Source organism: Oncorhynchus gorbuscha, unplaced genomic scaffold (assembly GCF_021184085.1).
Source record: "Oncorhynchus gorbuscha isolate QuinsamMale2020 ecotype Even-year unplaced genomic scaffold, OgorEven_v1.0 Un_scaffold_1264, whole genome shotgun sequence".
Lineage (NCBI taxonomy): Eukaryota > Metazoa > Chordata > Actinopteri > Salmoniformes > Salmonidae > Oncorhynchus > Oncorhynchus gorbuscha.
The window spans coordinates 1-105,000 of record NW_025746091.1 but is presented as its reverse complement, the minus strand read 5'-3'; the positions used below and the strand labels follow the sequence as shown (position 1 = coordinate 105,000).

General features: G+C 41.5%; 1 protein-coding gene across 1 annotated transcript; it reads left to right on the top strand.

Moving 5' to 3' along the window:
• Window positions 1-36,136: 36,136 nt before the first annotated feature.
• On the top strand, window positions 36,137-100,400 carry LOC124022018 (NLR family CARD domain-containing protein 3-like). Its single transcript, XM_046337073.1, is given in 10 exon segments — window positions 36,137-36,291; window positions 74,719-74,835; window positions 75,070-75,154; window positions 75,284-75,512; window positions 78,584-80,372; window positions 83,064-83,237; window positions 98,941-99,114; window positions 99,439-99,485; window positions 99,832-100,011; window positions 100,014-100,400. Coding segments are annotated over 10 exon segments (3,267 nt in total). The 5' UTR covers window positions 36,137-36,163; the 3' UTR covers window positions 100,358-100,400.
• The last annotated feature ends 4,600 nt before the right edge of the window (window positions 100,401-105,000 follow it).

The window sequence follows — 105,000 nt, the reverse complement described above, 5'->3', positions numbered from 1 at the left end:
GTGATATGTAGATGTTATATTATGTCAAGTAGGCTAGGTTATAATGTATAGTAGTGGTTTGTTAGTTATATGCAGATCAAGGTCTATACCTCAGCTATAGCCTACATATCATAGATGACCAGTCTAAACCTGTTCAGATCAGTTCACATAATGTTATAGTCCTACCAGTAGCAGGACAGAGAATGTACTGTATATAACCTACATATCATAGATGACCAGTCTAAACCTGTTCAGATCAGTTCACATAATGTTATAGTCCTACCAGTAGCAGGACAGAGAATGTACTGTATATAACCTACATATCATAGATGACCAGTCTAAACCTGTTCAGATCAGTTCACTGAGACCATCAGGTTTGTCAGCATGATAAGTGATCATAACTCAAACCTACCCTGACTATTTAATTCTCTCTTCGCCAAGGAGCTCGCAGTGTGGCAGACTTTGTGATAGAATTCAGGACATTGGCTGTGGAGAGTGGTTGGAATGAGGAATCACTACAAGCGTTTTTTTACCAGGGGTTGTCGGAGCAACTCAAGGACGAGCTGATCTCCTATCCAGAGCCTAGTGACCTAGATAGTTTGGTCACCTTAGCTATTCGGGTAGATAATAGAGTCCGAGAGAGAAGGAGGTAGAAGCAGTGCGGTCCATCTAATCAATCTGAGACTCGGTTACCATTCGGGTCAGGAAGTGGACCAGAACGGGTTGATCATTTTCCCTCACACGGGATTAGTGGAGGAGTCCTGCCGCCAGATCCTGAACCTATGCAAGTGGGGCGGCTAAGGTTAAGGGTTAACTAAGGACGAGCGCCAACATAGACGTGAGACCAACAGCTGCCTCTACTGTGGTAGCTCGGGACATTACATCTCCGTTTGTCCTCAGCGCCCGTTAAACTGCTCGGCTCGTTAAGTTTGGGAGGTTTGTTAGCGAGCCAGTTTCAACCTCTCAAGAGCCCTGTCAGACCTCGTTTTCCTGCTACCCTCATAAATAAGAATCAGAGTTTAGCGATTAACGCTTTCATCGATTCAGGTGCCGATGACAGCTTCATTGATGCCGACTTAGTGGAACAGCAGGGGCATTCCAAGGAGCAATTACCGGAAGCCATTGAAGCAACCACTCTGAACGGCAGTAGTCTGGCACGGATCACTATGAGGACTGAACCGGTTAAGATGTTGTTGTCACTCAGAGGTTATTTCTTTTTTCATTTTGCCTTCACCCCCATGTTCCTCTGGTTCTTGGATACCCCTGGCTAAGAGAACACAATCCTTCGTTCGATTGGGTGACTGGTAAGGTAACTAGTTGGAGCATTGAGTGCCATGCTAACTGCCTCAGGACTGCCTGTTCTCATGCTGTCCCCAGTCGGGTCAGTGAGTCTGCTCTTCCTGATTTGTCCCTGGTTCCTGAAACATATCACGAGTTTGGTGAGGTGTTCAGTAAGCAGAAAGCTCAGTCACTTCCTCCCCACCGACCTTATGATTGTACAATTAAGCTGTTCCCTGGAGCTGCCTTTCCCAAGGGACGGTTATACAGTATTTATCGACCTGAGTGGGAAGCCCTGGAGACCTACATAAAGGAGTCTCTTGCTGCAGGTCTCATTCGTCCCTCGTCATCACCCTGGGAGCTGGATTTTTTTTGTGAATAAAAAGGATGGCTCTCTTCGACCGTGTATTGATTATCGGGGGTTGAATGATATTACGGTCAAGAACAAGTACCCCTTGCCCTTGATGAGCTCCGCTTTCGATTCTTTACAGGGTGCTACTGTGTTTACGAAGCTTGATCTACACAATGCGTATCATCTGGTTCGGATCAAAGAGGGGGACGAGTGGTTGACTGGATTCAACACACCTATGGGACATTTGGAGTACCAGGTGATGCCGTTTGGACTTTCCAACGCTCCAGCAGTGTTCCAAAGTTTGGTGAATGACGTGCTGAGGGATATGATCGGTCTGTTTGTGTTCGTTTACCTGGATGACATCCTGATTTTCTCCAAGGAGCTTTCCAGCCACATCCAGCATGTTCAGCAGGTCCTGCAGCGGTTATTGGAGAACCGTCTGTTTGTGAAGGCAGAGAAGTGTGATTTTCACGCCCACACTACATACTTCCTCGGGTACATCATCTCCAGGGGTGAGATCAAGATGGACCAAGAGAAGGTTCGGGCGGTTCGGGATTGGGCCCGGCCCGGTACGAGATTGCAGCTCCAGAGATTCCTGGGATTTGCGAACTTCTATCGGAGGTTTATCCGTGATTACAGCCGGGTGGCCGCGCCTTTAACCGCTCTCACGTCTTGCACCAGAATTTTCTGTTGGACTCCTGAGGCAGGCCGAGCAATTCTGAATTTGAAGAGCCGATTCACCAACGCGCCGATTCTCTCTCAACCTGACACTTCCCGTCAGTTTGTTGTTGAGATGGACGCGTCTGATGTGGGAGTGTTTCTTTACTTCCGGGTTGGAGCGAGCGGTCGCATCGGCACTTCGCTCCGCAGGTAGTATAACTTTTCCATTACATTTCATTACATTTCATTATAGTACAACGGTTTGATTTGTCTAATCTTAGCAATTTCTTCTTAGCTAGCTACATAGCCGTCTTTGTATCAAAGATAATTGCATAATTATCGTATTTCGTCGTCCTAACGTAGTCTTCACTGCTATGTGCCCAGCAGCTAGCCAGCTAGCCAGCTAGCAAACGCCCACCGATTAGCAGCACTGTAGTAACTATTACACTCAACTGAACGACTTGATTAGTGTAGTGTTAGCTAGCTACATAGCTGTCTTTGCTGTCTTCGTATCCAAGATAATTGTGTAGTTTAGAGTGTGTAGTCTTAGAGTGATTATCTTAATTTACCGAGGTTAGCTAGCCAGCTATTTGTCGTCCTTAACGTAGGAGACTCTGCTAGCTAGCCAACAGCTAGCCAACAGCTAGCCAACAGCTAGCCGACAGCTAGCCAACGTCTACCGAATAGGACTCAACAACCCGGTCGCATTCACAGGTAGTATCACATTTTCATTTCATTTCATTACAGTACAACGGTTTGATTTGTTTGATCGTAGCTAGCTACACAGCTAGCTACATAGCCGTCTTTGTATCAAAGATAATTGTGTAGTCTAGAGCGATTTTCTAGGTTAGCTAGCCAGCTATTGTCGTTCTTTTAACGCAACGTAACGTAAACAACACTGCTAGCTAGCCAGCTAGCCCCCGAATAGCAGCACTGCAGAAACTATTACACTCAACGGAACGACTTGTTTAGTGTAGTGTCAACAACGCAGCCACTGCCAGCTAGCCTACTTCAGCAGTACTGTATCATTTTAATCATTTTAGTCAATAAGATTCTTGCTACGTAAGCTTAACTTTCTGAACATTCGAGACGTGTAGTCCACTTGTCATTCCAATCTCCTTTGCATTAGCGTAGCCTCTTCTGTAGCCTGTCAACTATGTGTCTGTCTATCCCTGTTCTCTCCTCTTTGCACAGACCATACAAACGCTCCACACCGCGTGGCCGCGGCCACCCTAATCTGGTGGTCCCAGCGCGCACGACCCACGTGGAGTTCCAGGTCTCCGGTAGCCTCTGGAACTGCCGATCTGCGGCCAACAAGGCAGAGTTCATCTCAGCCTATGCCTCCCTCCAGTCCCTCGACTTCTTGGCACTGACGGAAACATGGATCACCACAGACAACACTGCTACTCCTACTGCTCTCTCTTCGTCCGCCCACGTGTTCTTGCACACCCCGAGAGCTTCTGGTCAGCGGGGTGGTGGCACCGGGATCCTCATCTCTCCCAAGTGGTCATTCTCTCTTTCTCCCCTTACCCATCTGTCTATCGCCTCCTTTGAATTCCATGCTGTCACAGTTACCAGCCCTTTCAAGCTTAACATCCTTATCATTTATCGCCCTCCAGGTTCCCTCGGAGAGTTCATCAATGAGCTTGATACCTTGATAAGCTCCTTTCTTGAGGACGGCTCACCTCTCACAGTGCTGGGCGACTTTAACCTCCCCACGTCTACCTTTGACTCATTCCTCTCTGCCTCCTTCTTTCCACTCCTCTCATCTTTTGACCTCACCCTCTCACCTTCCCCCCCTACTCACAAGGCAGGCAATACGCTCGACCTCATCTTTACTAGATGCTGTTCTTCCACTAACCTCATTGCAACTCCCCTCCAAGTCTCCGACCACTACCTTGCATCCTTTTCCCTCTCGCTCTCATCCAACACCTCCCACACTGCCCCTACTCGGATGGTATCGCGCCGTCCCAACCTTCGCTCTCTCTCCCCCGCTACTCTCTCCTCTTCCATCCTATCATCTCTTCCCTCTGCTCAAACCTTCTCCAACCTATCTCCTGATTCTGCCTCCTCAACCCTCCTCTCCTTCCTTTCTGCATCCTTTGACTCTCTATGTCCCCTATCCTCCAGGCCGGCTCGGTCCTCCCCTCCCGCCCCGTGGCTCGACGACTCATTGCGAGCTCACAGAACAGGGCTCCGGGCAGCCGAGCGGAAATGGAGGAAAACTCACCTCCCTGCGGACCTGGCATCCTTTCACTCCCTCCTCTCTACATTTTCCTCCTCTGTCTCTGCTGCTAAAGACATTTTCTACCACTCTAAATTCCAAGCATCTGCCTCTAACCCTAGGAAGCTCTTTGCCACCTTCTCCTCCCTCCTGAATCCTCCTCCCCCCCTCCTCCCTCTCTGCAGATGACTTCGTCAACCATTTTGAAAAGAAGGTCGACGACATCCGATCCTCGTTTGCTAAGTCAAACGGCACCGCTGGTTCTGCACACTGCCCTGGTTCTGCACACTGCCCTACCCTATGCTCTGACCTCTTTCTCTCCTCTCTCTCCAGATGAAATCTCGCGTCTTGTGACGGCCGGCCGCCCAACAACCTGCCCGCTTGACCCTATCCCCTCCTCTCTTCTCCAGACCATTTCCGGAGACATTCTCCCTTACCTCACCTCGCTCATCAACTCATCCCTGACCGCTGGCTACGTCCCTTCCGTCTTCAAGAGAGCGAGAGTTGCACCCCTTCTGAAAAAACCTACACTCGATCCCTCCGATGTCAACAACTACAGACCAGTATCCCTTCTTTCTTTTCTCTCCAAAACTCTTGAACGTGCCGTCTTTGGCCAGCTCTCCCGCTATCTCTCTCTGAATGACCTTCTTGATCCAAATCAGTCAGGTTTCAAGACTAGTCATTCAAGTGAGACTGCTCTTCTCTGTATCACGGAGGCGCTCCGCACTGCTAAAGCTAACTCTCTCTCCTCTGCTCTCATCCTTCTAGACCTATCGGCTGCCTTCGATACTGTGAACCATCAGATCCTCCTCTCCACCCTCTCCGAGTTGGGCATCTCCGGCGCGGCCCACGCTTGGATTGCGTCCTACCTGACAGGTCGCTCCTACCAGGTGGCGTGGCGAGAATCTGTCTCCTCACCACGCGCTCTCACAACTGGTGTCCCCCAGGGCTCTGTTCTAGGCCCTCTCCTATTCTCGCTATACACCAAGTCACTTGGCTCTGTCATAACCTCACATGGTCTCTCCTATCATTGCTATGCAGACGACACACAATTAATCTTCTCCTTTCCCCCTTCTGATGAACAGGTGGCAAATCGCATCTCTGCATGTCTGGCAGACATATCAGTGTGGATGACGGACCACCGCCTCAAGCTGAACCTCGGCAAGACGGAGCTGCTCTTCCTCCCGGGGAAGGACTGCCCGTTCCATGATCTCGCCATCATGGTTGACAACTCCATTGTGTCCTCCTCCCAGAGTGCTAAGAACCTTGGCGTGATCCTGGACAACACCCTGTCATTCTCAACTAACATCAAGGCGGTGGCCCGTTCCTGTAGGTTCATGCTCTACAACATCCGCAGAGTACGACCCTGCCTCACACAGGAAGCGGCGCAGGTCCTAATCCAGGCACTTGTCATCTCCCGTCTGGATTACTGCAACTCGCTGTTGGCTGGGCTCCCTGCCTGTGCCATTAAACCCCTACAACTCATCCAGAACGCCGCAGCCCGTCTGGTGTTCAAACTTCCCAAGTTCTCTCACGTCACCCTGCTCCTCCGCTCTCTCCACTAGCTACTGGAAGCAATAATTGGGGAAGACGGGCTTGTGGTAATGGCTGGAGTTGCAATTAGTGGAATGATATCAAAAACATACCATTTGCCATTTCATGGATGGGTGGAGACTCCCACCTGAACAGATCTGACGTATTCCGGCGTATTCAGGCAGTTTGTGCTGTTTGTGCCTTGAAAACAGTCACTAGGCTGTTGTAATGGATCCTGTCCGTCAGTGGTTGGATTACATCTTTTTGCAGAAGAACCTTTTTTTATATGTTTTCCTTCCATGAATGCCCAGTCTTGATACGAGCAGCCCCGTTGATGATACGCTGTAGCTGGTTAAAACCTGTCTTATTGACGTAGGCAGGGACGCCATACTGTGGTACAGTCACAAGAGATTGGTGGAGACGCCGTGCACTCTACTCCCATCAACGCACCACCGCTGCCCGCTACGCCACGCCACCTGGATATATCTACCCATTCACATTCACTTGTAAATAAATACTCACCTTCTTCCTACTCTCCTTGTCCTGGTCTGCTTCTGGGTTCAATTTTGAAAGAACGTGACAGCAACTAGAAGAACACTTACTGATATTATCCTAAAATCCTTTCACTCGTATTATTGTGTCTCTTTGTTCAACGAATGTCTGGCAGCCTGTGATGTTAATATAGTTGAAAACAGCAGGCAGTGGGAACAACACCCTACAGGCAGTCTGTGCTGTTAATATAGTTGAAAACAGCAGGCAGGGAGGTCAACACCCTACAGGCAGCCTGTGCTGTTAATATAGTTGAAAACAGCAGACAGGGAGGTCAACACCCTACAGGCAGCCTGTGCTGTTAATATAGTTGAAAACAGCAGGCAGGGAGGTCAACACCCTACAGGCAGCCTGTGCTGTTAATATAGTTGAAAACAGCAGGCAGGGAGGTCAACACCCTACAGGCAGCCTGTGCTGTTAATATAGTTGAAAACAGCGGGCAGGGAGGTCAACACCCTACAGGCAGCCTGTGCTGTTAATATAGTTGAAAACAGCGGGCAGGGACGTCAACACCCTACAGGCAGCCTGTGCTGTTAATATAGTTGAAAACAGCGGGCAGGGAGGTCAACACCCTACAGGCAGCCTGTGCTGTTAATATAGTTGAAAACAGCGGGCAGGGAGGTCAACACCCTAAGTATTGCACCAATAGGGTTAACACACATGGTGGGAATTGTTACCTGGCTCACACAAAAGCATGTCTCAGACACCAATGTAGCAAACAGCAGGGCAGGGAAGTGAACCCAGGTTGCATGTGTTAAAGGTGAACAACCTACGCATCGCGCCATTGGCATCAATTGGGTAACTTGGTTGGAATTGTGACGTGGCTCATATAGTGAGGATCACTACACTATAGAGGAACTATGATACAATTACATTATCATATGAAATGTAGAGGATCACTACACTCTAGAGGAACTATGATACAATTACATTATCATATGAAATGTAGAGGAACTATGATATAATTACATTATCATATGAAATGTAGAGGATCACTGTACTATAGAGGAACTATGATACAATTACATTATCATATGAAATGTTAAATGTAGAACTATAATATATGAATGTTGATATATTGAATTTGACTTGACCACGTCCAGTCAGCTCCATGTTGTATGATTAAACTGACACCAACCTGTCTCAGTAGAAGTAGACTGTTAGGAGTGTTTTACTGTCATTCACTATACTAACATTACACCATACATTTAATGTATCTACTGTTAGGAGTGTTTTACTGTCATTCACTATACTAACATTACACCATACATTTAATTTATCTACTGTTAGGAGTGTTTTACTTCCATTCACTATACTAACATTACACCATACATTTAATTTATCTACTGTTAGGAGTGTTTTACTATCATTCACTATACTAACATTACACCAGACATTTAATTTATCTACTGTTAGGAGTGTTATACTTCACTATACTAACATTACACCATACATTTAATTTATCTACTGTTAGGAGTGTTTACTGTCATTCACTATACTAACATTACACCATACATTTAATGTATCTACTGTTAGGAGTGTTTTACTTCACTATACTAACATTACACCATACATTTAATTTATCTACTGTTAGGAGTGTTTTACTGTCATTCACTATACTAACATTACACCATACATTTAATTTATCTACTGTTAGGAGTGTTTTACTGTCATTCACTATACTAACATTACACCAGACATTTAATGTATCTACTGTTAGGAGTGTTTTACTTCACTATACTAACATTACACCATACATTTAATTTATCTACTGTTAGGAGTGTTTTACTTCACTATACTAAAATAACACCATACATTTAATGTCTCTACACACTTTACAATAATCCCTGGCAGGATTCTCACCTTGTAGCCTGAATTCACGACCAGAACATGTCAAGACATTGAGATATTTTCTGTTCTGTATATTCTGATGGATGAGGCCTGAGCTGGAATGTGAAGCTAACTGAAGCTGGCTAACTTTAGAAAACCAGTATATCTGGCTGGTATCATAGTTTACCCCTCAGGCTACGTTCAGGTTTCAGCATCAGGCAGGTATCAACATGCCGAGTCGTAGGCTACAACCTGGGTTGTGTTCATTAGTTTACTCCACAGCCAACAGTTTTGCAACATTGCATAAATAGTTTACTACAAATGCTGTACAATGTGACCTAAACAGTTTGTGTTGCCAAACGTTTTGCTACGGTGGGCACTAATGAACACACACAACCTGTTTTGAGGAAGTGTAAGTTGTTGTTAGTCTTTCCACAAAATGTAAAAGTCTCTCTTCCACACAAAATACCTTCCTTAGTGTAAAGAGTAGATTAGAAATATAAAATGTTTGTTTGTTGCTTGTTGTGTTTTAAGCCTGTTAGGCTTAAAACACAAGGCCTATAGACCTATGATACAGTAGGAGATCACCTGGTCTATAGACCTATGATACAGTAGGAGATCACCCTGGTCTATAGACCTATGATACAGTAGGAGATCACCCTGGCCTATAGACCTATGATACAGTAGGAGATCACCTGGTCTATAGACCTATGATACAGTAGGAGATCACCCTGGTCTATAGACCTATGATACAGTAGGAGATCACCCTGGTCTATAGACCTATGATACAGTAGGAGATCACCCTGGTCTATAGACCTATGATACAGTAGGAGATCACCCTGGTCTATAGACCTATGATACAGTAGGAGATCACCCTGGTCTATAGACCTATGATACAGTAGGAGATCACCCTGGTCTATAGACCTATGATACAGTAGGAGATCACCCTGGTCTATAGACCCTGGGGATCAAAGAACGAATTCACCTCCTGCATTTAATCTACATCAAATACATTTTAAGGAGAGTAGGACTATTATAACACTGTCCACCAACAATATCATCAACTATATGAAAACACATAACAATATCATCAACTATATTAATACACATAACAATATCATCAACTATATCAATACACAACAATATCATCAACTATATCAATACACAACAATATCATCAACTATATTAATACACACAACAATATCATCAACTATATTAATACACATAACAATATCATCAACTATATCAATACACAACAATATCATCAACTATATCAATACACAACAATATCATCAACTATATCAATACACAACAATATCATCAACTATATCAATACACAACAATATCATCAACTATATTAATACACACAACAATATCATCAACTATATTAATACACATAACAATATCATCAACTATATCAATACACAACAATATCATCAACTATATCAATACACAACAATATCATCAACTATATCAATACACAACAATATCATCAACTATATCAATACACAACAATATCATCAACTATATGAACACACATAACAATATCATCAACTATATGAAAACACATAACAATATCATCAACTATATGAAAACACACAACAATATCATCAACTATATGAAAACACATAACAATATCATCAACTATATTAATACACATTACAATATCATCAACTATATGAAAACACATAACAATATCATCAACTATATTAACACACATAACAATCGTCGTCTTACCTTTTATCTCTCAATAGAAACACAGTCTGAATGATCATCAGGTCGTCAAAAGTTAGTTTCATTTGCTCTGCTAATTTACATATCAGGTTCTGCCTGTTCTCTCTCCCTCTCTCTTTACAGCTCTTACAATGTGTCTTGGCATACATTCTACAACTGTCTGGAACTCTATTCTTCTGTCTCTCTCCATCACTTTCTCTGAGTCGTCTGTTGCTGTCTCTGTGTCTTGTCTGGTGTCTCTCTCCATCACATCCTATTCCTCTGTTGTTGTCTCTGTGTCTTGTCTGGTGTCTCTCTCTATCATATCCTATTCTTCTGTTGCTGTCTCTGTGTCTTGTTTGGTGTCTCTCTCCATCATATCATATTCCTCTGTTGTTGTCTCTGTGTCTTGTCTGGTGTCTCTCTCTATCATATCCTATTCTTCTGTTGCTGTCTCTGTGTCTTGTCTGGTGTCTCTCTCCATCACATCCTATTCCTCTGTTGCTGTCTCTGTGTCTTGTCTGGTGTCTCTCTCCATCACATCCTATTCCTCTGTTGTTGTCTCTGTGTCTTGTCTGGTGTCTCTCTCCATCATATCCTATTCCTCTGTTGCTGTCTCTGTGTCTTGTTTGGTGTCTCTCTCTATCATATCCTATTCTTCTGTTGCTGTCTCTGTGTCTTGTCTGGTGTCTCTCTCTATCATATCCTATTCCTCTGTTGTTGTCTCTGTGTCTTGTCTGGTGTCTCTCTCCATCATATCCTATTCCTCTGTTGTTGTCTCTGTGTCTTGTCTGGTGTCTCTCTCCATCACATCCTATTCCTCTGTTGCTGTCTCTGTGTCTTGTTTGGTGTCTCTCTCCATCATATCCTATTCCTCTGTTGCTGTCTCTGTGTCTTGTTTGGTGTCTCTCTCCATCATATCCTATTCCTCTGTTGCTGTCTCTGTGTCTTGTCTGGTGTCTCTCTCCATCATATCCTATTCCTCTGTTGTTGTCTCTGTGTCTTGTCTGGTGTCTCTCTCCATCATATCCTATTCCTCTGTTGCTGTCTCTGTGTCTTGTCTGGTGTCTCTCTCCATCATATCCTATTCCTCTGTTGTTGTCTCTGTGTCTTGTCTGGTGTCTCTCTCCATCATATCCTATTCTGTTGCTGTCTCTGTGTCTTGTCTGGTGTCTCTCTCCATCATATCCTATTCCTCTGTTGCTGTCTCTGTGTCTTGTCTGGTGTCTCTCTCCATCATATCCTATTCCTCTGTTGTTGTCTCTGTGTCTTGTCTGGTGTCTCTCTCCATCATATCCTATTCTGTTGCTGTCTCTGTGTCTTGTCTGGTGTCTCTCTCCATCATATCCTATTCCTCTGTTGCTGTCTCTGTGTCTTGTCTGGTGTCTCTCTCCATCATATCCTATTCCTCTGTTGTTGTCTCTGTGTCTTGTTTGGTGTCTCTCTCCTTCATATCCTATTCTATTACTGTCTCTGTGTCTTGTCTGATGTCTCTCTCCGTCATATCATAGTCTGTTGCTGTCTCCGTGTCCTGTCGGTGTCTCTCTCCATCATATCCTATTCTGTTGCTGTCTCCGTGTCTTGTCTGTCTCTCTCCATCATATCCTATTCTGTTGCTGTCTCCGTGTCTTGTCTGTCTCTCTCCATCATATCCTATTCTGTTGCTGTCTCCGTGTCTTGTCTGTCTCTCTCCATCATATCCTATTCTGTTGCTGTCTCCGTGTCTTGTCTGTGTCTCTCTCCATCACCAGAAAAAAGTATTTGGGGTTAGACCTACTACAATACAACATTCACAACATGACAACACAACTACATAACACCATTAAATACAGTTGAGGGTTACTACAATACAACATGACAACACAACTACATAACACCATTAAATACAACTACATAGAACTCAAACTGTTTCCATCAAACAGAAAAACACTGATTTCTAGATGCTGCACTTTACTGTTTCATTACCCAGCCAGCTGTTTAAGGTCAGACCAAGGCAGAGTGTAGTATCAGTACTTAGGGGTCATAGGTCAGACCAAGGCAGAGTGTAGTATCAGTACTTAGGGGTCATAGGTCAGACCAAGGCAGAGTGTAGTATCAGTACTTAGGGGTCATAGGTCATACCAAGGCAGAGTGTAGTATCAGTACTTAGGGGTCATAGGTCATACCAAGGCAGAGTGTAGTATCTGTACTTAGGGGTCATAGGTCAGATCAGTGGTCATGGTTGATATTCATGGACAAGAAAACAAACTTTAAAGCCATTTTTCTCAGATTCACTGTTTGTGTAGATGCTGTTTGTCTTTGTAGGACAGTAGTTCAGGTGGCTGTTTGTCTTTGTAGGACAGTAGTTCAGGTGGCTGTTTTGTCTTTGTAGGACAGTAGTTCAGGTGGCTGTTTGTTTTTGTAGGATAGTAGTTCAGGTGGCTGTTTGTGTAGATGCTGTTTGTCTTTGTAGGACAGTAGTTTAGGTGGCTGTTTGTTTTTGTAGGATAGTAGTTCAGGTGGCTGTTTGTGTAGATGCTGTTTGTCTTTGTAGGACAGTAGTTCAGGTGGCTGTTTCTCTTTGTAGGACAGTATTTCAGGTGGCTGTTTGTCTTTGTAGGACAGTAGTTCAGGTGGCTGTTTGTGTAGATGCTGTTTGTCTCTTTAGGACAGTAGATCAGGTGGCTGTTTGTCTTTGTAGAACAGTAGTTCAGGTGGCTGTTTGTGTAGATGCTGTTTGTCTCTGTAGGACAGTAGTTCAGGTGGCTGTTTGTGTAGATGCTGTTTGTCTCTGTAGGACAGTAGTTCAGGTGGCTGTTTGTCTCTGTAGGACAGTAGTTCAGGTGGCTGTTTGTAGGACAGTAGTTCAGGTGGCTGTTTGTAGGACAGTAGTTCAGGTGGCTGTTTGTAGGACAGTAGTTCAGGTGGCTGTTTGTAGGACAGTAGTTCAGGTGGCTGTTTGTGCAGATGCTGTTTCTCTTTGTAGGACAGTAGTTCAGGTGGCTGTTTGTGTAGATGCTGTTTGTCTTTGTAGGACAGTAGTTCAGGTGGCTGATTGTGTCGATGCTGTTTTGTCTTTGTAGGACAGTAGTTCAGGTGGCTGTTTGTGTAGATGCTGTTTGTCTTTGTAGGACAGTAGTTCAGGTGGCTGTTTGTGTAGATGCTGTTTTTCATTGTAGGACAGTAGTTCAGGTGGCTGTTTGTGTAGATGCTGTTTGTCTTTGTAGGACAGTAGTTCAGGTGGCTGTTTGTCTTTGTAGGACAGTAGTTCAGGTGGCTGTTTGTCTTTGTAGGACAGTAGTTCAGGTGGCTGTTTCTCTTTGTAGGACACTTAGTCTGCCTCCTGTCCCTCCTATCGTCATGGTTACACCTTCCTGAAAACATTGACTCCATTCTTTGCTGAAACCTGTTCTGCCAGTTCATATCCTTCAAGACTAGAATGTTCCAATGTGGTTAGCCAAAGAGATGACAAGATAGTTCACACATGCATCTTTCAGGGTAACTGTCAAACAGACATGTCACATTTCTGGTTGGTCCATAACTAGTTTCCTGCTTGTAGCAGGCCGTGTTAACAGGAATCCTCTTCTCTAACTAGAAGTCATGTGATTTCATGAGGATGTTGTTCTGCAGTGAGAGTGTAATGCAAGTCAAGGTGTCCTGGGATGAATGTCAACTAGATTTATAAACATCATTGTTAAATTAACTGTTGTAATAAAAAACATCTATGCTGTCATTTTCTTTATGTTGGTTCGCTTTTAAAGTGTTTGATTGTCACAGACATCAGATTGGTTCAGTGAAATGTGTTGTTGTACAGGGTCAGTCATAGTAGTATGATAGGTGATGTTTTACAGGGTGAGCCATAGTAGTATGATAGGTGTTGTTGTACAGGGTCAGTCAAATTAGTATGATAGGTGTTGTTGTACAGGGTCAGTCATAGTAGTATGATAGGTGTTGGTGTACAGGGTCAGTCTGTAAATGGTGACCATGGAACAAATTAGATGTAAGTGTCTTGCTTAAGGGCACATCGACAGATTTTCACCTTGACGGGTCAGGTTTTCAAACCAGCGATACCAGTTACTGACCCACCACTCTAACCACTAGTCTATCTGACCATACCAGTTACTGACCCACCACTCTAACCACTAGTCTATCTGACCATACCAGTTACTGACCCACCACTCTAACCACTAGTCTATCTGACCATACCAGTTACTGACCCACCACTCTAACCACTAGTCTATCGTACCATACCACTGACCATGGACACCTCCTAGTGGTGGGGTTGTTAGGAGTGTTAATCAGACCATGTGGACACCTCCTAGTGGTGGGGTTGTTAGGAGTGTTTATCAGACCATGTGGACACCTCCTAGTGGTGGGGTTGTTAGGAGTGTTTATCAGACCATGTGGACACCTCCTAGTGGTGGGGTTGTTAGGAGTGTTTATCAGACCATGTGGACACCTCCTAGTGGTGGCGTTGTTAGGAGTGTTTATCAGACCATGTGGACACCTCCTAGTGGTGGCGTTGTTAGGAGTGTTTATCAGACCATGTGGACACCTCCTAGTGGTCTGGTTGTTAGGAGTGTTTATCAGACCATGTGGACACCTCCTAGTGGTCTGGTTGTTAGGAGTGTTTATCAGACCATGTGGACACCTCCTAGTGGTGGGGTTGTTAGGAGTGTTTATAAGACCATGTGGACACCTCCTAGTGGTGGGGTTGTTAGGAGTGTTTATCAGACCATGTGGACACCTCCTAGTGGTGGGGTTGTTAGGAGTGTTTATCAGACCATGTGGACACCTCCTAGTGGTGGGGTTGTTAGGAGTGTTTATCAGACCATGTGGACACCTCCTAGTGGTGGGGTTGTTAGGAGTGTTTATCAGACCATGTGGACACCTCCTAGTGGTGGGGTTGTTAGGAGTGTTTATCAGACCATGTGGACACCTCCTAGTGGTGGGGTTGTTAGGAGTGTTTATCAGACCATGTGGACACCTCCTAGTGGTCTGGTTGTTAGGGGTGTTTATCAGACCATGTGGACACCTCCTAGTGGTCTGGTTGTTAGGAGTGTTTATCAGACCATGTGGACACCTCGTAGTGGTCTGGTTGTTAGGAGTGTTTATCAGACCATGTGGACACCTCCTAGTGGTCTGGTTGTTAGGAGTGTTTATCAGACCATGTGGACACCTCCTAGTGATCTGGTTGCTAGGAGTGTTTATCAGACCATGTGGACACCTCCTAGTGATGGGGTTGTTAGGAGTGTTTATTAGACCATGTGGACACCTCCTAGTGGTGGGGTTGTTAGGAGTGTTTATCAGACCATGTGGACACCTCCTAGTGGTCTGGTTAGGAGTGTTTATCAGACCATGTGGACACCTCCTAGTGGTGGGGTTGTTAGGAGTGTTTATCAGACCATGTGGTCTGGTTGTTAGGAGTGTTTATCAGAATGTGGACACCTCTTAGTAGTGTTTATCAGACCATGTGGACACCTCTTAGTAGTGTTTATCAGACCATGTGGACACCTCCTAGTGGTGGGGTTGTTAGGAGTGTTTATCAGACCATGTGGACACCTCCTAGTGGTGGGGTTGTTAGGAGTGTTTATCAGACCATGTGGACACCTCCTAGTGGTGGGGTTGTTAGGAGTGTTTATCAGACCATGTGGACACCTCCTAGTGGTGGGGTTGTTAGGAGTGTTTATCAGACCATGTGGACACCTCCTAGTGGTGGCGTTGTTAGGAGTGTTTATCAGACCATGTGGACACCTCCTAGTGGTCAGGTTGTTAGGAGTGTTAATCAGACCATGTGGACACCTCCTAGTGGTGTGGTTGTTAGGAGTGTTTATCAGACCATTTGGACACCTCCTAGTGGTGGGGTTGTTAGGAGTGTTTATCAGACCATGTGGACACCTCCTAGTAGTCTGGTTGTTAGGAGTGTTTATCAGACCATGTGGACACCTCCTAGTGGTGGGGTTGTTAGGAGTGTTTATCAGACCATGTGGAAACCTCCTAGTGGTGGGTAGTTAGGGGTGTTTATCAGACCATGTGGACACCTCCTAGTGGTCTGGTTGTTAGGAGTGTTTATCAGACAATGTGGACACCTCCTAGTGGTGGGGTTGTTAGGAGTGTTTATCAGACCATGTGGACACCTCCTAGTGGTGGGGTTGTTAGGAGTGTTTATCAGACCATGTGGACACCTCCTAGTGGTCTGGTTGTTAGGAGTGTTTATCAGACCAGTATTTATAGTATTCATCATGCTTCAGCCTATGTATTTATAGACACTATGCTGCATCAGTTGATACAGGTGATAATGTAGAGAGACAAACCCCATCATGCTTCAGCCTATGTATTTATAGACACTATGCTGCATCAGTTGATAGAGGTGCTATTTACAATAAGCATTATCACATCTAGCTAAGTTACTAGAAAGAGCAATACAATAGTAATAAACCCTCCATTCATCAGTATCCTGAACATAGCTGGGTGTTTCTGGGATAGAGGGTTGATATAACAGTCAGTACTACAATAGTAATAAACCCTCCATTCATCAGTATCCTGAACATAGCTGGGTGTTTCTGGGATAGAGGGTTGATATAACAGTCAGTACTACAATAGTAATAAACCCTCCATTCATCAGTATCCTGAACATAGCTGGGTGTTTCTGGGATAGAGGGTTGATATAACAGTCAGTACTACAATAGTAATAAACCCTCCATTCATCAGTATCCTGAACATAGCTGGGTGTTTCTGGGATAGAGGGTTGATATAAAAGTCAATAGATTCAGCAATACAGTAAGATTCTGAGACACAATCATTCCTATTGGTCAGCTGCAGGGAACCGCCCAAGTCTCTGCTGTCATCTAGAGGGTGTTTCTCTGTACTGCTTGACACATGGAGACTCAATGGAGGCCCAGTGGTTAGACAGGGTACATCCAAGAGCCTCTGCTGTCATCTAGAGGGTGTTTCTCTGTATTGCTTGACACATGGAGACCCAATGGAGGCCCAGTGCAAGTGCTCAAAGTCAGAACCAAACAATTGTTTGTCAGGCTGGGATCTATAAAGCAGTATGTTCTTCAATTAGATGCCAACTAATATTTATACAGGGACAATAGGTGGGTCAGGAGGAAGAATGGTGTTCCTGATTTACACATGGACAATAGGTGGGGCAGGAGGAAGAATGGTGTTCCTGATTTACACAGGGACAATAGGTGGGGCAGGAGGAAGAATGGTGTTCCTGATTTACACAGGGACAATAGGTGGGGCAGGAGGAAGAATGATGTTCCTGATTTACACAGGGACAATAGGTGGGGCAGGAGGAAGAATGGTGTTCCTGATTTACACAGGGACAATAGGTGGGGCAGGAGGAAGAATGGTGTTCCTGATTTACACAGGGACAATAGGTGGGGCAGGAGGAAGAATGGTGGTCCTGATTTACACAGGGACAATAGGTGGGGCTCCTGGTCCTGATTTACACAGGGACAATAGGTGGGGCTCCTGGTCCTGATTTACACAGGGACAATAGGTGGGGCTCCTGGTCCTGATTTACACAGGGACAACAGGTGGGGCTCCTGGTCCTGATTTACACAGGGACAATAGGTGGGGCTCCTGGTCCTGATTTACACAGGGACAATAGGTGGGGCTCCTGGTCCTGATTTACACAATTCCTCTTTTTTCTTTAGAGCTTCAGATTGAGATTGTTGTTATTCTCCAATATGTTTTTCTTCAGTGTTGCACACTAGGTTCTCCAAGGGGAAAACTCTCCCTATTCTCCTCTTGACAGTTGGAGCTCCAGGCTTTTGATGGGAAATGTCAACTGTTGGTATCGATTTATTTGGTCCCAAAAAGACCAAAATAAAAGTGTATTTGTCTAGTTTTATCTGAGTCCCCAGTTAGAATCCAGTTAGAATCCATGTGGTTCATTTAAACGTTTCTAAAAAGACTAAAAGTGCATTTAAAAAATGGCTCCACAGCCCCCTCCACCTCCGACTGTTCCTGACTATCTTGGAACAGTGGTGCCAGACCAGTTTATCGTAGCCGCAGGTTTTCTGTCCAAAAACCTTCATTTGATAGCAACTGGTTCACAAGAAGAGAGTGTCTGGAATACTGAGTTACTGAAGATGTGTGGGTCCATCTACTGGGAGGCGGTTAACTAGTCTGTACATATAAAGTTCTGTGGGTCCATCTACTGGGAGGTGGTTAACTAGTCTGTATATATAAAGTTCTGTGTGGGTCCATCTACTGGGAGGTGGTTAACTAGTCTGTATATATAAAGTTCTGTGGGTCCATCTACTGGGAGGTGGTTAACTAGTCTGTATATATAAAGTTCTGTGTGGGTCCATCTTCTGGGAGGTGGTTAACTAGTCTGTATATATAAGGTTCTGTGTGGGTCCATCTACTAGGAGGTGGTTAACTAGTCTGTATATATAAAGTTCTGTGTGGGTCCATCTACTGGGAGGTGGTTAACTAGTCTGTATATATAAAGTTCTGTGTGGGTCCATCTTCTGGGAGGTGGTTAACTAGTCTGTATATATAAAGTTCTGTGTGGGTCCATCTACTGGGAGGTGGTTAACTAGTCTGTATATATAAAGTTCTGTGTGGGTCCATCTACTGGGAGGTGGTTAACTAGTCTGTATATATAAAGTTCTGTGTGGGTCCATCTAATGGGAGGTGGTTAACTAGTCTGTATATATAAAGTTGTGTGTGGGTCCATCTACTGGGAGGTGGTTATACAGCCAGGCTATACAGTAGTAGAATGACTGATACAAAGCACCATTTAATAACAACAACCAGGCTATACAGTAGTAGAATGACTGATACAAAGCACCATTTAATAACAACACTAACAACCAGGCTATACAGTAGTATAATGAATGATACAAAGCACCATTTAATAACAACAACCAGGCTATACAGTAGTAGAATGACTGATACAAAGCTCCATTTAATAACAACACTAACAACCAGGCTATACAGTAGTATAATGAATGATACAAAGCACCATTTAATAACAACAACCAGGCTATACAGTAGTATAATGAATGATACAAAGCACCATTTAATAACAACAACAACCAGGCTATACAGTAGTAGAATGACTGATACAAAGCACCATTTAATAACAACAACCAGGCTATACAGTAGTAGAATGACTGATACAAAGCACCATTTAATACCAACAACCAGGCTATACAGTAGAAGAATGACTGATACAAATCCCCATTTAATAACAACAACCAGGCTATACAGTAGTAGAATGACTGATACAAAGCACCATTTAATAACAACAACCAGGCTATACAGTAGAAGAATGACTGATACAAAGCCCCATTTAATAACAACAACCAGGCTATACAGTAGTAGAATGACTGATACAAAGCACCATTTAATAACAACAACCAGGCTATACAGTAGTAGAATGACTGATACAAAGCACCATTTAATAACAACAACCAGGCTATACAGTAGTAGAATGACTGATACAAAGCACCATTTAATAACAACAACCAGGCTATACAGTAGTAGAATGACTGATACAAAGCACCATTTAATAACAACAACCAGGCTATACAGTAGTAGAACTATGTTAAAGGAATTAAATTGCTCTATGTTTTAATTCCCAATTAAAATTAAACACTCTGCCAATTCATAAGGATTTGTAAGATCCTTATTCTATAATAATAGACAGACCCCAGTCTTTAAGTCAAACAGCAGAGTTTATTCACGAGAGTACTGAATACGACACTGGTTACCACAGGTTATAAACTGAAAATGACGTCATTAGTTCCAGTACCAACCGCTGCCATCTCCGTTCCAGTACAAAGGATGTATCTCAAGCCTTCCCACATCCGTCTCCCTACGAATTTAATATAATTTATGGCTGAGCCAAGGTTTTCCGGTGTAGATAAGCATTCTAGCCAGTCTGAAGATATCGTTCATTCATTCCTACCCAGGAACAGACCGTCATTGTTCTACCTCTTGACGACATTCACACACATTATATTCAGTACTGGGATCAAGAAAGAAAACTCATACATATACAGCAACATAATAGTATTCTGATTAGTACATATACAGTAACATAATAGTATTCTGATTAGTACATATACAGTAACATAATAGTATTCTGATTAGTACATATACAGTAACATAATAGTATTCTGATTAGTACATATACAGTAACATAATAGTATTCTGATTAGTACATATACAGTAACATAATAGTATTCTGATTAGTACATATACAGTAACATAATAGTATTCTGATTAGTACATATACAGTAACATAATAGTATTCTGATTAGTACATATACAGTAACATAATAGTATTCTGATTAGTACATCTACAGTAACATAATAGTATTCTGATTAGTACATATACAGTAACATAATAGTATTCTGATTAGTACATATACAGTAACATAATAGTATTCTGATTAGTACATATACAGTAACATAATAGTATTCTGATTAGTACATATACAGTAACAATAGTATTCTGATTAGTACATATACAGTAACATAATAGTATTCTGATTAGTACATATACAGTAACATAATAGTATTCTGACTCGTCAGTCCTGATTGAAATGTATACATAATTAGTCATCATTGATAAAAATTCCCTTAACATATCCACCCTTTGATGAAATATTATACATCCAATCACACATGTAGTTATATTGTAATATTAAAAAGCCGATTTATATTTTTATTAGAGATATTTCTTGTCATCAAAACATCACCTAAACATAACCCAACACTTGCATTTGCCATAATTGTTTCTCAGGCCTACATCAGAATCATAACTCTTCTTATCAGGATTTTCGTTACAATCATAAAAAAACAGTCTATTATGGAAACGGGATACAACCTAGCCTCCCTAAACATCAAAAATGGTCTCTTCAAACAAAAATTCCCCGCCACTGAAGGATCCAGATTCATCCACTTGTCCTGTAGACAATCAGCACTCCGCGGGTCAGAACCTGGAATCCCCTGGTACCTCACCATCTATTGTCATCGATTTCTCCAGAGTCCTGGAAATAAGGCCTCATACACAGGGAATTAGACAACAGCCCCATAAAACTAAACAGTCACACAGGTGAATGTAGCCCATAATACAGTGATCATAATATTATTATTTTTTGAACATACTATCAAACCCAATTAGTCAGAGAAGTATCCACCCCAGAGTTTTCTGCCAACCCGTGAGCCAGGGTGGTCAAACCAGCTGAGGCTTTGAGCACTGATTCGTCCGGAGCTGTGTTATTTGGGATGTAAGCACAAACATGGTCTCAATAATCACGCATACTTCTCAATTTTCAGCCAATAACATATCTAATGCAATTATATTCTGCCAAGCCATCAGGCTGGTTGCTTCAGTCTGTTCTGCAAAACCTTTAATAGCATCTCTGGTATACTTGTTAAAGCTCTGTTGATTATCATAAATATAATTAATCCAGTCCACGTTCTTATTGAGAGTAGACCACCCGGAAATACTTAACTCTAATCCTGCTAGGATCTGATTTCTTGCTTTGAACTCATCTAGCACCACCGTGGAACCCCAATGTTATCAATGTATACTTTGTCATCAAGAGACCCGGATGGAGTAACTCTTTTTCCCATTTGGCTAAACTTCATGTCTTGGTGTTGAATGAGTGTGAAAGGCATTCCCAAATGTACAAAGTAGCATAATCCTGTCCAATCTGTCGGTAAAACCTCGCCCTAACATCATTTCCCAAGAGTACTGTACCAAACGGTAATAATCTCCTCCGGTCACTGTAAAGGGAGGAAGTCTTGATTTAAGGGGAACCGGGGGATATAAATAGTGCAATCAATACAACTGTCATTATCTGGCATTCCTGCTTTCGTGAACAGCAAGAGCCAGACACATCTTCACTTCTATGAACAAAAACAGGGGTGATAGGACAGGTAGGATTACCACTCTCCGCATACTCAGGTGGGACGTGCTGTATCAGGAATATGGCACCCACGATAAGACAGCTCAGACGAACAGCGCCCATGTGAAGCCCCACCCTCTCCCCGAGAACACATCATTAGCAAGAGCCAGACACACCTTCACTTCTATGAACAAAAACAGGGGTGAAATGACAGAAAGGATTTTCTTCATTCGAGAGATGGCCTCCGGAATTCTGTTAATTCCAGTTCTCCTCTCGAACACTGTTTATTGTTCACAATTGTTTATGTCTTACCCTCCCGCCTTGTGATATGAATCCGGGTAGCTCTTTCAGCTAACTGTCACCAGGAGTCCTTGGTATGGTCCCCCTAACAAGCCTCAGGGACTGTATTGAGTGACTTCACCTGTAGTTCACCTGTAATGCATAAAATCCTGGACATACAGGCTTGGTTAACAAACAGTTTTTCATATGATTTATCTGATTATATCTTTAACTTCTATGCCTATTTGTTAGCTACATTTTTATTTTATTATCTGTTTATTATCCAATAGGCCACTACTTACCCCCTTTTGATACCTGGCTCTGCCCAGGTAACAACCTTATCTACCTTAAATAATGACTTAGGTAGGATTAGTAAATTATCCTTATATTCTGACATTATCATGTATGTCCAATTCTCCCTTGGGCATCCATTCATCCCAATCCTGTATCAATTCTCTGTCCAGTGTCTTATCTAGTTTAAGAAGTATCTGTGCTATTTATATATGTTATTAAATATATATATATACCCATTTAAACAGTAATTCCTTTCTCTCCTATCTCTCAAACGCCACTAAGCGTCTCACTGTTTGACTATCTAAAATCATTGATTTTAGAAAAACATGTCTATAAGTGGCAATCTCTAAAGTCCTTACATGTCCTTAATCAATCTATCTTAATCCTTACCAAAATCCTAAATCATCACAGATGTCATATATTCCTGTCAAATGTAATACTATTTAAATAAAAACCTCCTAATGGTCAAACAAAGCCAAAATTAATGCTAACCATATTCAAAATCCTTCTTACACTTACAAGCTCTTTCCTTCAGAGATCCTCAGTATTCTATCTGACAATAACATGAATTTAATATATGAGGCATAGTGTGGAATACCTTATCTACAGTAATTTATCACCCCTAAGAACTAAAACGTATTTTTCTATGTAATTTACTGCCCTATTGGCTTAATAAGGTGTCCTGTCCAAACCTCAAAGGACCATGTTTTATCTCCCCCTATTTATTCTCAATGATAAATAGGATTATTTTCTGTTGTAATACCAAATCAATAATAGCCCATTCAAAAACTTCACAGCTAATATTTGTAAAACAGAATCCTGAAACACTTTCTCATCAGTGATTCAAACAATAATTCTAACCCCAAACTAAAACTCTAAAATGTGTGGTCAACTAGTAACCCAAATGACCACACATTCATTATACAACTGGCTCTCCCATGAGGCTGATCAGACCCCAAATGATAGCCATGATAAGGTCAATAGGTCATACCGCCCTTTTATAGTCATGTTCCATACTACATTAGACATATTAAAGAACCCTTTATCCTTCAAATAAAAAAAATTAACTTGTTAATTAAAACTCAGAAAATAAAAACTCATAAAGTTCCATATGTGAGTGTGCCTCTTTAAAATACCTTTGCACTAAAACAAATAGTCCTAACAAATGTTTTATGTCTATATATTTGCAAACCTTAATGAATAAACAAAACTTCCAGGGCTTTTTCAATTTGGTCGTTTATGGCCTCAATCGCACCCACTCTCCCCAAGAGATCTAAAAGTGAGACACCTGAACATCAATTTCCCCAGAAGAACTCAAAATGCCTAACTAGCATTCACTATGCTACCTCGATTCAGAAACTGAAAAGTGAACTATAAACTAAACCTAATGATAATTCCCCTTGACTCAAATCATTAATCATCAGTTTTAAACAACGTCTATGTATATGTTTACTTAAATGAACATGCGACATACATGATACAACCTGTTAACGTGGTGGGTTCCCTTTTGGGAACGATCCTCCCACGTTCAGCTGGAACGTGGCGCATGGAATGCAAAAATATTCTTCGAAATATTTAACCTCCACACATTAACAAGTCCAATAGCTCAAATGAAAGATAAACACCTTGTTCATCTACCCAGCAAGTCAGATTTCTAAAATGTTTTACGACAAAAACATAGCACATATTTATGTCAAACCACCACCAAAGACACAGCTAATTTGAATAGCCAAGTTGAACAAAATATGCAATCAACAAACGCAGGATTAAAATAAAAATAATTCACTAACCTTTTGAAAATCTTCATCAGATGACAGTAATAGGACATGTTACACAGTACATTTATGTTTTTTTCAATAATATGCCATTTATATCCATAAATCTCTGTTTACAATGACGCCATGTTCAAAAAATGCTACTCAAATGTCCGGACAAATGATGATAGCTCCGTCAGATAACGTCAGATAACAAGCAATACACATCATAAACTTTGACTAAATATACATGTTCTACATATAGATAGAAAGATACACTTCTTCTTAATGCAACCGCTGTGTTACATTTATTTTTAACGTTACAGAATTCGTTCACTAGGCTATAATATGAGAAGGCGCTCAGAAATTAGCATTATGTCTCCTCTATGTTGGAGTTCACAGAAACACAAAATTAACACATAAATATTCCCTTACCTTTGATGTTCTTCGATCAGAAGACGTGGAAGGAGTCATACTTACCAAAAACTGCGTTTGGTTTTCAAGTCTGTGTCTTTGGGTTATCAAACGCGACAAATTCCGGTTGAAATGCAGCCAAAATTCTAGTGGATGCGCATCAAAACTTCAAAATTACATATTATATATCGACTAAACTGGTCCAACGAAGTGCAGAATCAAGCTTTAGGATGTTATAAATGTGCAAAACAAATATCAAAAGTAACTCAAGCTATAATGCATGCATTTTCCCTCTAAATGCCACAACCCATTTTCTCTGTCATTATTTGAGGAACGTTGTGTGTAGTCAACGTAAAATTACACAGTTTTACCTTCAAATCAGCCTGCCTCTGTAAAATACATATTCCCTATTCAGATTGAGTTCTGCTTTAAATTCTATCGGCAAAGTAAAACCAACCAAACTTCTCAACTTTCTTTATCCTAACATTTAAACGCACCATGTTCTGTGCTAAATTTATCGTATGTCAGTCGATTCGAAAACAAATATATCATCCTGGTGGCACAAAACTGTTTCGTATCTCTCAGTTATTCCCTACATTTATTAAGGTTTAGGTGACTTTCTCTTCTATGATACATTTATTTAAATACGACTCCCATCTCAATACATTATTCTAGCAGATAATTTTGGGCAAAACAGCGTATAACATCGAAGTTGTCTCGCCATTATTTTGAATTAATTCTTCTTTCAAGTCAACCTAAACAACATATTAAATGTTCAGTTCATATTTTATACAAACACTAGCGACCATATTTTATACAAACACTAGCGACCATATTTTATACAAACACTAGCGAATTATATTTTATACAAACACTAGCGACCATATTTTATACAAACACTAGCGACCATATTTTTTCAGGCAAAACATACAAATAGATGAATTACAATCTAAAATCAATTTTAGTCTATCGGTTTCAAAGCTGAGATAAGAACCTAAGTGTCCCGCTATTGAAATGACTGAGTTTCCCCGCCAATAATTAAATCATTATAATTGTCTGTAGTCGCAAACTCTGGCACCGGGAATTCCCAGGAAATAGTCCTAATTTAAACCCTTCCTGACTATTTTAGTAGTATCATCTTCTATTCAGGGTCTTTGTCCGAGTCAGATTTTGGACGCTCCCTTCCTTTTCCTTTGTTCTCAGCGCCCTTCCTGGCCTCGGCTAACCATATCCTAGCTGTATTTAGCCCCTCTGCCCGTTGTTTATCTGTATTTTCTCCACTAACCGTATTTATTTGTTTAATCATTGATTAATAACCCATCTGGCTTCAAAACCCTGTGGGAATAGCTAAGCTCCCATTATTGATGAATGAAAATGTAGAACGTCAATCAAAGAACTCAAATCCCCCCAGAATCGAGAATATAGGCTACTGACCTTGCCACCGACTGGGAAAAGCATTGTTCGTTGGATCTAGTCACCGTCCCTATCGGTCTGGGATGTACACCGGCCTGGTCTTTCCTCAATTCAGAGGCCAGGTCTTAAATAATGGGACCCAACCTGCTCGTGCACGATTTTTGGGCGTACGACCTTCAGATGGCAGAGACGGGTATTTTAGATCCGGCTTGAAGGACCAATTGTTACAGGAATTAAATTCCTCTGTTTTAATACCCAATTAAAATTAAACACTGTCAATCCATAAGAATTTGTATGACTACTATTTGTATAAAATGGACAGAGCCCAGTCTTAAAGTCAATCAGCAGCGTTTATTCACGAGAATACTGTCCATTACACACTTTTACCACAGGTTATAAACTGAAAATGACGTCATTAGTTTTAGCCCGTGTCATCTCCGCTCCAGTACAATGGCTGTATGGTTCTCACATCGTCTCCCCCTATTAAGATAATATATGACCGAGCCAAGGCCAGTTTGTGTAGATAAGCCTTCTAGCCAGTCTGGCTAGAAGTTCATTCATTTCTACCATGGTACAGACAGTCATTGTTCTAATTCTTGATTATATTTACACACATTATATTCAGTACTAGGATTAAAAAGAATATTCATACACATACAGTAACATAATAGTATTCTGATTAGTACATATACAGTAACATAATAGTATTGTGATTAGTACATATACAGTAACATAATAGTATTCTGATTAGTACATATACAGTAACATAATAGTATTGTGATTAGTACATATACAGTAACATAATAGTATTGTGATTAGTACACATACAGTAACATAATAGTATTCTGATTAGTACATATACAGTAACATAATAGTATTGTGATTAGTACATATACAGTAACATAATAGTATTCTGATTAGTACATATACAGTAACATAATAGTATTCTGATTAGTCAGTCCTGATTGAAATGTTACATAATTAGTCATTATTGATTAAAAAAATCCCTTAACAACCTGCCATCTACCCACCTGGGGACTGAGGGTTATGAGAGAACCCCCACATCACTAGCTTCTCTTTATTCAACCTGCCATCTACCCACCTGGGGACTGAGGGTTATGAGAGAACCCCCACATCACTAGCTTCTCTTTATTCAACCTGCCATCTACCCACCTGGGGACTGAGGGTTATGAGAGAACCCCACATCACTAGCTTCTCTTTATTCAACCTGCCATCTACCCACCTGGGGACTGAGGGTTATGAGAGAACCCCCACATCACTAGCTTCTCTTTATTCAACCTGCCATCTACCCACCTGGGGACTGAGGGTTATGAGAGAACCCCCACATCACCAGCTTCTCTTTATTCAACCTGCCATCTACCCACCTGGGGACTGAGGGTTATGAGAGAACCCCCACATCACTAGCTTCTCTTTATTCAACCTGCCATCTACCCACCTGGGGACTGAGGGTTATGAGAGAACCCCCACATCACTAGCTTCTCTTTATTCAACCTGCCATCTACCCACCTGGGGACTGAGGGTTATGAGAGAACCCCACATCACTAGCTTCTCTTTATTCAACCTGCCATCTACCCACCTGGGGACTGAGGGTTATGAGAGAACCCCCACATCACTAGCTTCTCTTTATTCAACCTGCCATCTACCCACCTGGGGACTGAGGGTTATGAGAGAACCCCCACATCACTAGCTTCTCTTTATTCAACCTGCCATCTACCCACCTGGGGACTGAGGGTTATGAGAGAACCCCCACATCACTAGCTTCTCTTTATTCAACCTGCCATCTACCCACCTGGGGACTGAGGGAACCCCCACATCACTGAGAGAACCCACCTGGGGACACATCACTAGCTTCTCTTTATTCAACCTGTCATCTACCCACCTGGGGACTGAGGGTTATGAGAGAACCCCCACATCACTAGCTTCTCTTTATTCAACCTGCCATCTACCCACCTGGGGACTGAGGGTTATGAGAGAACCCCACAACCCCCAACCTGCCATCTACCCACCTGGGGACTGAGGGTTAAGAGAGAACCCCCACATCACTAGCTTCTCTTTATTGAACCTGCCATCTACCCACCTGGGGACTGAGGGTTAAGAGAGAACCCCCACATCACCAGCTTCTCTTTATTCAACCTGTCATCTACCCACCTGGGGACTGAGGGTTATGAGAGAACCCCCACATCACTAGCTTCTCTTTATTCAACCTGTCATCTACCCACCTGGGTACTGAGGGTTATGAGAGAATGAGAGAATCCCCACATCACTAGATTGTATTTCTGCAGCCTTGTATAGATAAGGAGAGGATGTCTGGGAGGCAGGTTGGCATATATTGTCATGAATCTTGCCCTGGAGGCAGTTTAGCATAGTGGTCACTAACTGGAACAGGCACAAAGTAATAAAATCCGATTTTAATTCTAACCTCAACCCCAACCACACTGCTCACCCTTCCTTTAAGTGGTGCACACACACACACACACACACACACACACACACACACACACACACACGCACACACACGCACGCACGCACGCACACACACACACACACACACACACACACACACACACACACACACACACACACACACACTGGGCTCCTGAGTTGTGCTGCAGTGGTCTAAGGCACTGCATTTCAGTGCAAGAGGCAGTCGCTGGTTCAAATCCAGGTTGCATCACATCTGTCCCTGAGTCCCACAGGGCGATGCACATACCCCGCCGGGGTAGGCCATCAATGTAAATAATGATTTGTTCATAACTGACTTGCCTAGTTAAATAAACATTACACTTACATTTAGTTTTTTTTCTGATTAAAGAAACAAAAGCAGAAATAAATCATTCTCTCTACTATTATTCTGACATTTCACATTCTTTAAAAAAAGTGGTGATCCTAACTGACCTAAGACAGGGAATTTTACTACGATTAAATGTCAGGAATTGTTTTGCTGGGGGCAGTATTGAGTAGCTTGGATGAATAAGGTGCCCAGAGTAAACTTCCTGCTACTCAGTCCCAGTTGCTAATATATGCTCGGAACTTTCTAAAACTGTTTGAATGATGTCTGTGAGTATAACAGAAATCATTTGGCAGAGAAAAAAATCCAACCAGGAAGTGGGAAATCGGAGGTTGGTCGTTTTTCAAATCATTCCCTATTGATACAGTGGGATATTGATCATGTGGGGCCGAATGAGAGGGGAATGAGTCAGGTGTATGGCAGAGCGCCACGAGCTGGTCACGCGCATTTCACGTGTTGGAGCTGCGTTCCATTGCTTCTTTTTTTTGCCCCTGCTCGTTCACGTGAGAGCGACAGACAAAGGAATTCTACAGACAAAGGAATTCTCCGGTTGGAACATTATTGAAGATTTATGATATAAACATCCTAATATTCTACACTTCGTTTGACATGTTTCTATGGTAACGTAACTTTTGGACTTTGTCTGCAACTGGTGAACGCGCTTCGTGAGTTTGGATTTGTTTACCACATGCGCTAATACAAGAAGCTATTTGGACTTAAATGATGGACATTGTCGAACAAAACAATCGTTTATTGTGGAACTGGGATTCCTGGGAGTGTAACGGCTTTCTGTGGAAGAAGGTGAGGACCAAGATGCAGCGTTGTACATCATATTTGTTTATTGTCACTGAACACTAAATACAAACATAACAAAGGGAATAACCAAAACAGTCCTGAAAGGTGAAAAACACTAAACAGAAATGAACTACCCACAAAACCCGTGGGCAAGAGCTACCTAAGTATGGTTCCCAATCAGAGACAACGATAGACAGCTACCAAAAACAAAGAAATACAAAAACATAGAAAAAAGAACATAGAATGCCCACCCTAGTCACACCTTGGCCTAACCAGAATAGAGAATAAAAGCCTCTATGGCCAGGGCGTGACAGGGAGTGCATTCTGATGAAGGTAAGTGAATATTTATAATGTTATGTCTGACTTCTGTTGACTGCACAATATATGGCAGATATCTCCAAGCGCCGTACTCAGATTATTGCATGGTTTGTGTTTTCCGTAAAGCTTTTTTTAAATCTGACACAGCGGTTGCATTAAGTAGAATTGGATCTAAAATTCCATGCATAACACTTGTATCTTTGATCAACGTTTATTATGAGTATTTCTGTAAAGTGATATGGCTCTCTGCAAAATCACCGGATGTTTTTGGAATTATTGAACATAACGTGCCAATGTATACTGAGATTGTTTTATGTAAATATGAACTTTATCAAACAAAAACATACATGTGTTGTGTACCATGAAGTCCTATGAGTGTCATCTGATGAAGATCATCAAAGGTTAGTGATTAATTCTCTCTATTTATGAATTTTGTAACTCCTCTCTTAGGCTGGAAAAATGGCTGTGTTTTTCTGTGACTTGACGGTGACCGAACATAATCGTTTGTCGTGCTTTTGCTGTAAAGCCTATCTGAAATTGGACACTGTTTGGATTAACAAGAAGTTTATCTTTATGCCCCAGGACTACCTGACATGATGACTCCTTGCTGTCCCCAGTCCACCTGGCCATGCTGCTGCTCCAGTTTCAACTGACCTGAGCCCTAGGACCATGCCCCAGGACTACCTGACATGATGACTCCTTGCTGTCCCCAGTCCACCTGGCCATGCTGCTGCTCCAGTTTCAACTGACCTGAGCCCTAGGACCATGCCCCAGGACTACCTGACATGATGACTCCTTGCTGTCCCCAGTCCACCTGGCCATGCTGCTGCTCCAGTTTCAACTGACCTGAGCCCTAGGACCATGCCCCAGGACTGAGCCCTTGCTGTCCCCAGTCCACCATGCCTGCTCCAGTTTCACTACCCCTGGACCATGCCCCAGGACACCTGACATGATGACTCCTTGCTGTCCCCAGTCCACCTGGCCATGCTGCTGCTCCAGTTTCAACTGACCTGAGCCCTAGGACCATGCCCCAGGACTACCTGACATGATGACTCCTTGCTGTCCCCAGTCCACCTGGCCATGCTGCTGCTCCAGTTTCAACTGACCTGAGCCCTAGGACCATGCCCCAGGACTACCTGACATGATGACTCCTTGCTGTCCCCAGTCCACCTGGCCATGCTGCTGCTCCAGTTTCAACTGTTCTGCCTTACTATTATTCGACCATGCTGGTCATTTATGAACATTTGAACATCTCGGCCATGTTCTGTTATAATCTCCACCCGGCACAGCCAGAAGAGGACTGGCCACCCCACATAGCCTGTTTCCTCTCTAGGTTTCTTCCTAGGTTTTGGCCTTTCTAGGGAGTTTTTCCTAGCCACCGTGCTTCTACACCTGCATTGCTTGCTGTTTGGGGTTTTAGGCTGGGTTTCTGTACAGCACTTTGAGATATCAGCTGATGTACGAAGGGCTATATAAATAAAGATTTGATTTGATTTAAACAAAACACTATATTTGATATTTATCAAACTTATATTTTTGTCAATGAAATGAATGAATGTATTGTGTACTAATCAAATATATTAAACATGTCGTTAAATGTGTAGTGTAGACCTATTCACTGTGCTCATATTATATGTTAATTATGTCGATTTGAGAGCGTCTGCTAAATGATTTAAATGTAAATGTAAATGAGATGGTTAGATGAATGCATATCTCTCTGTCCGTTCTTCCCTGAAAATGAGATTTTCTTTATCTTTCTTTTGCTACTTTTTGAGAGCGACATGTTCTCTTGCTATCTGTCACATGTTATTGCTCCAAAGATAACGCCCTCATGTGTTCATCCGGAGTCTTTGACCTGCAGCCACTCCCCCAGTTCACTCTCAGCACAACTCTATCTCAATGACTCTGACATCTTCTGGTTCTTCTCTCTCTCTCTAAGACTCTCTCTCTCTCTCTCTCTCTCTGTGTGATTGTGTGGTTGGAGACAGGAGTGCTGGAGTCAGAGCAGATCCCCACCAGCTGAAACCTGTTCCATAATCAAGACCTCTACAAATACTAGTCCTGCCACTTCCACTCTGCCAGATCGTCAACTCTGCTCAGTCAGTTTATGCTTCTAGCTATTTATGATTATTCCAGATCCTGTTACCCTGCTGTGCCTGTATCCCTGCCTGACACTGTTCATCCTCACTGCAGTTTTGCCGCTCTGACTCTGGTCCCAGTCTCCTGTTCCACATCTCACCACCCTGCTACCCTGTTGTGGATTCATCTCACCACCCTGCTACCCTGTTGTGGATTCATCTCACCACCCTGCTACCCTGTTGTGGATTCATCTCACCACCCTGCTACCCTGTTGTGGATTCATCTCACCACCCTGCTACCCTGTTGTGGATTCAGCTCACCATCACTCCCTTGGATTTCCCTCCGGACCTGTCTACCCTGTCTACCCTGTCTGCCCTGTCTGCCCTGTCTACCCTGTCTCAACCCAACCTCAGCCTCCACATCTGGTTTCCTACAACCCACCCGAGTTTCCTCTGGCCTGCACTCTATCTCTCCCTGTTTGTCAATAAATATTTAGGTTTATTCATCCAGTTTCCTGGTCTGAGTCAGCTCTTGGGTTCCCCTGTTCCGCTCCACCTAACACTATCAAGCTAATTGTTCTGAACGAAAGTTGACGTTAAAAAAAGTAGTGTGGACTAGAGCTGTTTTCTCCACCAATCAACGCAGATTTTGCTGATTTTAAGAATTGAATCAGATCTAAATGATTTTGTCACATTGTCATGTATTATATACTAATCAAATGTGTTAATGTTGTTAAATTTGTAGTGTAGACCTCTTCACTGTGCTAATATTATATGTTAATTATGTTCCATTTGTAGTGTAGACCTCTTCATTGTGCTAATATTATATGATAATTATGTCCATTTGTAGTGTAGACCTCTTCACTGTGCTCGTATTATATGCTAATTATGTTCTGACCACCGACTTTAACTCAGAAAACAATTGTCCCGAAGCCAAACCTAGTTGACGAACCCTGTTTTATAGTATTCCATGGCCTTTACTGGCCAACTGCTGTTATGTTTATGATATACTATGGTGTTGTGTCACTAGACTTTGACCAGATATTATTGCATCCAAAGATCAACTGAACCTAGAACATAGATACAGAGACACTTGTCATCAGGAAGGTTCTCTCTCAGCACAACGGAAAATATCTCAATGACTTGACATGTTCTGGTTGTGAATTCAGGCTGCAAGGTAAGACTCTTCCCAGGGATTATTGTAAAGTGTGTAGAGACATTAAATGTCTGGTGTTATTTTAGTATAGTGAATGACAGTAAAACACTCAGATGTAACAGTCCATTTCACCTGGGACAGCTACGTGACAGTTCAATCATACAAAATGGCGCTAACTGGGTGTAGTCAAGTCACATTATAACATATTGTTCATATAGCTAACTGGGTGGAGTCAAGTCACATTATAACATATTGTTCATATAGCTAACTGGGTGGAGTCAAGTCACATTATAACATGTTGTTCATATAGCTAACTGGGTGTAGTCAAGTCACATTATAACATATTGTTCATATAGCTAACTGGGTGGAGTCAAGTCACATTCAATAACATGTTGTTCATATAGCTAACTGGGTGGAGTCAAGTCACATTATAACATGTTGTTCATATAGCTAACTGGGTGTAGTCAAGTCACATTCAATAACATGTTGTTCATATATTCTGTTTAGTTATCATAATTTGTATATTTTTTATGTATAAATTGTATCTCTTTCAGAATATCAGAACATTTGTTGTTTTCTAAATTCCAATGAGCACCTGCTTCCTGTGTAATTTGGTATGAAACCACTGAACATACTTTTCTTAACATTAATATTATGAACTGAATTCAGTAACAGCATCATAATATCATACCTGTTGAACAAAGCAACACACTAGAATGAGAGAAAGTATTAAAAGAGAAAGTGAGACATTATTATTAATATTATTATATATTATATTGTTATTATTAATATTATTATATATTATATTGTTATTATTAATATTATTATATTATTATTGTTATTATTAATATTATTATATATTATATTGTTATTATTAATATTATTATATATTATATTGTTATTATTAATATTATTATATATTATATTGTTATTATTAATATTATTATATTATTATTGTTATTATTAATGTTATTATATATTATATTGTTATTATTAATATTTGTATTATTCATATTATTATTATTATTATTCTATTATTATTGTTATTATTATTAGTTCCACACTGGATAAAAGGTGAAAAACAATCAACATGTTCATGTGATGCATTAAATCACCTGACAGTTTGGATGTGTCACTTAGTAAATGTTTTATTTCTAAGAGATAATGAATAAAATAAAACATATGACCTTCAAGAAATACTGTTTATAACCACTGTGTAATAACCACAACCAACATGCTGGATCTCTGTTTAGTTGTCACTGTGTTAACCACAACCAACATGTTGGATCTCTGTTTAGTTGTCACTGTGTTAACCACAACCAACATGTTGGATCTCTGTTTAGTTGTCACTGTGTTAACCACAACCAACATGCTGGATCTCTGTTTAGTTGTCACTGTGTTAATAACCACAACCAACATGCTGGATCTCTGTTTAGTTGTCACTGTGTTAACCACAACCAACATGTTGGATCTCTGTTTAGTTGTCACTGTGTTAACCACAACCAACATGTTGTATCTCTGTTTAGTTGTCACTGTGTTAATAACCACAACCAACATGCTGGATCTCTGTTTAGTTGTCACTGTGTTAACCACAACCAACATGTTGGATCTCTGTTTAGTTGTCACTGTGTTAACCACAACCAACATGCTGGATCTCTGTTTAGTTGTCACTGTGTTAACCACAACCAACATGCTGGATCTCTGTTTAGTTGTCACTGTGTTAATAACCACAACCAACATGTTGTATCTCTGTTTAGTTGTCACTGTGTTAACCACAACCAACATGCTGGATCTCTGTTTAGTTGTCACTGTGTTAACCACAACCAACATGCTGGATCTCTGTTTAGTTGTCACTGTGTTAACCACAACCAACATGCTGGATCTCTGTTTAGTTGTCACTGTGTTAATAACCACAACCAACATGTTGGATCTCTGTTTAGTTGTCACTGTGTTAACCACAACCAACATGCTGGATCTCTGTTTAGTTGTCACTGTGTTAACCACAACCAACATGCTGGATCTCTGTTTAGTTGTCACTGTGTTAATAACCACAACCAACATGTTGGATCTCTGTTTAGTTGTCACTGTGTTAACCACAACCAACATGCTGGATCTCTGTTTAGTTGTCACTGTGTTAACCACAACCAACATGCTGGATCTCTGTTTAGTTGTCACTGTGTTAACCACAACCAACATGCTGGGTCTCTGTTTAGTTGTCACTGTGTTAACCACAACCAACATGTTGGATCTCTGTTTAGTTGTCACTGTGTTAACCACAACCAACATGTTGTATCTCTGTTTAGTTGTCACTGTGTTAACCACAACCAACATGTTGGATCTCTGTTTAGTTGTCACTGTGTTAACCACAACCAACATGCTGGATCTCTGTTTAGTTGTCACTGTGTTAACCACAACCAACATGTTGGATCTCTGTTTAGTTGTCACTGTGTTAACCACAACCAACATGTTGGATCTCTGTTTAGTTGTCACTGTGTTAATAACCACAACCAACATGCTGGATCTCTGTTTAGTTGTCACTGTGTTAATAACCACAACCAACATGTTGGATCTCTGTTTAGTTGTCACTGTGTTAACCACAACCAACATGCTGGATCTCTGTTTAGTTGTCACTGTGTTAATAACCACAACCAACATGCTGGATCTCTGTTTAGTTGTCACTGTGTTAACCACAACCAACATGTTGGATCTCTGTTTAGTTGTCACTGTGTTAATAACCACAACCAACATGTTGTATCTCTGTTTAGTTGTCACTGTGTTAACCACAACCAACATGCTGGATCTCTGTTTAGTTGTCACTGTGTTAACCACAACCAACATGCTGGATCTCTGTTTAGGGGTCAGTGCTCTAAAATGAGTCTCTCTGGGGAGAGAAAGGAGGGGGGGCCTGCCTCTAAAAGGAGTCTCTCTGAGGAGAGCGAGGAGGGGGGGCCTGCCTCTAAAAGGAGTCTCTCTGGAGAACATGACACCAAAGCTAAGAGGTGAGATGACAATGTTGTTTTAGAATTGATTAAGAGTTTGTTTCTAAAACGGTACATCCACAATTTTTTCACATGTATTATTTTCCCCCAGAAATGATTGCTGATGGCCTTCATGTGTTATTTTCCCCCAGAAATGATTGCTGATGGCCTTCATGTGTCTGTAACATATTGTTTTTCTAGGATTTTCCAGTTTTTTCTGATTGCTTGCTTATCTTATATCATATCTAACCCTAACCACAACCTAACCTAACCACAACCTAACCTAACCTATCCACAACCTAACCACAACCTAACCTAACCACAACCTAACCTAACCACAACCTAACCTAACCACAACCTAACCTAACCTATCCACAACCTAACCACAACCTAACCTAACCACAACCTAACCTAACCTAACCACAACCTAACCACAACCTAACCTAACCACAACCTAACCACAACCACAACCTAACCTAACCTAACCACAACCTAACCACAACCTACCCTAACCACAACCTAACCTAACCACAACCTAACCACAACCTAACCTAACCACAACCTAACCTAACCTATCCACAACCTAACCACAACCTAACCTAACCACAACCTAACCTAACCTAACCACAACCTAACCACAACCTAACCTAACCACAACCTAACCTAACCACAACCTAACCACAACCTAACCACAACCTAACCTAACCACAACCTAACCACAACGTAACCACAACCTAACCTAACCTAACCACAACCTAACCACAACCTAACCTAACCACAACCTAACCACAACCTAACCACAACCTAACCACAACCTAACCTAACCACAACCTAACCACAACGTAACCACAACCTAACCTAACCTAACCACAACCTAACCACAACCTAACCTAACCACAACCTAACCACAACCTAACCACAACCTAACCACAACCTAACCACAACGTAACCACAACCTAACCTAACCTAACCACAACCTAACCACAACCTAACCTAACCACAACCTAACCACAACCTAACCACAACCTAACCTAACCACAACCTAACCACAACCTAACCACAACCTAACCTAACCACAACCTAACCACAACGTAACCACAACCTAACCTAACCTAACCACAACCTAACCACAACCTAACCTAACCAAAACCTAACCACAACCTAACCACAACCTAACCTAACCACAACCTAACCACAACCTAACCACAACACCTGACATCAAAGTAACAAAACATTATACATCTCTTGCAAAAGAAAAACAATTCTTGCAAAACTCTTTAAACACTTAAAACATGTTTTGTTGTTGCTGCAACACAAACCATCATTTGAATAAGAACACAAAGCACCAACTACGCACTGACAGTATAAATGAAAACCACTTGAGACTTTTGCTTTTCCGGTGTGCAGGGCATAATAATCACACATAACACACAGGTATCTGGATGTGTAAAGTATGGCTGTGTATTCTGAACATAACACACAGGTATCTGGATGTGTAAAGTATGGCTGTGTATTCTGAACATAACACACAGGTATCTGGATGTGTAAAGTATGGCTGTGTATTCTGAACATAACACACAGGTATCTGGATGTGTAAAGGCTGTGTATTCTGAACATAACACACAGGTATCTGGATGTGTAAAGTATGGCTGTGTATTCTGAACATAACACACAGGTATCTGGATGTGTAAAGGCTGTTATATTCTGAACATAACACACAGGTATCTGGATGTAAAGTATGGCTGTGTATTCTGAACATAACACACAGGTATCCGGATGTGTAAAGGCTGTGTATTCTGAACATAACACACAGGTATCTGGATGTGTAAAGTATGGCTGTGTATTCTGAACATAACACACAGGTATCTGGATGTGTAAAGGCTGTGTATTCTGAACATAACACACAGGTATCTGGATGTGTAAAGGCTGTGTATTCTGAACATAACACACAGGTATCTGGATGTGTAAAGTATGGCTGTGTATTCTGAACATAACACACAGGTATCTGGATGTGTAAAGTATGGCTGTGTATTCTGAACATAACACACAGGTATCTGGATGTGTAAAGTATGGCTGTGTATTCTGAACATAACACACAGGTATCTGGATGTGTAAAGGCTGTGTATTCTGAACATAACACACAGGTATCTGGATGTGTAAAGTATGGCTGTGTATTCTGAACATGACACACAGGTATCTGGATGTGTAAAGGCTGTGTATTCTGAACATAACACACAGGTATCTGGATGTGTAAAGGCTGTGTATTCTGAACATAACACACAGGTATCTGGATGTGTAAAGTATGGCTGTGTATTCTGAACATAACACACAGGTATCTGGATGTGTAAAGGCTGTGTATTCTGAACATAACACACAGGTATCTGGATGTGTAAAGTATGGCTGTGTATTCTGAACATGACACACAGGTATCTGGATGTGTAAAGGCTGTGTATTCTGAACATAACACACAGGTATCTGGATGTGTAAAGGCTGTGTATTCTGAACATAACACACAGGTATCTGGATGTGTAAAGTATGGCTGTGTATTTTGAACATAACACACAGGTATCTGGATGTGTAAAGGCTGTGTATTCTGAACATAACACACAGGTATCTGGATGTGTAAAGTATGGCTGTGTATTCTGAACATGACACACAGGTATCTGGATGTGTAAAGGCTGTGTATTCTGAACATAACACACAGGTATCTGGATGTGTAAAGGCTGTGTATTCTGAACATAACACACAGGTATCTGGATGTGTAAAGTATGGCTGTGTATTCTGAACATAACACACAGGTATCTGGATGTGTAAAGGCTGTGTATTCTGAACATAACACACAGGTATCTGGATGTGTAAAGTATGGCTGTGTATTCTGAACATAACACACAGGTATCCGGATGTGTAAAGTATGGCTGTGTATTCTGAACATAACACACAGGTATCTGGATGTGTAAAGTATGGCTGTGTATTCTGAACATAACACACAGGTATCTGGATGTGTAAAGTATGGCTGTGTATTCTGAACATAACACACAGGTATCCGGATGTGTAAAGTATGGCTGTGTATTCTGAACATAACACACAGGTATCTGGATGTGTAAAGGCTGTGTATTCTGAACATAACACACAGGTATCTGGATGTGTAAAGTATGGCTGTGTATTCTGAACATAACACACAGGTATCCGGATGTGTAAAGTATGGCTGTGTATTCTGAACATAACACACAGGTATCCGGATGTGTAAAGTATGGCTGTGTATTCTGAACACGACACACAGGTATCTGGATGTGTAAAGTATGGCTGTGTATTCTGAACATAACACACAGGTATCCGGATGTGTAAAGTATGGCTGTGTATTCTGAACATAACACACAGGTATCCGGATGTGTAAAGTATGGCTGTGTATTCTGAACATAACACACAGGTATCCACATGTGTAAAGTATGGCTGTGTATTCTGAACATAACACACAGGTATCTGGATGTGTAAAGTATGGCTGTGTATTCTGAACATAACACACAGGTATCTGGATGTGTAAAGTATGGCTGTGTATTCTGAACATGACACACAGGTATCTGGATGTGTAAAGGCTGTGTATTCTGAACATAACACACAGGTATCTGGATGTGTAAAGTATGGCTGTGTATTCTGAACATAACACACTATCAATACAAATAAGGGGAAAATACTTCTTATTTTCTCTAAATGTTGCAACAAACAACAAAAGCTCAGTAGAACAAAAAAAAGTAATTGTTTTGGGCAACTTCTCTCCTTCTTTGTGGGTCTGGCATAAGACTTCATCCACATCAATTCAAATTCAATCAAATGTATTTATGAAGCCCTTCATACATCAGCTGATGTCTCAAAGTGCTGTACTAAAACCCCTAACAGCAAGCAATGCAGATGTAGAAGCACGGTGGCTAGGAAAAACCCCCTAGAAAGGCCAAAACCTAGGAAGAAACCTAGAGAGGAACCAGGCTATGAGGGGTGGCTCGTCCCCGTACAGAACTGTCTGCGTCCCCGTACAGAACTGTCCTCGTCCCCGTACAGAACTGTCCTCGTCCCCGTACAGAACTGTCCGCCTCCCCGTACAGAACTGTCCTCGTCCCCGTACAGAACTGTCCGCGTCCCCGTACAGAACTGTCCGTGTCCACGTTCGGTGTGGCGCCAAGGATATTGTCCGGTTACGCGCAGAGTGGACTGAGGTGATCTTGGGGAATATGACGGAGTTTGTTAGTGTTGAGACACCGAAGTTTATTGTTCAATTAGCTTTTTTCTTTACGGTGAGGGACAGTGTGAGTGTAGCCAGATCCTTTTCACTCTCTATCCTTGTTTCAATTTGTGTTTCACCGGATTCATCATCGAGACGAGGGACAGACGAACGACCTGCTAGTCGGTACAGCTCGGTAAGCTAGCTAGCTACTCTACCAGCAGCATCCTAGTTACCATAGCTACCACTACATCATCACCGGCTGTCTGCATTTCTTGTAGACCGATGGAGCTCCCCGGTTGTTTCTTCCACCTGTTAAATCCCGGTGAGGCTTCTCCCTCTCTCGTTGTCGGATGCTGTCAACCTCTGTCCGGTTCTCCTCTCTTCACTAGATGAACGGTAACTTTAGTGTTTAACCCATCTGTGTCCAAGGTCCGAACTTTTGAATATTATTTTCAGGGCGCCTCAATAGCAGGTATTGAACCCCGGGTAAATAATCACTAGTCAGAAACTCAACCTCAGTATACATTCATTATAAAAATCATCTTAATATCAGATATTGTGAGTAAACAACCTCGAGAGTGTGTCTTCCAGCCCTATAGGTACCCACGTGGCATCTCCTCATTGGTTTATAGAAGCAGGTACCCACGTGGCATCTCCTCATTGGTTTATGGAAGCAGGTACCCACGTGCCATCTCCTCATTGGTTAATAGAAGCAGGTACCCACGTGGCATCTCCTCATTGGTTTATAGAAGCAGGTACCCACGTGGCATCTCCTCATTGGTTGTAGAAGCAGGTACCCACGTGGCATCTCCTCATTGGTTTATGGAAGCAGGTACTCACGTGCCATCTCCTCATTGGTTTATAGAAGCAGGTACCCACGTGGCATCTCCTCATTGGTTTATAGAAGCAGATACCACGTGCCATCTCCTCATTGGTTTATAGAAGCAGGTACCCACGTGTCATCTCCTCATTGGTTTATGGAAGCAGGTACCCACGTGTCATATCCTCATTGGTTTATAGAAGCAGATACCACATGGCATCTCCTCATTGGTTTATGGAAGCAGGTACCCACGTGCCATCTCCTCATTGGTTTATAGAAGCAGGTACCCACGTGTCATCTCATTTAGCAAAAAAACATAACTTAACATAAACATAACTTCTTCAAACAATAAAAGCTAATTTACGAACATTTCTGAATATGAATATATAGCTTTTTGGAATGAAACTCTTATGTTTCCCCATCTGAACTCAGAGTAGATGAGAGATGTAATGTTTGTCTCTGTTGTGTTGAAGTCCAATCAAGCAGGAGAGACCAGCCTCCCCTGTTCCCAGCTGTGTGTCCATGAAGAGTGACAAGTCTATGAATCTACCTATACTGTTTAGAGAGGGAGACTTTTCTACTGAACAAAGGTAAGAAGAACTCATGGGTCCTGGTCAATGAGTTAAACAACACTGTCTATAGTCATTTCTCCTCCCATTTATTGTTGTTGTTTTCATAATCCATAGGCTAATCCTTTTGTCCATTTGCATAGTCCTAAAACAATATTAAACAAACACAACATTCCCTCCCTGTGTGTGTGTGTGTGTGTGTGTGTGTGTGTGTGTGTGTGTGTGTGTGTGTGTGTGTGTGTGTGTGTGTGTGTGTGTGTGTGTGTGTGTGTGTGTGTGTGTGTGTGTGTGTGTGTGTGTGTGTGTGTGTGTGTGTGTGTGTGTGTGTGTGTGTGTGTGTGTGTGTGTGTAGTCCCTGGTTGAGGAGATGTAATCTCATGTTTTGTCCACAGAAACCAACAGGAGAGATCAGAGTCAGAGATTCTCAGTGGTCAGTCTTCCCAGAGTCATCAAACAGACCTGGCCTCCATATTCAGTGTATGTGGTCCTGTTATGTACATTTGTTTATGTTTACCTCAAGTAAAGTTGATCTGTCAATCATTCATGAATGTGTTAATGAGAAGCATTTAGTCTCTTGCTTAACTCATTTAATTGATTTATTTCAGTTGCTTGAAGAGAAAATTATGACATTTGTGAAGAAAGAGCTGAAGATGTTCAAGAGGATTCTTAGTCCAGAACTCCCAGAAGGCTTTGAGAGTAAGAAGCAGGACAAGGAAATGGTGGACCCTGAAGATGAGAAGCAGGAGAGCAGTGCCAGAGAGGGGGCTCTGAAGATCACACTGCACATCCTGAGGAAAATGAACCAGAAGGAGCTTGCTGACACACTGGAGAAATGTAAGAGCTGTCTGTCTCATGTTGAATGATGTTTTATAACATTTAAAAGTTGTAGCTAAAGTACAGCTAAAGTAGCTGTGTAACTCAATGATATTGTAGCAGCCTTAACACAACACCTGGTGACCTCATCAAGTAGCAGCAGGGATGTGTTGTGGTGATTCATTTAGAGAGAGAGAGAACATTAATAATACCATCAATAATACCAATAATAATATAATCAGTCACACCAGTCTGTAATGCATTATCAAAACATTTACACCTTTATACAGTCAGTTTAGAGAATAAATTATTGTAATTTAAAACTTTATAAGCCCTACAATAATGTAAAACATGAATATTAAAATATGCTGTGTTATTTCTAGATTCAGATGAGCTCGCTGTGATTTGCCAACGTGAACTCAAATCTAATCTAAAGAAGAAGTTTCAATGTGTATTTGAGGGGATCGCTAAACAAGGAAACCCAACACTTCTCAATAAGATCTACACAGAGCTCTACATCACAGAGGGTGGAACAGGAGAGGTCAATAATGAACATGAGCTGAGACAGATTGAGACAACAACCAGGAAACAAGCAAGACCAGAGACTGCAATCAAATGTAACGACATCTTCAAACCCTTAACTGGACAAGACAAACCTATCAGAACTGTGCTGACAAAGGGAGTCGCTGGCATTGGAAAAACAGTCTCTGTGCAGAAGTTCATTCTGGACTGGGCTGAAGGAAAAGCAAATCAGGATGTCCAATTTGTATTTTCATTCCCTTTTCGGGAGCTGAATTTGATGAAAGAGGACAAACACACTTTCATTAAACTTCTCAATCATTTCTCAATGGAAACCAAACTATCAAGAATCTCCAACTACGACAAGTACAAAGTTCTGTTCATCTTTGATGGTCTGGATGAGTGCCGACTGCCCCTAGACTTCCAGAAGAACAAGATCTGTTGGGACGTCACAGAGTCAACCTCAGTGGATGTTCTGCTGACAAATCTCATCAGGGGAAATCTGCTTCCCTCTGCTCTCCTCTGGATAACTACCCGACCTGCAGCAGCCAATAAGATCCCTTCATGGTGTGTTGACCAGGTGACAGATGTACTAGGGAGGAGTACTTCAGGAAGAGATTCAGTGATGAGGACCTGGCCAGCAGAATCATCTCACACATAAAGACATCAAGGAGCCTCCACATCATGTGCCACATTCCAGTCTTCTGTTGGATTTCTGCAACAGTCCTTGAACACATGTTGAAACATAAGAGAGAAGAGATGCCCAAGACTCTGACTGAGATGTACACACACCTTGTGGAGTTTCATACCAAACAGAAGAACGAAAAGTATCTTGGGAAAGAAGAGACAGGTCCACACTGGAATAAAGAGAGCATTCTGTCACTGGGAAAACTGGCTTTCCAACAGCTTGTGAAGGGCAATCTGATTTTCTATGAAGAAGACCTGAAAGAGGCTGGCATTGATGTCAATGAAGCCTCAGTGTACTCAGGATTGTGCACACAGCTCTTTAAAGAGGAATGTGGGCTGTACCAGGACAAGGTGTACTGCTTTGTTCATCTGAGCATTCAGGAGTTTCTGGCTGCTGTATATGTGTTCCTCTCATTCATCAACAACAATGAGAATCTAATTGACAACCTGCAAACAAAAGACAATACTGAAGTTACTGTCTACAAGAGTGCTGTGGATAAAGCCTTACAAAGTGAGACAGGAAACCTGGACCTTTTCCTCCGCTTCCTTCTGGGCCTCTCACTGGAGTCCAATCAGAAGCACTTACGAGGTCTACTGACAAAGACAAGAAGCAGCTCACAGAGCCATGAAGAAACAGTCAACTACATCAAGAAGAAGATCAGGGAGAATCCCTCTCCAGAGAGGAGCATCAATCTGTTCCACTGTCTGAATGAACTGAATGACCATTCTCTAGTGGAGGAGATCCAAAGCTTCCTGAGATCAGGAAGTCTCTCAAAACCCAACCTGTCACCTGCACAGTGGTCAGCTCTGGTCTTTGTGTTGCTGACTTCAGAAAAGGAGCTGGATGTGTTTGACCTGAAGAAATACTCCAGATCAGAGGAAGGTCTTCTGAGGCTGCTGCCAGTGGTCAAAGCCTCCAGAGCTGTTCTGTGAGTAAATAAAATGACATATAAGAACTAATCATCAGGAAGAAAGATTCAGTTTAGAGAAAAATATGTATTATAATATGTATATAATATTATATTGAATAACATACTGAATCAATGCTTTTATGTTCACATTAGTATAACAATATGACCATACAATTCTAGGAGACGGAAGATGAATCTATATGTTGTTTGAGAGAATCAACCAAATGCATCTGCAATTGTCCCTCTACACTACTTGTGTTAATTTAACAGTGTGTTTGTGAAGTCATGATGATCTCTTTGTCAGGCTGTCAGGATGTGGAGTCACAGAGGAAGGCTGTGCTTCTCTGGTCTCAGCTCTGAGGTCAAACCCCTCACACCTGAGAGAGCTGGATCTGAGTAACAATGACCTGAAGGATTCAGGAGTGAAGCTGCTCTCTGCTGGACTGGGGAATCCCCACTGTAAACTGGAGACTCTGAGGTCAGTATTCCTGTAGTTGGTCAACAAGTGATAACTGTTCACCAGATCCACATGTGTTTTCCAGGCAAACAGAGTCCACACCATATGTGTTTGGACAGTGGACACACTGAACACACACACACACACACACACACACACACACACACACACACACACACACACACACACACACACACACACACACACACACACACACACACACACACACACACACACACACACACACACACACACACACACACACACACACACACACACACACACACACCGGAAACACACACATTGGACAAACACGCACACACACACACACACACACTGCATACACAAACTGGACACACACACACACACACACACACACACTGGATACACACTGAATACACACACTGGAAACACACACTGGACACACACACTGGACACACACACACACACTGGACACATTGGACAGACACAAACAAACAATTGACACGCACACACAGACTGAACAAACGCACACACACCCACACACACAACCACAGACATTGGATACCCACACATACTGGACACACACATACTGGACACACAACAACAGACACACACTGGATCAGGGTTAATTTAGTTGTGTTTAGATACATGTTATCTACTTACTTAGAAAGACTCTTTCTCCAGTCATCATCCAACATTCAGTTACTTTTGGGCAAAACATAACCCAAAACAAAACCAAAACAAACTGCAAATGCAACCAAGGCGTTTGGGACCAAATACTAATCTTTTGACTACTTTAATACACTATAAGTGAATTAGTCAGAATACTTAAAAAATATTTAAAAGGGGGACTATGTAGATATATAAAGTGGGAGAATAAACCAAACAATTTTACGATTTAGAATTCCTCACAATCAAATGTCGTCCACATTATCTACCATGGGAATTTTCTTCGATTATAATCACAGCCGTATATATTTCCCCCAAGCAGACACACGATGGCCCTGAACAAACTTTATTTGACTCTATGTAAACTGGAAACCACATATCCTGAGGCTGAATTCATTGTAGCTGGGGATTTTAACAAGGCTAATCTGAAAACAAGACTCCCTAAATTGTATCAGCATATCGATTGCGCAACCAGGGCTGGTAAAACCCTAGATCATTGCTATTCTAACTTCCGCGACGCATATAAGGCCCTCCCCCGCCCTCCTTTCGGAAAAGCTGACCACGACTCCATTTTGTTGCTCCCTGCCTACAGACAGAAACTAAAACAGGAAGCTCCCGCGCTCAGGTCTGTTCAACGCTGGTCCGACCAATCTGATTCCACGCTTCAAGACTGCTTTGATCAAGTGGATTGGGATATGTTCGGCATTGCGTCAAACGACAACATTGATGAATACGCTGATTCGATGAGCGAGTTCATTAGAAAGTGCGTTGATGATGTCGTTCCCATAGCAACGATTAAAACTTTCCCAAACCAGAAACCGTGGATTGATGGCAGCATTTGTGTGAAACTGAAAGCGCAAACCACTGCTTTTAACCAGAGCAAGGTGACCGGAAACATGACCGAATATAAACAGTGTAGCTATTCCCTCCGTAAGGCTATCAAACAAGCTAAGCGTCAGTACAGAGACAAAGTAGATTCACAATTCAACGGCTCAGACACAAGAGGCATGTGGCAGGGTCTACAGTCAATCACGGACTACAAGATGAAATCCAGCCCAGTCAAGGACCAGGATGTCTCGCTCCCAGGCAGACCAAATAACTTTTTTGCCCGCATTGAGGACAATACAGTGCCACTGACAAGACCCGCTACCAAAACCTGCGGACTCTCCTTCACTGCAGCCAACGTGAGGAAAATATTTAAACGTGTTAACCCTCGCAAGGTTGCAGGCCCAGACGGCATCCCCAGTCGCGCCCTCAGAGCATGCGCAGACCAGCTGGATGGTGTGTTTACGGACATATTCAATCAATCCTTATCCCAGTCTGCTGTTTCCACATGCTTCAAGAGGGCCACCATTGTCCCTGTTCCCAAGAAAGCTAAGTTAACTGAGCTAAATGACTACCACCCCGTAGCACTCACATCCGTCATCATAAAGTGCTTTGAGAGACTAGTCAAGGACCATATCATCTCCACCCTACCTGACACCCTAGACCCACTCCAATTTTCTTACCGCCCAAATAGGTCCACAGTCGATGCAATCTCAACCACACTGCACACTGCCCTAACCCATCTGGACAAGAGGATGTGTGAGAATGCTGTTTATCGACTACAGCTCGACATTTAACACCATAGTACCCTCCAAACTCATCATCAAGCTCGAGACCCTGGGTCTCGACCCCGCCCTTAGCAACTGGGTACTGGACTTCCTGACAGGCCGCCCCCAGGTGGTGAGGGTAGGTAACATCTCCACCCCGCTGATCCTAAACACTTGGGCCCCACAAGTGATTGTTCACCAATGACTGCGTGGCCATGCACGCCTCCAACTCAATCATCAAGTTTGCGGACGACACTACAGTGGTAGAATTGATTACCAAAAAATGACGAGACGGCCTACAGGGAGGAGGTGAGGGCTCTCGGAGTGTGGTGTCAGGAAAATAACCTCACACTCAATGTCAACAAAACAAAGGAGATGATTGTGGACTTCAGGAAACAGCAGAGGAAGCACCCCCCTATCCACATCGATGGGACAGTAGTGGAGAGGCGAGTAAGTGTTAAGTTCCTCGGCGTTCACATCAAGGACAAACTGAATTGGTCCACCCGCACAGACAGCGTCGTGAAGAAGGCGCAGCAGCGCCTCTTCAACCTCAGGAGGCTGAAGAAATTTGGCTTGTTACCAAAAACACTCAAACTTCTACAGATGCACAATCGAAAGCATCCTGTCGGGCTGTATCACCGCCTGGTACGGCAACTGCTCTGCCCACAACCGTAAGGCTCTCCAGAGGGTAGTGAGGTCTGCACAATGCATCACCGGGTGCAAACTACCTGCTCTCCAGGACACCTACACCACCCGATGTCACAGGAAGGGCCATAAAGATCATCAAGGACAACAACCACCCGAGCCACTGCCTGTTCCCCCCGCTATCATCCAGAAGGCGAGGTCAGTACAGGTACATCAAAGCTTGGACCGAGAGACTGAGAAACAGCTTTTATCTGAAGGCCATCAGACTGGTAAACAGCCACCACTAACATTGAGTGGCTGCTGCCAACACACTGACTCAACTCCAGCTACTTTAATAATGGGAATTGATGGGAATTGATGTAAAATATATCACTAGCCACTTTAAACAATGCTTCCTAATATAATGTTTACATACCCTACATTATTAATCTCATACGTATATGTATATAGTGTACTCTATATCATCTACTGCATCTTTATGTAATACATGTATCACTAGCCACTTTAACTATGCCACTTTGTTTACATACTCATCTCATATGTATATACTCTACTGGATACCATCTACTGTATCTTGCCTATGCCGCTCTGTACCATCACTCATTCATATATCTTTATGTACATATTCTTTATCCCCTTACACTTGTGTCTATAAGGTAGTAGTTTTGGAATTGTTAGCTAGATTACTCGTTGGTTATTACTGCATTGTCGGAACTAGAAGCACAAGCATTTCGCTACACTCGCATTAACATCTGCTAACCATGTGTATGTAACAAATAATATTTGATTTGATTTGATTTAACACACACACAGGAGACACACACAGACACAGGAGACACACACACACACACACAGGAGACACACACAGACACAGGAGACACACAAACACACTGGAGATACACACACACACACAGTCAGCATATATATATGACAAATACATTAGATTTTATTTTTTTACGTTCACTCATTTCCAAACAGTCTAAATGGTGTTATATTAAAATACCCTCAAATAAAAGGTGACATTATAAACTGTCACCTCATATGAAACATTTGATCTGAAATCCAAAATGTTGGAGTGTAGAGATACATTTAAAATACAATCTAAATCTGATTCCCCACTGTCTAAATATATATGATGTGGACTGTATACTCAATACAATCTAAATCTGATACCTCACTGTCTAAATAGATATGGTGTGGACTGTATACTCAATACAATCTAAATCTGATACCTCACTGTCTAAATAGATATGGTGTGGACTGTATACTCAATACAATCTAAATCTGATACCTCACTGTCTAAATAGATATGGTGTGGACTGTATACTCAATACAATCTAAATCTGATTCCCCACTGTCTAAATATATATGATGTGGACTGTATACTCAATACAATCTAAATCTGATACCTCACTGTCTAAATAGATATGATGTGGACTGTATACTCAATACAATCTAAATCTGATACCTCACTGTCTAAATAGATATGGTGTGGACTGTATACTCAATACAATCTAAATCTGATACCTCACTGTCTAAATAGATATGGTGTGGACTGTATACTCAATACAATCTAAATCTGATACCTCACTGTCTAAATAGATATGGTGTGGACTGTATACTCAATACAATCTAAATCTGATACCTCACTGTCTAAATAGATATGGTGTGGACTGTATACTCAATACAATCTAAATCTGATACCTCACTGTCTAAATAGATATGATGTGGACTGTATACTCAATACAATCTAAATCTGATACCTCACTGTCTAAATAGATATGGTGTGGACTGTATACTCAATACAATCTAAATCTGATACCTCACTGTCTAAATAGATATGGTGTGGACTGTATACTCAATACAATCTAAATCTGATACCTCACTGTCTAAATAGATATGGTGTGGACTGTATACTCACTGTCTGTCTTTTGACTGATACTGCTTTTTAAACTGGCCTGGTCAGTCTACTATACATTACTTAAATGTGTACTATACATTATACTATACATTATACTATACATTATACTATACATTATACTATACATTATACTATACATTATACTATACATTATACTATACATTATACTATACATTATACTATACATTATACTATACATTATACTATACATTATACTATACATTATACTATACATTATACTATACATTATACTATACATTATACTATACATTATACTATACATTATACTATACATTATACTATACATTATACTATACATTATACTATACATTATACTATACATTATACTATACATTATACTATACATTATACTATACATTATACTATACATTATACTATACATTATACTATACATTATACTATACATTATACTATACATTATACTATACATTATACTATACATTATACTATACATTATACTATACATTATACTATACATTATACTATACATTATACTATACATTATACTATACATTATACTATACATTATACTATACATTATACTATACATTATACTATACATTATACTATACATTATACTATACATTATACTATACATTATACTATACATTATACTATACATTATACTATACATTATACTATACATTATACTATACAGGAAATATTATGATCATTTATAATAATGAACCATTAATTTACGAATAGATGTGGAAGGTTTCAGGACACTGATATATCTGAATATGTTTTAAAAAAATACTGCCACTATTTTCACCACCAAAGAATAGCAGTGTGATTTTAATATGATTTGACTCTTTGCAGGCTGTCAGGCTGTCTAGTCACAGAGGAAGGCTGTACTTTTCTCGCCTCAGCTCTGGAGTCAAACCCCTCACACCTGAGAGAGCTGGATCTGAGTAACAATGACCTGAAGGATTCAGGAGTGAAGCTGATCTCTGCTGGACTGGAGGATCCCCACTGTAAACTGGAGACTCTGAGGTCAGTATTATCAGATATGAAAGCACTTTATGTATGTAGTTCTCCCATTTGAAGAAGTCTTAATTATTTGGACAAATTAACTGATATTGTATAAAAGTATTCATAAATGTAGTATTTGGTCCCATATTCCATGTCTGCAGTGATTACATCAAGCTTGTAATTCTACAAACTTGTTGAAAGCATTTGCAGGTTGTTTTAGATTATGTTTTTCCTGGTAGAAACTGAACAATTTGAAAATATATACTGCCACTATTTTCACACCAAAGAATATCAGTGTGATTGTAATATGATTTGACTCTTTGCAGGCTGTCAGGTTGTCTAGTCACAGAGGAAGGCTGTGCTTCTCTGGTCTCAGCTCTGAGGTCAAACCCCTCACACCTGAGAGAGCTGGATCTGAGTAACAATCACCCAGGAGACTCAGGAGTCAGACTGCTCTCTGCTGGACTGGAGGATCCACACTGCAGACTGGAGAAACTCAAGTATGTAGAGGGTTTATGTCAATGTTCATATCAGACATGTTCGTCTTATCAGGATAGTTAAGACAAACATTCTGACCACCACTTGGACAAAGTTATATGCTGTGTGTGTGTGTGTGTGTGTGTGTGTGTGTGTGTGTGTGTGTGTGTGTGTGTGTGTGTGTGTGTGTGTGTGTGTGTGTGTGTGTGTGTGTGTGTGTGTGTGTGTGTGTGTGTGTGTGTGTGTGTGTATCACTCAATGACTGTCTGTTCTTCTGCTTACCGCTACAGTGTGGAACATGGTGGAGAGAACAGAATGAAACCTGGGCTTAGAAAATGTGAGTGTTGACTGCTGTGAAGAATATGACTAAGAATAAGTCTTAATTCAAGTTAAGTCAAGTCAAAGACCACCATCATTACTGACTTGGTCATGTGTGTGTGTGTGTGTGTGTGTGTGTGTGTGTGTGTGTGTGTGTGTGTGTGTGTGTGTGTGTGTGTGTGTGTGTGTGTGTGTGTGTGTGTGTGTGTGTGTGTGTGTGTGTGTGTGTGTGTGTGTGTGTGTGTGTGTGTGTGTGTGATTAAAGGGAATTTGTGTGTTTTATATTACCATACAGTATAACATATGATCATTTAACAAGTCTCAAGTTACCTTAACTTCTCCTTTTGATACCTAGAAACATCTGCATTAAATTAATTAGTGAAAAGTGAGTTAACATTCTAATGTGAATGATGATGATTTCTAATATTGTGTCTGGTTTCATCCATCAGATGTCTGTGATCTCACACTGGACATAAACACAGTAAACAGACTCCTCTTTCTGTCTGAGGAGAACAGAAAGGTGACATGTAGGACAGAGGAGCAGCCATATCCTCATCACCCAGAGAGATTTGAGGACTGTAGACAGGTGCTGTGTAGAGAGGGTCTGACTGGGCGCTGTTACTGGGAGGTAGAGTGGAGTGGAGGGGCTGTTATAGGAGTGACATATAAAGGAATCAACAGAAGAGGAAGGGGTAGGGACTGTTGGCTTGGATACAATGACAAGTCCTGGAGTCTGTTCTGCTCTGACAACAGTTACTCTGCCTGTCACAATAATATTACCACTACCATAGACGTCCCCTCCTCCAGCTCCCACAGAGTAGGAGTGTATCTGGACTGGCCAGCCGGCACTCTGTCCTTCTATAGAGCCTCCTCTGACACACTGACCCACCTGATCACATTCACCTCCACATTCACTGAGCCCCTCTATCCAGGGTTTAGGGTTTGGGGTGATGGTGACTCAGCGTCCCTGTAAATAATAACCTGACACAAACACACACACACACACACACACACACACACACACACACACTGGTCACACACACACACACACACACACACACACACACACACACACACACACACACACACACACACACACACACACACACACACACACACACACACACACACACACACACACACACACACACACACACACACACACACACACACACACACACACACACACACTGACCACAACACACACACACTGACACACACACACTGGACTCACACACACAAACAAACTGACACACACACACTGGAAACACAGACTGGACACACACACTGGACACAAACACACACACACACAGTGGACACAAAAACACACACACCCTGGACACACCTCACACACTGGACACACCTCACACACACATATATATCCATTCACTCACACATATATATCCATTCACTCACACACTGGACACATCTTCCTATAATTGTTGACCTTCATGTTTATAAGACGATAACAATATCCCAGTTCTATCTACCTGTTAAATCAGTTTCTGGATCACAGGTTCTAGAACATCTTCTATCCCAGTTCTATCTGTCTGTTAAATCATCAACCTAAACTGTTTCCATCAGACTATTAGAACATGACTGAACCTTTTGGTTCCTTTTCTGCTCTTTTACCACTTTGCATTTTTTATGATATATTTTACTGTTTGTACCACAGGAGGTTGGTGGGACCTTAATTGGGGAGGACAGGCTTGTAATGGCTGGAGGGGAATAAGTGGAATGGTATCAAATACGTGGTTTCCATGTGTTCCATTTCATTCACTCTGTTCCAGACATTATTATGAGCCGTCCTCCCCTCAGCAGCCTCCTCTGGTATGTACTGTCCTATATGTGAGAGATCCAACAAGGAATTACAATGTATGTATTACTTTTAATACCTGCAAATTGCAAATAAACTGCTAGAACTCCTTATGAATGTCTGCAGCCGACTAGGCTGTTGGCGTCTGACAAGAGGTGAAAATATTACAGGAATATTCTGCAAATGTTGATGAAGACGTCACTCAATCCACCCAAAACAACATGCAGTCTTTCCACAAGACTCCCATGAAGTTATATTGTGACGTTATGAGTTGACGTTAAAGTAACATTCTCAGAACATACTGCACTTGTTTTATAGGGCGGCAGGGTAGCCTAGTGGTTAGTTTGCGAGTTCAAACCCCCGAGCTGACAAGGTACAAATCTGTCGTTCTGCCCCTGAACAGGCAGTTAACCCACTGTTCCTAGGCCGTCATTGAAAATAAGAATGTGTTCTTAACTGACTTGCCTGGTTAAATAAAGGTAAAAAAAAAAATATATATATATATATACTGTTTAAGATTTAAACTCTTACAAAAAAACAGTTAAAATACCAATGTGATCATTTTGTGTGTTTTTTATGTTGAATAACAAATTGTACAATTATATATATATGCTCCATAGTTGTACAAGTATACAAGGATATATTGTACTTTTCATCATAAAACATCCTTGAAACAAGAAAAGGCTTGTTAATTGTGAAAACAATTTTGTTTTTCCATTGCCTCTGCCAGTCGCAGGTTGACCTTTGTCATGAATCTTGATCTTTGTGATTTCCTCCAGACATTAAAACTTCTTTGGGCTGAAATCTAACTAACGGGATGATAGCATAGCCACATCAATTTACAGAAATACTCATCATAAATGTTGATGAAAATGCGTTACACATAGAATTAAAGATACACTTGTTCTTAGTGCAACCGCTGTGTCAGATTTCAAAAAACCTTTACGGAAAAAGCAAACCATGCAATAATCTGAGAACGGCGCTCAGAAAAAAAAAATGTTGGAGTCAACAGAATTCAGAAACAACATTATAAAAATTCCCTTACCTTTGATGATCTTCATCAGAATACACTCCCAGGAATCCTAATTACACAATAAATGTTGGATTTGTTCGATAATGTCCATTATTTATGTCCAAATAGCTACCTTTGTTAGGGCGTTTAGTACACATCCAAACGCTTGTACAGGTCCAGCCGAACGTCGGACGAAAAAAAAAAAAAAAGTTTATATTACAGGTCGTAGAAACATTTCAAACTAGGTATAGAATCAATCTTTAGGATGTTTTTATCATAAATCTTCAATAACGTTCCAACCCGGAGAATTCCATTGTCTGTAGAAAAGCCATGGAACGCAGGTCGCTATCATGTGAAATGCGTATGACCAGGACCTGGCTCTCTGCCAGACCACTGACTCAAAGAGCTCTTATCCGGCCCCACATCACAGTAGAAGCCTCATTCAAATTTCTAAAGATGGTTGACATCTAGTGGAGGCCTTAGGAAATGCAACTTCACCCATATCCCACTGTGCATTCGATAGGGCTGAGTTTTCTCAGGTTGCCTGCCATATGAGTTCTGTTATACTCTCACATCATTCAAACAGTTTTAGAAACTTCAAAGCTTACTATGCTTATATACATATACATATATTTGCAACTGGGACTGAGGAGCAGGCCGTTTTCATCCAAGCTACTCAATACTGCCCCGAGCTATAAGAAGTTAAGTCAGCTGCAAAGTAAAAATTGTCTGTAGGATTAAAATCAGATTTTATTACTGATAAAATCATTTATAAAGGTTTAAGATAAATTATTAAATAATTCTATCCAGAGACTTAACCATTATTAGAGGTCATGTAGCATAGATAAGGAGTAATTAAAAATAATAAACATATGTCCAACTAGGTTGGACTGGGGAAGAGAGGAATGTATGTGTGTGCCGAAAAAAAATAAAGAGAATCCTTAACCCATGTTTGAACTCAGCTATAACTCTGGGGAGATAAGACAGGGAGTACTTTATCTGGGGGGGACAGGAACTATCAGCTGAGTGGTAATAAACTGTGGTGAGAATTCAGGAGAAGAAGATAGTGTCCTAATGTTAGTGTGCATGTGTAGCTAAAGAAGAATGTATAAAAGGAACATCTTTGTATATGCACTGGAGCGCTGTGAATAAACATTTTGACTATCATAGCTGGGCCTCTGTCTGTTTCATTCAGCCAGTATCTTAAATTCTGGGTTGCAGACTGGGTAGTTTTATTGAATTGGTTCATGAACATTGAGAACATAATTCTCATGATAAGTGTCTCTCTCCATCATTTCATATTCTTCTGTTGTTGTCTCTGTGTCTTGTCTGGTGTCTCTCTCCATCATATCCTATTCTGTTGTTGTCTCTGTGTCTTGTCTGCTGTCTCTCTCCATCATTTCATATTCTTCTGTTGCTGTCTCTGTGTCTTGTCTGGTGTCTCTCTCCATCATTTTCTATTCTTCTGTTGCTGTCTCTGTGTCTTGTCTGGTGTCATTTGACAGTGGAATAAATGTTTCTGACTCATATCGATGCCACATATTCTGTTTTCTAAAAGAGAAGTTTGTTTTTAGGTGCAGTTGCTCATTAAGTCTAAAACTTGATGGTTTCATTTCACATAGACAAAAGAAATCATGTTTTTTTGCTAAATGTTATATGTCTGCCTCACTCTCAGACAAATAAGTAATACTGCTGAATTTACACAGTCTAATGTAACACATTACGACATTTAAAAAAAGAACACACAAATAATATATTTGTGAAATCAATATTAGAGTTTTTTTAATATAGTAATATGAGATCTGTATGTAAAACATTTACACTTGACATTTTATTCATTTAGCAGATGTTTTTATACAGGGTCCAGTTTCCCAAAAGCATCTAAAGTTCTTCATTAGAATCTTCGTAGGAGCATCTCTGAGCTGTTTAACTAAACCATTGCTATTAACGTTGAAAACGCTCATAATTTAACACCTGCCTCAGACCACCAGAACAGCTGAGTAATCTAACACCTGTCTCAGACCACTAGAACAGCTGAGTAATCTAACACCTGCCTCAGACCACTAGAACAGCTGAGTAATCTAAAACCTGTCTCAGACCACTAGAACAGCTGAGTAATCTACCACCTGCCTCAGACCACTAGAACAGCTGAGTAATCTAAAACCTGTCTCAGACCACTAGAACAGCTGAGTAATCTAACACCTGCCTCAGACCACTAGAACAGCTGAGTAATCTAACACCTGTCCCAGACCACTAGAACAGCTGAGTAATCTAACACCTGCCTCAAACCACTAGAACAGCTGAGTAATCTAAAACCTGTCTCAGACCACTAGAACAGCTGAGTAATCTACCACCTGCCTCAGACCACTAGAACAGATGAGTAATCTAACACCTGCCTCAAACCACTAGAACAGCTGAGTAATCTACCACCTGCCCCAGACCACTAGAACAGCTGAGTAATCTAACACCTGCCTCAGACCACTAGAACAGCTGAGTAATCTAACACCTGCCTCAGACCACTAGAACAGCTGAGTAATCTAACACCTGCCTCAGACCACTAGAACAGCTGAGTAATCTAACACCTGCCTCAGACCACTAGAACAGCTGAGTAATCTAACACCTGCCTCAGACCACTAGAACAGCTGAGTAATCTAACACCTGTCTCAGACCACTAGAACAGCTGAGTAATCTACCACCTGCCTCAGACCACTAGAACAGCTGAGTAATCTAACACCTCAGACCACTAGAACAGCTGAGTAATCTACCACCTGTCTTAGACCACTAGAACATCTGGGTAATCTAACACCTGCCTCAAACCACTAGAACATCTGGGTAATCTAACACCTGCCTCAGACCACTAGAACAGCTGAGTAATCTTACACCTGCCTCAGACCACTAGAACACCTGAGTAATCTAGCACCTGTCTCAGACCACTAGAACAGCTGAGTAATCTAACACCTGCCTCAGACCACTAGAACAGATGAGTAATCTAACACCTGTCTCAGACCACTAGAACACCTGAGTAATCTAGCACCTGTCTCAGACCACTAGAACAGCTGAGTAATCTAACACCTGCCTCAGACCACTAGAACAGATGAGTAATCTTACACCTGCCTCAGACCACTAGAACAGATGAGTAATCTTACACCTGCCTCAGACCACTAGAACAGATGAGTAATCTACCACCTGTCTCAGACCACTAGAACAGCTGAGTAATCTAACACCTGTCTCAGACCACTAGAACATCTGAGTAATCTACCTCCTGCCTCAGACCACTAGAACAGCTGAGTAATCTACCACCTGCCTCAGACCACTAGAACAGCTGAGTCTCAGGGGTTAAAGCAATAACTAATCCTATGGAAAACTGAGTCTCAGATGGATTGTCTTGGTGATTTTAGGGAAAGATGATTACTAAATGTAAATGTATTAAACTGTGAATTTGACCAAATCCAGTCCCCTTTCTTCAGGGTTTCAGGGTCCTCCTGGGGATACTTTATGAGAAGCTCAGTTCTGAGAAGCTCAGTTCTAGTGACCAAATAAAAGTACATCTCCTCCAAAATGTGTGAAAATATAATGATACTGACACCATCTAAAATACAATGATGCTGACACCATCTAAAATATAATGATGCTGACTGTCACGTAGAGTAGGCCAGAAGGCTAAACTGGATAACCTAACCTCTATCAAAATAAAAAGATGGCGGAACCGCAAAAGTTCTTCTGTGCAAAGGTGTTTATTTACAAGTGATTCCGGAAAAAAAAACAACAGTACTGCCATCAACGTCTACCTTATGGGACAGCTTAAAAACAATGCTGCCCCATCCACAGCTCAATCCAAAACAAAAACCTCCCCATGACTGAAAGAGAGGCTCCTTTTGTAGGGCTAGCCCCTCCCCTCAGAACAATTAACCCTAATTAATTAATCAATTAACAATACAAACCTACCTTTTCCATGAACTAAACATACTAAAGGATATACATTGCAACACGGTTTTAAACAATATCACAACATAACATTTACAACATTACCTCACTACTGACAATATCTTTCAATATGCCCATATGCATTACTGAGCCATTTGGGACAGGCACTATAAAGCCAACCCAATTCCCTTAGCTCGGGTCCTTTTCCAGCATACCCGGAAGCTACAGAGATGGAGAGAGAGGAACAGAACAAACAAACAATGCGCTCATCCACAACATTGATAAGTATAATAATTATTGTATCTCTCAAATATGAACACTGACAGGTGTGAAATGCATGCACCAAGACAGAAGTTAATTTGTGTGTCGTCCCACATTGTTAACTTATCTTATAATGGCGCAGGGAGGAGTGAAGAATATGTGTGTGCGTTAAAGAACCAAATGCTGCCCGCGGCCAGTGACGGACTTCTACGTCACACTGACACCATCTAAAATATAATGATGCTGACACCATCTTAAATATAATGATGCTGACACCATTTAAAATATAATGATGCTGGCACCATCTAAACTATAATGATGCTGACACCATCTAAAATATAATGATGCTGACACCATCTAAATATAATGATGCTGGCACCATCTAAACTATAATGATGCTGACACCATCTAAAATATAATGATGCTGGTCTGATAAACACTCCTAACAACGCCACCACTAGGAGGTGTCCACATGGTCTGATAAACACTCCTAACAACCCCACCACTAGGAGGTGTCCACATGGTCTGATAAACACTCCTAACAACCAGACCACTAGGAGGTGTCCACATGGTCTGATAAACACTCCTAACAACCCCACCACTAGGAGGTGTCCACAAGGTCTGATAAACGCTCCTAACGACCCCACCACTAGGAGGTGTCCACATGGTCTGATAAACACTCCTAACAACCCCACCACTAGGAGGTGTCCACATGGTCTGATGAACACTCCTAACAACCCCACCACTAGGAGGTGTCCACATGGTCTGATAAACACCCCTAACAACCCCACCACTAGGAGGTGTCCACATGGTCTGATAAACACCCCTAACAACCCCACCACTAGGAGGTGTCCACATGGTCTGATAAACACTCCTAACAACCCCACCACTAGGAGGTGTCCACATGGTCTGATAAACACTCCTAACAACCCCACCACTAGGAGGTGTCCACATGGTCTGATAAACACTCCTAACAACCCCACCACTAGGAGGTGTCCACATGGTCTGATTAACACTCCTAACAACCCCACCACTAGGAGGTGTCCACATGGTCTGATAAACACTCCTAACAACCAGACCACTAGGAGGTGTCCACATGGTCTGATAAACACTCCTAACAACCAGACCACTAGGAGGTGTCCTAAAGAACACCGTTGCTTCCTTTTTTATCACATTCTAATAATCAAACTGGTGGGGACAAATATGAACTGGTACAGTATGGTCAGATTTACACCTAGCCGTCAAGGTGAAAATCTGTCTATGTGCCGTTAAGCAAGGCACTTAACCCTATTTTGCTCTGGGGGAACCGTACTACTATGGTTGACCCTGTAAAACAACACTTTTCACTGCATGTGACAATAAACCATTACCATTCTTTCTCAATTACAACATTTAGTTTAACAATGTTGGTTATAAACCTTGTTGACATTCATCCAATGACACGTTGACTTGCATTACATTCTCACTGCAGAACAACATCCTCATGTTATTGACCAACCAGAAATGTCACATATCTGTTTGACAGTAACCCTGGATGAGGAATGTGTGAACTATCTTGTCATCTCTTTGGGTAACCACATTGGAACATTCTAGTCTTTAAGGACATGAACTGGCAGAACAGTTTTTCAAGTATGGAGTCAATGAATTCAGGAAGGTGTAACCATGCCGATGGGAAAGACAGGAGGCAGACTAAGTGCAAAGACCTGAACTACAGAGACAAACAGCCACCTGAACTACTGACCTACAGAGACAAACAGCCACCTGAACTACTGTCCTACAAAGACAAACAGCCACCTGAACTACTGTCCTACAGAGACAAACAGCCACCTGAACTACTGTCCTACAGAGACAAACAGCCACCTGAACTACTGTCCTACAAAGACAAACAGCCACCTGAACTACTGTCCTACAAAGACAAACAGCCACCTGAACTACTGTCCTACAGAGACAAACAGCCACCTGAACTACTGTCCTACAGAGACAAACAGCCACCTGAACTACTGTCCTACAGAGACAAACAGCCACCTGAACTACTGTCCTACAGAGACAAACAGCATCTACACAAACAGCCACCTGAACTACTGTCCTACAGAGACAAACAGCCACCTGAACTACTGTCCTACAGAGACAAACAGCCACCTGAACTACTGTCCTACAAATACAAACAGCATCTACACAAACAGCCACCTGAACTACTGTCCTACAGAGACAAACAGCCACCTGAACTACTGTCCTACAGAGACAAACAGCCACCTGAACTACTGTCCTACAAATACAAACAGCATCTACACAAACAGCCACCTGAACTACTGTCCTACAGAGACAAACAGCCACCTGAACTACTGTCCTACAGAGACAAACAGCATCTACACAAACAGCCACCTGAACTACTGTCCTACAGAGACAAACATCATGTACATAAACAGCCACCTGAACTACTGTCCTACAAATACAAACAGCCACCTGAACTACTGTCCTACAGAGACAAACAGCATCTACACAAACAGCCACCTGAACTACTGTCCTACAAAGACAAACAGCCACCTGAACTACTGTCCTACAGAGACAAACAGCCACCTGAACTACTGTCCTACAAAGACAAACAGCATCTACACAAACAGCCACCTGAACTACTGTCCTACAAAGACAAACAGTATCTACACAAACAACCACCTGAACTACTGTCCTACAAAGACAAACAGCCACCTGAACTACTGCCCTACAAAGACAAACAGCATCTACACAAACAGCCACCTGAACTACTGTCCAACAAAGACAAACAGCATCTACACAAACAGCCACCTGAACTACTGTCCTACAGAGACAAACAGCATCTACACAAACAGCCACCTGAACTACTGTCCTACAAAGACAAACAGCATCTACACAAACAGCCACCTGAACTACTGTCCTACAAAGACAAACAGCCACCTGAACTACTGTCCTACAAATACAAACAGCCACCTGAACTACTGTCCTACAGAGACAAACAGCCACCTGAACTACTGTCCTACAAATACAAACAGCATCTACACAAACAGCCACCTGAACTACTGTCCTACAGAGACAAACAGCCACCTGAACTACTGTCCTACAGAGACAAACAGCATCTACACAAACAGCCACCTGAACTACTGTCCTACAGAGACAAACATCATCTACATAAACAGCCACCTGAACTACTGTCCTACAAATACAAACAGCCACCTGAACTACTGTCCTACAGAGACAAACAGCATCTACACAAACAGCCACCTGAACTACTGTCCTACAAAGACAAACAGCCACCTGAACTACTGTCCTACAGAGACAAACAGCCACCTGAACTACTGTCCTACAAAGACAAACAGCATCTACACAAACAGCCACCTGAACTACTGTCCTACAAAGACAAACAGTATCTACACAAACAACCACCTGAACTACTGTCCTACAAAGACAAACAGCCACCTGAACTACTGCCCTACAAAGACAAACAGCATCTACACAAACAGCCACCTGAACTACTGTCCAACAAAGACAAACAGCATCTACACAAACAGCCACCTGAACTACTGTCCTACAGAGACAAACAGCATCTACACAAACAGCCACCTGAACTACTGTCCTACAAAGACAAACAGCATCTACACAAACAGCCACCTGAACTACTGTCCTACAAAGACAAACAGCCACCTGAACTACTGTCCTACAAATACAAACAGCCACCTGAACTACTGTCCTACAGAGACAAACAGCCACCTGAACTACTGTCCTACAAATACAAACAGCATCTACACAAACAGCCACCTGAACTACTGTCCTACAAACAGCATCTACACAAACAGCCACCTGAACTACTGTCCTACAGAGACAAACAGCCACCTGATCTACTGTCCTACAAAGACAAAACATCATCTACACAAACAGCCACCTGAACTACTGTCCTACAGAGACAAACAGCCACCTGAGCTACTGTCCTACAGAGACAAACAGCCACCTGAACTACTGTCCTACAGAGACAAACAGCAACCTGAACTACTGTCCTACAGAGACAAACAGCCACCTGAACTACTGTCCTAGAAAGACAAATAGCATCTACACAATCAGCCACCTGAACTACTGTCCTACAAAGACAAACAGCATCTACAAAACAGCCACCTGAACTACTGTCCTACAGAGACAAACAGCCACCTGAACTACTGTCCTACAAATACAAACAGCATCTATACAAACAGCCACCTGAACTACTGTCCTACAAACAGCATCTACACAAACAGCCACCTGAACTACTGTCCTACAAACAGCATCTACACAAACAGCCACCTGAACTACTGTCCTACAAAGACAAACAGCCACCTGATCTACTGTCCTACAAAGACAAACATCATCTACACAAACAGCCACCTGAACTACTGTCCTACAAAGACAAACAGCATCTACACAAACAGCCACCTGAACTACTATCCTACAAAGACAAACATCCACCTGAACTACTGTCTTACAAAGACAAAACAGCATCTACACAAACAGCCACCTGAACTACTGTCCTACAGAGACAAACAGCCACCTGAACTACTGACCTACAGAGACAAACAGCCACCTGAACTACTGTCCTACAAAGACAAACAGCCACCTGAACTACTGTCCTACAAAGACAAACAGCATCTACACAAACAGCCACCTGAACTACTGTCCTACAAACAGCATCTACACAAACAGCCACCTGAACTACTGTCCTACAAACAGCATCTACACAAACAGCCACCTGAACTACTGTCCTACAAAGACAAACAGCCACCTGATCTACTGTCCTACAAAGACAAACATCATCTACACAAACAGCCACCTGAACTACTGTCCTACAAAGACAAACAGCATCTACACAAACAGCCACCTGAACTACTATCCTACAAAGACAAACATCCACCTGAACTACTGTCTTACAAAGACAAAACAGCATCTACACAAACAGCCACCTGAACTACTGACCTACAGAGACAAACAGCCACCTGAACTACTGACCTACAGAGACAAACAGCCACCTGAACTACTGTCCTACAAAGACAAAGAGCATCTACACAATCAGTGAATCTGAGAAAAATGGCTTTAAATTTTGTTTTCTTGTCCATGCATATTAACCATGACCCCTGATCTGACCTATGACCCCTGATCTGACCTATGACCCCTAAGTACTGATACTGCACTCTGCCTTGGTCTGACCTATGACCCCTAAGTACTGATACTGCACTCTGCCTTGGTCTGACCTATGACCCCTAAGTACTGATTCTGCACTCTGCCTTGGTCTGACCTATGACCCCTAAGTACTGATACTGCACTCTGCCTTGGTCTGACCTATGACCCCTAAGTACTGATACTGCACTCTGCCTTGGTCTGACCTATGACCCCTAAGTACTGATTCTGCACTCTGCCTTGGTCTGCCCTATAACCCCTAAGTACTGATACTACACTCTGCCTTGGTATGACCTATGACCCCTAAGTACTGATACTACACTCTGCCTTGGTCTGACCTATGACCCCTAAGTACTGATACTACACTCTGCCTTGGTCTGACCTATGACCCCTAAGTACTGATACTACACTCTGCCTTGGTATGACCTATGACCCCTAAGTACTGATACTGCACTCTGCCTTGGTATGACCTATGACCCCTAAGTACTGATACTGCACTCTGCCTTGGTCTGACCTTAAACAGCTGTCTGGGTAATGAAACAGCAAAGTGCAGCATCTAGAAATCTAAATGTGTTGATCCAGATTTATTGTTGTTTTTCTGTTTGATGGAAACACTTTGAGTTCTAACTACATTCCAACTGTATTTAATGGTGTTATGTAGTTGTGTTGTCATGTTGTATTGTAGTAACCCTCAGCTGTATTTAATGGTGTTATGTAGTTGTGTTGTCATGTTGTATTGTAGTAGCCCTCAACTGTATTTAATGGTGTTATGTAGTTGTGTTGTCATGTTGTATTGTAGTAACCCTCAACTGTATTTAATGGTGTTATGTAGTTGTGTTGTCATGTTGTCATGTTGTATTGTAGTAGCCCTCAACTGTATTTAATGGTGTTATGTAGTTGTGTTGTCATGTTGTATTGTAGTAACCCTCAACTGTATTTAATGGTGTTATGTAGTGGTGTTGTCATGTTGTATTGTAGTAACCCTCAACTGTATTTAATGGTGTTATGTAGTTGTGTTGTCATGTTGTGAAAGTTGTAACTGTAGTAGGCCTAACCCTCAACATTTTCTGGTGACGGAGAGAGACACCAGACAAGACACAGAGACAGCAACAGACGACACAGAGAAAATGATGGAGAGAGACACCAGACAAGACACAGATACAGCAACAGAAGAATAGGATATGATGGAGAGAGACACCAGACAAGACACAGACACAGCAACAGAATATGATATGATGGAGAGAGACACCAGACAAGACACAGAGACAGCAACAGAGGACCAGAGAAAGTGATGGAGAGAGACACCAGACAAGACACAGATACAGCAACAGAAGACCAGAGAAAGTGATGGAGAGAGACACCAGACAAGACACAGAGACAGCAACAGAAGAATAGGATATGATGGAGAGAGACACCAGACAAGACACAGATACAGCAACAGAAGAATACGATATGATGGAGAGAGACACCAGACAAGACACAGAGACAGCAACAGACGACACAGAGAAAATGATGGAGAGAGACACCAGACAAGACACAGATACAGCAACAGAAGAATAGGATATGATGGAGACACCAGACAAGACACAGAGACAGCAACAGAGGACCAGAGAAAGTGATGGAGAGAGACAGAAGAATAGAGTTCCAGACAGTTGTAGAATGTATGCCAAGGCACATTGTAAGAGCTATAAAGAGAGAGGGAGGGAGAGAGAACAGGCAGAACCTGATATGTAAATGAGCAGAGCAAATGAAACTCACTTTTGACGACCTGGTGATCATTCCAGACTGTGTTTCTATTGAGAGATAAAAGGTAAGACGACGATCGTTGTGTGTATTCATATAGTTGATGATATTGTAATGTGTATTCATATAGTTGATGATATTGTTATGTGTATTTATATAGTTGATGATATTGTTATGTGTATTTATATAGTTGATGATATTGTTATGTGTATTCATATAGTTGATGATATTGTTATGTGTTTTCATATAGTTGATGATATTGTTATGTGTTTTCATATAGTTGATGATATTGTTATATAGTTGATGATATTGTTATGTGTATTCATATAGTTGATGATATTGTTATGTGTATTTATATAGTTGATGATATTGTTGGTGGACAGTGTTATAATAGTCCTACTCTCCTTAAAATGTTTGATATTAATTAGATGAGTGGGGTGAATTTGTTCTGTGCCCATCTGTGTGCCCCAGGGTGATCACTCCTACACTATCTAGAATCTAAAAGGGTTCTTTGGCTGTCCCCATAGGAGAACACTTTGTAGAACCCTTTTTGGTACTAGGTAGAACCCTTTTGGGTTCCATGAAGAACCCTTTCCACAGAGGGTTCTACATAGAAGCCAGGAGAATTCTACCTGGAACCCAAAAGCGTCTCCTATGGGGACAGCCAGAGGACCTGTTTGGAACCCTTTAGACTAAGAATGTACTGTATCATAGGTCTATAGACCAGGGTGATCTCCTACTGTATCATAGGTCTATAGACCAGGGTGATCTCCTACTGTATCATAGGCCTTTTTTGTACAGCGTTTACAGTGAACTGTTTAGGTCAGGTTGTACAGCGTTTACAGTGAACTGTTTAGGTCACATTGTACAGCATTTACAGTGAACTGTTTAGGTCACATTGTATAGCATTTACAGTGAACTGTTTAAGTCACATTGTACAGCGTTTACAGTGAACTGTTTAGGTGACATTGTACAGCGTTTACTGTGAACTGTTTAGGTCACATTGTACAGCGTTTACAGTGAACTGTTTAGGTCACATTGTACAGCGTTTACAGTGAACTGTTTAGGTCACATTGTACAGCGTTTACAGTGAACTGTTTAGGTCACATTGTACAGCATTTACAGTGAACTGTTTAGGTCACGGTGTACAGCGTTTACAGTGAACTGTTTAGGTCACATTGTACAGCGTTTACAGTGAACTGTTTAGGTCACATTGTACAGCGTTTACAGTGAACTGTTTAGGTCACATTGTACAGCGTTTACAGTGAACTGTTTAGGTCACATTGTACAGCGTTTACAGTGAACTGTTTAGGTCACATTGTACAGCGTTTACAGTGAACAAAACGTGACGACGTGGTGCAACACACACAGACACAAAACAACAATGGAGAACTGAAGCCGATCCCCAATTAGAGACAACGATAATCAGCTGCCTCTAATTGGGAACCAAGCACTCCAACATAGAAATAGGAAAACTAGAACACCCCCCCTAGTCATGCCTTGATCTACAACACCATAGAGAACCAAGGGCTCTCTGTGGTCAGGGCGTGACAGCAACATTTTAAAACTGTTGGCTGTGGAGTAAACTAATGAACACAACCCAGATTGTAGCCTACGACTCGGCATGTTGATACCTGCCTGATGCTGAAACCTGATTGTAGCCTGAGGGGTAAACTATGATACTAGCTAGATATACTGGTTTTCTAAAGTTAGCCAGCTTCAGTTAGCTTCACGTTCCAGCTCAGACCTCATCCATCAGAATATACAGAACAGAACAGAAAATATCTCAATGTCTTGACATGTTCTGGTTGTGAATTCAGGCTACAAGGTGAGAATCCTGCCAGGGATTATTGTAAAGTGTGAAGAGAAATTAAATGTATGGTGTAATGTTAGTATAGTGAATGGAAGTATAACACCTAACAGTAGATAAATAAAATGTATGGTGTAATGTTAGTATAGTGAAGTAAAACACTCCTAACAGTAGATAAATAAAATGTATGGTGTAATGTTAGTATAGTGAAGTAAAACACTCCTAACAGTAGATAAATTAAATGTATGGTGTAATGTTAGTATACTGAATGACAGTAAACACTCCTAACAGTAGATACATTAAATGTATGGTGTAATGTTAGTATACTGAATGACAGTAAACACTCCTAACAGTAGATAAATTAAATGTATGGTGTAATGTTAGTATAGTGAATGACAGTAAAACACTCCTAACAGTAGATAAATTAAATGTATGGTGTAATGTTAGTATAGTGAATGACAGTAAAACACTCCTAACAGTAGATAAATTAAATGTATGGTGTAATGTTAGTATAGTGAATGACAGTAAAACACTCCTATTGGTGCAATACGTAGGGTGTTGACCTCCCTGCCTGCTGTTTTCAACTATATTAACAGCACAGGCTGCCTGTAGGGTGTTGACCTCCCTGCCTGCTGTTTTCAACTATATTAACATCACAGGCTGCCTGTAGGGTGTTGACCTCCCTGCCTGCTGTTTTCAACTATATTAACATCACAGGCTGCCTGTAGGGTGTTGACCTCCCTGCCTGCTGTTTTCAACTATATTAACAACACAGGCTGCCTGTAGGGTGTTGACCTCCCTGCCTGCTGTTTTCAACTATATTAACATCACAGGCTGCCTGTAGGGTGTTGACCTCCCTGTCTGCTGTTTTCAACTATATTAACATCACAGGCTGCCTGTAGGGTGTTGACCTCCCTGTCTGCTGTTTTCAACTATATTAACATCACAGGCTGCCTGTAGGGTGTTGACCTCCCTGCCTGCTGTTTTCAACTATATTAACATCACAGGCTGCCTGTAGGGTGTTGACCTCCCTGCCTGCTGTTTTCAACTATATTAACAGCACAGGCTGCCTGTAGGGTGTTGACCTCCCTGCCTGCTGTTTTCAACTATATTAACAGCACAGGCTGCCTGTAGGGTGTTGACCTCCCTGCCTGCTGTTTTCAACTATATTAACAGCACAGGCTGCCTGTAGGGTGTTGACCTCCCTGCCTGCTGTTTTCAACTATATTAACAGCACAGGCTGCCCGACATTCGTTGAACAAAGAGACACAATAATACGAGTGAAAGGATTTTAGGATAATATCAGTAAGTGTTGATTTAGAGTTGTCTTCTGGGTCCAGCCTTCTAGTTGCCTTTATCAACAGGTTGAAATGTAATAAATGACATCACAATGACATGTCCTCAGAGTTGGAAAGATCCTACATCTGTACACATTATTTAACATGGTGACATGGTGCTGCTAGTGAAAGAAAACATTAAGAGACAGAATACAGGCGGTGGAGTTTGCACAAAGTTTACGTACAACAATATATTGAACTAGGTAGACTGAGCAAAGAGCTAAAGGCTATAACCACGGAGAAGAAACTGTTCAGATTGGTGTCTATAACATCCAATCACTTAGGTTTACAGCAGCTGACAGTTGCAACTTCATTGCTAATAACTCAAACTACCTTTTTCAGATAAAGACCTCATCTCTGTACAGATGTAGTGTATTTGATGTTTTAAAATCCTTCTGAAGTTTGTCATTTCCACTTTTCCACTTTAAAATGTTAATTAAATCCACAATTTTTCTGCTGTAGTAAACTGTCTCAAATTAAGATCCTACATCTGTAGCAAAATAACTGACTTTCATGTGTTCTCCTTTGACCATTTGACATCTCGTCTTGGCTTTCTACAAACTATTATAAGATTAGTCGATGACAGACATTCAATAGTCAGAGTAGGTTGGAGTTATGATCACTTATCATGCTGACAAACCTGATGGTTTCTGTGAACTGATCTGAACAGGTTTAGGCTGGTCTTCTATGATATGTAGGTTATATACAGTACATTCTCTGTCCTGCTACTGGAAGGACTATAACATTATGTGAACTTATAGGCTATCTGCATATTACTAACACACTACTATACATTATAACCTAGTCTACTTTACATAATATAACATCTACACATCACTAACATCCCACTACTATACATTATAACCTAGTCTACTTTACATAATATAACATATCACTAACAACCCACTACTATACATTATAACCTAGTCTACTTTACATAATATAACATCTACATATCACTAACAACCCACTACTATACATTATAACCTAGTCTACTTTACATAATATAACATCTACACATCACTAACATCCCACTACTATACATTATAACCTAGTCTACTTTACTTAATATAAAATCTCTTACTTGTTGCAAATAAACTTTCTGAATGGATCAATGATTTCCCCCTCAGATCAATCATGTCCGTTTTAGCCCTTCTGTCTGTATTCTCACGTACTTTCAGATACATTTAGAAAATAACAGATTGAAAGACAATAAATAGCCTACTTTTAATTAATAAAAATAGACATTTGTGTTGCTGTATTGTGACAGTGACTTATTATTATTATTATTATTATTATTATTATTATTACATTATTGTTGTTGCTGTACTGTCTATAACTACCTTAACAAACAGTGACTTATTATTATTATTATTATTATTATTATTATTATTATTATTATTATTATTATTATTATTATTGTTGCTGTACTGTCTATAACTACCTTAACAAACAGTGACTTATTATTATTATTATTATTATTATTATTGTTGCTGTACTGTCTATAACTACCTTAACAAACAGTGACTTATTATTATTATTATTATTATTATTATTGTTGTTGCTGTACTGTCTATAACTACCTTAACAAACAGTGACTTATTATTATTATTATTATTATTATTATTATTGTTGCTGTACTGTCTATAACTACCTTAACAAACAGTGACTTATTATTATTATTATTGTTGCTGTACTGTCTAGAACTACCTTAACAAACAGTGACTTATTATTATTATTATTATTATTGTTGCTGTACTGTCTATAACTACCTTAACAAACAGTGACTTATTATTATTATTATTATTATTGTACTGTTGCTGTACTGTCTAACTACCTTAACAAACTTATTATTATTATTACTTATTATTATTATTATTATTGTTGCTGTACTTATTATTATTATTATTATTGTTGTTGTACTGTCTATAACTACCTTAACAAACAGTGACTTATTATTATTATTATCATTATTATTATTATTATTGTTGCTGTACTGTCTATAACTACCTTAACAAACAGTGACTTATTATTATTACAGACAGTTACCATGGAGATGAAATGTCACAACTACGTTTTCATGTGATTGCAATAAATCTTCTGATTGTTTCTATGTCTGTTAGTAAATGTTTTATAAGAGATAAATGATAAATGATAACAATTAACATTAAATAATTACTGTGTTAACCACAACCAACATGTTGGATCTCTGTTTAGGGGTCAGTGCTCTAAAATGAGTCTCTCTGGGGAGAGAGAGGAGGGGGTCCCTGCCTCTAAAATGAGTCTCTCTGGGGAGAGAGAGGAGGGGGTCCCTGCCTCTAAAATGAGTCTCTCTGGGGAGAGAGAGGAGGGGGGCCCTGCCTCTAAAATGAGTCTCTCTGGGGAACATCACACCAAAGCTAAGAGGTGAGATGACAATTTTTGATATCATTATTATGAGTTTATTTCCAAAATGTTCACATTTGTTTTTTAATCAGAAATGGTTGCTTATGGGTACCTTCAATATTACTGTTCTTAGATTTTTAACTAATAGATTTTAGATGGGTATATATATATATATAGCTTTGTGTGTGTGTGTGTGTGTGTGTGTGTGTGTGTGTATATATATATATATATATATATATATATACACACACACACACATCTCACGTAGCCATCTTAATTATGATGAAAGCGCTTACTGTAAATCACTCTGGCTAATAGCATCTGCTAAATCAGGGGTTCTCAATCCGGGGTCTGTGGGGGAACTGCAGGGGTTCTCAATCCGGGGTCTGTGGAGGTACTGCAGGGGTTCTCAACCCGGGGTCTGTGGAGGTACTGCAGGGGTTCTCAACCCGGGGTCTGTGGAGGTACTGCAGGGGTTCTCAACCCGGGGTCTGTGGAGGTACTGCAGGGGTTCCACGGCACCCTGACTGTACTCGTTGCAATGTTAGACATTTGATAGAATTTTCACATGACACGACCACTTGCCTACTCTTAATTATTGCCTAATATAATGGTATGCATCTTTTTGACAATATTACCGTTATATCAACACACTCTTCACACCCGTTTAACAACTCTAAATAGCTTTGGCATAGTAGGCATCACGTCCCTTGCCAATAATGTTGCCTACAACGTTGCAGACAATGTTCATATTCATTGAACACATTACAACCTAGACGCCTTCAAATGCCCAGTTTAGAATTATTATTTAACAACATGATGTTGTGTCCAAAGGGAGAACTTGAAATAACATGATGTAGATCATTAAATAATCAGAAGAACAACGTGTTTATTATTATACACTCTTAGAACAGAAGGTTCATTCTAGAAGCCTTTTTGGTTCTATCACTTCCTTAATATATGAAACCACTAAAACATTATATATATTTTTGGGTTCAGTGAAGAAGAACCTCTAGAGTTCTGATCAACGGAAGGTTAATGTTTAGAGGATGTGAATCAAGCAGCCTTCCAGTCATCAGATCACTTCTAGTGAAGTTAATGTTTTTTTTTTTCCCGGCCCGGGATTTGAACCAGCCACCTTTTGGCCACAGCACCAACTCCTCAGCTGCTGGGTGAAAATCTGAGTTAATCTGCCAAAATGAAGACACAATGCTGTGCAGACATAAATGGTGTGACTTATTATAATTATTATACATAAATCACTGCCAAAAGCACAAGACATACTGTTGCATGTAGGTCTACATTATTTATGGGTTGATCATATAGAAATGTAAAACATTATTTTAACTACTCCAAAGCAATTACATGTGGAACAGGAACCACTGACTCACTGCATTATTCTATAGTATTATCAAGACACCTGCTGTTAACTCTTAACTACTTAGGACAGCTCACGAGACTTCATGGATAGTTACCCACCCACTTAAGTGTAAAATGTCTTTATTCTCAGCACTTATACAACCAATTTTCTACTGAGACACTTTGGCCATATGGTCCCAGATCTCAAAATATTGTTATAAAAAAAACTTATAATGTTTTACATTATAATAAAAAATGAATATTACTGGGTTACCCACTGTAAAGACTGGGTTTAGTTGATTGTGTTGCATTGCGTGCGTGCACACTCTGGAACTGTCCGCGTCCCCGTACAGAACTGTCCCCGTACAGAACTGTCAGCGTCCCCGTACAGAACTGTCCGCGTCCCCGTACAGAACTGTCCCCGTACAGAACTGTCCACGTACAGAACTGTCCGCGTCCCCGTACAGCATATTGTCCGGTTACGTGCAGAGTGGACTGAGGTGATGTTGGGGAATAACGACGGGGTTTGTTACAGTGTCGAAACACCGAAGTTTATTGTTCAATTTGCTTTTTTCTTTACGGTGAGGGACAGTGTGAGTGTAGCCAGATCCTTTTCACTCTCTATCCTTGTTTCATTTTGTGGTTCACCGGATTCATCATCGAGACGAGGGACAGACGAACGACCTGCTAGTCGGTACAGCTCGGTAAGCTAGCTAGCTACTCTACCAGCAGCATCCTAGTTACCATAGCTACCACTACATCATCACCGGCTGTCTGCATTTCTTGTGGACCGATGGAGCTCCCCGGTTGTTTCTTCCACCTGTTAAATCCCATGGAGGGCTTCTCCCTCTCTCGTTGACGGATGCTGGCTACCTCTGTCAGGTTCTCCTCTCTTCTCTAGATAGACGGTAACTTTAGTGTTTAACCCCTTTGTGTCCAAGGACCAAACTTTTGAATATCATTTTCAGTGCGCCTCAATCAAATCAAATCAAATGTATTTATATAGCCCTTCGTACATCAGCTGATATCTCAAAGTGCTGTACAGAAACCCAGCCTAAAACTCCAAACAGCAAGCAATGCAGATGTAGAAGCACGGTGGCTAGGAAACTCCCTAGAAAGGCCAAAACCTAGGAAGAAACCTAGAGAGGAACCAGGCTATATGGGGTCGCCAGTCCTCTTCTGGCTGTGACGCATGGAGATTATAACAGAACATGGCCAAGATGTTCAAATGTTCATAAATGACCAGCATGGTCAAATAATAGTAAGGCAGAACAGTTGAAACTGGAGCAGCAGCACGGCCAGGTGGACTGGGGACAGCAAGGAGTCATCATGTCAGATGGTCCTAGGGCTCAGGTCCTCTGAGAGAGAAAGAAAGAGAGGAGAGAATTAGAGAACGCACACTTAAATTCACACAGGACACCGAATAGGACAGGAAGTATTCCAGATATAACAAACTGACCCTAGCCCCCCGACACATAAACTACTGCAGCATAAATACTGGAGGCTGAGACAGGAGGGGTCAGACACTGTGGCCCCATCAGAGGACACCCCCGGACAGGGCCAAACAGGAAGGATATAACCCCACCCACTTTGCCACAGCACAGCCCCCACACCACTAGAGGGATATCTTCAACCACCAACTTACCATCCTGAGACAAGGCTGAGTATAGCCCACAAAGATCTCCGCCATGGCACAACCCAAGGTGGGGCGCCAACCCAGACAGGTATTGTGAGTAAACAACCTCGAGAGTGCCTCTTCCAGCCCTCCAATAAATTACACAATTCAACTCTCCCGGTTAGTAAATTTACCTCAACATGCCCCCGGAGAAGGCAGAGTAACGACACCAGCCTTTTAGCGGGGCTGACAGACTGACTACAACGTTCGCGACGCTAAATTAATTTAGTTATTAAACATGACTCACTGCTCGCGCCATTAACTAACGTCTGGAAGTCAGTTCTATTTGTGAAACTCTTCTTATGTTTCCCCATCTGAGCTCAGAGTAGATGAGAGATGTAATGTTTGTCTCTGTTGTGTTGAAGCCCAATCAAGCAGGAGAGACCAGCCTCCCCTGTTCCCAGCTGTGTGTCCATGAAGAGTGACCAGTCTATGAATCATCCTATAGAGTTTAGAAAGGGAGACTTTTCTACTGAACAAAGGTAAGAACTCATGGGTCCTGGTCAGTGAGTTAAACAACACTGTCTCTAGTCATTTCACCTCCCATTTTCACGTTTATTTTTGTTTTCATAATCCATAGGCTAATCATTTTGTCCATTTTCATAGTCGTAAAACAATATTAAACAAACACAACATTCCCTCCCTGTGTGTGTGTGTGTGTGTGTGTGTGTGCGTGTGCTCCCTGGATGAGATGTAATATCATGTTTTGTCCACAGAAACCAACAGGAGAGATCAGAGTCAGAGATTCTCAGTGGTCAGTCTTCCCAGAGTCATCATACAGACCTGGCCTCCATATTCAGTGTATGTGGTCCTGTTATGTACATTTGTTTTTGTTTACCTCAAGTAAAGTTGATCTGTCAAACATTCATTAATGTGTTGATGAGAAAGCATTTAGTCTCTTGCTTAACTTATTTACTTTATTTATTTCAGTTGCTTGAACAGAATATTATGACATTTGTGAAGAACGAGCTGAAGATGTTCAAGAGGATTCTTAGTCCAGAACTCCCAGAAGGCTTTGAGAGTCAGATGCAGGATAAGGAAGTGGTGGATGCTGAAGATGAGAAGCAGGAGAGCAGTGCCAGCGAGGGGGCTCTGAAGATCACACTGCACATCCTGAGGAAAATGAACCAGAAGCAGCTTGCTGACACACTGGAGAAATGTAAGATCTGTCTGCCTCATGTTGAATGCTGTTTTATAACATTTAAAGCTGTAGCTAAAGTACAGTTAAAGTAGCTGTGTAACTCAATGATATTGTAGCAACCTGAACACTGTAATTTGTGAGTAAATAACTCACGGACACTAGAGAAGCTTTAACCACGTTTAATTCTTCCCAGAGGGTCGGTACAGCTGTAATTCAGACAACAAAACATCTCACACAAGCACTGATATTTAACCCTTGGCTAGCCTAGGCTGAGTCTCCTCCTCCAAAGCCGAACAGCCAATGTATCTATGTAGCTATACAAACCTTAGTGATATCTGTTCTTCCTCACTTCATCTGACCCCTCCATCACTAATCCATGTCTCTCTCCCCTTATCAATGCCTGACACATGTAATCACTTCCCTGCACCAACACATTCCAAGCTTAGTGCTACAATATATACCTTCCTCCTATAACCATTACCTTCTGGTGTAGACCCTCCACTATATACCTTCCTCCTATAACCATTACCTTCTGGTGTAGACCATCCACTATATACCTTCCTCCTATAACCATTACCTTCTGGTGTAGACCCTCCACTATATACCTTCCTCCTATAACCATTACCTTCTGGTGTAGACCCTCCACTATATACCTTCCTCCTATAACCATTACCTTCTGGTGTAGACCCTCCACTATATACCTTCCTCCTACAGATACCCATTACCTTCTGGTGTAGACCCTCTACTATATACCTTCCTCCTACAGATACCATTACCTTCTGGTGTAGACCCTCCACTATATACCTTCCTCCTACAGATACCCATTACCTTCTGGTGTAGACCCTCCACTATATACCTTCCTCCTATAACCATTACCTTCTGGTGTAGACCCTCCACTATATACCTTCCTCCTACAGATACCCATTACCTTCTGGTGTAGACCCTCCACTATATACCTTCCTCCTACAGATACCCATTACCTTCTGGTGTAGACCCTCCACTATATACCTTCTTCCTATATCCATTACCTTCTGGTGTAGACCCTCCACTATATACCTTCCTCCTATAACCATTACCTTCTGGTGTAGACCCTCCACTATATACCTTCCTCCTATACTCATTACCTTCTGGTGTAGACCCTCCACTATATACCTTCCTCCTATAACCATTACCTTATACCTTCCTCCTATACCCATTACCTTCTGGTGTAGACCCTCCACTATATACCTTCCTCCTATACCCATTACCTTCTGGTGTAGACCCTCCACTATATACCTTCCTCCTATAACCATTACCTTCTGGTGTAGACCCTCCACTATATACCTTCATCCTACAGATACCCATTACCTTCTGGTGTAGACCCTCCACTATATACCTTCCTCCTATACCCATTACCTTCTGGTGTAGACCCTCCACTATATACCTTCCTCCTATAACCATTACCTTCTGGTGTCGACCCTCCACTATATACCTTCCTCCTACAGATACCCATTACCTTCTGGTGTAAACCCTCCACTATATACCTTCCTCCTACAGACACCCATTACCTTCTGGTGTAGACCCTCCACTATATACCTTCCTCCTATAACCATTACCTTCTGGTGTAGACCCTCCACTATATACCTTCCTCCTATAACCATTACCTTCTGGTGTAGACCCTCCACTATATACCTTCCTCCTATAACCATTACCTTCTGGTGTCGACCCTCCACTATATACCTTCCTCCTACAGATACCCATTACCTTCTGGTGTAAACCCTCCACTATATACCTTCCTCCTACAGATACCCATTACCTTCTGGTGTAGACCCTCCACTATATACCTTCCTCCTACAGATACCCATTACCTTCTGGTGTAGACCCTCCACTATATACCTTCCTCCTACAGATACCCATTACCTTCTGGTGTAGACCCTCCATTATATACCTTCCTCCTATAACCATTACCTTCTGGTGTCGACCCTCCACTATATACCTTCCTCCTACAGATACCCATTACCTTCTGGTGTAGACCCTGCACTATATACCTTCCTCCTATAACCATTACCTTCTGGTGTGGACCCTCCACTATATACCTTCCTCCTACAGATACCCATTACCTTCTGGTGTAGACCCTCCACTATATACCTTCCTCCTATAACCATTACCTTCTGGTGTAGACCCTCCACTATATACCTTCCTCATATAACCATTACCTTCTGGTGTCGACCCTCCACTATATACCTTCCTCCTACAGATATCCATTACCTTCTGGTGTAGACCCTCCACTATATACCTTCCTCCTATAACCATTACCTTCTGGTGTAGACCCTATGGGAGAAAGATGTACATATATGGAGGAACATAATACTGTAACACAAGAGAAAGATACACTTATAGAGTGCATTTACCATTCTGGTAAAATGCAATGTCTATTGTATAGGACAGGAGGCCATGAGAGTATGGGACAGCTAAACATTAAACAGACCACACGAAGGGAAGGCGACACATAGGCGCCTAGGGCAACTGGACATACCAAGGTCAGAGGTATATACAAAGGAGGGGGTCAGCCAAATGACCAACTAATGGACTATAGACATAGCCCACATATTTTTAGGACATGGAGATGCTGAAGGAATGTCAGAAGAGACACATAGTCTGCTGATCCTAGATAACACACGTACAAAAGAACGCATTAGGCTAAGTGCAGGGACAAAGCAAGGGTCTTGTCACCATTATAATCTGATGGAAAGCAGGTATGGGCGTTGTTGGGCGTGAACAAGCAGGATGCACAGATTGAAAGATTATATTGTAGCAGTGATATTGTAGCAGCCTTAACACAACACCTAGTGACCTCATCAAGTAGCAGCAGGGATGTGTTGTGGTGATTAATTTAGAGAAAGAGAGACAACATTAATAATACCATCAATAAAACCAATAATAATATAATCAGTCACACCAGTCTGTAATGCATTATGAAAACATTTACACATTTATACAGTCAGTTTAGAGAAGAAAAGATTATAATTTACAACTTTATAACAGTCCTACAATACTGTAGGCATTAAAACAGACAATATTAATATCCTCTGTGTTATTTCTTCATTCAGATGATCTTGCTGTGTTTTGCCAACGTGAACTCAAATCTAGTCTAAAGAAGAAGTTTCAATGTGTATTTGAGGGGATCGCTAAACAAGGAAACCCAACACTTCTCAGTAAGATCTACACAGAGCTCTACATCACAGAGGGTGGAACAGGAGAGGTCAATAATGAACATGAGCTGAGACAGATTGAGACAACAACCAGGAAACAAGCAAGACCAGAGACTCCAATCAAATGTAACGACATCTTCACACCCTTAACTGGACAAGACAAACCTATCAGAACTGTGCTGACAAAGGGAGTCTCTGGCATTGGAAAAACAGTCTCTGTGCAGAAGTTCATTCTGGACTGGGCTGAAGGAAAAGCAAATCAGGATGTCCAATTTGTATTTTCATTCCCTTTTCGGGAGCTGAATTTGATGAAAGAGGACAAACACACTTTAATTGAACTTCTTAATCACTTCTCAATGGAAACCAAACAGTCAGGAATCTCCAACTTCGACAAGTACAAAGTTCTGTTAATCTTTGATGGTCTGGATGAGTGCCGACTGCCCCTAGACTTCCAGAACAACAAGATATGTTGGGACGTCACAGAGTCAACCTCAGTGGATGTTCTGCTGACAAACCTCATCAAGGGAAATCTGCTTCCCTCTGCTCTCCTCTGGATAACTGCCCGACCTGCAGCAGCCAATAAGATCCCTTCAGGGTGTGTTGACCAGGTGACAGAGGTACGAGGGTTCAATGACCCACAGAGGGAGGAGTACTTCAGGAAGAGATTCAGTGATGAGGACCTGGCCAGAAGAATCATCTCACACATAAAGACATCAAGGAGCCTCCACATCATGTGCCACATTCCAGTCTTCTGTTGGATTTCTGCAACAGTCCTTGAACACATGCTGAAACATAAGAGAGAAGAGATGCCCAAGACTCTGACTGAGATGTACACACACCTTGTGTTGTTTCATACCAAACAGAAGAATGCAAAGTATCTTGGGAAAGAGACAGGTCCACACTGGAATAAAGAGAGCATTCTGTCACTGGGTAAACTGGCTTTTCAACAGCTTGTGAATTGCAATCTGATTTTCTATGAAGAAGACCTGAAGGAGGCTGGCATTGATGTCAATGAAGCCTCAGTGTACTCAGGATTGTGCACACAGCTCTTTAAAGAGGAACGTGGGCTGTACCAGGACAAGGTGTACTGCTTTGTTCATCTGAGCATTCAGGAGTTTCTGGCTGCTGTATATGTGTTCCTCTCATTCATAAACAACAATGAGAATCTAATGGACAAACTGCAATCAACATCCAGGAACTTTTCTGTGAGGATCAAACAAAGGCGTAAAGTTACTTTCTACAAGAGTGCTGTGGATAAAGCCTTACAAAGTGAGACGGGAAACCTGGACCTTTTCCTCCGCTTCCTTCTGGGCCTCTCACTGGAGTCCAATCAGAAGCACTTACGAGGTCTACTGACAAAGACAAGAAGCAGCTCACAGAGCCATGAAGAAACAGTCAAGTACATCAAGGAGAAGATCAGGGAGAATCCCTCTCCAGAGAGGAGCATCAATCTGTTCCACTGTCTGAATGAACTGAATGACCATTCTCTAGTGGAGGAGATCCAAAGATACCTGAGATCAGGAAGTCTCTCAAAACCCAACCTGTCACCTGCACAGTGGTCAGCTCTGGTCTTTGTGTTGCTGACTTCAGAAAAGGATCTGGATGTGTTTGACCTGAAGAAATACTCCAGATCAGAGGAAGGTCTTCTGAGGCTGCTGCCAGTGGTCAAAGCCTCCAGAGCTGCTCTGTGAGTAAATAAAATGACATATAAGAACTAATCATCAGGAAGAAATATTCAGTTTAGAGAAAAATATGTATTATATGTATATAATATTATATTGAATAACATACTGAATAAATGCATTGATTTTCACATTAGTATAACATTATGACCATACACTTATTGGAGACGGAAGATGAATCTGTTTGGGAAAATAAACCAAATGCATCTGCCATTGTCCTTCTACACTACTGGTGTTAAATGAACAGTGTGTTTGTGAAGTCATGATGATCTCTTTGTCAGGCTGTCAGGCTGTGGAGTCAAGATGGAAGGCTGTGCTTCTCTGGTCTCAGCTCTGAAGTCAAACCCCTCACACCTGAGAGAGCTGGATCTGAGTAACAATGACCTGAAGGATTCAGGAGTGAAGCTGCTCTCTGCTGGACTGGGGAATCCCCACTGTAAACTGGAGACTCTGAGGTAAGTATTAACAGATACAGATACTTTATGTATGTAGTTCTCCCATTTCAAAAAGTTGTAATTATTCGGTTATATTCACTTATAGTGTATTAAAGTAGTCATACGTTTAGTATTTGGTCCCATATTCCATGCCTGCAGTGATTACATCAAGCTTGTGGTTCTACTAACTTGTTGAATTAATTTGCAGTTTGTCTTGGTTGTGTTCGGATGTTTTCCTGATAGAAACTGAATGGTTCATAATGTCCTGTCATTTTGGAGTCACTTTTTCAAACACTTTTTTACAGACAGATGATTTAATTTATAATTCACTGTATCACAATTCCAGTGGGTCAGAGGTTTACATACAGTAAGTTGACTGTGCCTTTAAACAGCTTGTAAAATTCCAGAAAATCATGTCATAGCTTTAGAAGCATCTGATAGACTAATTGACATAATTTGGATGTATTTCAATGCCTACCTTAAAACTCAGTGCCTTTTTGCCTGACATTGGGAGAAATTTAAAATAAATCAGCCAAGACCTCGGACAAGTCTGGTTCATCCTTGGAAGCAATTTCCAAATGCATGAAGGTACCACGTTCATCTGTTCAAACAATAGTACGCAAGTATAAACACCATGGGACCACGCAGCCCTCATACCACTCAGGAAGGAGACATGTTCTGTCTCCTAGAGATTATCTTACTTTGTGGCAAATAAATCCCAGAACAATAGCAAAGGACCTTGTGAAGATGCTGGAGGTAAAAGGTACAAAGTATCTATATCCACAGTAAAATGAGTCCTATATCAACATAAGCTGAAAGGTTGTTCATCAATAAGCCACTGCTCCCAAACCACCATTAAAAAAGCCAAACTACGGTTTGCAGCAAAATGGATTAAGGACAACAAAGTCAAGGTATTGGAGTGGCCATCACAAAGCCCTGACCTTTATCCTACATATAATTTGAGGGCAGAACTGAAAAAGCATGTGTGAGCAAGGAGACCTACAAACCTGACTCGGTTACACCAGCTCTGTCAGGAGGAATGGGCCAAAATTCCCTCAACTTATTGTGGGTAGTTTGTGGAAGGCTACTTGAAACATTTGACCCAAGTTAAACAATTTAAAGGCAATGCTACCAAATACTAATTGAGTGTATGTAAACTTCTGACCCACTGGGAATGTGATGAAAGAAATAAAAGCTGAAATAAATAATTCTCTCTACTATTATTCTGACATTTCACATTCTTAACATAAAGTAATGATCCTAACTGACCTAAGACAGGGAATTTTAACTAGGATTAAATGTCAGGAATTGTAAAAATTGAGTTTAAATGTATTTGGTTAAGGTGTATTTAAACTACCGACTTCAACTGTTTGTATTAAAATACCCCAAATAAAAGGTGACATTATAAACTGTCACCTCATATGAAACATTAGATCTGAAATCCAAAATGTTGGAGTATAGAGCCACATTTAAAATGTCAGCTTCACTGTCTAAATAGATATGGTGTGGACTGTATACTCAATACAATCTAAATCTGATACCTCACTGTCTAAAGAGATATGGTGTGGACTGTATACTCAATACAATCTAAATCTGATACCTCACCGTCTAAATAGATATGGTGTGGACTGTATACTCAATACAATCTAAATCTGATACCTCACTGTCTAAATAGATATGGTGTGGACTGTATACTCAATACAATCTAAATCTGACACCTCACTGTCTAAATACATATGGTGTGGACTGTTTGTATTGAATAATCTGATTCCTCACTGTCTAAATAGATATGGTGTGGACTGTATACTCAATACAATCTGATTCTGATTCCTCACTGTCTCTTTTGACTAATACTGCTTTTTTAAACTGGTCTGGTCAGTTTACTCAAATATTTGTACTGTACATGTTTCTATCTGAGGAAATACTTTTGATAATTTATAATAATGGTACATTAATATATGAATAGATATGGCAGGTTTCAGAACACTATATCTGAAAATGTAGAAAAATATATACTGTATATATGTCTTTTGAGTTATATTTAAACTGCTCTGGTCAGTCTACTATAATATTTGTACTATACATGTCTGCAGGCAATACTTTGATCATTTGTCATTTTTAATGATACATTCATTTACGAATATATATATATGGAAAGTTTCAGGACACTGATATATCTGAATATGTTGAAAAAATATACTGCCACTATTTTCAACACCAAAGAATATCAGTGTGATTTTAATATGATTTGACTCTTTGCAGGCTGTCAGGCTGTGGAGTCACAGAGGAAGGCTGTGCTTCTCTGGTCTCAGCTCTGAGGTCAAACCCCTCACACCTGAGAGAGCTGGACCTGAGTAACAATGACCTGAAGGATTCAGGAGTGAAGCTGATCTCTGCTGGACTGGAGGATCCACACTGCAGACTGGAGACTCTGAGGTCAGTATTATCAGATATGAAAGCACTTTATGTATGTAGTTCTCCCATTTCAAAAAGTCGTAATTATTCAGTTATATTCACTTATAGTGTATTAAAGTAGTCATACGTTTAGTATTTGGTCCCATATTCCATGCCTGCAGTGATTACATCAAGCTTGTGATTCTACTAACTTGTTGAATTAATTTGCAGTTTGTATTGGTTGTGTTTTAGATGTTTTTCCTAATAGAAACTGAATGGTGAATAATGTCCTGTCAGTTTGGAGTCACTTCACTTGTATTGTCAGTAAGAATAGAAGATGTTTCTGAACACTTCTACATTCATGTGGATGCTACCATGATTATGAATAATAATGAATGAATCTTGAATGATGATGAATGATGAAGTTACAGAGGCACAAAGATCAGACCCCTCTGTTATTGGTAATAGTGAGAGGTTAGCATGTTTTGTTGTAGCCTCTGTTATTGATAATGGTGAGGTTAGCATGTTTTGTTGTAGCCTTTGTTATTGATAATGGTGAGGTTAGCATGTTTTGTTGTAGCCTCTGTTATTGATAATGGTGAGGTTAGCATGTTTTGTTGTAGCCTTTGTTATTGATAATGGTGAGGTTAGCATGTTTTGTTGTAGCCTCTGTTATTGATAATGGTGAGGTTAGCATGTTTTGTTGTAGCCTTTGTTATTGATAATGGTGAGGTTAGCATGTTTTGTTGTAGCCTTTGTTATTGATAATGGTGAGGGTAGCATGTTTTGTTGTAGCCTCTGTTATTGATAATGGTGAGGTTAGCATGTTTTGTTGTAGCCTCTGTTATTGATAATGGTGAGGTTAGCATGTTTTGTTGTAGCCTTTGTTATTGATAATGGTGAGGTTAGCATGTTTTGTTGTAGCCTCTGTTATTGATAATGGTGAGGTTAGCATGTTTTGTTGTAGCCTTTGTTATTGATAATGGTGAGGTTAGCATGTTTTGTTGTAGCCTTTGTTATTGATAATGGTGAGGTTAGCATGTTTCATTTATGATTTGTATTAGTTCTGGCATCAGGATTCATTTAGTTGTTTAGAAACATCTCGTCATGATCCACCATTCAGTTACTTTTGGGCAAAACATAACCCATAACACAACCAAAACAGACTGCAAATGCAACCAAGGAGTTTGGGAACAAGTACAAAATGTTTGACAACTTTAATACAATTGGTCAGACTACTTTGACTTCTTCAATTGGGGGACTGGATACAGTGACCTAACATAACCCATAACACACTGGATACACAGTGACCTAACAACCCATAATGCATCCAAGACATAACCCATAACACACTGGATACACAGTGCTTTCACTTACAATATTAGCTTCACTGTCAAAATAGATGTTGTTTGGACTGTGTTAACTTAACGTTTAAAGTCCCCCTATATTTCTGTTACTACGGTGATATCACTCCAGTGGGCCTGGGAGTCAGTGTTGTGGGCCTGTCCTGAGTGTCATGGTAACCATGTATTAGGTAAATACGGTTTAGTAAACGTTGTTCAACAGGAACATAGTCGTTGTGTCATTTTAAGCTAACATTGGTAGCAGAGGATGGCTAATAACTACAATGTGCCACCTCGCTTCCACGAGAAGAGGTTTTATGAAAGTTGGAAAAATTAATTTGGAATCTGGACACGGGTTACTAATCTGGACACGGGTTACTAATCTGGACACGGGTTACTAATCTGGACACGGGTTACTAATCTGGACACGGGTTACTAATCTGGACACGGGTTACTAATCTGGACACGGGTTACTAATCTGGACACGGGTTACTAATCTGGACACGGGTTACTAATCTGGACACGGGTTACTAATCTGGACACGGGTTACTAATCTGGACACGGGTTACTAATCTGGACACGGGTTACTAATCTGGACACGGGTTACTAATCTGGACACGGGTTACTAATCTGGACACGGGTTACTAATCTGGACACAGCATATTCACACTGACTGTGTTACTGGAGGCATATTCACACTGACAGTGTTACTAGGAGGCATATTCACACTGACAGTGTTACTAGGAGGCATATTCACACTGACAGTGTTACTAGGAGGCATATTCACACTGACTGTGTTACTAGGAGGCATATTCACACTGACTGTGTTACTAGGAGGCATATTCACACTGACTGTGTTACTAGGAGGCATATTCACACTGACTGTGTTACTAGGAGGCATATTCACACTGACTGTGTTACTAGGAGGCATATTCACACTGACTGTGTTACTAGGAGGCAGACTGCATATTCACACTGACTGTGTTACTAGTATTCACACTGACTGTTTACTAGGAGGCATATTCACACTGACTGTGTTACTAGGAGGCATATTCACACTGACTGTGTTACTAGGTGTTAGGCATATTCATGGTAGAGACACTGACTGTTAGTTTGCACTAGGAGGCATATTCACACTGACTGTGTTACTATGGAGGCATATTCACACTGACTGTGTTACTGGTTCTCCTGGAGAGGCATATTCACACTGACAGTGTTACTAAGATACTGTCTGTCTGGATGGTAGAGACATGGTTCTCCTGGATGCAGTGTTAGCTTTCTAGTTGCTAGATACTTTGTCTGGATGGTAGAGACATGGTTCTCCTGCAATTTGGTTGCAGTGAAGGACAACATCATTGATTTCAGAGTTACTTTCTAATAGGATGGTAGAGACATGGTTCTCCTGGATGCAGTGTTAGCTTTCTAGTTGCTACTGTCTGTCTGGATGGTTCTCCTGGATGCAGTGTTAGCTTTCTAGTTGCTAGATACTGTCTGTCTGTCTGGATGGTAGAGACATGGTTCTCCTGGATGCAGTGTTAGCTTTCTAGTTGCTAGATACTGTCTGTCTGTCTGGATGGTAGAGACATGGTTCTCCTGGATGCAGTGTTAGCTTTCTAGTTGCTAGATACTGTCTGTCTGGATGGTAGAGACATGGTTCTCCTGGATGCAGTGTTAGCTTTCTAGTTGTTAGATACTGTCTGATGGTAGAGACATGGTTCTCCTGGATGCAGTGTTAGCTTTCTAGTTGCTAGATACTGTCTGTCTGGATGGTAGATGGTTCTCCTGGAGAGACATTGGTTCTCCTGGATGGTAGAGACATGCAGTGTTAGCTTTCTAGTTGCTAGATACTGTCTGTCTGTCTGGATGGTAGAGACATGGTTCTCCTGGATGCAGTGTTAGCTTTCTAGTTGCTAGATACTGTCTGTCTGGATGGTAGAGACATGGTTCTCCTGGATGCAGTGTTAGCTTTCTAGTTGCTAGATACTGTCTGTCTGTCTGATGGTAGAGACATGGTTCTCCTGGATGCAGTGTTAGCTTTCTAGTTGTTAGATACTGTCTGTCTGGATGGTAGAGACATGGTTCTCCTGGATGCAGTGTTAGCTTTCTAGTTGCAGATGTTGTCTGTCTGGATGGTAGAGACTTTCTCCTGGAGTTGTTAGATACTGTCTGTCTGGATGGTAGAGACATGGTTCTCCTGGATGCAGTGTTAGCTTTCTAGTTGCTAGATACTGTCTGTCTGGATGGTAGAGACATGGTTCTCCTGGATGCAGTGTTAGCTTTCTAGTTGCTAGATACTGTCTGTCTGGATGGTAGAGACATGGTTCTCCTGGATGCAGTGTTAGCTTTCTAGTTGCTAGATACTGTCTGTCTGTCTGGATGGTAGAGACATGGTTCTCCTGGATGCAGTGTTAGCTTTCTAGTTGCTAGATACTGTCTGTCTGTCTGGATGGTAGAGACATGGTTCTCCTGGATGCAGTGTTAGCTTTCTAGTTGTTAGATGGTACATGTTCTCCTGTCTGTTAGCTTTCTAGTTGTTATGTCTGTCTGGAGAGACATGGTTCTCCTGGATGCAGTGTTAGCTTTCTAGTTGCTAGATACTGTCTGTCTGGATGGTAGAGACATGGTTCTCCTGGATGTCTGTCTGTCTGGATGGTAGAGACATGGTTCTCCTGGATGCAGTGTTAGCTTTCTAGTTGCTAGATACTGTCTGTCTGGATGGTAGAGACATGGTTCTCCTGGATGCAGTGTTAGCTTTCTAGTTGCTAGATACTGTCTGTCTGGATGGTAGAGACATGGTTCTCCTGGATGCAGTGTTAGCTTTCTAGTTGCTAGATACTGTCTGTCTGTCTGGATGGTAGAGACATGGTTCTCCTGGATGCAGTGTTAGCTTTCTAGTTGCTAGATACTGTCTGTCTGTCTGGATGGTAGAGACATGGTTCTCCTGGATGCAGTGTTAGCTTTCTAGTTGCTAGATACTGTCTGTCTGTCTGGATGGTAGAGACATGGTTCTCCTGGATGCAGTGTTAGCTTTCTAGTTGCTAGATACTGTCTGTCTGGATGGTAGAGACATGGTTCTCCTGGATGCAGTGTTAGCTTTCTAGTTGCTAGATACTGTCTGTCTGGATGGTAGAGACATGGTTCTCCTGGATGCAGTGTTAGCTTTCTAGTTGTTAGATACTGTCTGTCTGGAGATGGTTCTCCTGGAGAGTGTTACATGGTTCTCCTGGATGCATGTGTTAGCTTTCTAGTTGTTAGATACTGTCTGTCTGGATGGATGGTAGAGACATGGTTCTCCTGGATGCAGTGTTAGCTTTCTAGTTGCTAGATACTGTCTGTCTGGGATGGTAGAGACATGGTTCTCCTGGATGCAGTGTTAGCTTTCTAGTTGTTAGATACTGTCTGTCTGTCTGGATGGTAGAGACATGGTTCTCCTGGATGCAGTGTTAGCTTTCTAGTTGCTATACTGATACTGTCTGTCTGTTAGCTTTCTAGTTGATGGTAGAGACATGGTTCTCCTGGATGCAGTGTTAGCTTTCTGTCTGGAGTTGGTTAGATACTGTCTGTCTGTCTGGATGGTAGAGACATGGTTCTCCTGGATGCAGTGTTAGCTTTCTAGTTGCTAGATACTGTCTGTGCAGTGTCTGGATGGTAGAGACATGGTTCTCCTGGATGCAGTGTTAGCTTTCTAGTTGCTAGATACTGTCTGTTGCTAGATACTGTCTGTCTGATGGTAGAGACATGGTTCTCCTGGATGCAGTGTTAGCTTTCTAGTTGCTAGATACTGTCTGTCTGGATGGTAGAGACATGGTTCTCCTGGATGCAGTGTTAGCTTTCTAGTTGCTAGATACTGTCTGTCTGGATGGTAGAGACATGGTTCTCCTGGATGCAGTGTTAGCTTTCTAGTTGCTAGATACTGTCTGTCTGTCTGGATGGTAGAGACATGGTTCTCCTGGATGCAGTGTTAGCTTTCTAGTTGCTTAGATACTGTCTGTCTGTCTGGATGGTAGAGACATGGTTCTCCTGGATGCAGTGTTAGCTTTCTAGTTGCTAGATACTGTCTGTCTGGATGGTAGAGACATGGTTCTCCTGGATGCAGTGTTAGCTTTCTGGAGTTGGTTCTCCTGGAGATACTGTCTGTCTGTCTGGATGGTAGAGACATGGTTCTCCTGGATGCAGTGTTAGCTTTCTAGTTGCTAGATACTGTCTGTCTGGATGGTAGAGACATGGTTCTCCTGGATGCAGTGTTAGCTTTCTAGTTGCTAGATACTGTCTGTCTGGATGGTAGAGACATGGTTCTCCTGGATGCAGTGTTAGCTTTCTAGTTGCTAGATACTGTCTGTCTGGATGGTAGAGACATGGTTCTCCTGGATGCAGTGTTAGCTTTCTAGTTGCTAGATACTGTCTGTCTGTCTGGATGGTAGAGACATGGTTCTCCTGGATGCAGTGTTAGCTTTCTAGTTGCTAGATACTGTCTGTCTGGATGGTAGAGACATGGTTCTCCTGGATGCAGTGTTAGCTTTCTAGTTGCTAGATACTGTCTGTCTGTCTGGATGGTAGAGACATGGTTCTCCTGGATGCAGTGTTAGCTTTCTAGTTGCTAGATACTGTCTGTCTGGATGGTAGAGACATGGTTCTCCTGGATGCAGTGTTAGCTTTCTAGTTGCTAGATACTGTCTGTCTGTCTGGATGGTAGAGACATGGTTCTCCTGGATGCAGTGTTAGCTTTCTAGTTGCTAGATACTGTCTGTCTGTCTGGATGGTAGAGACATGGTTCTCCTGGATGCAGTGTTAGCTTTCTAGTTGCTAGATACTGTCTGTCTGTCTGGATGGTAGAGACATGGTTCTCCTGGATGCAGTGTTAGCTTTCTAGTTGCTAGATACTGTCTGTCTGGATGGTAGAGACATGGTTCTCCTGGATGCAGTGTTAGCTTTCTAGTTGCTAGATACTGTCTGTCTGTCTGGATAGAGACATGGTTCTCCTGGATGCAGTGTTAGCTTTCTAGTTGTTAGATAGATGGTAGAGACATGGTTCTCCTGGATGCAGTGTTAGCTTTCTAGTTGCTAGATACTGTCTGTCTGGATGGTAGAGACATGGTTCTCCTGGATGCAGTGTTAGCTTTCTAGTTGCTAGATACTGTCTGTCTGTCTGGATGGTAGAGACATGGTTCTCCTGGATGCAGTGTTAGCTTTCTAGTTGCTAGATACTGTCTGTCTGTCTGGATGGTAGAGACATGGTTCTCCTGGATGCAGTGTTAGCTTTCTAGTTGCTAGATACTGTCTGTCTGTTAGCTTTCTAGATGGTAGAGACATGGTTCTCCTGGATGCAGTGTTAGCTTTCTAGTTGCTAGATACTGTCTGTCTGGATGGTAGAGACATGGTTCTCCTGGATGCAGTGTTAGCTTTCTAGTTGCTAGATACTGTCTGTCTGTCTGATGGTAGAGACATGGTTCTCCTGGATGCAGTGTTAGCTTTCTAGTTGTTAGATACTGTCTGTCTGTCTGGATGGTAGAGACATGGTTCTCCTGGATGCAGTGTTAGCTTTCTAGTTGCTAGATACTGTCTGTCTGTCTGGATGGTAGAGACATGGTTCTCCTGGATGCAGTGTTAGCTTTCTAGTTGTTAGATACTGTCTGTCTGTCTGGATGGTAGAGACATGGTTCTCCTGGATGCAGTGTTAGCTTTCTAGTTGCTAGATACTGTCTGTCTGTCTGGTTCTCCTGGATGGTAGAGACATGGTGTTGTTAGCTTTCTGGTTGCTAGTGTTCTCCTGGATGCAGTGTTAGCTTTCTAGTTGTTAGATTGTCTGTCTGTCTGGAGATACTGTCTGTCTGTCTGGATGGTAGAGACATGGTTCTCCTGGATGCAGTGTTAGCTTTCTAGTTGCTAGATACTGTCTGTCTGGATGGTAGAGACATGGTTCTCCTGGATGCAGTGTTAGCTTTCTAGTTGCTAGATACTGTCTGTCTGGAGACATGGTTCTCCTGGAGAGTGTTACTTTCTATGGTTCTCCTGGATGGTAGAGTTCTCCTGGATGCAGTGTTAGCTTTCTAGCTTTCTCCTGGAGTTGCTAGATACTGTCTGTCTGTCTGGATGGTAGAGACATGGTTCTCCTGGATGCAGTGTTAGCTTTCTAGTTGTTAGATACTGTCTGTCTGTCTGGATGGTAGAGACATGGTTCTCCTGGATGCAGTGTTAGCTTTCTAGTTGCTAGATACTGTGTCTGTCTGGATGGTAGAGACATGGTTCTCCTGGATGCAGTGTTAGCTTTCTAGTTGCTAGATACTGTGTCTGGATGGTAGAGACATGGTTCTCCTGGATGCAGTGTTAGCTTTCTAGTTGCTAGATACTGTCTGTCTGGATGGTAGAGACATGGTTCTCCTGGATGCAGTGTTAGCTTTCTAGTTGCTAGATACTGTCTGTCTGTCTGTCTGGATGGTAAGGGAGCAACAGTTGGCTTTGACTGTGCTGACTTTTGCGTCAATGAAGTCGGCACTAAAAATACTTTTTGGTGAAAAGATGTCTGTCGCGCCAATGCAAGTGAGTGACGCAGCATATTACACTGATCAGCAGAGAAAAGGCACCAACACGTCACATTCCCATGACAACCAGAAGAGGGGGCCATTGCCCGGCACAAATCCACTGGACAGATATGGAGGAGATCAAAATGTGTTATTTGTCAAAGCACCACTGGGTTAAAGACTATCCTCATAAAAACGAACAAGTTAAACTAACAGAGGAAAATATAAACACAGAGATTGAGCAACATTGCATCAAACAAATCTGCTTCTGATACTGAGATCTGTATAGTTGAATCCTTAGGGTCTGCTGTGGTTGATACTGAGATCTGTATAGTTGAATCCTTAGGAAATGGCTTGATAGCTGTGTCAGTGAACTAAATATGAAAGAAGTACAACATATGATTGACAAACCAAACAACAGAGCTTTCAAATTTAGAGATGGGAGAACTGTTCATTCTACCAAGAGAGTCAAGATACCAGCAGAGATTGGTCAGACTAAGTGTCACATTGAAACAGAGGTGGTCTCTACAGATATCCCCTTACTATTAAGCAAAGCTTCCCTCGGGAAGGAAGGGGCTGTACTAGACATAACAAATGACAAGGCAGTGATGATTAAACAACCAGTGACCCTTGAACTTACTACCTCAGGCCACTATTGTGTAAACATTTTAGACAGACATCACACAGAGTCCATGTAAGAATTGTATTCTGATGGACACAGAGCACATGGAAATTCTGACATCACAGAGAACATGGAGATTCTGACACCACAGAGCACATGGAGATTCTGACAGCACAGAGAACATGAACACAAAGGAAAAACACATTGTATTGTTAACTTCACAAACAGCTTGGACATGCTACAGTTGACAGACTTCAGAAATGACAGTTCTGGGAATAATGATGAGTATTTCCATTCTACAGCACCCTCAGTGGCTGCCGAGTTCTGTCAGTCCCCACCGCGGCCGCGTGTGGCAACCTCTTCAGTACCTGCGAACTGAGACGAGAATATTGGTCTGTGATATCGCAAATTGTTTCACCAGTGGGAGTCACCGGGTCAGTTGCTGGACTGACGCCATTAGTGTCATTGTAAGGGTTGACAGACCCCACAAAGTGTAAGGTGTGTCATCGGAAGCAGAGTATACTCTGCGTATCAATGTTTTTCTTGCTGAGACGGCCGCAGTGTTTGTGGAAGTGTCCGAAGGGCAAGAGAAGTTAATCTCAACTACCGTATTGCATGATTGCAAGGAGGAGGGAAGTTGCTCATTCACAGAGACAGCTGGCTCGAAATCATGACACGAATGGTCAATCAGATTGGCTGATGGAATGTGTCGAGATATCGTAATCTCTCCTTGGATCAGATTCTGCCCCAAGATGTTTCTAAACGTCTCTTTCCCGAGGGTGCTTTCGACAGATACCCTCGTGAATGACTGCGTTGCAGCTAGCATTAGGGGGCGACAGTGTGGTCGGTAGAGAAGGCACGGTGGCCTGTGACCATACCTGGTTGGTTTTCCAATCCATCAATGGGAGTAACCGATTAATTAAGTCTGCTCCAAGTAGCAGGGTTACAGTTTTGAGGCTGGTAACATACACAGGGTGAATGAGCAATACGTCCTTGAAGTGTAGTTTCAGCATGACTCTCAATGTGAGAGGCGAGGTAGTCTGAGTGACCCCTCGAAGTGTAGTGTCTCATCGTTCCACTTTTAACCAACATTTAGTTGGCTTCAAAGCCCTTTTAGATCATCAAACAATGTTTGAGAGATGAGTGATATCGTCGCACCCGAATCAATTAGCGCATGACAAGTGATGCAGTCCTCCAGGACTGTTTCCAGCTATGGTTGTTTCGATTCGTGTTTAGTGAACATGTTCCCCACAAAGTGGAGTGGTTCTTCGCAACAACGTGTTGTGTCAATTCTGTTCAAGGTGGAAGCAGATCGACTTTTCAGATTTTGAGTGGGCTTGGCTTTAACGAAGCGTTTGACCTTTTTCTTCGCAACCTTTGTATCAGAGTCTATAGACAAAACCCGGTGGCTTGTTTCTTGATCAAGCGGGCTCTGGATAGGGTCTCTGATGAGAGCGGGAGAGATTTTAATTTTAACGTCCTTGCTTATGTTAATTCCTGCGGACCTGGTGTCCGGTAATTCCCCGTCTAGTCCTTGTGACGATCTTTTACCCTTTTCTCAAAGGTTTCTCGCTTTAGTTCTTCATGTAGTGGAACTTCTGGAGAACATTGGTCTACGTTTTGATCATCCTTCAACCATTTGTTACCCTTGTGCTCTGACACTTTGTGTGGGTTGGGTGCAGGAACGTAGCGAATAGGTCGATTGTAGCGGTAGTCGTTTTGATGGCAACGTACTTAACAGTTATTTTGACCGCAGAGGTTATTGGAATCATGGTTTCGTGGTAGAAACTGTTGTTGTGCTTCATCTCTGAATGCTCCAATACCTGATAATGCACCCTCTGACTGATGTGAGTGCTCCTGAACCCGTAGCGTTCGGGTAGCCATCTAACATGTCCTCTATGTCAGCTAGGAACGTCTCAGTATCGTTTGGCTGACCTGGAACGGGGTCAAAGATGGGGAAATTCTTGATGAGTTTGTCAAGGTATTCCGCTCCAAGCGGGCAGAGAGGGTTGGCTTCATCCTGTGGAGAGATTGGGGCTGAAAGGCCAAGCTTTGGCTTTGCTGGCCAAGAGGCGCAATATTACTCAGCGCCGAATGGCCAATAGGAGAAGACTGAGGGACACTTGAGGGAGGCAAGGTCTGAAACCTATCGTCTTTACTCCTGTGAGTACAGGGCTCCGGTTGCCTGGATTGGTAGTCACGCTGTCGAGTGTGACCATTCTGGACTTCCTCCAGATGATACCTAAGATGGTACCTGCATTGCAGAGTCCACTTGAGCACTTAGAGTACTGAGTTTGGACACGTGAGTGTCAAACTTGCTCCTTTCGGTCTCACACTTACAGATATACAGATATGCCTGTAGTCAGTCCACACTGTTGTAGTGCGGTAGGCGGACAAAAATACTTCGGCTCCAACTCCGAAGATCTATCCTCTAATGTCCAACCTTTCTGGCTCTAGAAGTTAATATTGACCGACAGAAATAGTACCGTTGTAACGGCCGTTCTTGGTGGAAGAAGAGGAGGACCAATGCGCAGTGTGGTAAGTGTCCATATTGATTTAATAGAACAATCGAACACTGGAACAAAACAATAAAGCGACAACGAACGAAACGAAACAGTCCTGTAGGGTGAATACACAGAACACAGAACAGAAAATAATCACCCACAAATCAAGGGTGAAAACAGGCTGCCTAAGTACGGTAAAACAAAGACAAAAAACAAAGGAACTAAGGTCAGAACGTAACAACCGTCTGGCCTAACGGACTAAATCTGGAATTTATCACTCATTGCTCTGACGCTAAAAACCACTACTGGAGGCGCTCTGGAGCCTCTTCGAATGGGAACACACACACACAACCAATTTGAATGTAGCAAAGCAGTCCGTTTGTACAATTCTGTTTGCACAGTTGATATATAGAATTCAACAGCAAAGTAATTCTATATTCGATTCCTCACAGCGGGGCGTCAAATGTTGTCTGTCATTAAACTGAAGACTTTGTTTTAATCAAAGATTCTATGTAATTAGTTACTCGATTAAACTGAATAATCATGTAACTGTAATTAACTAGGAAGTCGAGGCGCCAAGGAAAGTATTCAGATTACAAAGTTATAATTTCCCAATATAACCTTTCAGATATTTTCATATCTAATCAATAGTCTTCTGATTGATTTATTTTACCTCACGTTAGTCTCAATCCAAACGTCATAAATTGTTGGTTATCTGCACGAACCCAGTCTTCACTATGAGTCATCCATACATCAATTGTCTTAAATAATTTATTTATTACTAACTAATTCACAGAAATGCATAAACAAACAGTAAATATGGTTACATGTGGTGATAGAATGAGCCCTAGTGGGCTGAACCGACATGTGGTGATAGAATGAGCCCCTAGTGGGCTGAACCGACATGTGGTGATAGAATGAGCCCTAGTGGGCTGAACCGACATGTGGTGATAGAATGAGCCCTAGTGGGCTGAACCGACATGTGGTGATAGAATGAGCCTAGTGGGCTGAACCGACATGTGGTGATAGAATGAGCCCTAGTGGGCTGAACCGACATGTGGTGATAGAATGAGCCCTAGTGGGCTGAACTGACATGTGGTGATAGAATGAGCCCTAGTGGGCTGAACCGACATGTGGTGATAGAATGAGCCCTAGTGGGCTGAACCGACATGTGGTGATAGAATGAGCCCTAGTGGGCTGAACCGACATGTGGTGATAGAATGAGCCCTAGTGGGCTGAACCGACATGTGGCGATAGAATGAGCCCTAGTGGGCTGAACCGACATGTGGCGATAGAATGAGCCCTAGTGGGCTGAACCGGCATGGCAGTTTGTTAGACAAGAGGGGAGTGGGGGGTTTTACCAAGAAGTCACTACAGACTTAATTATAACAATTAAAATGCTAATCCTTTACACATGAATGCTCACTCATTCGGGAACAATTGCAATCAATATATATATTTACGCTCAGTGTGGTGAAAAGTCTTTCTTTTGTAGAATTGTCCCTCTCTCTCTCTGTCATGGTTAGAGGGGATAGTTCAAAGTGACATTAATTATAGAATGGATGTTTCGGCAGTTGTCGTTCTTCGCGTTCAATGACACCGAATTCCTAGTAATTAGTATCAAAGACTTGTTCTTATTCTGTCAGTATCAATAGTCTAAGAGTTTAACAATGTGGTATGGTTAAAAGATTCTACAACCTTTGTCCTCCCCTAAGTTGAGTTTTATTCGGAATGGCAGAAAAGGGCTGTCCCAGGATGTCTGGCCCTAACTGGGCTCAGGGGCGGTCCTCTGATTTAGTTCAAATCAAAAGGGAATCATATTTTCTTCATTAAACAGTCCACAATCATATTCCACAATTATACAAACAGTATCATACTCATTCATTCATCTTATACAACAATTAGATGTAAACCTTATATCTGAGGCTATTATATAAACAGCGTTATGGTAATGTGGCCACACCGTCTCTCTTGAGCTTCCCAAGTTGTGACAAACGGACCAGTTCGTAGCTGGATTCTTCACCGATCTTTTACACTTTCTCTGGAACATGAAATTTGTTCGTACCTCAAGTTCTGTGAGGTAGAAGGATTTACTTTTGTCTCCATGAAAAACCACTCTCTATAACTGTGTGTCCATGAGGTCTTCTCAGGAATTTACAACCACTGACCACAGCAGTCTGGTTGTAGAAGTAGAGAGCGGGGGATGGTGCTCGCTGTACTCCAAGAGGGCAACGTCATGGCACAGTTTAGGTCACCTAGCAGCACTAGCTCTGAAGATAGATGGGGGGCCATCAGTTCACATATGGTGTTCAGGGCACAGCTGGGGGCAGAGGGTGGTCTATAGCAAGCTGCGACAGTGAGAGACTTGTTTCTGGAAAGGTGGATTTTTAAAAGTAGAAGCTCGAATTGTTTGGTTACAGACTTGGATAGAAGGACAGAACTTTGCAGGCTATTTTTTATTTTTTATTTATTCATCGGTTATTTTACCAGGTAAGTTGACTGAGAACACGTTCTCATTTGCAGCAACGACCTGGGGAATAGTTACAGGGGAGAGGAGGGGGATGAATGAGCCAATTGTAAACTGGGGACGATTAGGTGAGAGTAGATTGCAACTCTACCCCAGTTCTATCTTTAAACAGATTCAGTTCTATGGTTAGAGCGTTGGACTAGTAACAAGGTTGCATTCAAACCCCAGTTCAAACCCCCATTATTCAGATCTGTTCAAACCAACTCTTAGTTTCCTCATTCAGATCTGTTCAAACCTGTTCAAAACCAACTCTTAGTTTCCTCATTCAGATCTGTTCAAACCAACTCTTAGTTTCCTGATTCAGATCTGTTTAAACCAACTCTTAGTTTCATTCAGATCTGTTCAAACCAACTCTTAGTTTCCCTCATTCAGATCCAAACCAACTATTCAGATGGTTTCCTCATTCAGAGTTTCGATCTGTTTAAACCAACTCTTAGTTTCCTCATTCTCTGTTTAAACCAACTCTTAGTTTCCTGATTCAGATCTGTTCTTAAACTGTTCAAACCAACTCTTAGGTTTCAAACTCCCCATTCAGATCTGTTCAAACCAACTCTTAGTTTCCTCATTCAGATCTGTTCAAACTGTTCAAACTCTTAGTTTCCTGATTCAGATCTGTTCAAACCAACTCTTAGTTTCCTCATTCAGATCTGTTCAAACCAACTCTTAGTTTCCTGATTCAGATCTGTTTAAACCAACTCTTAGTTTCCTGATTCAGATCTGTTCAAACCAACTCTTAGTTTCCTGATTCAGATCTGTTCAAACTGTTCAAACCAACTCTTAGTTTCCTGATTCAGATCTGTTCAAACCAACTAAACCAACTCTTAGTTTCCTGATTCAGATCTGTTCAAACCAACTCTTAGTTTCCTGATTCAGATCTGTTCAAACCAACTCTGTTTAAACCAACTCTTATTCAGTGTCCTGATTCAGATCTGTTCAAACCAACTCTTAGTTTCCTGATTCAGATCTGTTCAAACCAACTCTTAGTTTCCTGATTCAGATCTGTTTAAACCAACTTTAGTTTCCTGATTCAGATCTGTTCAAACCAACTCTTAGTTTCCTGATTAGATCTGTTTAAACCAACTCTTAGGCAAATCTTAGTTTCCTGATTCAGATCTGTTCAAACCAACTCTTAGTATTCAGATCTGTTCAAAAACTCTTAGTTTCCTGATTCAGATCTGTTCAAACCAACTCTTAGATCAGTGTTATTATTCATTATTTATTTATGATTTGTATTAATCAAGGCATAATCAGGATTCATTTAGTATTGTTTAGAAACATGTTATCTACTCCGTTAGACAGAAAGTTACTCCAGTCATCATCCAGTTCAGTTACTAAACACAACCAAAACAAACTGCAAATGCAACCAATGAGTTTGGAACCAAATACTAAAATGTTGACTACTTTAATACACTATGTAAATTGATCAGAATATTTACGACTTCTTCAAATTATCAAAGTATGGGGGGAATAGATACATGAAGTGTTTTCATTTCAAACAGTGAAACAGATTTGTTAAAATACCCTCAAATAAAAGGTGACATTATATACTGTCACCTCATATGAAACATTTGATCTCAAATCCAAAATGTTGAAGTATAGAGCCACATTTAAAATGTTAGCTTCACTGTCAAAATAGATATGATGTGGACTGTATACTCAATACAATCTATATTTGATACCTCACTGTCTAAATAGATATGGTGTGGACTGTATACTCAATACAATCTATATCTGATACCTCACTGTCTAAATAGATATGATGTGGACTGTACATATATGCCATTTAGCAGACGCTTTTATCCAAAGCGACTTACAGTCATGTGTGCATACATTCTACGTATGGGTGGTCCCGGGGATCGGACCCACTACCCTGGCGTTACAAGCGCCATGCTCTACCAACTGAGCTACAGAAGGACTCACTATAGTATACAGAAGGACTCACTATAGTATACTCAATCTAAATCTGATACCTCACTGTCTGTCTTCTGACTGATACTGCTTTTTAAACTGGTCTGGTCAGTCTACTCAAATATTTGTACTATACATGTTTCTATCTGCAGGCAATACTTTGATCATTTGTCATTTCTAATAATGATACAATATTTAATTTATGAATAGATATGGCAGGTTTCAGGACACTGATATATCTGAATATGTTGAAAAATATACTGCCACTATTTTCACCACCAAAGAATAGCAGTGTGATTTTAATATGATTTGACTCTTTGCAGGCTGTCAGGCTGTCTAGTCACAGAGGAAGGCAGTGCTTCTCTGGTCTCAGCTCTGAGGTCAAACCCCTCACACCTGAGAGAGCTGGATCTGAGGTACAATCACCCAGGAGACTCAGGAGACAGACTGCTCTCTGCTAGACTGGAGGATCCACACTGCAGACTGGAGAAACTCAAGTATGTAGAGGGTTTATGTCAATGTTCATATCAGACATGTTTGACTCATCAGGCTGGTTAAGACAAACATTCTGAACACCACTTGGACAAAGTTGTGTGTGTGTGGTTAAATGTCCTGTCTGTATGTGGACAAAGTTGTGTGTGTTCAGTGTTCAGTGAGTTCAGTGCAGTATAAACTTGGAAAAAGTACTTTTTTTTAGCTCCCAGCAGAGGACAACGTTGCCTCACCTCTATTACCATCCATGGGTAGACCTCCTGGGATACCAGTGTGTGTGTGTGTGTGTTTCACTCAATGACTGTCTGTTCTTCTGCTTACCGCTACAGTGTGGGACATGGTGGAGAGAACAGAATGAAACCTGGGCTTAGAAAATGTGAGTGTTGACTGCTGTGAAGAATAAGTCTTAATTCAAGTAAAGTCAAAGACCACCATCATTACTTACTTGGTCTTATTAAATATCAGCTGTAGTTCTACAGAAGCAGAAATCAGGGACAACAAAGTTTACAAAGAGTATCTTTGTGTGTGTGTAATTAATGGAAATAAGTGTGTTTATTTTTCCAGACAGTATAACATATGATCATTTAACATGTCTCAAGTTACCTTAACTTCTCCTTTTGATACCTAGAAACATCTACATTAAATTCATTAGTGAAAAGTGAGTTAACATTCTAATGTGAATGATGATGATTTCTAATATTGTGTCTGGTTTCATCCATCAGATGTCTGTGATCTCACACTGGACCTAAACACAATAAACAGACACCTCTCTCTGTCTGAGGAGAACACAAAGATGACATGGAGGACAGAGGAGCAGCCGTATCCTGATCACCCAGAGAGATTTGAGGACTGTAGACCGGTGCTGTGTAGAGAGGGTCTGACTGGGCGCTGTTACTGGGAGGTAGAGGGAGTGGAGGGGCTGTTATAGGAGTGACATATAAAGGAATCAGCAGGAGAGGAGGGGGTGATGACTGTTGTCTTGGACACAATGACAAGTCCTGGAGTCTGTTCTGCTCTGACAACAGTTACTCTGCATGTCACAATAATAATCCCACTACCATAGACGTCCCCTCCTCCAGCTCCCACAGAGTAGGGGTGTATCTGGACTGGCCAGCCGGCACTCTGTCCTTCTATAGAGCCTCCTCTGACAGACTGACCCACCTGATCACATTCACCTCCACATTCACTGAGCCCCTCTATCCAGGGTTTAGGGTTCATGATGTTGACTCTTCAGTGTCCCTGAAATAATAACCTGACACACACACAAACACACACACTGAGACACACAAACACACACACTGAGACACACAAACACACACACAGAGACACACACACACACACACACACACACACTGGACCACACACACACACACACACACACACACACACACACACACACACACACACACACACACACTGAGACACGCACACTGAGACACACACGCACACACACACACTGAGACACACACGCACACACACACACACTGAGACACACACGCACACACACACACTGAGACACACACGCACACACACACACTGAGACACACACGCACACACACACACTGAGACACACACGCACACACACACACTGAGACACACAAACACACACACACACTGGACCGACACACAAATACTGGACACACACACACAAAAACACACACACTGGACGGACACACACACAAACACACACTGGAAACACACACATACATTGTACACACACTCACACACACTGGACAGACACACACACACACTGGACAGACACACACACACACACACACACACTGGATACACAGACATTGGAAACTCACACACACTGGACAGACACACACGCACACACACACACACTGGATACACAGACATTGGAAACTCACACACACACACACACACACACACACACTGGATACACAGACATTGGAAACACACACACACACTGGACACTCACACACACTAGAAACACGCTGGACAAACAAACACGCACACAATACTAATGTGATCATTTGTTGAATGTCTTTTTTATGTTGAATAACAAATTGTACAATTATATATGGACATACGCTCCATAGTTGTACTTGTATACAAGGCTATATTGTACTTTTCATAATAAAACATAATTGAAACAAGAAAAGGCTTGTTAATTGTGAAAACAGTTTGGTTATCGATTCTTCATTGCCTCTGCCAGTCGCAGGTTGATGTTTGTCATGAATCTTGACCTGGAGGCAGAACTGTGACATTTCCTCTACATATGACAGCAACAAAGTCAAAATTGGCTATATCGTAAACATCTGTTCAAAATAATTGTATTTGTTGGACTTAATTTAAGGGAAGGATTAGCAGTGTGGTTGGGGTTGAGGTTAGGATTAAAATCAGATTGTATTACTTTGTGCCTGTACCAACTAGTGACCACTTTACAGAACTGCCTCCAGGGCAAGATTCATGACAATAAATGCCAACCTGCCTCCCAGTCATCCCCTCCTTATCTTTACAAGGCTGTAGAACATACAAGTTAGTGATGTGGGGGTTCTCTCATAACCCTCAGTCCCCAGGTGGGTAGATGGCAGGTTGTATAAAGAGAAGCTAGTGATGTGGGGGTTCTCTCATAACCCTCAGTTCCCAGGTGGTTAGATGGCAGGTTGAATAAAGAGAAGCTAGTGACGTGGGGGTTCTCTCATAACCCTCAGTCCCCAGGTGGGTAGATGGCAGGTTGTATAAAGAGAAGCTAGTGATGTGGGGGTTCTCTCATAACCCTCAGTCCCCAGGTGGGAAGATGGCAGGTTGTATAAAGAGAAGCTAGTGATGTGGGGGTTCTCTCATAACCCTCAGTCCCCAGGTGGGTAGATGGCAGGTTGTATAAAGAGAAGCTAGTGATGTGGGGTTCTCTCATAACCCTCAGTCCCCAGGTGGGAAGATGGCAGGTTGTATAAAGAGAAGCTAGTGATGTAGGGGTTCTCTCATAACCCTCAGTCCCCAGGTGGGTAGATGGCAGGTTGAATAAAGAGAAGCTAGTGATGTAGGGGTTCTCTCATAACCCTCAGTCCCCAGGTGGGTAGATAGCAGGTTGAATAAAGAGAAGCTAGTGATGAGGGGGTTCTCTTATAACCCTCTGTCCCCAGGTGGGGACCATGAATGTATAAAACATTAAGGACACCTTTCTTTCCATGACAAACTGTGAATCCAGGTGAAGCTATGATTCCTTATTTTTCACTTGTAGATGAAAGGGAGGAGAAAAGGTTCTCTGGGATCTGTGGGACGCTAACGTCCCACTTGGCCAAAAGCCAGTAAAAACACAGAGCGCCAAATTCAAATAAATTACTATAAAAATCAATCTTTCATGAATTCACACATGAAAGACACCAAATTAAAGCTACACATGTTGTGTATTCAGCCAACATGTCTGATTTCAAAAGGATTTATGGCGTAAGCACACCAAACGATTGTTAGATCAGTACACAGCCACAGAAAAACACAGCCATTTTACCAGCCAAAGATGGGAGTCACAAAAAGCAGAACTATAGATACAATTAATCACTAACCTTTGATGATCTTCATTCATCAGATGACATTCAGATGACATTCATTGGACTTCATGTTACAGAATACATGTATGTTTTGTTCGATAATGTTCATATATCAAAATCCCGGTTTACATTGGCGCCATGTTCAGAAATGCCTCCAAAATATCCTGAGAAATTGCAGAGAGCCACGTCAAATAACAGAAATACTCATCATAAACTTTGATGAATGATACATGTTTTACATAGAATTAAAGATACACTTGTTCTTAGTGCAACCGCCGTGTCAGATGTAAAAAAAAAAATGTTACGGAAAAAGCAAACCATGCAATAATCTGAGACGGCGCTCAGATATAAACAACATTTCTCCTCCATGAGTCAACAGAAATACAAAATTACATCATAAATATTCCATTACCATTGATGATCTTCATCAGAATGCACTCCCAGGAATCCTAGTTCCACAATAAATTGTTGTTTTGTTCGATAATGTCCATTCATTTAAAAAAGTAGCTACTTTTGCATGTCCAAAAGCTTGCGCAAGTCCAGGCGAACGTCGGACGAAAACTTTAAAAAGTTATATTACAGGTCGAATAAATTTGTCAAACTAAGTAGAGAATCAATCTTTAAGATGTTATCATAAATATTCAATAACGTTCCAACCGGAGAATTCCTTAATTCCTTTCTCTCTACAGAAGTAATGGAACCCAACAAGATATCATGTGGAATGCGCATGACCAGGAACTGGCTCTCTGCCAGACCACTGACTCAAACACCTCCCATCCAGCCCCACATCACAGTAGAGGCTTCATTCAACATTCTACAGACTGTTGACATCTAGTGGAAGGCGTAGGCAGTGCAAACAGATCCATATCTTACTGGGATTTGAATAGGCGATGAGTTGAAAATCGACCAGTCTCAGAATTCTCACTTCCTGTTTGAATTTGTTTCTCATGTGTTTGCCAGCCATATGGGTTCTGTTATAGTCACATACATCATTCAAACAGTTTTAGAAATTTCAGAGTGTTTTATATCCAGTAGTAATAATAATATGCATATATTAACATCTGGGACAGAGTAGGAGGCAGTTCACTCTGGGCACGCTATTCATCCAAAGTGAAAATGCTGCCCCCTATCCTAGAGAAGTTTTAAAGAAGGATTTTTAAGCCTGTAGACAATTGAGACATGGATTGTGTATGTGTGTCATTCAGAGGGTGAATGAGCAAGACAAAAGTTTTAAGTGCCTTTGAACGGGGAATGGTAGTAGGTGCCAGGCGCACTGGTTTGTGTCAAGAACTGCAACACTGCTGGGTTTTTGACGCGCATGTTCGACCAGCCAAAGGACATCCAGCCAACTTGACAACTGTGGGAAGCATTGGAGTCAACATGGGTCATCATTCCTGTGGAACTAAATGTTAGGAATGTGTCCTTCATTTTTAGTCCACTCAGTGTATAACCTGTAGACTACACTGCTCAGTTATAGTAATATCTAGTCCACTCAGTGTATAACCTATAGACTACACTGCTCAGTTAGAGTAATATCTAGTCCACTCAGTGTATAACCTGTAGACTACACTGCTCAGTTATAGTAATATCTAGTCCACTCAGTGTATAACCTATAGACTACACTGCTCAGTTGGAGGCCGTCTGTTAAGGTGCCTCTTTATCAGCATCATAAAAGCTGATAGTTTTTCAACCACATCAAATATCCATCCAAGTCAAACTGAAATCTTATTAGAAACATGTTGGGCCTTTTACAATGAAGATTGGCCACTAGATTATTACCAAATTCATAACTAAAACATCCCCTCATTTTAACGTAATGTGATAAAGAACACATTCTAACATTTAACCAGGCAAGTCAGTTAAGAACAAATTCTTATTTTCAATGACGGCCTGGGAACAGTGAGTTAACTGCCTGTTCAGGGGAAGAACGACAGATTTGTACCTAGTCAGCCGGGGGTTTAAACTCACAACCTTCCGGTTGCTAGTCCAACGCTCTAACCACTAGGCTACACTGTCACCCCGTCATAAAGAACACATTCTAACATTCTGTCATAAAGAACACATTCAAATGAGTAACTAAAATAAAAAACAGTTTTCCATCTCAAAAGGTTAAATAAAGAAATGACTATAATAAGAGCATAATAAGTGTCAAATAACATTTGTGACAATTTGTGGAAACAGGAAGACAAATGTGAATAACTGTTGTTATCAACAACAGTGAATAATGTAGGTAAGGTGTGTTATCAACAACAGTGATATTTGAGGAGTAACACTGGAAGACATGAGGTCTCCCATATTCTCCAGTAAAACATTAACAGACACTATAGTTTTGGTTCTAATACAAGGTATTAAGTGCAGTGACCAAATAATACACAC